General features: G+C 43.6%; 1 protein-coding gene and 1 long non-coding RNA gene across 2 annotated transcripts; one reads left to right on the top strand and one right to left on the bottom strand.

The window, feature by feature from the left end:
- Window positions 1-14,235: 14,235 nt before the first annotated feature.
- Window positions 14,236-94,908, bottom strand: PTPRJ (protein tyrosine phosphatase receptor type J). Its single transcript, XM_081000076.1, has 24 exons — window positions 94,712-94,908; window positions 45,908-45,926; window positions 45,024-45,245; window positions 41,817-42,083; window positions 40,524-40,784; window positions 38,391-38,657; window positions 36,792-37,058; window positions 35,869-36,135; window positions 34,574-34,840; window positions 34,114-34,377; window positions 32,452-32,715; window positions 31,336-31,464; window positions 30,534-30,735; window positions 30,276-30,391; window positions 28,230-28,320; window positions 26,710-26,751; window positions 24,989-25,076; window positions 24,440-24,530; window positions 24,086-24,159; window positions 23,856-23,990; window positions 22,344-22,463; window positions 21,478-21,638; window positions 20,067-20,202; window positions 14,236-19,577 (listed from the first exon to the last, which is right to left on the bottom strand). Exons 1-24 carry the CDS (start codon window positions 94,832-94,834, stop codon window positions 19,419-19,421), a joined length of 4,032 nt encoding a protein of 1,343 aa, XP_080856202.1. The 5' UTR covers window positions 94,835-94,908; the 3' UTR covers window positions 14,236-19,418.
- A 90-nt stretch (window positions 94,909-94,998) lies between these two features.
- LOC308474100 lies at window positions 94,999-108,460 on the top strand. The gene is made up of 3 exons (XR_013984503.1): window positions 94,999-98,031; window positions 104,583-104,683; window positions 107,814-108,460. It is a non-coding gene; the product is annotated as an uncharacterized lncRNA (long non-coding RNA).
- Window positions 108,461-120,565: the final 12,105 nt, after the last annotated feature.

Raw genomic sequence — 120,565 nt, 5'->3', positions numbered from 1 at the left:
TTGGTCACAGAATATTCCGATATAGAGGGCATCCAGAGTACAACCCTCAGAAGTACTGCTATGTATCATTTCCTCATCCTTTTAGAAAAAGAAGAAAACCCCAGAAGATTAGATCGTGAGTTGTTTCAAGACTTGTGTTCCTGCCGGTGGAAAAGATACTATCTAAATCTTGGAGGATGAAGTGTCAAGCATGTTGACATTCAGATACATTCCCTGACATTGACGGCTTGGGTCCCTGAGCAGCATAATTAAATTCACAGCACTATCACAGTGCTGGCTTCTGAAAGGCATCCCTAGCCACTTCTACCCTAGACTGTTTACCTGGAAGGAAAGATGAAATGCTTGCATGAATACCCACCTCCCTGATGCAAACCTGAAGTGTGGCTTCTGCACATACATTATGCATCCAGGAGCAGATTTAGATCCCACACATCCTCCACCCCACAATTTTAATGAAACTGAGTGTTTACTATTGCATATTCCCTCAGGATAAGCATACCCAGACTTTGTCTAGGGACCAAAAGGGCAAGGTTCAGTTCCAATATGCCAGGAAGAGAGATGAACCATCACTACCCCAGTGCAAAATCTGTCATGTTCTAGACTTGCCCAGGTTAGAAATGGAGAGGAAGAACACACAGTTCAAAATAGCAAGGGACAATGACACACACACCCTAGCCTCTGTGACAATACCACCATTACACCCTCCCATCCCAAATACACCACACAACTTGCCATATATAATGAGGCCACAGCAACATCTACTGTGTGAGCCACTGCAGCACAAACCAGAAGACACTAGCAGCAAAGAGCCACGGGCATCCCTGCACACACAAGTTCAGTTCCTGGAATATCACACACTGGTTGCTTTTAGGCTGCTGTTTTCATCCAGCCTAATTTTATTCCTCTGTGGCAGAGGGGGCGGACTTCAAGGTCTCTCTGTTGAATCCTCAGGATTTTTCCAAGGCCATGCCCCACCCTAGCCACACATCTGTTAGAGAGAAAGGTTTGGGAGAGAGATCCTTACTCTCTCGTAGCAGACTTAAGCACAACAGGGATTGCTTCAAGCACATTAAAATGAGGTTAGATTGTCACCTGCCTTCTTCCACCTTTAAACAAACGTTCACCACAAAAATACTTAGGGTAGAATTAATCACAGACACTTAGCTATGCAAATAAATGAATATTTTACTCACAGTTTCCAGAAGTTGCAGCAAGCAAGTCTCCAACCATTGGCAGTAAGGTGAAGAAGTTTAAGTCATTTGGAAAAACGTTCCAAATGACTTAAAAAAGGAAAGAACTTTGTTTCCTTACAAAAAGCATCATGCAATCTTTGGGTTAGCAATGATGCAGACTATAAAATCTCCTTTTGCAGATATTCAGTTCACTTGGTTTTATTTGCAGCTAGGAGCCATTATCTGCATGGAGCCATTATCTGCATGGCTCCTTGTTTGTTCCAGGAAGCACAAAAAAAGAAAAAAGAAAAAAAGTGGTGGGGATAAAAGGCTGCTAAGGAGCAACATGAGCTCAGGACTTAGGTTAAACCTTTCATGCACACAAGTAGGAGTCAGTGACTATATATTACAACAGCATTGTCTTCCCAAGCCACTTCATAGCTGTTCTGCACTAACCTTTAGAGTTTTAGTATGGATGGAATGTGTCCTTGCTCTGTGATAATGCCTCTTGCTTGCCTGGCTGGAGAACAAAGCCACACGTGTGTGAGGTATGTGTGTAGAAACTAGCCTACTGTACAAAAGTAAAATTTACGTCCATTGCTCTGCTCACTTTTTGTCTCTGGCCTTCCTTCCTTCCCACACAGATATTGAAAATAGCAGCTGCCCAGTCTGAACATGTAGAAAAATTCTGTAGGAAAATCAACAGTGGCCATGGAAGGAGGGGTCACTGCAGGAGCAGTCTCAAAGCTTATTGAAATAAGGGTCTCATGATTTATTTTGGCCTGATATAGTGGCACAGAAACACTCTTCAGTTATAGTTGTGCTGCAATGGCGCACCAGACTGCAGCAGAATGAACAGGCGCAGCAGCATTAAGACAGCTACACACAGGTGTCAAACTCCCACCAGGCCTGAGATCTCAATGGGCAGGCCTTTAACAGCTACAGGTTTGCTAATATCAATGGTGATGTCTACCACCTGAGGAACTCTGTCAATGCAGTCAAGCCGCTTGTAAATAGGGAGATTCTCAAGGCCTTTAATCTGTCAGCTCTGAATACATTGATGAACAGATGATGAAAGTTATGTGATTAGCAACATCATGGCTTTAGATAAATTAAATATCAGGGGTGGGGTGGATGTCCTTAGCATGTGGCGAGGGAAGGTTTAAACCATCACTTCTCAGTTATAATACCCTACCTTTCCTGGTAACAGGTGATGTTAGGGAAAAGTTTCAATTTGTGCCAATGGGAGCTCTGCTCCTAATGTAAATTGTCAAGCGAGTTGGTGATTTTCATAATAATAATAATTTATTTATACCCCGCCCATCTGGCTGGGTTTCTCCAGCCACTCTGGGTGGCACCCAAAAGAATATTAAAAACACGATAAAACATCTAACATTAAAAACTTCCCTAACAGGGCTGCCTTCAGATGTCTTCTAAAAGTCAGGTAGTTGTTTATTTCCTTGACATCTGGGAGGGCGTTCCACAGGGTGGGCGCCACTACCAAGAAGGCTCTCTGCCTGGTTCCCTTTAGCCTCACTTCTTGCAGGGAGGGAACCACCAGAAGGCCCTTGGCGCTGGACCTCAGTGTCCGGGCTGAACAATGGGGGTGGAGACGCTCCTTCACCAGTATTGTAGCTGGGGAGGAAGGCATAAAGTTTCCCTCAGGTCTACGTTTCCCCAAAATGATTGCTATATAGCACCATTCATGTTATCTGACTTTTGTGGAATTGACTTAATGGAAACTGTTCTCACTTCATGCCATAATAATAAAGATTGGTGGTGGCAGTCTGAGGCCATATCACCTCAGTGAAAAGCCTTTGGGGGTGGGATGGTGGTGCATGCTGGGAGTGGGTGGAGCCAGTTATTAATATAATCACCTTTCCCGCATAATCACCCTCTCACACAGGCACAAACCACACATTCATCCACACTTACAGATGCACACTTAATACACACACCCTTAACAAACAAAGACAGAGCTTACTTATTGTTTTCTTCCAACCAAGTACAGTGGTACCTTGGGTTACATACGCTTCAGGTTACAGACTCCGCTAACCCTGAAAAATTACCTCGGGTTAAGAACTTTGCTTCAGGATGAGAACAGAAATCGTGCTCCAGCGGTGCAGTGGCAGCAGGAGGCCCCATTAGGCAAAGTGTTACCTCAGGTTAAGAACAGTTTCAGGTTAAGAACGGACCTCCAAAATGAATTAAGTACTTAACCCGAGGTACCACTGTACTTCAAAGCCAGGCTGTTTCCACAGCCTTAGAAAACATTTTATTTAAACCATCTAAGCGAGAGTTAAATTACATGGGAATGGCAGACTGTCATTGTTGAAGTGGAGTCACTGCTGCCTGTTTTGCAAATTTACGGGTTGGAACCTTCGTAAAGAAATAGCTTTGCTTTGTATTATAAACGATGAGAAATCACCCAAACATAATCATATACAGAAATGTATGTAAAATGCAGTGTGTTTAACAGAGAACAATATTGCAATTTTTAAAAGAGTAAAATAACATGGAAAAGTAGTGGGGTGGGCGGGTATTTTACAGAGTCACAATTCTGCTCCAAGCAAAAAGGATATGAAATAAAAAGGAAAGTAGTAGTTCCTCTTATTCTGATTCTATGTGCTCCTAAGGCTAAGAGAGAGTGGCTGGCCCAGATCACCCAGTGAGCTTCATTGGGTTGAGTATGGATTGAATCCCACTCTCCCAGTTCCAAGACCAACAGACTAGCCTCTGCAGGACACTGACTCTCACACAGGATAGCTTAATGTTGTGGTGAGTGCCACCCTCCCCCCTTCATGCCAGTACTATTTTGTAACAACCTTAAAATGCTTTTAATTAGATAAAGAAGATCCCCTTTTAGGTGGGAGTTTCCATCCCTGATAACCAATAGCTGACAATAGCGCGATTGTTAACTCATTTTATCTACTGGATAAAATTTGTCAGAAGCTTAAGCTTTTTCTCAGTAATCATCCAGAGCATTTGATTAACCATTTATGAAAGCACTGCTTAATAATATATTGCTACCTAGGTAAATTATCATTAGTAGAATTTTAATGCACATTATGATTCAAAATCCCCACAAAAGCACCACTTAGTGTCTTTCCTTAATTCCCAGGATTCATCATTTATATTTTCGGCAGAGCAACTTTTTCACCCTGAGTCATCCAGGCAGTATATTTAGCCTAGATTTCAGTTGGACTCAATAGCACATTTGCTGCTTATTATTTTCCCTCCTCTTACCCAATTTGATCATGAGCAGTGTTACACGTAACACAGAATTAGACTTTCTGCAGCTATCATTAACAGACATATGCAGCAGTAAGTTATATATAAGCTCTCTCCTACTTCCAGAAACCTTCAATCACACAGTTCACAATGAGGCGGCAGCAGCCCTACTAATTTTGGCACCCAGTGAGAACAAAACCACACTGGAAATATAAAGAGGTGGAGCATTATTGTGCATCATTGTGACTAATTTATGTTAGCGTTGACAGTAACACAGGAAGTGCCACCCTTTCTGTGTTTATATTTACGATGCAATAGAGGCTAGCATGCCAGCAGTGGCATTGTGAGAACCACACCAAAGACTTGCAGTCTGTTGCCCCATCACTCTCATAGGGCCAATACCCAAGGTATGCCATCTGTTTTACTTATATTAGCAGAGCTGTGGGCACCTTGAATGACAGGTCCAGCTCAGGCTCTCACCTGGGTGACATTCTGAGGCGGGAAAGGGCCACAGTGGCACAGCATTGGATCTGCAATGTAGAAGACCCCTAGCTCCATCTAGGTATCAACAAAACTGTCCACGTTGGATTCTCAATTTACTAATCTTAAATCCAGTCTTCCCCATTTGTACATTGGTTTGTACTTATCCACACAAAAAATTGTACTCATTTGTGTGTGCATTTCTCCTAATATATACTTTTTACCAATATACACGTTTTTGCAAGCAATTTATCTTAATTTTAATGCATTTTTATTCCCCTCCCCAGTAATATATACATAATGTTTCTGCACACTTTCCTCCTAGCATGTGCTTTTGGGGTTCATTTTTAGTGATTGGAGAACTGTACTGCAACATTAAAGGAACTGCAAATTTCGAAGGAACTGCATCTTTCTATTCACAGATTGGTTTGGGAAGTGAAAACTGGCTAAGCTTGCATATTTGAGGGATATATTCTCAGGACCCACTCTAGCTGCAATTGTGATTCATTTTAAACTGTTTTTAGTGCCTAGTTTCAAGTTGCTGTAGCCAGCCCTGGGACCTTCTGGGGAAGGGTAGGTTATTAATCTAATCTAATCTAATCTAAAACAAACAACAACACAATTTTCTCTTTCCCTTATGTTTTTATATGTGTTGGAATCTACTCAGAATAGCTGATATGGGTGGGGTATAAATAATAAAGTTATTCTTCTTCTTCTTTCATAGCTTAGTTCCTGGCATTTCCGGGTAGGACAGGAACAGACACCTGTCTGAAGCCCTGGAGGGTTCCAGTCACAGACAGTGTAAATGATAATGAGGTAGATGGACCAATCCTGTCCAAAGACAAGAAAGCAGTGGTTTTATTGTTATTCCAAATTGATGGAGTAGCCTCTTGTGTGTCTGTCTGTCACTCAGAGTATACACAAACTTCCTTCCCTTGATCTTAACATCACCTAATGTATTCCCATCACACCTCTGGAACAGAGTATTGACAGTCCATGCCTGCATTACAGTCCCACAATGTGCTCATACATATTCACAGCACACTGCCTCACAGTGTTATCCTTGCATGCATATGCATGGGCTGATATTTTTTCTTCAGATCTGATCAATGAAACTAATTGCAGAGTCCAAATTGCTATAAAACAAGGTTAACTCCTAATTGTCAGTTATGCGGTTACATGTCTTCCTTCCTGTTTTATGTCTCTCGCTTCTTTTTGAATGATGAAATAATGTAACGCTCAGTATTCTGAACAGCCGTGTTACAAAAAACTAATTTGGCTAAAGAGACAAAGCTGTGATATATATCGGCCACTCCAACCGCTCTCCATAATCATCACAAGAGTCCGCTGAGTTTTGAAAGCCAGAAACAGGGAAGGATACCAAACCCTGTCTTCCCTAAAAAGGGAAGTCCAGTGACAGAAATGAGCAATACACACAGATGATGCAGGTGAAAATGTAGATTCCTGTCCCACTTCTGCAAGACTTATCAGACCCCATTGGAGAAGCAGCCACTATCCTGGAGATGGGACCTCCCAACAGAAACGCCAGTGCGGCTCATCTGGACGGGGCAGGGAAGTGGCAACTTTTAGGGCTGTGAAGGTGAAGCAGATGGAGTGCCAGATTGGCTTTATCAGTGCATCTGCACAGCGCCAACCTTGCTACTGTCCTACCCCCACACCTTTGCTCCTGGCCTATTGCATGGGCCAGATGTATCTTTTAAGATTAGAGAGACTAGATAAGAAAGGTTAGGTGAGCAGGCACCAGGGACACAGTGGATCCAGTGGCGGACCCATATTTGTGATATTGATTTGAGATTCCTGCCCTGCACAGGGTTGGACTAGAGGACCCTCAGGAACCCTACCAATTCTATCATTCTATGATCAGCTGACTCTCAATTTTGTTGTTGTTGTTTAGTCATTTAGTCATGTCAGACTCTTCGTGACCCCATGGACCAGAGCACGCCAGGCACTCCTGTCTTCAACTGCCTCCCGCAGTTTGGTCAAACTCATGTTGGTAGCTTTGAGAACACTGTCCAACCATCTCGTCCTCTGTCGTCCCCTTCTCCTGGTGCCCTCAATCTTTCCCAACGCCAGGGTCTTTTCCAAATCCACCTGCATTTTGTTTTTTTAGCAACCGCTGCATCTTATTGACATCTTTACTGCTTGTTTTAATAAGGTGGAACTAGATTTTTCAAATAGTTAATTTGTTGCATTTTATATGGCGGTCATGTGAGGATGTTGGTCCTGAAAGGTGGGCTGGAAATATTTTTTATAAACAAATGCATTTTGCTGTGAGTGGGCATCTCTTCTTTGCAGTGCTATTTTTCTAGAAAAAGAGGTGCCAGAACTCATGATGATGCCTCCCTTGTTCTCTTGGAATAGCAATGGCACTTACCTGAGAGAGTTCAGGCAAGTTCAGGGTGAAAAAAGCCCGGCTTCTTAGAACCATTGATTGCACAAAACTGGAGCCAAAAATATCAGGCTCTTATCAGGGGGGGGGGGGGGATGGGCACACAATCTTGCTCCAGTCTTGTGCAATCAATGGTTCTAATCCTGGAGCAAGATCACTGCACTATTGGTCGCCATATTAAACAACATTTGACTAGCAGTGCGTGCTACTGCTTTGCAATGCATTTCAATTTGGGAAAGAATAGCCACTACAAGAATTGGGGGCAGGGGGAACTAAAGCAAAAATTTAACACATTGATTGATGCAAGCAGGAAGTGGTAATCACGGACTGTGTGTCATTCATCACTAATTTGATGCTACAGCTTGTCTCTCTGGCGGAAACTATGCCTCCTGACCCGTTGGACAGCTCCTGAGACTCATTGAGCTTCTAGTGATAAAGGTGACACATACAGTGGGTTATGGAAAAGGTGGATTTAGGGTATCACGGCCAGTTTGGTCATCCTGGGCGCTGAGCCTTCAAGGCACTGCAGCAGGTGCTGCAGCTATGACACCCAATGGAACACGAGAGGCGGGGGGTGCCTGGAGGATTTTGGCATTGCACAGGGCACCACTGAAATTTGAACACGCCAAGGTCCATCACTGGTTATGGCGGCCTGGAAACTCCTGCTTGCTGGGCCTACAGCATCTACCTCCCAGGAGATTGTCTGGGAAGCCTGGGAGCAGGACACTTTCCACAGAGGTGTCATCCCCAACTCAGTTGGGACAGACCTACACATGGCTCAGAAAGGACTGAAGTGGCACCACATGAAGGTGTGAGGGGAAATATGTAGACTGTGTGCTCCATGGAGCAGCCAAGATGAATGTACTGTTTGTAGAGCCACTTTGAGGTATTTTGGGATAGGGAGAGCATGATATAAATGATATAAATGAAATGGCAGTATCAAAGAACATGGCAACGGAGATGGAGGCTTTTATTTTAAAAAATAAAATACCCAAGCTTCACTGGAATGGGGATATCAACAATTTGATGACTCTTGATGGCTCCTGTATCATGGCTGTTTTTGCCACTGCTATTCAAAAATGTACAGTGCTCATTTTTGCAGTACAGTGGTACCTCGGGTTAAGAACTTAATTTGTTCCGGAGGTCCATTGTTAACCTGAAACTGTTCCTAACCTGAAGCACCACTTTAGCTAACGGGGACTCCTGCTGCCGCTGTGCCGCCACTGCACAATTTCTATTCTCATCCTGAAGCAAAGTTCTTAACCCGAGGTACTACTTCTGGGTTAGCGGAGTCTGTAACCTGAAGAGTCTGTAACCTGAAGCATCTGTAACCCGAGGTACCACTGTATCTTTGAAAGAGGCATTCCTCAGGCAACAGTGGTGTAGATAATCAAAGACATAAACTATGGCCCAGAATTCCCAAATGCATATAATGATTAAAACAGAGGCAGGCTAGGAGCAATGGAAAGGCCAGAAGCAGAAGGCTATGGGTAGGGTGGTTGTCTGCCGAAGAGGACAGGGCTTCTGCAGTGTTTGTGGTTGTGTGCTATTAAAGGTGCAGAAGACCTCTCTTCTTTTGGATCTAGCCACCCTTTCTGGAATTGAGATTAGAGCCCAAAGGCCATGAGTCTCTCCTTAGGGACATCTAGACAGAGAGACCTGGAGCCTACTCAGCTCCAGACAATAAGAATCACAGAATGGGAGAAAACCAACTCATTCTATTGGGCAACAGACAACCAAAATGAGCCAACCAGTGTCTTCACAAGTATAATATACAAAGAAACTCCCAGGCGTCTGGAATACACAAAATAGTAATGTGCACCTCAGAAGCCCGGGAGTGCCCTGGTGAGCAAAAAACACCCAGAACAGTCCACAGTGATTTGCCACATAGGTGTCCATTGCTAAACGAAGGATGCTTGTCTCTCAGATACATACTCCCCCATTTCCAAAGACTATAGTCACTTGGAAAAGTCTCCCCCTCCACCACATCAGGAGATAAAATATTAATGTTTCAAAAAAACTACTCCAAAGTCACAGCTTCTCACATGGTTAGTTTTAGCAGTGGAAGGAGCGCTTGCTCCAAACTTAAAATATTCAACAGCACTTCTGAGAAGCAGGCAGGTCTTCAGGTTCAACTGCAGGTTTTGTTAGACAGCTACTGCAGTCTGAAAAAGCTGCATTCCTTGAAGCTTCTCCAGAGTTCCCTTTTGGGGGAGGCATATATAGGGGGGTGACCCATTAATCCCCTAGGTAGCAATACTTTTTGATGTCACTTCCATAAGACTTCATGAGGAGAACTGTTTGCAAGTAATTTAGGTGCAATGCAGTATCCTGTCCCTTTAAGCACAGCACACTCCCCAGGCTGGTAAAAGTAAAAGCTCTGTCTCTCCTCCTCCCTTTCTTATACTGCCCTATTTCTACTCATCTGGAAATCTAATCCTTGCTATACAACTGATAGCAAAAGCACCCCCAGCCAAAAGCCCCCTCCAACTTCAAATGAAGTTATCCCCCAAATGAATTCAAATTAAGCATCAGGGTTCCCTCCCTGCCTCCCTATCATGTAGGAGTTCCAGGGGAGGGACGGAGGAAAAGGCTACAAAATTTTTCAAAACTGGCATCTTGCAGATAAGCCTTCAGATCAGGAAGGATCTTGCAGCAAAGGAATTTGCCAGAGGAAGAGCCAAATGCCACGTTCAAACTCATCCAATTGCAATAGCAATCCAATCTCAGTGACAACCAGGAACATCTTTGCAGTTAAGCAGCGACGGCTGAAGCTGCATGTTTAATTGAGGGTTTCGGCAAATCATCCTCAGATAGCATGGCATGCAGAGAGATATTCTCTTAATATACTCACTGTGCAGCAAGGCATGAGTGCCGCGTTGGTCTCCAAGCAATCCTTTCACAGCCTTAGGCAGAGTAACCTGCTTTTCCTTCCCATCTCAGGCAATCCAGCATTACTGGAAAGCTGCCAGAGAAGAACTGATTCATCAGCCAATAAAATTGTCCAAAGCTGCCATTCCACAGGAGACTGTGCCTCTCTCCTGCTCTGGCTGCGGACGCAGGCATTAGCCAATAAGGAAAATCAGCACCAGAAAGTGCAAGGGGGAGCATTGCATGCTGCCTGGGTACCCTACAAAGGTGAGAATTTGCACCTCCGCTCCATCCACCTGTGGTCTTGCACACAGCAGACCTGGGTGGAGAAATGTGAGCTCTATGTGACTTTCCAGCATAGGCGAAGGTCTTAGCTTCTGGGGATGTGGAAAGTGAAAACAGGAAGTATAGGTTCATCATGAAACAGTGTGAAGATCAGGAACAAAGATTTCACTCCAGGGGATGCTGGCGTTGAGTTGAAAATGGAGGGCCTCCCAAATTGACGTGTGTTGCTAAAAGGGGCCACAGATGTGTGGAAACTGCTTTGAGGGTCTTTCTTACATTCAAGTGGTATACAAATCTGATGAAATAAAGAACTACAATAATAATCATGACAGTCTTCCCTGTTCAGGCAAACAAAATGCACCCCAGAAACCCCAATGAGCAAGGGCAAAGGGCAAGGTTGGCCCAAGTCATTTTGGCACCTGGGGTGACCCACAAAATAGCATCCGCCTCCCACCATAGCTCAGTCAGTAAAGCAGGCATAGGCAAACTCCAGCCCTCCAGATGTTTGGGACTACAATTCCCATCACCCCTAGCCAACAGGACCAGTGCTCAGGGATGATGGGAATTGTAGTCCCAAAACATCTGGAGGGCCGGGGTTTGCCTGTGCCTGCAGTCGCGCATGAGACTTTTGATCTCAGGGTCATGAGTTTGAGCCCTTGTTGAGTTGAGTGAAGATCTCCATCAGAAAATGGTGAGGAATCCAATTAAGTTCAACCCTACTCCTTGAAGTAGGAATCAAAGGCTGTGGTGGTGGGGCAGGGAAGCAGTCCACTCTGAATCATGCTGGGAGTTTGCAGATCCCCAGAAGACTCCAGAAGGCACAGTCCCTGCCATTTCCTTCCTCGAAGTGGCAGGAGATGAGCCGTGCCTCCTGTTTGCTGAGAGGAGGCAGGTCCAGCCTGTGAGTGTGCCACAGCTGTTGCTGACACTGCGGTAGCTGCAGTGGTTGATGCATTCATTGGCGGCTGGATCTGCTGCCCCATAGATCCTGCCACCTAAGGCAGGCACCTCACTTTTTCTTATGGGTGGGCTGGCCCTAGCAAAGGGTTATGGGGGCACATTATCAGATTGCATGACGAAATAGCTATATTGTTTGGAGGTTCTAGCAGGGGAGCGCAGCTATCGTATACCCTTGACCGAAGAACAGTACACTCCTTCTATCTGGGATGGTCGTCCTCTTCCACCGAGCGCGCAGCTTCGGGAGGGACGCACATGGAGCGGTGAGGGAGGAAGGGGACACCCACCTAGCCAGCCAGATCAGCCGAATCAACCCTGGCAATCAATGGGGTGACAGATGTCGCAGCCAGATCGCCCTCACATCCACGAAATAGCTATATTGGACTGGATTCAACTCATTAGTCCTGCCAGCAGAAGCCCACAGAAGAACTTCCAGTAGTGCAATAGGGTTTTCCTCCCTCTTTTCCTCCTGTGCCTCCCATACCCCCTAAGTTGGCTCTGGGGGTCAGAACTCCTAGAAGAGTGCACTGGGGGAAGGAGAGGGGCGATCATTCCACCAGGCAAGCAAAGACGCTTGTGCAATCTGTCTAGCGGTATGTTGAATTCCTCCCAGTGGCAGCTACATGCAAAACGTAATCTCACACTGCTGCTAGACAGGCATTCATATACTTCCTTATATTCCCCATGGCTCTAGTTAACTACCAGCAACCAGGCTCATCCATTTGGAACTAAGGGTAAAGCCTTCCAAGGCAAACAATGTGATTCTCCAAGACAGGCTCAAGTCACAGAGGTGTTGATTACAAAACGGAAATGCTGTTGCAATCTGTGGCATCTCTTCCCCATTTTGAATGAAGCTGTGATACCTTTCTCATCTTTATTCTCAATTACAAGCCCTGCACTCCTACTGGGCAATGAGATTCAGAGCTGTTAGCTCATCGCTTGACTGCTGGAATCTAGGCTTTATCATTTGCACACTGAAATGGCTACTTAGGATGGATGTTACACATGCCACTTGAATGCTTCTGAGCTTCTCTCCTGCTGATGATGTGAAAGGAAGAAAGGAAATTTTAAATGTGCCTGTGTACCATTTTTTAAATGTGTCAATGATATTGCAGAAGCATGTTTTTTAGAACGGCACTTCAACTTTCCTGCGGTTTTCGTGTCACCTGTGAACAGATGCATGCCATCTGAGGTGCATATCTAGCCTTGTACTCATTTCTTCCATATGCAGATTCAGGAATGGATCCATGCACTGCTTATCCTCTCTTCTGTATATGTGCGTGTGCTTGTATGCACAGGTGAGGCAGCAAGGTGGTAAACACAGGAAATATTAGTCGGCTTCCTAAAGATAAGAATTCCTTTCAGCTTGTCTGCATCTGGTGAGGTGGATAAAGGGAGAGGAAACTCTAAACAGTTCCACCCGTGACAGGAATACACCTTTATCAGTTTCTTCTCCTTGCCTCCACAGGGGCTCCGCAAAAGATACCAGACAGCATGGACAGACTATCTTTGAACTTCCAGAGAAAAGGAGGGGGCAGCCCCAAGGTGGAAAAGGAAGCTCCCTCAGTAGCTGACAAGTCTCCACGCTTGCAAAGATGGTTACTTGCTGAAGACCCAATGGTTAGTCTGCCAGTCTCTTGTTTTACTGGGTCATGATGATTATAGTTTACAGAAACCAAGTAAAACAACACATAAATAAGAGGTGGATCAAATCCATCTTTGGCTGTTGGAACAATCCATTAACTGTGGCCAACAGTACCTAATAACATTTCAGTACAGGAGATGGGGGAAGAGGAAGAAGAGGAAGCTGTAGGCAGACAGGTGAGCTGACAGCACAGGTGTCTGTTGGCTGTAGCAATGCTGATGATCCTACATCCACGTATTACAGTGGGAGCTAACCAGATTTCTGCTGGTTGAAGCTGGCCTGGCTTTACTTGTGTTAGCATGGGTTAGGGTTATGAAGATCCGGGCCCAGAAGAGCACCTAACTATTCTAATTATACACAGACCACTTCAGTGCTGTGTAGCTAGACAGCAGATGGGCGGAAGGGATGGCAGCAGGGTAAACTGCTGCAGAAGTGGGACAGGAGTCCCTTGGGATGAAGAAGACCCAACTAGGAATACAACGTTAGCACTGAGCAGGTGACCTGATCACTGCACCATCAGGGAAAACTAGTGCTATAACTACTTCTCTTTGACTATCTACAGCTGGTACTTTTCATTAATATCATGCCTGGTGGCATTCTGACTGATTTAGCTATGCATATTGGACATTTGAACTTGGTTTCAAATGGACCATGCAGTTCTAGTGGGGCTAAAGCAAAGGTGGGGGAACCTGTGGCCCTCCAGATGATGCTGGCCTCCAACTCCCATCAGCAACCAGCCAAGGTGGCCAATGGTCAGGAATGATGAGAGTTGTAGTCTAAAACCATCTGAAGATCCACCACTTCCTATGCCCTGTGACAGGGTGCAAATAAGCAGCAGCAAATGAAACAACTAAAGACATCTATTCAGCAACCAAAATACATACAGATAAACCACATAGCTGCTTGATTTGTAAAAACAGATGGGCCTTCCATCTTCTTCATAAAGCAGTTTGCAAGAACATGCATCACTCCATAGAATAACATGTGGGTGTTTGTATGCTTTCTCTCTCTCTCTCTCTCTCTCTCTCTCTCTCCCTCCCCCCCCAACTGAGGGCACAGATTTTTTTAAAGATTGTTTAAGGATTGAGATTTAAGTACTTGAAGCTGCCCTGGAATGAGATAAATGGAAGGGGAGTTGATTAAATTACCACGGACCACAGAGGAAGAACATACACTGAAACATATTGCGTCAATGTTTTATTTAGTTATTTTTATGTCATTGAAAAGACAATCAGACAATTAAAATTAAGGACAGTATGCAGCAAACATCTGTACAATGAATGAAACACTGAACATTGTACATCATTTGAACACACAATTATAACAGCAACAGCTGATGCACAAAGAATACTCTCTTTTCAAAATCATGCCTTGCCTGGAAATTAAAAATAGAATAAAAAACAAGGAGACTGGCAAGCATCCAAAGAAGGGGGGTGCATGGGGGATTTTGCTTGATGTGGGCATTACAGCAGGTTCCATTGTCCAAGAGACTAGTTGCTTTTTAAACTTAATGACAACTTCTCTCTTTGGCAGTGGTGAAAACAGCAAACAAGCAAGCTTCTTGCCTGCATGAACTGTTCTCTCCTTCCTTTGAATCCTGATCCATAGGTTATTACTCCCAAGTTTTAAGGCTTAAAAAAGGATGATTTGAACACTCCAAGCAACATAATTTTGCACTCTGAGGTGTTTTTATAACTTCAAAGCATAGATCAAAAGGAAATTATATAACAAGCAGACCAGTGAGAAACTATTCCGATTCAAGCCAGTTTCGATATGTACCCTGCTGGACTGTCTCTGCAGTCAGCAAAGGAGACAGACCAAGGCATTTTGGTGTCTGAACCCCCACCTGAAAAAAAATAACAACCCAACAGTGGTAAAAAGAATAAGCCAAATAATTGACAAGTTAGCTGCCCTTTGCTGCTGCCCCAGATGAGCTTCTACACTCTGACTAAGAGGAAGCTCAGACCTGTCGGCAAAACAAATGCTTAGGATGGGCTAGCATAATACATCCACAGACCATTGTGTTATGTTCCCGTTACAGGCAGGTAATCAAGTGCAAATGTTTAGGGCTAAGTTTTTACAGCATGAACTAAAACAGCACCCCCTCCCTCTCTCTCTCACACACAGATGGCTTATGAAAATGATGTGCACTCAGTTAGTTAGGCAATTTTAGGCTCTGGACTGAATAGTCCTCTTTAGATAGTAATATGCTGAAAATGAGGCAATCCAACGCTGCTACTTTTGGGGGCCTCCCTGCTCGTTCTGCTGAGTCCTGAGCTCCAAAGTCCTGCCCTAACAGCCCCATTGATTGCAGCTAGTAATGAAGGCTAGACTGCCTCTGGCCAAACCCTATGAAGCAGGCATAGGCAAACTCGGCCCTCGAGATGTTTTGGGACTACAACTCCCATCATCCCTAGCTAACAGATCCCTAGTGGTCAGGGATGATGGGAGCTGTAGTCCCAAAACATCTGGAGGGCTGCGTTTGCCTATGCCTGCTATAAACTTATCACTGGGCACAGTTGTACCCTGATGAAGATGCCTATCAGGAGTTACATTATTTTAGTAGCATCCATCAACATCTTCATGAGGTAGGGTGAATGAGCTGCAAGGGATTAACTGAAAGGAAGAGAAAGAATCTAAGCCAGGGGTGAGGAAACCTGTTGCCTTCCAGACATTGCTGAACTGCAGCTTATGATCCCTCGCAGGGGCTGATTAGGAGCTGTAATTCAGCCATATCTGGAGGGTAACACCACCTTTGAACAAGGCAAAGAGCATGCAGCTCCTATGCTTCCCCCTATTTTCTTTGCCCAAGTCCTACACCCCCATAATGAGTGGAGCCTAAGTGAAATTTAATTACCTTTGAACCCTGTGCCTATGATCCTGCAACTTTTAATTGATCTAATGTTTTCAACCAGCACAAATTTTAGGCATGTAGGGCTGGATCCTGATTAGCAGAACTCTACCTGTAGGATATTCTGCTGAAGAAAGGGAAAGATGACTTTTGATTGTTCTCATCCTACTATAGCTCCTCTGTGTCCCCATCCCCAACTACACTGCAGGATTGGGAGACATTTCAGGTCGGTGTGGAAGGTGTCACTGAAAAGCACAGGGAAAGATATTTGTAGAAAAACACTCCTCACTTCCTTCAGTGGGAGTCTGCACTGGATCTCAGTCCATTCTGTCCACAGGAAAGGGCAAGTCCAGATTCCCCTCATCATTCTTAAGAATATTTGCATTGCCTTGAAAGGATGCCATTTATTTTAACAGGAAACAAGACATACATTCTGGTAACTTTTCAGACACAGCAGTCATTTATGGTAGACAGGCACTTTGTAAAAAGAAAAAAGAAAAAAACCCAATAGGCCAGTTTTGGTCTGAGACCCCATTTTGTAAGGAGAGTTCACAAGTGCAATTATTTGCATGCTAACTGTATTTATGTCAAGATGCACAAAGACTGCTAGCATCAATTATGGCATGATTAGGATCGTTGCTTATTACGTTAGACAAATCTTGTGCAAAACCTCTTCCTGGATAATGATCTACAGAGACAACAACAAGGGTTTATTGGCTCTCCCCCAAAATCAAGCAGGATTTCACTTCCACTATGTAGAAGACCCCTGCACTGGAATGTGGCACATATGAAACAGATTAATCTATATTTTAGTGGGGCCCCTTTTTCAACCTTTTAAAAATATGCATATATTTGGTCCAACCACCAACATCCAAATGTCATTCTACCTAAGGCATAGATATAAAAAGCCACCAATCATAGACTTTGGTAGGAGAAGAACTGTATTAGCAACCATTTCCCCATTTTTGAGCTATTGGTTTCCAAAAGATTTTGCCCCACCGGCAGAATTTTAAATATTCCAGAGCCATGGAGTGCGGCTTACCGTATACCCTTCAGCACCCTAATCCCCTCAAGCATATTGCCTGCTCTGCACAAGCTCAATGCAATTCAAAGGGTTTTTGCACCAAAGAAAGTTGAGGAGTGGAGCCCAGAACGCTCCAATACTTTACAGATAGCTCTATAACACACTCAAGAGATAATACCAGTTCCTAATGCTGCCAGCGCATTGACTAAAAGAATAATGAACCACAACCCCTCCCACTTCCCACGCCACAAGTCCTTCATTAAGAATACCTTCATAATTTCACCATCAGTGTACCAACACAATTAATTTAATGGAGAACCCTTCAATTTTCATTAATCGTATCCATTACAACTACAGCAGCATAATACAAACAAACAAATAAACCAAAAGGTAGAGCAATTATATATCTTTGATACAACAACATTAAAAATATATACCTCAGTTTTAACTGGCTAAAACATATTCTGCAGCTGAAAGAATCAGTAGATCTTTAGAACATTTACTTTTTAGGGAAACAGAGCAAAGTCAATGGACCTTCCTGGGATCACTCTGCCATAGGAGTTCTTCAGTTTTCCACAAACGACACATTTAAGAACATTAAACCACAGAACAACTAAGAAGAGATACTGAACCTGAGTAAAACTCTATGGAAATAGAGGCAAGCGTTCATTCAGTAAATCAAATATTAAATATTGCACTTTTAAATAAATCCTTATCACATACGAGAACATAAAATTTTCAACCTGGATAGGGTGGGTCCTTCATTCCCCCCCCCCTTCCCACCGACAAAGACACAACACCAACACCAACACACAACGAAAACAAGTTAAAGCTCAGATTGAGACATAGCCCTCCTCTTCCGTGAATGACACCACTAAAGGCCATCCCTCAAGACCAACTGAGGAGATAAGCTATCAAGTGATAACCGCAACATTTGGATTAACTGCTAACTAGACAGTGGGCACTCAATGAGTTCCCAGTGAGATGGGTTGTAACTACACAGAGAAGCAGCTGCCTCCCTCCTATCTACACACGTTGAAGGCAGCACCACTACTCTCCTGAAACTGTTGTGAAACCTGAGGGCCTGTGTGGTAATGCTGGATTTAGTGGAGCCGACACACAACTGCCTCTCCACGCAGCTCAGTCCGCCCTGTCAAGTGTTTATGTAGCCAGTGTGTACTTTAACAATCCTGCTTCCACAATACATTGATGGGCTTGTATTTACATGATTGAAAGCTAGGCAAAACATCTTCTATGTTCAATAATTGCTTTGAAATTAGCATATTCCACAAAACTAATGGGGGGAATACTCATATTGAAGATTTGCTATTTCTTTTTTTACGTGCTTGATGCCCTTTTGTTCCACTGGCAGTTGCCACTTCATTCCTTCCCCATTTTCCTTCACTTTGCCCTCACTGACCTCAGCCACCTTTCTTCTCATTCAAGTTTAGATTGGTTTAGGGAGTCACATGTTTACAGGCATGTCAGAAGTAGAATCGTGACATCAGACAATGACATCTTCAGCTCACCAGATTCATTGGCAGTGAGTGAAAATGGGACTATGGACAGTGAGGTGAAGGAAAAGGAAGTTTCAGGCACAGACAAAGGCACAAATGGGTTCTGAAGAGCACTGAAAGTGCGTGAATATGCTTACAACTGGTATTAACAGATTTTAGAAGTGGGAAGTACTAATCTCGATGCATGAATACAAAGCTAAACAAGTTTCAGCTAAACCATATAAGAAGGCTCCATTCCACAGTTTAATACAGTTTTATACAGCCAAGGTGTCACACGATTGCTCCAGCCCTCACACGATCAAGTGAATTACCTCTAGGGAAAAGTCTCTGCAGACTGCAGTAAAATACAAAGAAAGGGTTGCCACCTCCATGAAGGAAGAATCAACAAAGCTATTCCAAATGAGAATTGATATTGATATTATTTAAATGTTATATTTCAACCAAGAATTTCAATACAAAAATATAGGACTCTGATCATTTTGTCTATAGCAAAACAGCTAGAAAAAGGCACAAGTACATAATAAAATATCCTATTTGCTGATTTTTGTGTTCCCGTTTTAAATAAAACAAAAAGAACTTGAGCAGTCACTGATAACGTAGGTCTCTGTTGGCGAAAAGCCAATGTACATACAAACATCTCTGGAACAGTGACCCTCAAACCTGATTTTAAGTATCTGCGTCATTTATTATTTCTGAAGTTCAAAAAGGGATCCCGTCATTTATTCAGTGATAATACACCAATCATGTGATGCTTCTTCACCTTCTTCAAATTCATCTGTAAAATACAGTGTATTTTCCCTTTAACACTATTGTAGAAACTACAGTTCCCATTGCCATTTTTAAAAATGTGTACATCTTCAGTTATTCTTTTTTAAAAAGTGAAAAAAGTCTCTGTATAGAAAGACATACAAAAACAGTGCATATTTCCTCACTTATGTAAAAGGCAGAAGTGGGAGGCTTGTCGTTCCCTTGCAGTTATGCATGGTAGCCATTTGCCTTCCCAATGTGTGGCAAGGGTGTGAAGTTCTCATAGATTGCCATGGCATTTGTGTTTTGATAGATAAGGTCTGTTTTCTTATCTTTCTGGGATTTGATAATGTCCAAAACACACTGGTTTAGGAAGACATACTGGTCCTAAAGGAGAGAGATAATAACAATAACATTAATAATGAATATGTAGCATAGATTTCATATGATGAATCATTTTTAAGAGAGATTATGCCCATTACTGCAGTCAACAACTGCAATGCATCCATACACCTTGGGCTTCTCCACTGCCATTTCATTATATGAAAGAAAAGGGAAAAAATCTCGCAGTTTTAAAACATCTGCCTCTTCCTGCCCATATAGAAAGTGACTGCAAGAAAGGCATTTCTTTTTTCCCAGCATTTAAAAGAAATCAACAACAGTGGCCCTCAAGGTGAGCAATAGGAACAGAAACTGAAATAACGGTGCAAGGTTAATTGTTCAGAAATTTAGGTCTGGTGTCTGCAGTTGCATCTCCAGGTTATCAAAAGAAATATTAAATCAACTGGAACAATGCTGAAAGCTGGTGACAACATTACTTGCTATGCCATGTGTAGGTCATTGATTTACATGCTTAGAATAGCATCCTGCCCATACCTCTGTTTGCACCATTAAAGACCGATGCATTCGAAGCTCATATACAGCACCGTACACATCAACAGTGTTCTCCATCTCCATTTGATGGATCAAATGGTCAATTGCAATGAATGTCCCCGTCCTTCCGACACCAGCACTGTAAGAAAAAACAATTGCATATGTATTTAATGGCTTTGTGCTTGCCTTCAGTTAAGCCCTAAATCCTTGTTTATATCTCGGTTTAAGGATCACTTAACACAGCATAATTATCTTCCTTCTGTGAAAGAAAGAAAAAAAGACACGCACAATCTATTCTGCTGCTCTTAATACTCTCGGTGGATGCCTTTTCCTCCACAGAAGTGATGCACAGGTAGAGAGAAATAACCTGTCAAGTGGCCCTAGGGCCTATTGGCACCACGGTCCCAGGAGATGGAGCCCATAGCAAAAGTTGTCTGTTTGTCTAAGGCAGGGATGGGGAAACCTATGTCTTTCCAGATGTTGTTGGGCTCCTACTCCCAAGAGACCCAGCCGGCAAGGCCAACAGCCAGGGGAAAGGAGAGCTGTAGTTCTGCAACATCTGGAGGACCACAGGTCTACAGAGTACATCTATTTAAATAGAGACTGAGGAAGCCTTGCCTCTTGCTTTTCTGACAACTGGGCAGAAAGCAAAATAATGGTCTGGTCCCTGCCCTCACTCCATTTAGTTGGACACCCCTACATGAAGTAACTCTAAATATGCAAAGAGTGAGGTAAATTCATATTGCTAGTGCTAAGATTGTGCACAGGAAATGGCCTGGAAGAATCAGGTGCTGTATCATTGTTCACCAATGGGACACGGGTGGTGCTGTGGTCTAAACCACTGAGTCTCTTGGGCTTGTCGATCAGAAGGTCAGTGGTTCGAATCCCCGTGACGCCCCATTGCTCTGTCCCAGCACCTGTCAACCTAGCAATTTGAAAGCCAGTGCAAGTAGATAAATAGGTACCGCTGTGGCAGAAAAGTAAACAGTGTTTCTGTGCAGTCTAGTTTCTGTCACGGTGTTCTGTTGCACCAGAAGCGGTTTAGTCATGCTGGCCACATGACCCGGAAAGCTGTCTGTGGACAAACACTGGCTCCCTCGGCCTGAAAGCGAGATGAGTGCCGCAACCCCATAGTCGCTTTTGGCTGGACTTAACCGTCCAGGGGTCCTTTACCTTTACCTTTACCATTGTTCACCTGAAAATCAGTGACTGTATGGAAAACTAGAATGGCAATAGAAACAAGAATACCCAACTTTGCATGTGTTAAGGCCCTGTGAGTTCACATCCCTTTATAAGCAGTGGCACTGAAAGATTCCCACCCCAGCTCCCGTACTTCCACATAAACATAACTGTATATAGGATACCACTTAGACTTGGGAGTCTCCCCTCCCCTTCCGGAAAGTAATATTTGTACCTGCAGTGCACTAAGGTAGGAGAACTTGGAGGGTTCTGCTTCATGTATTCCTGTACTAAGTGCCTGAAGTTAATGAGGAGGTTGGTTGTTTCCGGGACACCGTGATCTGGCCAGGCTGTGAAGTGGAACTGTCGCACGGGGTGACTTTCAGATGAATCACTCTTAGAAATGAAAATCGAGGAACAGGAGTAGTCATTAGGGTTCGGAAGAATGGTGGCACGAAGTATTTTATAATAATAAAAAAATTAAGCCTGTAAGCCGCTTCCTGGCAATTCTGTAGTGCCTGGCACAGGAAAACGTGAGCCATGAGAATGGCTTGGCGGAATGGAAAAAAGAAAGCAGGCAGGTTAAAGCTAAGTGGAAGGGTTGGGCCCCAAGGACAGCTGTGGAAGAAGGGACAGTGACAAGTTGCTCAGGGCGAACAGTGTCAGGGGAGGAAGAAACAAATGTTTAAAAGTGTATGAGACTCACACCAAGTGCCAAATACATTTCATTGAGCTAACTCATATTTCTATCCTCCGAGTGCTTGACCTAAGACCTGGGTTCAGTACACCTTCTGGAATTGCTGCAAGCTGAGTGTATTTTTGATGGTTTCAAATAGCTTGGATAAATCAGGGAAGTGAAATTTTTATACAGTGCTACCTCGGGTTACAGACGCTTCAGGTTACAGACTCCGCTAACCCAGAAATACTACCTCAGGTTAAGAACTTTGCTTCAGGATGAGAACAGAAATCGTGCAGTGGCGGCGCGGCAGCAGCAGGAGGCCCATTAGCTAAAGTGGTGCTTCAGGTTATCAATCCAGAGTATAAGCAAAACACAGACACACACACAGAGAGAGAGAGAGAGAGAGAGCGCAAACAACTCACCTTTTCCATGGAGAAATCTCTTATTGTCCACTCTGGAAGGGGAATTTCTGAAGTCATGGCTACTGTTATGTCTCCATAGCTTTTGGATTGTTTATTTGGCCAATATTCCTCACATTTTGTCTAGAAATATAAATTATGTCAACTTATATGATAGGTCCACAAAAGTAAAAGGAATGTAAGAAATGTAAGGGATGGGGACACTGGCTTTAGGACCAGATGGGGGGGTGGGGGTGGGATAGAGTACCTGGGACCAGTAAAGATGTCCCCCCCATTGTTCTCCTCTCCTATTGAGTTACGCAATTATTTAGATGTCAATGCATTTGCAGGCCAGTGCCCTTTTCCCATCTAAAAGGTCCTTGTAGGGACTTGCATAAGAGTATCAAACACAGTTCTTAACTCACAAGTCTTTTCTGTTGCAAAGTGGTTTGGGGCGGGTATTATTATTAATACCCCACTCATCTGGCTGGGTTTCCCCGGCCACTCGGGGCAGCTCCCAATAGAATATTAAAAACACCAAACACCAAACAAATCAGGAGCAAAATAAGAGCTGGGCTGGAAGAGGGTGCTGAATCCTTCCACTGATCCCTTATTATCAACTGCAGCACCATATTGCCTAGGTAGCCTGCTTCCCACTACCACCGCCAGCAAGCATCTCGGGCTTCAAAGCAACCCCAGAGGTCTTGCAGCATGCCTGCTGGGTGGAAGCCTAAGCACGGCAGTAGCTGAGGAACATTCTTCTGTCGCGCACGATGTTGCAGTCCCAAATCCAGAATAAGAAGCTGTTATCGTTCCGCTTTACTGTAGTGCTACACAAAAAACTTGGGACACGGGTGGCACTGTGGGTTAAACCACAGAGCCTAGGACTTGCCAATCAGAAGGTTGGCAGTTCAAATACCCGCGACAGGGTGAGCTCCCGTTGCTGGGTCCCTGCTCCTGCCAACCTAGCTGTTCGAAAGCACAAAAAGCACAAGTAGATAAATAGGTACCGCTCCGGCGGGAAGGTAAACAGTGTTTCCGTGCGCTGCTCTGGTTCGCCAGAAGCAGCTTAGTCATGCTGGCCACATGACCCGGAAGCTGTACGCTGGCTCCCTCAGCCAATAAAGCGAGATGAGCGCCGCAACCCCAGAGTCGGCCACGACTGGACCTAATGGTCAGGGGTCCCTTTACCTTTACCTTACACAAAAAACTTAGGGCAATACAGAACCAGGGCAATGTGGGGCATCTTTATCCTCCACATCTGGATTCAACAACTTTATTGTTTCCTGCTTGGCAGGGGGTTGGACTCGATGGCCCTTGTGGTCTCTTCCAACTCTATGATTCTATGATTACTGATCACGGGGTACATCTGTTAAGGCATCAATCTTAGCTTCCAATTTCCCAGGTTGTGGTTTTAAAATGGTAGGGGTTTTTTTTAGCATTGAATTAAATTTTTTAGAATCGTTGAGCTGCAAAATTTATGGCGGTTGTGGTGCACGGCAACATTTTGTAGCATGTTTCGGAACAAAAACTTACCCTGCCTTGTTCAATACATTTAGTCAGCATAACAACGGTATAAATTTTCTTCTCCCAGATCATGCGCCAGAAGTCTTGCACCGTATTGGGCAAAGGGCCTTGTGCAGCGATGAACTCTTTCTTGGAGTTGTAACCCTGCAATCAAAGTATGGTCTGAATACCACTTTTCTTATTTATAAATCTGTCATTAAAACACTATGGATTTTTTTAAATAGGCTGGGAACACTTACCGGCATATAGTTTGCATTAATGTAATCATTGGTTGGATGGTCATGGATCTGAAGTCTGACACGAGAAATATCATCTTCAAAAAAAATATTTATTATTATTATTATTATGACGTGTCAATATATTTTCCTTTTTCCACAGCACACACCACATAAAATGAATTAAGCCACTAAATAAAGAAAAGACTATGAACCAGATGAAAGAATATAGGTGGTGTAGTAATTAGGATTAAAAGTAGCGTTAGAGTCTGATCCTAGCCCACTTATCTTTGCTGATGGGGTAGAGGGGGAGAAGGGATTCTAGCACAGTGATGGTGCCAGGTCAGTTTTTAGTAGCAGTAGGGTTGAGGAACTTACATGGCAAGACATTGTTATATCTATTTTTTGCTTTGTTCTCTTGTAGTTCAGCTGCAAATCTGGGCTGATTTGTACCAACAGGCCTGAGCTCCTGCAGCAAATAGAGAAGGAATTTAGGATTATTTTACCTCATGGCATGCAAATGGTTCTTCAACACTTGGCCATATGACATCCAACAGTGAACTTTGGGGGAAGGTAATTCCTAATTGTTAGGTTTGCTTATTGTTTCCCATTGCATATGGCTTTTTCACAGTTGAATTTTGGCTCTTTAAATAATGAAATCCACCTCAAAACATGAATTTCAGATTTTGCAGGGACTCAAGTCCTATTTGCACCTTCCTTTTTCAACTGTTCAGCGAAGACGGGGCTGTCTTAATCTTTCAGCTGTGCAGGAGGAAGCATGTGTTGTCGTCATTATTTATTACCGCCCCTTCACCCTAAGGGCCCAGGGTGGGTTACAACACAAGAGCTACGTAGTTGAGCTCTTATGTGGAAGAATGTAAACATTACGACGACAGAAAAAAACCTAAGAACATTTCAGATGCATACCTCATACTCTTCTGCAAATCCACAGTTTGAGTCAGCTTTCTGTTTCTTAAAATGAGACTCAAAGTCTTCCACTTTAAATAACTTTGATCTGAAAGAAACAAAAAACAACCACCTTGTAGTAGTCGACATTATCTAGGACACACTTATTTTGCTAAAAGCTCAGTTTCCGGAGCAGCTGCCAGGGAGAGGTGGTGGTGCACACATGGTCTCCTGAAGACGGTGGCAGCAGTGCTGAAATGTCCCCAGAGCCATCCAGGCACATTTAGTTCCCTTTCATAGGGACAGTACCTGAGATATGCCATCTATTGTTTTGGGCCTAGCACAGACTCTTGACATAGAAAAGGGTCATAGCCCAGTAGGGACTAGAGGTTTTATTTCAGGAATAGCTGGTGTGGAGGGGTGGCTGGGTGTACGCCTGGCCTCCTGACATCAGCGTTGCTGCCACCCACTAAGAAATAGAGGGAGGGAGGAAGGTGTGGCGGTGGGGAGGTCAGCATTGTGCAGGTACCTCAGCAGAGTCAGTTCAGCACAACTGTAAACCTTGCAGCTGCCTCTACCCTCTTTTCCCTGGTAAGTGGCAGTGATGCTGCCACCAGGAGGCCAAGGTACAAGCTGCCACCTTTCCCCGCTGGCTGCTCTCGACTTATTTGTGCTATGAATTTTCACAGGCAGCAATCTGGCTCCTACACCAAGAGCATGCTGGAGTCCAACAAGGTGAGAATTAGGGACAACAGAAACTGAGAAATTCCAAATCCATATTTTGACAACTGAAGTGCTGAGTGTGTATAATACACAACATAACACGTTTGCTTAGGAAATAAAGCACTAAGCATTCTCTGAGACGCTGAACAGAAATAAAACATAATCAAATGAGAGGCATGAATTCAAGCACTATTTCTATTATTCATCTAGAGTATAGGAAATTATTTGCTTACTTTCTCGGTCTGCAGAGGAAGACGGAAAGGAAGAGAGAAAAATTGCACACATTAGTTACAGCCTTTATTAACTGAACAGAACAATTTTATACATAATACTTGGAATCTAGTATTACATAAACTACAAATTCCCTGCTGTGATACAAGAATGCCCAATTAAATTTTGGAGCAAAAACATAGCTTTAAAAATTGATCTTCTTTATAGTCTAAGCTATGCTCCTGCCATTTCCAATTATTTAGTTGCATCTATTTCTCCTGACTCCTCACATAAATTGCTTCATCCGGAAGGATAAGAAAAAGCAACCCAGTAGTTACTACACATAGCTTGGGGGTACTCCTGGATCCTTTGCTGTTGCTTGAGGCTCGGATGGCCTTGGAGTGCCTTCCATCAGCTTGGGCTGGTGGCCCACCTGTGCCCCTACCTGGACAGGTATAATCCTACTCCCCTGCGCACACACAATGCACAATCTATCTTAGAGCCATAGAAACTAGGTTGAATTTAATACTGGTGAAATAGGGCACCCCACACCTAACCACCAAGGAAGAAAGGTAGCGTTGTAGCAGAGACCTTTGCATGTTATTTAGTATCTTTACACAGGCATTCTGACACATTATTACACGAATTAATCATAACATAGAGTTTTATAACATAGGTTATTAGGACCTCAATGACCCAAAATACTTTTAAAGCACTCTAAGTATTATCTCCCCCACCACTTTAAAACAAAGCCAATTCTGATTGATCCTCAGTATATTCTAAAGAGAAGATAGTAATAGTCAACTCACTCTAATTGGGTAAATGGCACCTGGTTGTTTTTTCCACCTTTCCTGTAGAATTGTAGATTTTGAAAAAGGGTTAGTTGCATTTTTCACTCTTGGAAAAACTGAAATAAAAAATACAAAGCTTTCCGCAACTACTGGTTTGGCTAAAATGCCAACATCAGGCCACAAACTATGCCTTCCATTAAGCAACAAATATAGGATTGGAAAGTACTGGGGTCCATGTGACCCAACCCATTTGCCACAAGGCACAGCTTTCCCCAAAGATGAACTCACACACTGCAGACAGGGGGGGAGTAAGGGGGTGTGGTGGGTGTGGGCCGCCCCGGGTGTGACCACTGAAGGGGGTGACAAAATGCCAGGCGGCACTCACCGCGGGGCCTGCAGCGTGCCCGAGCCATATGTCTCTCCTGGGAGAGATGCAGTAGCTTGGGTGCCCATAGGCTCCACATTGCCCAAGAGTGCCACCTGCTGCCTCCTCCCCAGCTGTAGGGCGGCTGAGTGGGAGGAGGCAGGCAGACTCCGGAGGCCCCACGGTGTGCTCCACCCCTATGGGTGGCTCACCTCGCCCCTGGGTGCACCGCCCCAGGCACCCGAGCTGCTTCCTCTGCCGCTGATTGCAGATTACACAGCATTCTATGAAGAACAGTCTACAGAGCAACAGATCCAGAGCCTTTGAGGAAGTAAACCATCCAAGCTGCACATGAAGACCAAAAAGAAACCACTACCCAGGGTCACAAGCCCAATTTCATCAGGGAGGAATTTCTTCTAGACCAACTTTATGGCAATCAGGTACTGAGAGTGAACAAAATCCACCCACAGAGCCTTCCCAAGAGAAAAAAAATAGTATCAGCAGGGCATGACTTCTGATAAAATGTCATGTCAACTCCCTTCAAGAGCACTGTATCAAGTGGGTATCCCTGGAATAGTCAGCTGTGGCCATGGGGAACTCAGAGAATAAAGACTAAGAAAAGAAGTAAAGCAACTTTAATTATTTTTAAAGACCAACCTTTGCTGACCTATCAAGTCATAGTTTGGCAGGACTTTCTGTATTTGGACTTAGCTGGTTCATTAAGGAGTACCTATTTCTTACCTGCCGAGTTATTACACCCTGATAAAAAATAATTAAGGCCCCCTGACCTTCCTAAGACAGACAGCCTGAAGATGGTTTGAATGCATGGTAGAAAGAAAACCTTTTGTAACATAGTCCAAAACCAAGTTGAAGGGAAGTCAACTATTGTCGTGTTATTTAGTTATTGTATGTTTAATTTGTTGGTGTTTTTTGTTATGTAATGTTTTTCTTTTCTTTTTTGTTCTTTCGTTTTGTCTTTTTTGTTTTATTAGTGTTTGGTGTTGTATAGTGAATTGAAACTAATAAAAAGAAATTAAAAAAAATATGAATGCATGCATGGTAGAAACAGATCCCAAGCATTCCAAATACGTGAAAGAGAAGCAGCAGAGACCTGCATCATGAAGTGTTATACACAACTACATCCTTGTAAAGAATTATGCAGTAGCTAATATACCTTCTCTTTTTCCAGAAGATGAAAAAACCAATCCCTGCAGCAATAACAGCAGCAGCCAGAATGCACCCAACAACAGCTCCTGTGATGACATCTGGGAAAGAAACAAACGATTTTAACTCCTTTACAAGTCATAACGGCAAGGCGAAAAACCAACAACCACAAGGTTTTAACAAGGGCCCTTCAAGTGTACTCTCAGCAATCACTAGCTTTTGTTGCCCTAGCAAGGCAGAAGCTCACAGTTTCTATTCAGCACTCAGATTTTATTGGGTAAAATTATTGGGCAGGGTAACGATTCAGTGAGCTATTTGAATCTCCCATTATCCAAACAAGCTAAAATGAGCAGACATTGCTAGCTGAACTCTCAGGAAGCAAAGGGTCGTTCAGTGCAATTCAGTGGTGCCTCAACAAATCAGAGTTTAGGTCTGACCCCTTTTACACGCATCAGACCTGGTTCACTTGACATAGTAAGCCAGCTGTGTGGGCTCCCAGAGAGGAGCTTGCAGCTGCTTTGCTCCTTCCTCAGTCCTTTTTAACTGCGGTGCTGCACTGAGCTCAGCCAAGGCAGGATAGCTCAGCCTGTAAAAGCATGAGACTCTTAACCTCAGGGTCGTGGGTTCAAGCCCCATGTTGGGCAAAATATTCCTGCATTGCAGGGGGTTGGACTAGAAGTCCCTCACGGTCCCTTCCAACTCTACATATATATTATTCTAAGGTTCTTCTTACTGTGTCCTCTGAACCAGGACTTATGGTTAAGGCTTTGCCCCTACTGACCATGAGCTGGCAACTGGAAAATTCCCATAAGGTGAACTGGAGCCTGCTCCAGGGCACATCTGACTCAACTACAAGCCACAAAGTGGATGAAAGTCTGAAGAGCAAAGAAAACACAATAGCTAGTACTAGGACCTTATGCCCAATCCCTTGTGTAGTTCACACAAGACATCAGATGGTAAGGGAGGTCAGGCTGTTAGATACGTGCAGGATTCCATGTTTAAGTGGGATTCACAAGAAAAAATGGTGCACTGTGGGATTTTTCTGTTCAGTATTCTGCGACACTCCATTCTCTCCCCCTTTTTCCTCCCAGCGCTCCACTGCAATCCCAATAGTACATTTGCATTCTACAGTTGCCAAGCATACTTGAACTGGAGCCTGCTCCAGGGCACATCTGACTCAACTACAAGCCACAAAGTGGATGAAAGTCTGAAGAGCAAAGAAAACCCAATAGCCACATATACTGTGGCGTTTGCATTTCTAAATTTTATTTTATTTTACAGATCTTGGAGTTCTGCTACTACTAATTTTAATAAACCTACCATATAAGATTGATGTCTGTCTTCTTGGGTACTGAGTCTAGTTCCCAATCTCTTGGTCACTTGCTACTGAGTAAGTGTTTAACCTGAGACTCTGGAAACAGAGGGTCTGGCCTTTAGTTTTTGCTTCCCTAGAATTTTAGGGCTGCCCAGTAATGTCTGGGAATTCCAGGTTGTTTGGACTTAAGGAGTGGTGGCAACGTATTACCTCACAGGGTTGGTTTTATATACCCTGCTCACAAAGGTACTCTGAAACACAAAGGTCTAAGGCTACGCTTTGGCAAGGAGGGGAACAGAACTGGGTTCTCCTTTGGGGAAGGTTCTCAGGCAGGGTGGAAGGAGAAAGAACTTGCCCATGTGAAGACCACCTGGTGGAAACCCTTACACACATGGTTCTTAATTGTAAACTATATGCTGATCTCCGTCAGCAATTTCTAGATCAACTCTGTCTCCCCAAATGGAAACCAGAGTTGGAGATCATACATTTTCTATTACTGTGGAATGATCAGGAGCTCACCAAGTTAGTGGCTAAATATCTCTGTTTGCTTTTTTGTCGTCGAAATACACTGCAGACGTCTGATCTCCCTGGAGACCTAGAGATGTGACGATAGACTGCTCTGCCTCCTTTCTTTTAGCAAATGTTTTTTGCCACTGGGGAAGTGGTAATTCTGTATTGATTTGTTTTGGATGTTTGTATGTGATGCCAATAAAAGGTTTGATGGTGATGAAATAAATGTACCTGGATCTTGAGGTAAGACAACAGCATTTGAAATGTTTGAAAACGAGACATAACTCTCCTTTTCGTCGATGGTGTCATTCAAATAGTCAATTCGAGTAAAACCAGCAACATATACCCTAATGCAAGGCAGAGGAAAGAAAAAAATGGGATTTGAAATCAGAGTTTGATTTTAAAAGAAAAAGTGTGTGTTACTCATTTATTATGTTTTAGTCATCAACACGACTCAGGGAAATGGAGTTAGAAATAGAATTAAAATACCTGTATGAATTAAGTGGGATTAACTTCCCACTGACATAACCATGTGTTACGGATCCGTCTCCTATTTCAATAGTATGCTGCTCACTGTTGGAGGAGGAAGAGGAACGCATTTGCTCATCTTTGACATATGCAACGTAAGCATCTGCTCCCCGATTCATGAAGTCATCATAGGTATATTTCAAGGCCTCTGCAGAGACTACATCTGTATGCGGGGAAAAATGAGAATACATTATCATGTACCGTAATTATCAAGAAAATATAAAATGATAGATTTTTAGATACTCATAGACTTAAATAGCGGTAAAATATTCAACAGCTACTTCAATATTGTCCAAAATCAAAATATTAAGTTAAACAAAGAAGTAAACCCATAAGTTACATGGGGGTTACATTCTGGGGATTGAGCCTAAAGCCAAAATCGTGTATAGTCAAAACACATTGTGTTCAAGTTCCTATCTTGGTTGATATAATAGCTTTGATCAATACCATGCTGACAGGTGCTCTATAGCAATATAAACATGAAACAAAGTGGGATACAAAAGTTGGTTTTGCTGAGGAATCAATACAATCTTGATTGCACCCAAAAAATGTTGACATTTCCTTCACCGTTGCCAGAAACAATCAGATCTGATCATTGCAACAGTGCAGGTATCAACCCTAAATGCAGTCTCAGAATTTTACTTCTACTACTTTATTTTAAACAAAAGAGAAAGTATGGAACAGAGCTTCTTACATAAAGACAGATTTTTTAAAATAAATGATAAAATGGCTGTACTGGGCATGCATTTTGTTTTTGTTTTACCTTTTGATGTGACGATTACTGCATATGCTACTAAAGGTCCATGGCTTGCATTAAAGCTACTGAACTGAACTGTCAAGGAGTTGTGAGTGGTTCCCACAATGGTAGGGGCTATAAGTGGAGATGGAGGGTCTGGAAAGCAAATATTTATTAACTGAAAACATTTATAAACTGTTTAATATTTTAAAAGTCTCAAAGCAGTGTACAACATAAAACCAGTAAACAGAAAACATAAAATCAAAATACAACGTAAACCTGTAAACCACTAGTATAAAGCATATAAAAACAAAACAAACATGGAAGGAATGCGGGGGAAACAATTTTTGTATATCAAATCTCTTTCTGCAGCACTACAAAGGAACACAATGGCCTGTTTGCAATGAATAACCTAGTTTTTGATTATCTGTAGAGCACATTAGCTATGCTGAGATTTGCTGAAATGATTTTTGTATGGTGGCTTCTGTACTCTACAACTCTTAAAAGTGCAAGTTATCACCTGGAGTCACCCACTTCATTCAGAAGCTCCAAATGCCACTACACATTGCAACTGCATCATGCATGAAGCCACCACATGGATGTTCCTTGCAGTGGTTTACATACATGGCAAACAACAAAGGATCAAGCAGCAAACATTGTTTTCACGCAATACCTACAGTCTAATATATTCTATTGAAGTGGTCCAGAGAAGCTTGTGCCATAATAAATTTGTTCATATTGAAAGTACTACAAGGTTCTATGCTGTGTACACTAATGGTATTCTGTTTTATTTTTGTTTTAGCTTTGGTATCCCCCCCCCCAACAGACACAATTGCATAAAAACAAGGGACAAAAGGGTAAAGAATAATAAGATATGAACTCTCCAGCTGTGAGGTTTTCCTTTAGCAAAAAAATGGAAAGACTCTTTTTCTCAAATAAGTGGTCATAAAACTATTTCTAATTTTTTAAGCAACCACACACCCACGTATATCTCTGTTGACAAACACACACCTTTTCACTGGGCCTAAAATTTGCGATGTGATATAATTATTTTATGTAATGCCAATAGCTATCTAGTTCAGAAACCCATTTCCATTATGCATTCCTTGCCAACAACCCTAAACAAAGCAACTATATGCTTACCGCCAATACTTGTGGAACATATTTTTTCCTGAGGATGGCTATCTTTCCCACACGAATGTGTGACAATTCTAATAGTGTAGTTGGTATAGTAGTTCAAATCTGTTACTGTGGTATGGTTTTCCAATATATTTGTGCTGCCCCAAGTACTATTTAAGACGTCAACTCCAAAGCCAGCAAACCTCCCCTTTGGATTAGACCAGTTTAGAATCAATTTTGGCTGCTTGGCGACTTGCATGCAGTTCAACACCTCCACTCTTGCAGCATCTACAACAAAGAAGGCAGGCTAGTCACACAGGGCATTTAATAAACACACATAACACTTGAAAGAAAAAGGCAGTGGGCAGAACAGAACCAAATCTCTTAATTCCTCCTGCGAGGTTTGTTCCCTACTTTGTCTCTTTACAATACAGTGGTCCCATTGTTCTCAAACGGAATCCGTTCCGGAAGTCCTTTCAACTTCCGAAACGTTCGAAACCAAAGCGTGGCTTGCGACTGGCTGCAGGAGCTTCCTGCACCCAAGCGGAAGCTGCATCGGACGTTCAGCTTCCGAAAAACGTTAGAAAACCGGAACACTTACTTTCGGGTTTTCGGCGTTTGGAAGCCGATTTGTTTGTCAACTGAGCTGTTCGAGAACCAAGGTTCCACTGTATGCATTTCAGTTTGTTCATAATAGGAGACAAGACACACCACAACAAGGAGGGCACAAGGAGAAATGGCATATCAAATTTGGATCATGTATAACAGGCATGTCCAACTCCCAAGAGACTGCAATCTACTCCCACTATAAAAATAGTGCCAGTGATCTACGACATGCCTGTTGAGCTTTTGTTTTGGGGAGGAGGGGCAATTGACCAGGGACACCCCACAATCGACTGGTAGATCACAATTGACCTGCTGGACATGCCTAATATATAACATTCATCTGGTCAGGAGAAAATGTGTTAGACAAAAAAAGGGGGCTGGTCTTGCAATTAACTGCTGCATAAGGGCTAACAGAAGGCATTGTGTGGGGCCTCTGTGCAAGACCACACGGCAAGAGACTGCACACACCTCGCGCAAACAGAAGCACAAGGATTGCAGTTCTTGTATCTTATGCAAGAGATAAAACACTCAATTAGAAAAGGCCTTTTTGCACACCAAAGAGGTTTTTCTGTTTGCACCTCTACATCAAATCCTTTATTTATCACCAGGAACTGAAAAGAAGATTAATTGTTTCAAACACTGCATCTAACAGCGCAGTCCTAACTATGTCTTTTCAGACGCAAGTCTTGTTGAATTCAACAGGTCTTGCTGCTAAGTAAGCAGGGTTAGGGTTGGAATCTAAGAATGGTTATTCTTAGTTTGCACATACAGGTGGACGTATTTTCTTCAGGCATTCTTCACTCCATAGTCTGGCTGGATGTCACCAAGTGCTATAGACATGAAGGTGAGGATAATTTTTCCTTTGTTCATTTGCCTTGTACACATACCCAGGGCACAGAGAAGCAAAATAAGTAAGATTTAAAATATGGTAGCCTAATAAAACACTTTTCCTCAAAAAATACATGAAGTCTGCTCTACTTTTGTTTGCTTCAGCCCCTGTCCCTTTTCTGCAGACATCACCTTATCTGCTTAAGCATATAAAGGAGAAGATTCTGCCCTTCTGCCATTTAACAGACTTACCTGTACAGTTATTTATGCTGCCTGGTCTCCCTTCAGTTTGATTATACCCTGCTACTGAATAAATGCTGAATGTATAATCGGTCCCAGGAGTTAGCTCTGAAATTTCAGCACTCGTAGTTGGGAATATCTTGTCCTCAATAGCTTCACCACCAATCTGTATCCTGTAGGTGTACTCTGAAGAAGCTGCATCAAGATTTTCCCATGTTAAGTTGACTGTTGTTATACTGACATCTGTAACTCTGATGTTGGTGACTGAGCTAGGAGCTGTTAAGGGGGGAAAAGGCTTTTAAATATATATATAAGCTGAACTGTGTTCCAAATTGGCATCATAACCTCCAAAATATTTTCCTTTGTTATTATAAGGCACACGCGCGCACACACTAAATTATTCAACTCTCTCATGGAAATGTATTTTTAATACTTATTGTTAGCACTTTAAGGAACACTTTTCATTGCTTACCTGTGTACCTGTGTGTGGTTTGTGGGTCCCCTTTGGTGAGGTTGTCTGCTGCTTGTGGAAATACACTAAAGCGATAGAGGGTGCCTGGTAAAAGTCCTAGAATGGTAATGTTCTTTTTTCGTGATGTCGCATTCATTTCCACTTGGTTTTGTTGATACAATACTATGTAAGTGTACCCTGAAGAAGCAGCATCGTTGTCTTCCCATCTTAAGGTTACGTTCACTGTGCCAATATCAACAACATCGAAGCCAGAGACAGGACTGGGCTCTATTATGGGGGAAACGCAAAAGGAAAGTGAGATCTGAACCATGGGAGGGACAAATAAGGGTAAGTACGCTGCCTGAAATCCAGCTGTGCTGTCCTGCTTGCACAACAGGCCACCCTCCCCTCCCTCCTAAAGCTTCCTATACACTCTCAATCACTTCTGGAGGTTTGGGGGAATCTTTGCAGCAGATCGGAGGTACCAGGGGGCATCAGGGAGAAGGGGAAGGGGAAGATCCATTTTGCCTCCTGTACAACCTCACCCAGAATATATACGTTTTTCCAGAGGGGGTGGGAAATGCCTTAAGTGTCCAAGAACACCTTTGTACAGGTTCTTCTTAAATTGGGCCAACCTCAAGCTTGTTCTGCTCAAAGACAAAATGCGAATGTACGTAAAGTACCTAAATGGTATAGCAATGAATATCATTTTGGAAATCGGCCCATTTTAATTTGCTTACTTATATAAACAGATATATGAGCTTGGTCTTCGGTTGTTGCTTTTTTAAATCAGCTGCTATTGGATATATTTGAATTTGCACCATGTTCCAGGTTCCAAGCTACTAATTGCTGCACTGGGGACATCAGAAGCATCATTCCTGGGAGGACCACTTCCCTTTTATTTGTAATAGGCCTCTAAGGCAAAGGCTAGCCAAAGAGGTGCTCTCCAGAGAATGATGCACTTCAATACCCATTATCCCCCCCCCAATAGCTGGGGGTCATGGGAGTTGGGAGTCCAGCAACCTCAGGAAGACCTGGGCATCTGCAGGAATTTTTTGGGGTGGGGAGGGAGTAAATCATTGAAATGGGAAAGCAGGCTAGCTTCTCACAAAAAAACAAGAAGAACACCGCACCTGTAAACAGTATCTAACTGTGGAAAATAAATGGTATTTAACATGAAAACTGAGTTTAATTGTGTAGACACGTGCATGTCTACCACCATTTTGACAGCTTCTGATCAAGCACATTTTGTGAATATACCTTTATGGTACAGAAATGCAGAGACTGGGAATCTCCACCTGTTGTAATTTACTTACTGGTATAAACACTTGAAGCATTTGGTTCTCCTTCAACTGCACCATTATCAACTCGAGGGAATATTGTGAATGTATACAATGTTCCAGGTTCCAAGTCCCTAATTTCTGCACTGGTGGTGTCAGAAGTTTCACTCCTGGGAGGATCAGTTCCTTCTATTAGTATCCGATAAGTGTAGTTGGAAGCATTTGGATCGCTATTGCTCCACTTCAAAGTTACTGTTGAATTACTGCGGTTTTCAAGGCTGATGTCAAAAACCGGACTTGGTTCTGTTCAAAAAGAAGAAAAGAGATCCAGCTGTGCCAATAACATAAAGTTGCATCACAATATTAAAATAGTGATATCAGAAGTTCCTTGAGAAATGTAAAAGGTTACTACAATATGATTGGTTACCATTTTGTTAGAGTACAGTATAAAACAAAAACTGAAGGATAGGCAGAGGCAGCTAATGTAGAGGTCACACATTCTTTAGTAGATCATCACTTGTCAGAGGAACGTACTTCAGAATCAACTTAAAAATAGTAATTCTGCTTTCCTGGTATAAACTGGAGACTTAAGGCATGCAATTTTTTATTTTTTATTTTAACCACAATGACAACAACCAGTATCTTTAGCGTGTGTAACTATGCAGATGTATTAGCATAACCACCAATAGCCAGGAAACTACAAGGGCAATCATATAATACTTACTCTGCTCGAGTACCTATCATGAATATATAGAATGACCCTTAAGAGAAATCTTAAAACATACTTGTATCTACAGTTATATTATTTGAGTCTCCTTCAGTTTTACCATTATCTACTTGTCTACCTCAATCTTGTCATCTCCTGCTTGAGTACATATTTTGAATGTACAGAATGCATCTTTATGGTAAAGCAACAGGCAGTCTGAAATGTTTACTAAGTTGTATGAACTTGGACGTACTTGTATAAACACTTGTAGAATTTGGTTCTCCTTCAACTGCACCATTATTGACTTGTGGAAATATTGTGAATGTATACAATGTTCCAGGTTTCAAGTTCCCAATTTCTGCACTGGTGGTGTCAGAAGTTTCATTCCTGGGAGGATCAGTTCCTTCTATTAGTATCCGATAAGTGTAGTTGGAAGCATTTGGGTCGCTATTTTTCCACTTCAAAGTTATTGTTGAACTACTGCGGTTTTCAAGACTGATATCAAAAACTGGGTTGGGCTCTGTTTAAAAAAGAGGAAAAGGATTTTAGCTATGCAAGCAAAGGGAAATATTATGACACTGTTAGATGTGAAAGAGATCTCTTGAACAAGTATAGAGTTTAACTATAATGTAGTAAGCTAATGTTTTGTTGGAATATTAACATTTACATTATAAAAAACAAATACAGAAGGACAGTTTTACTTTTAAGGTACAAGATTTTTAGACGTTCATTTATACAGACTTTTGCTATATCACCACCTCTGTTTTACTTGCTAAATAGAGAACTGTACTACAATCAACTCTATGATTCTAAAATTCAGTTTAAAATATTAAAATAACATGATAATCACGTTCTTAATACTTGCAATCGATCTTCTAGCAACTGCTGCAAGCACATATTGAATAACAAAAAAGGGGCCCTTCCTTCTGCGTTGCAGCTTGTCAGGTGTAGGCTACTGTGGTGGTGATTAGAGGCGGGGACCTCTAGGCCCATCGAGTACAGTTGGTAATATTGTGATGGTTCATAATATTGTGAGAGGTTCCACAAAAACTTACGAAAGTCCATTTCCTGAGCATTTCCACCCAGACTGAGCCAGACAGGCAACACTTTTGAGTTAGGTGATGCAGCAGGGAAAAGTGAACTCTTGGGTCTTCACGTTTTGTCACTGGGTGCCTCCTTTGACTTGGGGCAGGCACAGGCAATTGGACACTGAAGCACAGGAAAGAGGGTCCCTCTTCCCATACCATCACAACAACATACACAGGGGCTGCTGGATCGGGCCAGTGACCCATCTAGTCCAGCATCCTGTTCTCATGGTGGCCAATCAGATGCCCGTGGGGAACCCCAAAAGTAGGACCTCAGCGCAAGAGCACTCTCTTCCAGAAACTGGTATTCAGAAGTATTACTGCGTCCAACTATGGAGGCAGAGAGCATAGCCATCTTGGTTAGTAGCCTTATGCTCCATGAATCAGTCCACTTCGTTATGGAGAGTTCTGGTTGATACGCCAGTCCAGTTGTCGGTGTGAGCTAATGGCCTTTGACATCTTCCTGTCCCGTCCCCTTTTCAGTTCTTGCATTGTCTTTGCTTCTGCATTTGGGCAGCAGTTCCTTTTGTGATTGGGTAGACATTGGGCCCTTCCCTCCTGTGGCAAAGGATGAATCCTCAATTATAAACTGGGGCATGTCTCTGGATGGGGCTTTGGCCAGGAAGGGGACTGACCAAGGAAAAATATATTTAGTCTAGCAAAATGATAGGGAAAGGCTATGTTTCGGCTGGCGTTCCTCTTTACCTCTTTATGATACAAAACAGGCAGTCTGAAATGTTTACTTACTTGTATGAACTTGGACTTACTTGTATAAACACTTGTAGCATTTGGTTCTCCTTCAACTGCACCATTATTGACTTGTGGAAATATTGTGAATGTGTACAATGTTCCAGGTTTCAAGTCCCCAATTTCTGCACTGGTGGTGTCAGAAGTTTCATTCCTGGGAGGATCAGTTCCTTCTATTAGTATCCGATAAGTGTAGTTGGAAGCATTTGGATTGCTATTTTTCCACTTCAAAGTTATTGTTGAACTACTGCGGTTTTCAAGACTGATATCAAAAACTGGGCTGGGCTCTGTTAAAAAAGGAAAAGGGTTTTAGCCACACTGATGAAGGGATTTTTTTAAATTACACAGCTAGATGTAACTGCTAGAAATTTTTGACCCTGATATAGGTTTACTATAATTTAACTAGCCGACCTTTTTGTGGGTATTTCAATATTTTCACCACAAAAAAATAAAAACGGGAGGGCAGATGCCTAAGTTTTGCTTTCAAACCCGCAAAAATTAAATAAGTCCACTTGCATGTACAGTCATACCTCGGGTTGAAGTAGCTTCGGGTTAAGCATTTTTGGGTTGCGCTCTGCGGCAACCCAGAAGTAACGGAGTGTGTTGCCTCCGGGTTTCGCCGCTCACGCATGCGCAGATGCTCAAAATGACGTCACACGCATGCACGGAAGTGGCGAATCACAACACGTGCAGACGCGTGTTGCGTTCGCTTCAGGATGCGAACGGGGCTCCGGAATGGATCCCGTTCGCATCCGGAGGTACCACTGTACTAATTTAAAACATTTCTATGTTACCTTCTGCATCAAGTTGCAAGACGGCATACTTAAATATGAAAATTGGGGGAAGTTCTTTGGCAGAGTCAGTGCTACCTATAGGCCCTGCATTATCTTCTCCCAGTTAGCTCTCTCACAATACAGTGGTGCCCCGCAAGACGAATGCCTCGCAAGACGGAAAACTCGCTAGATGAAAGGGTTTTCCGTTTTTTGAGCTGCTTCGCAAGACGAATTTCCCTATGGGCTTGCTTCGTAAGACGAAAACGTCTTGCAAGTTTGTTTCCTTTTTCTTAACACCGTTAATACAGTTGCGACTTGACTTTGAGGAGCAACTCATAGAACACAGTGTACATAGTAGCCTTTTTTGAGGTTTTTAAAGACTTTGGTGATTTTTGAAGCTTTTCCAAAACTTCTTTTGCAGCCATTTGGTAAGTTAAGCTTTTAAAACTTTTTGGGGGGGTTTTGGATTTTGGGTTGGGGTGTTTGGAATTCAAGGACTTGGTGTTGGGGAGGGGTTTGCAAGAATCTGGAAGCTTTTGTGTTTTTTTCTGCATTTTTATGATTTTCTGTGACCATTGGGCCATGTTGTTTTTTTTTCAAAAAAAAATTCTGAGTTTGAATTTCTGTGTGGTGGGTGGCTGGGAGAACAGTTGGGGAGGGGTTTGCAAGAATCTGGAAGCTTGTGGGGTTTTTTTCTGCATTTTTATGATTTTCTGTGACCATTGGGCAACTCTGCTGTTTTTTAAAAAAAATTCTGGGTTTGAATTTTGAAATGCTCTTTACAGTATGTGTGACTTTAAAGAGCACTTAATAAACTTTTGTTGTACCAAATTTGGCTTTGTTTGGACTTTTTTTGACCATAGGAATGTATTAATTGATTTTCAATGCATTCCTATGGGATTTCGTGCTTCGCAAGACGAAAAATTCGCTAGACGAAAAAATTCGCGGAACGAATTAATTTCGTCTTGCGAGGCACCACTGCATCAAATTTTATTTTACTCCTTCCCACCTCCCCCCAAAAACCCCTCACAGACACTTCCATTCTGTGTCACTACTGCATATTGCTTATGAACTTGGCAAAAGGGCTCTCTCTCCCCCACCCAATAAATTGGAATCAGAATTATTCCTCCATTCTCAATCCCTGTCAATTCTACAACTGAGCATAAATTTCAGAATAAGAATAAAAGAACGTCCCACAATTGCAATTTGGCATCCATTAAAATGACAAGCATATCGTATTAAACAGCTGCAACTAAGTGTGCAGAAAACTAGTTCCCCAGCACATTACAGGCCTTCTGGCTATAGCTCTGTTTGACTCCATATTGAAGATGCAGGGAATGGAACCCATGGCAGTTAGAAATCATCATAGATCTTTCTTACTTGTATAAACAGTTGTAGTATCTGGTTCTCCTTCAACTGTACCAGTATCGACTTGTGAGTATATTCTGAATGTATACAATGTTCCAGGTTCCAGGCCCCCAATTACTGCACTGTTGGTGTCAGAAGATTTATTCCTGGGAGGATCAGTTCCTTCTATTAGTATCCTATAAGTGTAATTGGAATCATTTGGGTTGTTCCACTTTAAAGTTAGTCCTGTGTCACTGAGGTTTTCAACCTGGATGCCAAAAACTGGATTGGGCCCTGTTTAAGGAAGTGTTATCAGATTTAGTATTGCATAAATTCCTACAGCTAATATTTCGTCAAGATTAAACATTCACTTAGGAGGCATCAGCTACTTGTCATATCTGTTTCCACCTTTACTTGCAAAGAACAAACTTGCTGTAGAATCAATTAAAAAGAATAAATCAAACTTATTCAGTGCATTAAAAAAAAAGGTAAAGTACCCCTGACAGTTAAGTCCAGTCGCAAATGACTCTGGGGTTGCGGCGCTCATCTCGCTTTACGGGCCGAGGGAGCTGACGTTTATTCGCAGACAGTTCTTCCGGATGATGTGGCCAGCATGACTAAGCCGCTTCTGGTGAACCAGAGCAGCACACAGAAACGCCGTTTACCTTCCCGCCTGAGTGGTACCTATTTATCTACTTGCACTTTGACGTGCTTTCAAACTGTTAGGTTGACAGGAGCAGGGAGCGAGCAACAGGAGCTCACCCTGTCACAGGGATTCGAACTGCCAACCTTCCGATCGGCAAGCCCTAGGCTCTGTGGTTTAGACCACAGAGCCACCTGTGTCCCTTCAGTGCGTACCCTGGTATAAATTCAGAAAACATTTTTAATAACTGCAGTCAATTTCCCACCTACTTTCTAAAGCATCTTTGATACTTGGAAAGGCATAGCCTTAATGCACATTAGCTGCACAAGGAAGCAAGGTGCAGTGGACTAGCCACTTATGCGACGGTTTGTTTCTGGGGGTCCAAGCGCCAAAAAACCAAAAATCAGGCAAAGCCAGGAACCCCCAGAACTGCCCCCACCCCTGTGAGGATGAGGGCTGCTTAGTGGGCTCTGTGAAGGTCACACAAGGGTCCTGAGGTGCTCCCAGAGCCCTCCTGCAACCTTCCCAGAGCCAGGTAAGAGAGGTGGAGGACTTAAAAAACTATTTTCACCATTGGGGGATAGCAAACCTGCTCTCCATTTATTTTTCCCCACTCTCCCACATAAGACTGCAAATGCGTAAGTAAAATGTGAATGTGCATGACATTTCAAATGTTTACTTACTGGTATAAACAGTTGTATGATTTGGTTCTCCTTCAATTTTACCATTATCGGCTTGTGGGAATATCGTGAATGTATACAATGTTCCAGGTTCCAGGCCCCTAATTACTGCACTGGTGGTGTTAGAAGTTTCTTTCCTGGGAGGATCAGTTCCTTCTATTAGTATCCGATAAGTGTAGTTAGATGCATTTGGATCGCGATTGCTCCACTTTAAAGTTACTGTTGAATTACTGCGGTTTTCAAGGCTGATGTCAAAAACTGGGCTGGGTTCTGTTCAAGAAAAAGAAAAAGGGCTTTATCTGCACCACTGAAAGAAAATATCTCCATTTGAGAATGTGCTACCCAAAATCTGTTAAGAGAAACAAGGCATTACAATTTGGTTTGCAAAAACTGCGCTCCTTTTGCTCCAGTTATAGATGTTTTGATAAATAACATAAAAATGGAAAGGTACCTGAATTGCACTAAACTTATACTTTTAATTTTAATATGTTCTGGTGAAGAAACAGAGTGAGCATACGTGCAATTTAAATTTTAACATTTGTTTTCTATGTGCAATTGCATCAATCATTTGAAGGGACACTTGAATAAATGTTTGCAGCACTTGGCTCTCCTTCAGTCTTGTTACCATCTGCTTGAGGATATATGTTACAACACCGGTTGAATAATTGGGAATTTACAAGCAGGCGCTTCCTATTCATTAACAATTTATCTATGAACAGAAGGCAACAAAACTGATGGAGATGCAACACCACAAGCTCATGCACTGGTGCCACTCAAGATTTCACTCCTCGGAGGTATATCAGTTGATATGTCCTGCAAACATACCTGGAAGCCACAGGACATTTTTGTTTAAGGTTAAATATTCCGTTCTATCGATCTGTATGAAAACTGCATTCTATTGCACAAAGGTACAAGAGTCAGATGAACAATGCTCAGGTGGCTTACCATAACCTGTGGGATTATGTCAAACTACTGTTTTATTTGCAAGAAAGGCAACAAATTCTGAAAATTAAAACTCCCAAATCCAAGCTCTTTCCCAGCTAAGTAATCAGACAGGTAATCAGAAGCAGTTCTTAATACTTGGCATATACTATATAGTGGCTAATTCAGGGATAGGAAACTTGGGGCCTTCCAGATGCTGTTGGATTCCAGTTCCAACAAGCTCTAGCCAGCACTGCCAATGGCTAGAGATGATGGAGTTGGGGGGTCCAACAACATCTGGAAGGCAACAGGTTCCCAATCCCTGGCTTAATCAAAAACTCTTTAAAGTTAAAAAGAAACAGGAAGTGCAGAAAAAGTCTAACAAGAGTGTGAAGGAAGAGCTGAGCTGCACAAAATTTGACTTAGCATATCCAACGGCTGCTGGACAGATGCTGTGGTTGTGTGTCTAGTGCAGTCTCTGTGGGGACAAGTGCACAACCTGAAGACTAAAGTAACTGGCCTGATGGAGTACAGCATCAGGTGAGCCATTTCTGCCCACACAGTTCAAAATCGACCCATGCGAGGAAAGGCACAAGCTACAAAATGACCAACGATCAGGTGAATGCCACATCTTGGAGGTACCTCAAGATAGATTCATATAGGTCCTCATAATGGGAAAGTCACTCTTCAGAAACAGGCACAGTTGAGACTACCGTATTTTTTGCTCTATAAGACTCACTTTTTCCCTGCTAAAAAGTAAGGGGAAATGTGTGTGCGTCTTATGGAGCAAATGCAGGCTGCACAGCTATCCCAGGAGCCAGAACAGCAAGAGGGATTGCTGCTTCCACTGAGCAGTGATCCCTCTTGCTGTTCTGGCTTCTGAGATTCAGAATTTTTTTTTTCTTGTTTTCCTCCTCCAAAAACTAGGTGCGTCTTATGATCTGGTGCGTCTTATAGAGCGAAAAATACGGTAATTCCACGATGGCCTTCATTCTAGACAATTGTAGCAAGGACACCAGAGGAGTTCCTTAAAGGTGAGCAAGTGTATTGAGGTATGAGCCCTCATAAGGGGAAGTCTATAATGTTTGGAAGTTCTTGTCTACAAAGGCTTGGACACAACTGATTTCAAAGACAGTGGCATGTGCTTTAATGGTTGCATTGAAGACATGGCAATCAACTTGTCTGTCCAGAAGAAAAACTGCACATAACATGAAGCAGTCTAGCTGTGTATGCTGAGAAGGGGCTGGTGGTCATTATACATTTGGGTACCAACACTACATTGTGAAATGTGGCAGCAAGGTCCAGAAAGACAAATGTTGGCTACTCAACCCAAGGGTGAATCCAGTTTCTAAGCAGTGATTTTAGAAATGCTTCATGTACACAGCAGCTGACCAGGCAAAGCTGTGTAGTCTCAACACACATCTAAGACAATTGTGTCAGGAGGAAAAGGTTCGGATTCATACAGTACTGACAAACATTCTGTGGCAAAGGAAATCCCGATCCCATATGTCAGATTTGAAGGACAGCAAAACTATTCATACATTTTTAATTCTTAACATTGCTCCTGAGTGTCTTTAAACCAAACCTCTTTTCTGTAGAACTCAATTACTATATTCATCAGTTAATTATTTAAGGCTCTTACTTGGCAGCTCTGGACTTTGTATAGTTCCATTACCTCAAAAAGCCTTCAGCGACATTATTTAAAAAAAAATAAAAAATAGCCACATGAAACAGGGAAACAAAATGAGTGCTCTCTTTGAATTTAAAACCAACTATTTTTATTTAAAGAATATTACTGTTTCAAAGCACTACACAGAACACCCCCCCCCCCAAATTTCCAAATGTGGACCAAATGAAGGAGGCTTACATTTGGACTTATTTGCTTGCAGGAACAAACATGACTCGAAAGGAAAACCTGTACAGCTCAGCAGGAAAACTTCCTGAGTGAGGCAAAGTGCACACAATGGAGCCTGAAGTGCTAATAATTGTAGGAGGAGCCATTTGCTTTCCAAAGCTAAGCATGGGAAGAAGAACCCTGGCTGTCATTTGCACTATTGATCAGATGGCTGGCTGCTGCTAGAGGCTATAGACTTCAGTTGTGCTTTGCATTAGAATGAACAGTTCAGTTCCATTAGTCAGTAGCAGCGCCTGGTCTTACTGGAATCAGCTACTAGTAGCAGAATCGCACACGTGTGAGAAATCCAAGCAATCTTCTCTCTATTTTAAATGTAAGAACTGCCTCCGATGCCATCTCAGATCCGTAAACATCTCTTCCAGCCCATTACTTACTTGTTGTAATGATTTTGCAGCATGGTTTTTCAGCAGAAATCTCAAAAGTCACTTCGTACTGCGTGCCAGGTTGAAGTCCAGATACCGTCGTATTCGATGTTTGCACTCCAGCACGTGTTCCATTTGCAAAAGTTACATTACTTATTGTATGGTTGTCAGGTGGCTGGATATGTATTTCTGTTTCTGATACGGTTACATTTACAGATCCACATTCATTACCACCTATGCAGAAGGAAAAAAGAGCCAACAACGAAATGCTTTTGCTTAACTAGAGTTTTTTTCCACTGCTAAATGAAATATTTGTTATGAAGTATGGGGAAACACTCTCTGTCTGTTATATGAGCTCTGGACAGTATGAAACTGGTGAGCAGTGTGGGGTGGGAAGAGGTGCTTCTGCAGATGAAGAGTCAACAAGAGACCAGATCGTATGCAGAACTGATCTAATGCCAGGATACTTGTATGGCAATGGCACAAAAAAGGGGGTAGGGCCTTGGATGAGCCCAATATGCAGCATTCTCAGTGACTTTCTGTTCATAGCAACAGAAAAGAGTTAGGTTTTCTACAAGAGAGAAACTACGAAGTGTAGAAGCTGTTGCATTGGTACAAACCAAGCAGATCTACAGAAGTGGAATAATCAATCTGAAGGGAAGCAAGCCTATCAACATACCATTTAATATTCATAAACCGGATAATGTGAAAAGCTATAAAATTCAAGTAACAAGTTAACAACTCCAGGGGTGCTTTCTGGCCTGGGAACAGGTACAGAGGTGAAAGGTTTCAAACAGCATTTACAGAGCTGCGTTAGGTAACCATAAATCAACACCAGTGACCCCTCTATCAGGGACAGAATTGAAATCTGAACAGATAATAAGGGTGGTACTTACATTCAGCAGCAACTGCTACCTGTTAAAAGGAAAGAAAAGGCATTAGAAGATCCTGAAAACGTCATTACCCCTGTGGCATACATTTGTGCTTTTGATGCAGCAATGGTGTTTGCTAATGCGAGGGAAGTGATTTTCTCCGATTCACCCTTTCCCTGGTGGTTCCTTCCATCACCATCTAATCCTCTGGAACAGGTTTTTGGGGATGGGGGGAATTTGTGAACAAACATCTCCCATTCTTTTGCATTAGCAGACACCTCCACTGGATGAAAAGCCATTCTGCAAGAAGAATGTCAGCTTTGGCTTTCACCCATAGAGATGCATAAGCAAAAAGGAAAAAGAAAAAAGATGTACATGCAGAAGAATGGGGAGAAAGGAAAGCAGTTGACACATATTCTACCACTTCCACTAAATATGGCAGCTAGAAATATTTATAAAACATGAAAAGCTGAAAAGATCAATATATTTAACAAGACCCCTGAGGGTTTGTTATGCTATGTAGTCACTCCATTTGTAGCTTTTTATACTGGATACAGGTAGACATCGTGTCATTATTTGCTGCTCACACCTACAGAAGCTCATCTAGGCCACTGTGAAGCCCCAGATCCCTGGACCCTTCCATTATTCCTATTGCCTACCTCTAAAAAAAATAAATTATACTCTACTAACATTGTATCTTTTTAAAAAAAAAATTTTTTTAAAAAATCTGACTTTTCATACACAAAAGCCAAATGATATTTTTTTATTTTAAATGAGGTTTTTTTTTTTATTTAAAAAAAGATTTACAAAATCTGTTTTTCTACACTTAAGGAAAATTTCTCCTGGCTTGTCTACTGAATATCCCCAGGAGCTATAGTCTCCCCATAGTATTAATGTAATCATTCAAGCAACTTTTGTTTATAGAAGATATAATAATATACATACATTCAAATTTTTTTGTACTGTATTGTTTGCCTTTCACAAACCACACATATGAAATCCATACGCTTCAAAGCAAAATGCTGTTATCTAAACTATTACTTCTTGTAATACTGAGGGCAAACCACTAGAGGCCACAACAAAACCACAAAAGTTATGTGCTCATAATAAGCTTAAATATGAAACATTTACACTAGATTTTGTCAGCCAAATGACCCAACATTCTGTTGGGTCACTCTCAGGGTTTACTAACTATCCCCCTTCCTTTCCAGGCATTCCCAGTGGGCAATTTTATTTGGGATAATTTTACTTCTGCTGTTGAGATTTATGGTGAGTGCCACAGGGATCTGGCTTATTCCCCTACACCTATACAAACTTCCTGGAGCAGATAACCTTGGGTTTGATATGAATAGTTATGTTTATTATGAAATTTCCACTTCAACCTGTCACTCCAAAGTGCTCAGGGCAGCAGATGATTAACAAAAATCCAAAATAAAACAATTTAAGACGTCACAGCAGCAATAAAAACCGGCAGGACAAAACCCTACATCATCCAGAGAGAGAGAAAGAATCAAACGAAGGACAGGCCAAAGTCCTGCCAGATCAAAAACTCTGTCAGCTAATGGTGAAAGAAAGACCAACGAAAAGGTGGCTAGGTGGGTATTCTAGGGGAGGGATTTCTACATCCTGGTCATCACAACTGAAAAGGCCCTTTTCTTTGTTCCTGCAAACTATACAGGCAGTGACCATTTAGTGTGTGGGGTTCTGTTCCCGGCCTCCATGTTTCACTGGAGCGTGCCTCAGCCCGCCCCCATTCCATCCTCTTCCAGGTCCAAAATGACCTGTGTGTGGACGTGTCTAAAATGTTAGCCACCTGTACTGATCCAGCATCTTAGGCAAGTACCAGTGACCGGTTGAGGAGCTAACCGGTTGTTGTCTGCCCACTATTTCCCTTAAACCACCACTGCCAGGCTCATCTGATTCAGTTGCTGTGGATAATTGGAATTTGCCTTTCCTGGGAAGCCTTTGGAACAACCTCCAAATCACTATTTAAAACTTCTTAATTAGCTGGCATCACTCCCTACTTTGTAAATGTGCTTTAATGAGAACTGTTAATTTTGCTTTTCATTTGTTTTATAAAGTACGGAAATATACTATGTTTTACAGCACGAAGTTTTGCTTTAATTAATTGTGCATCAGAACAACTTTTGATTTAAAGTAAGTATTGTAAACAAAGAGAGACGTGATTTTTTTTTAAAAATGCTATCACGGAAAACATGGGACAAAGTGTTTATCTGAAATACTACTCCACCCTGAAAAGGGTTCACGGTGCCCTAGGACAAAACAGAATAATGAAGCAAAGCCAGAAAGACCTGAAATAAAAGCAGTAATTATATGTGAGCGAAATCCCATCCTTGCACAATTATCTTAGATTTCCAGCAACTTACCGTATTTTTCGCTCTATAGGACGCACCTTTTTCCCTTCAAAAATGAAGGGAAAATGTGTGTGCGTCCTATGGAGCGAAGACGCCATAGCCCCGCGACCCTCTCCCGGCTGGAGAGGTGACGGGCGGCTATGGCAAGAGCCTCAATAGCCGCCCGTCACCTCTCCAGCCAGGAGAGGGTCGCGGGGGGCTGCTTTAGCCCTGCGCGCGCTCTCCCAGCTGGAGAGGTGACGGGCGGCTATGGCAGGAGCTTCTATAGCCGCCCGTCACCTCTCCAGCCGGGAGAGCGCGCGCGGGCACCCCGCGACCCTCTCCCGGCTGGAGAGGTGACGGGCGGCTATTGAGGCTCTTGCCATAGCCGCCCGTCACCTCTCCAGCCGGGAGAGGGTCGCAGGGCTGCTGGAGAGGTGATGGGCGGCTATAGAAGCTCCTGCCATAGCCGCCCGTCACCTCTCCAGCCGGGAGAGGGTCGTGGGGGGCTGCTTTAGCCCCGCGCACGCTCTCCCGGCTGGAGAGGTGACGGGCGGCTATGGCAAGAGCCTCAATAGCTGCCCGTCACCTCTCCAGCCAGGAGAGGGTCGCGGGGGGCTGCTTTAGCCCTGCGCGCGCTCTCCCGGCTGGAGAGGTGACGGGCGGCTATGGCAGGAGCTTCTATAGCCGCCCGTCACCTCTCCAGCCAGGAGAGGGTCGCGGGGGGCTGCTTTAGCCCCGCGCGCGCTCTCCCGGCTGGAGAGGTGACGGGCGGCTATGGCAGGAGCTTCTATAGCCGCCCGTCACCTCTCCAGCCAGGAGAGGGTCGCGGGGGGCTGCTTTAGCCCCGCGCGCGCTCTCCCGGCTGGAGAGGTGACGGGCGGCTATGGCAGGAGCTTCTATAGCCGCCCGTCACCTCTCCAGCCAGGAGAGGGTCGCGGGGGGCTGCTTTAGCCCCGCGCGTGCTCTCCCGGCTGGAGAGGTGACGGGCGGCTATGGCAGGAGCTTCTATAGCCGCCCGTCACCTCTCCAGCCAGGAGAGGGTCGCGGGGGGCTGCTTTAGCCCCGCGCGCGCTCTCCCGGCTGGAGAGGTGACGGGCGGCTATGGCAAGAGCCTCAATAGCCGCCCGTCACCTCTCCAGCCGGGAGAGCGCGCGCGGGGCTGCTGGAGAGGTGACCGGCGGCTATAGAAGCTCCTGCCATAGCCGCCCGTCACCTCTCCAGCCGGGAGAGGGTCGCGGGGGGCTGCTTTAGCCCCGCGCGCGCTCTCCCGGCTGGAGAGGTGACGGGCGGCTATGGCAAGAGCCTCAATAGCCGCCCGTCACCTCTCCAGCCAGGAGAGGGTCGCAGGGGGCTGCTTTAGCCCCGCGCGCGCTCTCCCGGCTGGAGAGGTGACGGGCGGCTATGGCAGGAGCCTCTCTGCTGCGCCTTTCCACTGCTCCCTGACCTGCTCTTTGGGGCTGGTGGTGGGCTTCCCCCCGCCAGCCCCAAAGAGCAGGTCGAAATGAACCTGAAGCCTGGAGAGCGAGAGGGGTCAGTGCACACCGCCCCCTCTCGCTCTCCAGGCTTCCAAGGTAGCCGCCTGAACGCACCTTAAACGGCACCTTGTTTTAGAGCGGGAAAACAAGAGGGGGAAAGTTCTCCCCCTCTCTGCGCAGCGCCTCCTGCCACTTCGCTGAAGGGGCGCTGGGCAGAGAGGGGGAGAAATTTTTTTTCTTGTTCTCCCCCCTCTAAAACAAAGTGCGTCCTATTGTCCGGTGCGTCCTATGGTGCGAAAAATACGGTATTTCTACAATGGTTAGGAATTTTTCTATTGTGTTCTACAACTCAAAAGCTGAAGAGTCATATGCCAATTATTTAGGTTGTATCCAAAGTAGCGCTAAGTCACTCATTCTTCTAGCCTAAGGATCTATGCTTGTGCAACAGAACTTCCCCGCCCCTTGCATGCACCCCCTAAATCTGTTCTGGGAATTTCTCCCAACCTTTCAGAGGAAATTATGGGAGAGTATAGGGTGCACAAGGGTGTGGGGACAGGGAGAGTAAAAGGGGGGAGTTCTATTGCACAAGTGTAAGAGCACTGGATACCCCCCCCTTGATTCTTATGTACTTATTTCATTTATATCCCCACTTTCCTCCAGGCTCCAGACAGCGTACCATGGCTTTCCTCATGTCCTATTTATCTTCCTAACAACCCTTTGATGTTGGGTAGGTTGAGAGACAGTGACTGGCCCAAGGTCACCCAGTGGACTTTGTGGCTAAGTGGAGACACCCACTGCTCCAGAGTGTGATCTGAAGGCACAGAATGTGGCCACCTTGCTGAAGTTAAGCAGGTATGAATTTGGTCATACCTGGTTGGGTGGCTATCTGAGAGCCACATGTATGCAAACCTTGGATTCTATGATGAAAAGGTGGCCCATAAGTACAAATAAAACCTGCTGCATTGTAATGGTTTGCTACTAGATTTCCTAAAAGAGTACGTTACTGGCAATATTTAATATATGCTTCCTGGAAACTTGCTAAGGTCCCCAAAGTACTGAATTCAACATGACTTCCTTCTGTCACCAGCCAAGTCCCAGGAGTTATCAAGGTCTTAAAGAAAGAGGAAAACAGCCTCCTTTATAAATATTTATGAACCTATCTTTATAAATGTGAAGAAAAACATGATAAATTAATGTCTTGGCCCAGAAAGGAAGCAGAGCCTTCATGGTGCTGATAAGATGGCTGTGTTCACAGAAAATCTGGCAAGCTTTTAGAAAACACTGGCATACTTAAAGAAACACATGTTCAATGGCAAAGGCAGGCCCTAGAGGGGCTTTTCCCTTCTGCAGGTGCTGATCAGTACGAACCCTCTGTGGATAACTGGCAGCCTAATTTATATATATTTAAAATATGAGCAGCCCAGGGGGTGGGATTGGCTGGGCAGTAAATAAATGCCAAAAATAAAAAATCAATAAATAACTTTTATGTCAGATATATTTATGTATGCACGCTCTCTCTCTCTTTTTCCACATTGTTGATTGTTGTGGATATGAGACCTTGTAGTCAAATGAAAAATGAGAGGTTTAGAGGGACAAGTGAGAAGAAAATGCACTATGATAGAAGGGTAAAGAAAGTTGTTACAAGCACTGCTCAGGGGTCTGAGTGCAACAGACTTCTGCCTGCACAACATGACTTCACCTTCCTCTTCCCCAACCCTCCAGAGCTGATTCTGAGGGTTCACAGTGGGCTGCAGGCGGGCAGAGAAGGGGTGGCGGTTCTGTTCCATTAGCAGACATCCTTTGCACTAGAAGAACAGGTGTGTTGGTTACTAACCAGTTTAACTTTTAGAAGAGAAATTTACTGAGTTTACTGAGGCAGTCTAAACAAAACCCTGCAGTGCATTAAATCTGCTTCCTGTAGAGAGCTTTGCATAAAAGGACTCATTTCATGAGATCGGCTTCCATCACAAAGCTTCAGATAATTGTGCTGGAGTAAGCAGACATAAGAAGCGGTCAATTTCCTTCATTGGTGTGAGTCACCCTATGGATGAGCTAATCACAGGTGCAAGGTCAGCCAAGCCAGTTGCTACAGTAACTGCCCAGTGCCACGACTATATCTATGATACCTGCTCATATACTAACTGACAGACTACTGGGCTGGCATGCATTAGCTCAGTAGTCTGTCAGTTAGTATGTAAGTTGTCAGTCTGTTGGTGTTACTTGTTCAGGGTTACATCTTGAATTGCTGGAGATTATTTGGAGCAACAGAGATACTTTGTACTTCTATTTTCTGTATACAGTCATACCTCGGGTTGAATATGCTTCAGGCTGAGCATTTTCGGGTTGCGCTCCGCAGTGACCTGGAAGTAACGGAGCGTGTTATTTCCGGGTTTCGCTGCTCGCACATGCGCAGACGCTCAAAATGACGTCACATGCATGCGCAGAAGCGGCAAATCGGGACCCGTGCATGCACAGGTGCGGGTTGCATTCGCTTCAGGATGTGAACGCGGCTCCGGAATGGATCCCATTCGCATCCAGAGGTACCACTGTATATCTGTATCTGCAAAAGCCTACAAGCTGTGCATACAATAACTGTTTTAGTTATCTTCTGCAACAGTAAACTATTTGGGCCTTAAGCTGATTCCATGTGGTGACTACTACCAGGAGAGACTTCCACTGCGTGTGTATCTCAAATGAGATTCCCAATTGGCTTCCTCAGTTATGTATATATAGATTTGGCTTGTTCTTTTAAGGTAACACTTGTTCAAACCTAACCCTCTCTATACAGATTTCTACTTTAAATACAAACATGCGATGAAACTGAAAACTTAGAATTACTCTGCAAAGATAATTTCATAACACTTTATCCTGACTTTACCTTGATCAGAAACAAACTGAACACGACCTTTCCACTTACTTTGATAAGTTTCAGATAATTGCCTGATTATTAAATGATATTTGGGCTCAACATGATAAGCCAATTTAGACAGGTCACAAACAAGTTCTACAGAATGAAAATCTTATGCTAAGGATGCATGGTGATATTAAAATAGCACTGCACTTGAATTGTGGTAGTGGGAAATAAAAGCCAACATGAAATTTACAGTTCCTTAGTTTCACTGTGGGTTGTTCTTAACACCAAGCACATCCTACATAATGAATAGAGACTCACCCGGCTCCCTCATGATGAGACGCATGAAATAAGAAGGAAACACTTCAATTCTGCTTCCTTGACCACTGCTTGTTCTGTGGCGTCCAATGCCACCTTCCAGAATAACTTTTTGTATGTACACAGAAAAAAGAAGTGAAATCTAACAAGCCAGTTTCACTAGGCTGTTTTTGGAAAATGAAACTAATTGCATAGGCATAGGCTTTTTTTCTATATTTTGCTACAAACAGCAAATCATCTAGCTGAAATATCTGTGGAATAAAGGTTGTAATCCTATGTCTCCTTACTTGGGAATAAATGTCATTCATCAGAGTGGAACCTACTGCTCATCAAACATCCATACCTTGGACCAGACTATAAATTGGGGCTGGGAAACTGGAGCCTTCCAAATGTTGCTGGACAAAACGTCCAGCAACCCTTATTTACTAAAGACTGGAAACTCCTTATAGACTTTTTGTGTGAAAAAGAAAATGGACATGATATCTGGGTTTGAGGATTGAAGAAAATATTTCTTTTTAGAAAGTGGGATTTTGGGTGTTATCTCAAAGTGGATGTTTCAAACATTTTTCGATATATAGATGACAATCAAAGCACCAGAAGTTCTTCCCCCCTTTTTTCCTCTCCCTCCTTTTCTTCTTTCCTCCCCCCCTTTTTTTATTCCCTTTCTTTTGGTTTGTGCTTTTATTTAGATTAGGTTTTTTCACCTTTGATAAAAGTAGATTGGATATTTGATACTTCATCAGTCCCAGCCCAGCCCAGCCAATTGTCAGGAATGATGAGAGTTACAGCCCAACATCTGAAAGGCTACAGGTTCCCTATTCCTGCTGTAAATGAATTATCAGAAATGGATGGAAACTTTTAAAGACGGCATTTCTCACAGTCTTGCCTCTTAACGCCTTAAAAGGGGCTTCCGTTGGAGCAAACTGAATGAATGGGTGCAATTCATAACTGTCAATAAGTACAGGTATTTCTTGCTACAGGTGCACCTTTAATAATATGCTGTCAAAGCAAGTGATTACAGGCTTTGAATCAGACCCGTTTGTTCCCTTTTCCCTGAGGGAAACACTTCAGAGTTTTGATGAAATGGGATTGTAGTTGAAGAAAGCTTACGGCAAAATGAATGGCAGACTTTAGGCTGCCACAAGATTCTTTGTCACTTTTAATTAAGGTGTTGGAACGTAACAGAAACAAAACAGTGCACTTAAAAGTATCCACCCATTCCAATGCCTGCAATCTCTTCCTTGGCAGAGTATTGTTCTAAGAAATACTTATCGACAGTTATGATCAGTGGCAATTGTGCATATTAATGGGTTGTATTCAGCATAGGACAAAGGCAAATAGGAATGATATCTCCCCACCCCCTGTAGATCTGTTCTAGGGTTCCCCCAACACTCTGGAGCAGATTTGGAGATGGCATGGGACACGTGCAGCAGGAGGAGATGGGGGAAAGTCCCATTGCGTTACTGGTAATCCTTGCAGCAGCACAATTATGTAGTTGAATGCCACCTTATACATTTGTTGCTATTTTAGTTGTTTCCAGAATGTGTCATTCTGTCCACATTCTCTATCTATTGCAAGCGAAGACCAAACACAAGCATAAGATAAAACAAGAATGGCAAAATGTTGCCATGTATTTAGTTTACAGCAAAGTAGCAGGTTTCCCCACCTACAAGCCTTTTATTGCCCATTTAGACAACTCAGAAGGAGGTAGCTGATCCAATTGGTACCCTTCTAGGAGCACAAGGAACTTTGATTCAGTATAGAAATCCACTTTCAGAAGAAGAAAGGAAGCAATAGTTTGCTGATTCCCCGCTGCACTCCCCAGCAACCCCCCCCCCCGAAATCTGTTCCAGGAGACAATCCCTTCCTTTTGTTTCCATTAAAGGTAAAGGGACCGCTGACCATTAGGTCCAGTCGTAGTCGACTCTGGGGTTGCGGCGCTCATCTCGCTTTATTGGCCGAGGGAGCCGGCGTACAGCTTCCGGGTCGTGTGGCCGGCATGACTAAGCCGCTTCTGGCGAACCAGAGCAGCGCACGGAAACGCCGTTCACCTTCCCACCGGAGTGGTACCTATTTATCTATTTGCACTTTGTGCTTTCGAACTGCTAGGTTGGCAGGAGCAGGGACCGAGCAACGGGAGCTCACCCGTCGCGGGGATTCGAACCGCCAACCATCTGATGGGCAAGTCCTGGGCTCTGTGGTTTAACCCACAGCGCCACCCGCGTCCCCTTTGTTTCCATTAGCTAACTCTTAATTCAGGGGCCTAATGCAGGCTCCAAAGTACGTTTTTCTGCTCCCTCCCCCCAATACCCGACTGATTTTCATGGTGGTAAAAACAAAAAAAGCTACACAGTGGGCACAGCAGAGAACCCTGAGAGGCACGCAAATCAGGTAGGGATGTCGGAGAATTTCAATGCAAAGAAGACCAGAAATTGCTGATATTTGCTTATTTGTCCCATGGCTGAAACAGCGGTTCTTGGTGTTTTCAGTCCACAGATGAAGTATAATGATATACAATTATCAACAGTAATCCCTCCAGGATTTGCAATGCGTTTCCTTTGCACTGAAATGAATGTTGTGGAACAATACAACAATAACGCAAAGGATTATGTAATGGATTCTGCAATATTTTGCCATAGCAGGCAGCATGGGTGTAGCCAAGGGGGGGGCAGGGAGGGGCAGCTCCCCCCCATCAAGTAAATCAATAGAAATACTTAGCTGACCAATCACACCAGTTCTGACAAAAGTCCTGCCCCCCCCCCAAAAAACCTGGCTATGCCCATGGTAGGCAGTAACTTAATTTTTGTCAGAAACCAAACTCAGGCCATTAGATCAATTACATGAGCAGAGAGGGAGCAGCAAGTTCAACTGATCTACACCAATCAGATGAGGAGGTCCTCTGTGTGTGTGTGTGTGTGTGTGTGTACACGTACAAGAGTGTGGAGCTTCACCCACCACTGAAAGAAGGCCCATGGGGCGTTGGTCAAGAGTGAATACAGCCCCTGAGAAAGAAAGAAAAGTTAATCACCGCTACATTTGCAGATGCCCCCACTGGAGCCACAGTGCAAGAAGCACCAACAACATTTGATGCAAAATTTTTAAATCTGTAGTTATAATAATTCTTGCCTGGATGAAGCAATTCTAAAATATGTTTGATGCACATTACAACAGCCTGAAATTTTCATATGAGTGGCCTTTCCGCTTTCTACACATATACCTCAGGCACAACAAAAGCATCAATTGAGCTAAATTTCCTCACTGATATGAGTAGCTGGCATCTGGAACATGACCTGTACACCTATGTACTGAATGTGACTGAAGGAAATGCATTTTTTTAAAAATACAACCTATGAAGGTGCTGTAATACTCGATGTAGAACTGTGGAGGAGGCACTCCTAATTACTTGCGAGCAGTGAAGCCATCTAATAAAAAAAAAAAGTGATGTAAATCTCTTCATTGCCACGCTGCCATCACTGCACATAGAATTCCTGGAATGTATTAGGGAGTTGTTTAATCTCATTTTATGCTACATTCCTGAAAACAAAAGTCAGCAATACATATACCCACACTTTACAATTAGAGGCCTACTTTAAAGCGAAAATGTCTCGCCTGCTTCTACAGCATAAGGCTGAAATGCTATCAATTTACATGGAGAAATGTAAGAAAAATAGTAACCTCCTACTCCCCCCCCCCCCTCCATTAGTACTTCAAACTCTGCAACCTGTTTGATTTTACAGAAATTAAAAAGGAAAGACTAACAACATCAGCAAAACAAATGACATCATGCAATGCTGTCTAAGTCGGCTTCTACCATAAATCATTGCCTGGCTGTCCCAAACAGTTAACCACATTAGTTTATGGCTGGGATTTCCCCTCCCACACATCCAACTGTTTTAAAGCTCATCTATACTTGTAAGTGTGTCACATCTGGCAAACAAAGACAATCCATTACATCAGCAATTTGGGTTACAGGACTAAGGCAATTTGAAAAAGAAACCTCAAAACAAGTTGGAGAGGAATGTAGAAATTTTACTTTGCGGTAGGGACTAACAGAAATGCGATTTCTATTTAGGTTTGTTTTCCTACAAGAGCCTGTCACTTCATTCTGGTTACTGCCATACAGAAGTGTTGTAATCACAATCACTACATGCAGCAAGCAGCAAATAAATTGGATGAATGAATAGAAGCGTAAAACGGGGTGGATGGGTGGGGGAGAACAATCCATTACAACCATAAAAATCATACAGAAATCCATAGAAGACAAAGGTAAAACAGCAGCAAAATAACAGCACCAGCAAAATCATCATAAACCATCAAATGCCTGGAAGAGTTAAGTTTTATGAGATAAGCCTTATGAGGCTAAAGTGATCTCTAAGATAGCCATGGGAAGCAGGCAATGGTCTGGATCCAGATTCCTAAAGGGTAGACTTTTAGTCTTTCATAATACTCACCTAAGTCTTAAAATAAAAATCGACCGGAGCTCCTTGTTTCTTCTGTCCCTCTCCCTGCAACCTGGCAAAGCAGTCGGGTGTCACATGGCGCTACCCAACTCTGTCCCACCAACACCACCTGACCAACAAATGGAACGCCCTCAAGCGAACTGTGCACATCTCAGGCAAACTACCCAAATCTGGTTCATCCACAATATCTGCTTGCTGGTCCCCATCACCTCCACTATACTATTAAAGCCTTTATGAAATGTTATTACCCTCCGTTGTTCTAAAGCAAGGGATGTAGAACCTATGGCCCCCTCAGATGTTGCTAGAGTCATAACCACTGCTTCAACCCTTCCAATAGCAGAAGCCCTGCTATTACAGGAAAGCAGCTACTCTCTTGTGTTACAGTGGATCATTTGGCTTCACATGACACGAGGTTACATGTCAAGGGTGAAACTTTGCTAGGTCTGTGGCCAAATTCTCACTGCTTTCAGCCAACCAGGCCTTGAGCCAACACATTCAATGAACCTAAGTCTACAACCAGTGCTCAATGTGGCCAACACTCAGGAGCTACCCTGAGTGTAACAGCAGTAGGGGATTTATTGCTTCTATATTCAACTTTGTCCTCTTCAATGTGGGGTGGGAGGGTTCACTTCAGGGAGGACCACCAATCCTGAACTGGAAACATTACTAAGCGGAAAAAGGGACAAACATAAGAGGGACCACATGTTTTAAATTTATTTCAGGGGGCGAAAATTGATGCAGCTGGCAGACACTATTGTGGGGAAAAGGTTTTATTACAGGCAGAATATGAGTCGTGGTATGCGCTGGATCTTTGGAATAAGTGTTCGAGAAACTTGACTCTTGTTTCCTTTCTTAACTCCTGTTGGGGGGGGTGTTGCTTAACAGAGGTTGGAGCACAGTGAGAAGACCATAACTCAATGCTTCCTGTGCAAAAGGTCTTAGGCTCAGCCTCTAGCATATCCAGGAACAGCTGGGAAAGACCAAATTCTGAAACCCTGAAGAGTCGCTACCAGTCAGTGTAGACAATGCCAAGCTAGGTGAATCAATAGCCTGACTCAGTACAAGGCAGTGTCTTATGTTCCTGCAATACAATTTTAGCTGATCCTTCATAGTACAGTGGAACCTCGGAAGCCGAATGCCTATAAACTTGAATGTTTTGGCTCCCAAACAATCGAAAACCAGAAGTGATTGTTCCGGTTTTCAAATTATTTTCAGAAGTTGAACGTCTGGCGCAGCTTCTGATTGGCTACAGGACACTCCTGCAGCCAATCGGAAGCCGCGCCTTAAAAGTCGAACATTTTGGAAGTCGGACTTCCAGAATGGATTCCGTTCGACTTCCAAGGTACGTCTGTACAACAGTTTTCAAGAGGAAAGTGGGATAGCTGGATAGCGGGAAGAAATGCAAGCTTTATAGCTAAGAACCTAAAAGTAGAGCTACACGAATCAGCAGACACACAAGGCAAAGCTTCTGAAAGATTGCTGAGCCACTTCAGACTGACTGGGAGGTGGGGATGTTAGAATAAAACAAACCTGGAACTTGCAAGTCAGGGAGGCGGGTCCTCTAGTCCAGATTTCTCCCTCCCATGGTAGTGCCCTATGTGCAGGGAGGTGTTTGCTTTTTAAAAACATGGGTAAGTTCTGGATTTGTGAAGAGCAGGGGTGCTATTGATGGATGCCAAAGAGGAGTTGGGTCTTTCCTGGGCCCTGGACCTCCTGCTTCTCCCCACTTTTATAACACTTATTTTTTAAAAACCAAAACAACCAACCACCTTGTTTACAAAGTGGCTGGGAATGCTGCAAAGCGTAGTGCTGGTGAGACCCAGTCGGCCAACATCTTAACGTGCCTAGAGGCACACACAAAAGCAGGGATGGCGTGGAGATGTGTGAGAAAGAGGCACAAGCCATGTTTGATCTTGGAGAAGACTTGTTTTAGTTTTAATATGTACATAAGCAGCAGTTTCCCCACAACAGACTGCAGGTGCCTCACCCATCACCTTTCTAAAGCTAAGCACATCTACCCTGGATGGGTGGCTACTGCTTTGGGTTACATGAAAGAAGGAAGGTGAGCTATGGCTATACAGTGGTACCTCGGGTTACAGACGCTTCAGGTTACAGACTCCGCTAACCCAGAAATAGTACCTCGAGTTAAGAACTTTGCTTGAGGATGAGAACAGAAATGGCGCAGTAGCGGCGCAGCGGCAGCAGGAAGCCCCATTAGCTAAAGTGGTGCTTCAGGTTAAGAACAGTTTCAGGTTAAGAACGGACCTCCAAAACGAACTAAGTTCTTAACCTGAGGTACCACTGTAAAAGCTCCTCCCTTCTACCCTCCCCACACTGCATCTCCCAGATCACTAGGTGTGCCTCTAGATTTACCTGGCAAAACAGCCACGGAAGTGTTTTGATCACCCTGCAGAATGGCAAGATGGAAAGTAACTGCCAAGTTCCTCTAGGCAGGCTATTCTGTTCTGCTGATTAGTCAGTCAAAAGCACTCCTGGCACAATGGTAAACAGCACTACTCATTATTTCCCTTCAGTCAAGACTGGGGAGCCACTCCCAAACAAGTCAGAATGGCAGGAGTATCTTTCGATTCTTAGAATGGTTCAATTGAATTGAAATATTGCTGTGTTTAACTTCTCACAGCACTTGTGAATGCGGAATATTTAACAACAACAAGGAAACACAATGCCAGCCAACCAGAAAGGGAGTCAAGGCTGTGAAATTCAACTGCAACAGAAAAATTAATCTCTTGAGTGGTGCTCTATGCTTTCAGTTAACTGCAACAAAGCAGAAAGCATTAGGACAAAACAGAAGTTATTTCAGGATCTGTGAGATGCATGTGCAAAAGGACACACATATGCACACAATCTCTCTCATGCAGACACTAAAAAAATTACTGGCTTGCCTTTAGGAAAGTTTTCACCTACAAGATGGAGAAGAATGTGAGCATAGGAACATAGGACACTGCCATTGGTCCATCAAGCTCAGTACTGCCTACACTGATTGGCAGTGGCTCTCTAGGGTTTCCATCAGGGATCTTTTCCAGCCCTACCTGGAAATGCCAGAGATTGAACTTGGGCCTCTTTACATGCAAAACAGATGTCCCTCCACTGAGCTATGGTCCTTCATGATGAACATGTGCTTCAATTTCCCTCTCATAGCATTTAAAGGTTCTCAAAGGGGAAATACATATATACAGCCAACCTGCATAGACACTGCCTTTGCTTCCATGACGGAAGAAAGTCAGGATATGAATGTAAGGCAAATAAATAAATGGGCAAAGGTCTCAGTGATTCAATACAGGCCATTTGTGTGGCCTAAATTGAAGGGGGTACTTCTGGAGGTACGATCAGCTTTGAGAAACTTGTGCCACAGAAAACAGACTAAGTAACTCCACAGGTCAAATTCACATATTCAGCTTTTAAAGTCAGGGAAATGAAGTGTCTGTGTGATCAACAATACTGTACATCATTTCAATTTATCACTACAACTTCCTCAAGTCAACTTTTTTTAAAGAAGGAAGAAGTGTTCCTCAGAACCTATTTGTGCATTCAGAAGTTGTGGGTCATTAAAAAGTGCAAATAATCCACAGTTCTGCATCTTCACTCTACAGATTTTTCTAAAGCTGGATGCATGAGCTTCAGAGAGCATATGGATCTCTGTCTGGGCAAATTCAATGAGTATTGAAATTGCTTTCCCGGCACGTAAAAAAAAGCTCACACATGTTTACATGGAATTAATTAGTTGAGAATAATTCCTCACCCCTGTACTAATGCATATAAAAACCACACAGATAAAGAGTATTTCACATGCATGCATCCAAGTGGTATATGTGAGTGAGAAATCCTTTTACCATTACAGTGGTACCTCGGGTTAAGTACTTAATTCGTTCCGGAGGTCTGTTCTTAACCTGAAGCACCACTTTAGCTAATGGGGCCTCCTGCTGCGGCCATGCCACCGGAGCACAATTTCTGTTTTCATCCAGAACCCATTTCTGGGTTAGCGGAGTGTGTAACCTGAAGCGTATGTAACCTGAAGCGTATGTAACCCGAGGTACCACTGTATTTAACTCACTGGATTGCCCATATCAAAGAGCTGTCATCAAATATCTTAACTGTCCTACTAAAGCAGTTAGCCCTTTTCACACAGAGGAGTGGGTGCTGGAGACTGAACCTAGTACCTTCTGGATGTGAAGTAGATGCTCTACTACCAAGCTGGAAAATGAATGATATAAAGTGCAATGAGGAACAATGTTTCAGTCAAGTATCCTATATTGGGAGTTTTCAAACCCAGCACATGGCATTTCTCATTTAACAGTTTTTAAGAAGGCCCAACTTCACACAGTCTTCTTACTGGCCTGGTGCTCCCAGATTTGAGATTCTAACTCATATATTACTACCTTCCTTTCCTTCCACACTTTGTTAGTAAGCGAGTTCATTGTGTTTCTGCAGAAAGTTTATTTAAGGGGCAGATTTATATCAGAGACGGCACAAAAGTGCGGCTCCGTCAGCTAAGAAGTGCTTTCCAAGTCAGGACTTAGAATTTGACAACAAATAACTTAAGCTACCATTTACTCCAATAAACCACCAACTGACTCTCTAAGATTCAGATCAAGGACGAAGGCAAGCAGGTATTCTCAAATACAGTAGAAGTGTTTTGACAAACATTTGTTTTGATAGACATTCTGTGGCATTTGTGTTCAAAACCACTTGCACCAAACTTAAGAATGTATAAAAGAGAAAATCCAGATAAGTCTGAAAACCTCTGGCAAAGTTTCCTCAACTTCTTTGGGAACTGAGAAGATGTGATTATCTGGGTCAGCTGCTGGGAGAAGCTCAGAAAATATTGCCCCTTTTTCTACCTTCTTTTATTTCAGACATTTATACCCCACTCTTTAGCCAAAAAGGTTCTCAGAGCAGCTTACAGTAAGACAACTCTGCCCTCAGGGTCACAATCTAAAAAAGACATGACACGCAAAGAAAAAAGAAATGGGACAGAGGAGGGAAATGCAAGCTCAAGTTCTTAAAGTCACACAATTCTTGTATCACACAACTACATTCCTAGTAGCATTTAGTCTTATAGTAACCCCCACTGAACATCTCTTAGAATCAAGGCCAAGTTTGCTAATTGATGGGCCTTTGACAGTTTTAAATCAAACAGAACTAGGTCCCACACAATACCTGTGCAGCGTCTTCCCACTAGCTCTGATCCCATTCCACTCAAACTTGCACCTCCAGAAACCTGTGTTCTTGGCTGCCCATGCCAAAGGGCCAACACACCAAGGGATTTTATAGTTCTGGTGTGTGTGTGTGTGTGCGTGCGTGTGTGTGTCTGCGTTTTAACAGGGGTCTGTTGAAATTGCCCGCTTTCATTATGACTGGCATTCAGAAAAGTCAGCAAACACACATAGAGAGGGGAATCCTGATTCCACTTCCCTGTGCAGTCCCTAAACACCTGGAAAGGGCCACTTAGCAATCAACTTGATCAGTTCCCCCACAAGCAGCCAAAATGCAATGGTTAAAAAGCATCCCCAATGATTCCCATGTCATAAATATGATGCTTTGACTCTCTCTTTAAGAAAAGTTCGGCATTATAAGAGCGTTTGGAAAGCGTAAGCAACATGGGGAAATAAAAAGAAAATCCCAAATGTAAACCAGGGGTGGGGTGGGGTGGAGATCTCTCTTCCGGCAGAATTCTATGTTCTGACCTTTCCACGAACTCTAAATAACCAGCTCATAATTTCACAAACCATTTGGAATGGAAAGCATGTTGCAGGATGCTGAGGAATCCAAGCCTCTTCAGCTTATTTTGTTCAGCAGCCAAATATCCGTTAAAGCAGACGAGTGTTTTTTTAAAAGGGCTTTTTGTTGGTAGTGCAGTGTGTGTTCAAGCTCAATGAATTCCGTCCCATTTGTAGGGGGAGGGGAATGCATATACAAACTGACCCCCCCCCCCCAGTTAATTTGGTGCATGAAGAGATCTCAAATGAAATTATGTAAGCATTTAAATATTAAAAGGTAACTCCTGAATATTCATCGCTAATCTTATCACTGGAGCTTAGAGAGCAGATACTGAGCTGTCAGTGCCAGAATACATTCAACATAGCAGACCTTTCGCCTGCCCACCCACTTCACTGCAGAACCATTGCGGCTAGATAGCTATTCCAGCCATCTCCAGCCCCCCCCCCTCCAATGTGAGGAGTAGTCCATGAGGATGAATGGCATCAAAGCCCTAGCAAAAAGCTGAAACAAGGCAAAGCAGGAGGTCCCATCCACAAGGCAACACTCTGGAGAGATTTTCAATGGAAAAACTCTTGAGGGGATCCAGAATCACAGCCTAGCGCTAGTTCCAATCCTGAGGATGGCAAACACTGTCTGTTGCTTCGTTATAAATAGGAGATTCATGTCAGCAACCACCCCAACAGAGCACACAAACTGGTTGGAAACCTGGAGAAGTTTAGTACTATCTAGAAGCCTGCCATCATGATCGTTGGTCACTCGCAGATTTCTGTTGTGAAACAGGCTGAGCAACGCCAGCATGTGCCCAAGTACAGGTCAGGTATGGTCAACCTGTGGCCCAACTGCTGCGCTCCAAGAGATTTTTAGCAGGCCTCTTAAGACGCCCGACAATGTGGCGGCTGCATTTGCTTTTTAACCAAACTTCTCTTTTCTGGTGGCCTGCAATGTGCCAGTTCCCCACTAGTTTTTTTTTTGGGGGGGGGGCAGGAATTCAAGTGTCCTTGTAGCTGATTTCTAATGTATCCTCCAGCATTTCCTCATAATCTCCATGTTAGCACTTCTGGAAGGGCTCGATTATTCCCATGAGTGACTGGCAGAGATTGGAGCTCAGAGGTGCTCACAAGTCAAGGCCAAGTGGCTGCTGAGATGTCTCACCCGAAGCTTGTAAAGCTTCTCAGCATCCAGTGCTAAGTAATCCATAAAATCTCATGTGGAAGACTTATTTAATAAAGTCCATCAATTAACTAATAATTTATCATTTACTTTACATCACCACTTACTTTTCCAGTAGACACTTGTAAATTATGAATGAGCATCCTCTGTGTGCATCCCTCAAACTGAAAAAAGTTGCCACACATTCCTATAAGTAATCATATTTAAAATGTGTTCTCTGATTTCCCAAAAGTTCCTGGAGTTTGATAATTTTCACTTGTCATAATTTTCACTTGTCGTTTCCGTACCCAGGTCTGTTTTATTTGTGAGCTTTAGTTTTGTTTTCACTTATCCAGTTTCTAGGAACCGTTATTTAATGTTGCTATATTTTTAACTGCTTTTATGTAAACGGATTAGAGGTTTTTATTTATATTAAACAGTACAAACATTTCATTAACAACAAACAATTCATATTTGTGAGACAGCATTCTTTTTTTAAAGCATGCAACATGTGCATGTTGCTATTGTTGAACAATACTACACTAATAGCCCCGTTTCATGGGACTGGATCTAGATTTACCCTTGCACAAAGGGTCCCACCTGATTTCTCATGATACACACTCCCACTGCAGCCTCTGGTACTGTATCCGAACCATTCCAAGGGGGTTTCCAACTCTCTGGGGCTGCTTTGTGTAAAGTATTTTTTTTAATTAAAAAAACTGAATAGGAACATAACAGTGAGGTAAGAGAAAGCAAGATTTCTAAGAGCATTTAAAAATGAGTAACAAATTTAATATTGCAGACAACCTTATGGATATAGATACTGGGAACTGTTAACATAAATGAATATCCCAGAATATAATTTAGGTTTGAAGTGCAGCTTGGCTTAGCTACTCTCTTTGCCCCATCACAATCTCTGCTTAGCTGTCCCAAACAGAGGTCCTTCTCAATACAAAATAATAAACTGTACAGTGCTCTCTCTCTCTCTCTCGGCGGCTTAAAGTGAAGAAAGCCATTGTGAACATTTTGGAGAAGAAAACCTGACTATTTATAGTAACTCAGAATATTTAATCCAAAGCAGTAGATGCGAATATATTTTGCAGGCACAGATGAGACTCCACTGCCCTCAGCCTTGTTTTTACACTAGGGCTCAGCTCCTAATTTGAGTTAGGAAAAGTGTGATGCCAAAACAGAGGTTGTGACACTGTAAGATGCTAAAAATGCAATTTCCTCATTGATGGGAATTCATGGTCGATGGGTGGGAGCACCCACAAATGGCAGATGTGAAAAGCTGCAGGAGCAGCAGAAAACCGAAGGGAAGGGGGAAGTTTGGGTACAGAGTGCAGCTGCTTCAGATTGTCATTTCTTTCACCCTGCCAGAAAGAAGCCCTTTCTACACCAGAGACAGAAGTCCCAGGAGCCTAGAAAAAAGATAAACCCCACCTATTTAAGCTATATGTGGACTGAGATGTAGCCACGGTTAATCTAGGTTTCTTCCACTAGGTTTGATATCTATCTCATAGTCATTATTCCCCATACTGAATGTATTAGCAGGAGAAAGCAATTACTTCTTAGTGATAAGGTTTATGGGACATTTTATTGCCCTCCGTTTATGCCAGGAGCTTTTTCTCTCTGCCCATGTGACAGGGTTCCATTCAAAGTTAATAATTACTTCTGTTACCACCAGACTTCAGCTATCTCTAAAGCAGGGGATAAAGAAATCTTTCCAGCTAGTTTTTTGTTTGCATATTACAATGGTCAAGTTTAAAGACCTAGAACCAGTCATCGTTGGTGCGCTATCTTTGTCTTTTTAAAAATGGATTTCAAAACAACAAAAGTGAAAGCAAGTAAAACAGCAACCAAGATCAGGACTTAGTTATTTATTAACATTTCCATTTTTGTGAATATTTAGTAAACAGAGAAGAGAGAGGGCACAGACTAGCCATCTCCCAGTAAGAACCTCTTCAGAGGAGTCAGAAACTCACCAGATATTCAAGGAATCTTCCCTCATTAAAATTAAAGTACTCGCCATACCTACAGTATAACCTTCAAAAAACATTGTGTGTCTCGAGAGACGGCTTTGCACACTCTGCTAAGCTGTCCTTGTTGCGTGATTTTCATTCATGTTGCATTTCACAGAATTTACTGTGAGTAGCCCTTGCATCCTTCCTTTGACATGAATGGGAATCTACTTGCTTGCCTGCAGCCACTAAGATAAATCCTTATTAGTGGATTTTAACTGTCATTCATAGTTGCACTGTTGTGCCTGCACACGATACTAGAAAGCTCAAAAAGAGCGAGGAGAGGGGAACTGGGCAAGGAATAATTCAAGGACACAAATCAGTCTCCCTGCTTGCACAGGACTACGTCACTCACACATTGCCATGCAACCTTAAGTGTGGAAATCCCCTTTTCTGACTGGCAAAAACACTACAGGTTTTTCTGATGCAAAAAAAATGGTGATCCTTTCCAAGGAAGAGGTGTCATTCTGATACATGGCAGAACACGCTAACCCCTCTCTCTCTCTCTCTCTCTCTCTCTCTCTCTCTCTCTCTGTGTGTGTGTGTGTGTGTGTGATGCTTTGCTCAGGGTTGTTCTCCCATTAATTTTTGCTTAAAGAGAGACTGGGAATTATTATTATTTTATACCCTCTCTCTGGTTTCCACTTGTTCATCTAAACCCTAAATAAAAAAAGAGATGCTTCCTCTGCTCTTTTTAAGAGGCCAAATGAATAACGATCAGCAACTAACCAAGAAATCCTGGCTTGTAATTTGGGAATGAGCAATACAGAAAAACAGAGCAGAATTTATGTTAGCCCATTTTGGCACATGCATCGAACATGTCAGATGCCATTCAAAGTTTATACTGTCAACTTACATAAATCAGAAGTGCACTAAGAATGTCCAGCAACATCTTGGAGGACCACAGATCATGTGCAAAGCTTTGTATGGAAGGCATCTATGGTCTGTTCACAGATTAAGCTGAATGAGAATAGACTGAGAGCAATGAATGCAATCCTGGCCCCCTCCCTTCAATTCACTCTACAAGTCAAACTGCCTAAAACGAAAAAGAAATCTGTGGAGCCCAGCAGTCACTGCTGACTAGAAGAGTCAAAACAAGAAGAGAGGCCTTAATCAGCCATCTTGACTTCTGTTTTGTTCAAATGCTGTTAGCAGCATTTTCTGGTGACCCAGTAAATTTAACCCACAATGGTACTTTATTGAAACCAGCAATAAAAGATTAACTGAACTAGACAACAGGGTCACTGTTACAAACCCTAAAGTGATCCACTGTCTCCGAGACAGACACAATGGGTAGAACAGCAGATCTTTAACTCCCCTTAACTAAATTCCATATCTGAATTCAAAGCAGTGTCATTATCCCAGCAAAGAGAGAGAGAAAGAGAGAGTGTGTCCCAACACAGACGTTTTTCAGCCTGGTGGTTAAAATCATTTAGTATCCAGCCATCTCCAATAATAGCCATATAAAAAACAATGGGCTCTATTGAGGATTTTCATCAGGGCAGATAGTCATTTATACGGTTTCCCCCCCTGCAACTCACTAGATGAAGCCTCACAAAGACTCAATTCAGACGCCATTCTTGTTTCTAACAGGCAAATAAAATAAAATCAAAAAATCTCAACAGCTGAAGTAATGATCATCCCTCATCAAGGAAGACTGTGAACTGGAATACTTGCAAACTTTTTACACGGGGACTTTCTTGATGACTAAGAATATTGTAAGTGTCCTGTTATTCTTGTACGTGTCCTGTGAATCAGGAAGCAATGATAAAAATAGGAATAAAAATCAAGATTTTGCTCCCACCCCCCAAAAAAGATAGAGGTGATTCCAATTCCCTAATTGCCACAGACTGAATCCCCGCTCCTCTCAATGAGCCTGACAAGACACAGGTCAGGGTTTCGGTTACAGCAAAATGACCAGCACTACTATGACATTACGGCCACGGGTGAATGGATTCTGCATGAACAGAAAGGCAGACAGACAGACCTGGCCTTTGCTGCTGAAAGCCAATCCACATTCCCCACTTTGAAAAAAGGCCAGAATATATATTGTCATGGCTCCCACTTGCTGACTTGGGACTCCTGGCTCTGGAGCTGCAACGAAGGGGGAAACCTCTCTTTAGTGTTCCACTGACGCAAACGGCAATTCAGGTTTTCTCCAGATGGACACTTATCGTTAAAGAGTGGGTTTTCCCTCAGAAAGGAGTGGGGTAAGGGGAAAACCGCTCAGACCTGTGCTTTCTAGGCACAAGCAGAAGTGTGGATGAGCTGTAAAAGCTTTAGTTGAAAATTCAGTACAGCATCTCAACATAGCTCAGGTGACAGGTTCATAAAGCACAGCAGAGCTCTACAACGCATGGCTAGGGGCAAGCTGAGGCGTTGTTCCATCACTTGGCTCACCCCCTAGGCTTCCCTTTTGAAAAGTGGGACAGGCACGTCATTTGTGCAATCGTTTCCCCAGGTCTCAGGGCTGGCCAAGCAAGTGCTATGAGTGAGCAGAGGATGGTCCTGCCAGCGCTGTCACCTCTGCATTCTTGGGAGATGGAAACAGAGATAATGGGGCCAGCTTGCTCTCACATCTATCCTTTGGTGCCTCCTCTGAGAGTGATGCCTCCTCGCTGCTAAGGAGAGGAACTGGGGCCCCCTTGGATGGTGATGATGTTGCAGCTGGATTACATTATGACGCTGAAGTGTGCCGCTCTTCTGACAACCCACTTGGTCCTTCCCCCGGATCCAGGTCTTTACTTCCCAAGTCACTCAGGCCCTCCTTGGAAGGACCTTCCTCACTCTCCTTCCACTCCTCCTCATCTGATCACTCTTTCCACCATGTCTCCATGGGGCTCATGCATGTGAAAAAATAAAAACCCATTTGTGTTATCATGTGTAGACTTGTGTAGATAAAGTGGAAGTTCAGGAGGGGTTTACACAAAGCAAGCTTCCAATCTTTAATCAGCTAAATGTTCCGAAATGAACAGAACTTGGTCTTTATTAGTTCTTGCTTCATTTTGTTTGAAGACTTAAAATCACAACTGTTGTCATACGATTGTCTTGGGTAGTACTCATCTAATTAGCAAGAGTAGCTACGTCACACTGTCGTTCTCTCCCCAATCATGTGATTTCCACATCTATCACAACAGCAATACTGTCTTTGGCACAATGTAGCAGATGTAGATTAGAAGGTTCAAGTACTGTGTTTAAAAGAAAAAGCTAGAAAACGCTCCTGGTCCTTAACCTTTTGAAAATGGGCTTATACCGCAGCATCAACCAATACTGATCATTGCTGGGGTCCATTCTGAACCTTCCAGAGTTCTATTATTCAGACATGTTGACTTCTTCTGTCTCTATCCCAATGGATGTGGTATCACTTATAGAAGCAGGATCTCGCCCTGATAAAACCAAAGACTTCTGCCCAAAGGTAGGCAACATCTTCGAAACAGAGGGTAAGCAGGCAACTCCTCATCAAATATTCAACCAGGGAAGTTTAAATCAACATTTAACATTACATTAACCACCATTTGCAAATGCTGCAGAGAAGCTCCAGCTTTTCCCAGATATTTCCCCCCAGTCACATAATTAACCTTGTTTACTCCTGCAATTTTATGCTAAAGTGGCGTCAAGCTCATCTGCACTCCTCTTTTCCCCTTTGTTTATAAATAGAGTAGTATTCTGTTTGTGCACCAAGGCTTGCAGGAATCAAACAACCGTGCATTAAACTGATGAAGTTTGGGGGGTTTTTTTAAGAAAAGGAAACAAAAAGGAAAATGGAAAAACTTTTTTTTTTAAGAGGAAGAGGGGATTCTTCTTTTTAATAAGGTCTTCAAGTTGCAAACCCTCTTGTGCATTCCAATCCGGCAGCAATTTTGTCAACCAAAAATTGCATGTCCTCCAGGTAACAATTGGGGTTCTCAAACAGCTATGGTTTCAATATGCATTCTTGCATGCTTGGGGTGGGGGAGAAGAGAGATTTTAATGATAACCCAAACATTCCCACTCACCCCCCACATTGTTTTCTGGCATCTGTTCTTCATCAAGTTATACAGAAACTTTAATTCCATCTGCAATTTTTAACCCTAGATGACTCTAGGACTTCCACAGGCGTATGCCAACCAGTTGTAAATTAAAAGTTATTCTTCCATTTCCTCCTTTGAGGAAACCTAACAGAATGTACTAATACAGAGTTTCTCAGGTTTTGTCAAAGTGATGCTTCTTAAGCATGTAAAAACTGCCCAAGTTATCTCAGAACAAACCTATCAGCCCTTGTGCTCTTACGTCTTCACTTCCAAAAGTCTTACTTTTATGTACAGTGCCTAATAAATATTTTATTCTGTTGTAAATCAAATTTAGAATGCCTCATGTAAAAAGAGTCACAAATAAATTACCTAATTAATTAATTAATTAAGGCAAGAAAGTCCCTTACTGAAACCAAAATATACACAATATAGTCTTTGGCACTCTGGCACAAGTTACAGTGTACACCCCAGAATCCTTTGAAATGCCACTGGAGTTATGGCTCACTCAGTTTGTATCTCAGCTGCCATCTTCCTTACTCCTGACTTGCAAAAAAATTGTCTTCCAACAAATACTGGGTGCTTTCACTCAGCATCCTAAAAACATTACAGATCCATTCCTCTAAAAATACGAATTCTGCATTCACACAAAATTTCAATTTGGTTCAGCCTGTATTCATACCTGCATTTTTTTCATATGGCAAGGAACAGTAACAGTTTGTAGATGCTCTAATGTATGGAGCCTTTGGCCCTCCAGATGTTAGTGATTTACAACCCCTGGCCATTGGCCATGCTTCCTGGGTTTGATGAGAGCTGTTGTTCAGTAACATTTGAAGGGCTAAAGGTTCCCCACGCCTGCTCTGCAGCTATTTGGCCTGCCATTGTGTGGCATGACACAACCAAGTACAATGTGTACACACACTCTTATCCATCATGAAAAGAGGAAAAAATGGAAACTTTCTACCCTATAAACTGGGCGCCATTTTAGAAATGTTTATAGTTTTGGTATTTCAGCATAGGCAAAATATTTGCACAGCTTGCTCCTCTCAAAACAAGCCACAAGCTGGTAACTTTTAAGTATTCAAAGATGGGAGAGCTCAACTGGGCCTTTGGAACTGCAGGCTGCGGAGAAAAAGAGAAGCAGTAAAGAGTATAGGCGGTCACTTTTGCTGTTACAGAACCCACCCTTCCCTTAAGAAGAGAAAGTTCATTTCTGAGGCCTGGGAGACTTACATCAGTTTGCCAGTTGCCCACTAACAACTGCTTCCGAGTGAGAAGGTTGCCGTACCATCACTGCCCCAGAAACCATCCTATGTAACATAGGCACAAGCAAACAGCCTGTGCTGTGCCGTCATTTTCTTTTATCATCATGAATCAACCTGACATAAGTGTACAAGTACATAGGGAGAGATGTCAGTGAAGGCGGTGAAGGTCCTGTGTGAGTGTCTGGAGGCGGTTGGAGGATGGATGGCGGCAAACAGATTGAGGTTGAATCCTGACAAGACAGAAGTACTGTTTCTGGGGGACAGGAGGCGGGCAGGTGTGGGGGATTCCCTGGTCCTGAATGGGGTAACCGTGCCCCTGAAGGACCAGGTGTGCAGCCTGGGAGTCATTTTGGACTCACAGCTGTCCATGGAGGCACAGGTTAAATCCGTGTCCAGGGCAGCTGTGTACCAGCTCCATCTGGTACGTAGGTTGAGACCCTATCTGCCCGCGGACTGCCTTGCCAGAGTGGTGCATGCTCTGGTTATCTCCCGCTTGGACTACTGCAATGCGCTCTACGTGGGGCTACCTTTGAAGGTGACCCGGAAACTACAACTAATCCAGAATGCAGCAGCCAGACTGGTGACTGGGAACAGCCGCCGAGACCATATAACACCGGTCTTGAAAGACCTACATTGGCTCCCAGTACGTTTCCGAGCACAATTCAAAGTGTTGGTGCTGACCTTTAAAGCCCTAAACGGCCTCGGTCCAGTATACCTGAAGGAGCGTCTCCACCTCCATCGTTCTACCCGGACACTGAGGTCCAGCACCGAGGGCCTTCTGGCGGTTCCCTCACTGCGAGAAGCCAAGTTACAGGGAACCAGGCAGAGGGCCTTCTCGGTAGTGGCGCCCTCCCTGTGGAACGCCCTCCCACCAGATGTCAAAGAGAACAACAACTACCAGACTTTTAGAAGACATCTGAAGGCAGCCCTGTTTAGGGAAGCTTTTAATGTTTGATGTATCATAGTATTTTAATATTCTTTTGGAAGCCGCCCAGAGTGGCTGGGGAAACCCAGCCAGATGGGCGGGGTATAAATAATAAATTATTATTATTATTATTATTATTATTATTATTATTATTATATAACCTTATCAGCCTATATACTGCTCAGTGGAAAAAACCACTTGTTTACAAAAGTAATTTTATTGATGCAATCCAATTCAACTGTGAACTTTTTTGCCACCAATATATTTTGCTTTTGCAAACCGTGCTTTCCACCGATGGCACATGCAGTTATGCCTATTAAAATACTGACAGCAATTTAATTGGAACAATTATTGCATTTAATCCAGGCCTCAGGGGCAATTGCAAGCTGTGGAGGGGTGAGAATATGCACTGTCTCCTCTAGCAAAACCTCAGGCAGCTGTTCCTTGCCATGCTAGACTAGTACATTCAAATAATTTCCCGTTCCACCTTTCCATGTGTCAGAGTATTCATGATTATCAAAATGATGAAGTATGCAAATGCCAGCACACGCTACACACACACACACACACACACACACACACACACACAAAATGAAGGTGCATCGAAGATTTTACAGTACCTTTGCTCTTTAATTAAGGTGTTATAAAATAGCGGTGCTATTTAATTAAAGTGTTATAAAATAAGGACGGGGGTGGCGCTGTGGGTTAAACCACAGGGCCTAGGACTTGCCGATCAGAAGGTCAGCAGTTCAAATCCCTGCGACGGGGTGAGCTCCCGTCATTCGGTCCCAGCTCCTGCCCACCTAGCAGTTCGAAAGCACATCAAAGTGCAAGTAGATAAATAGATAAATAGATACCGCTTTGTCGGGAAGGTAAACGGCGTTTCCGTGCGCTGCTCTGGTTCGCCAGAAGCGGCTTAGTCATGCTGGCCACATGACCCGGAAGCTGTACGCCAGCTCCCTCGTCCAATAAAGCGAGATGAGCGCCGCAACCCCAGAGTCGGTCACGACTGGACCTAATCGTCAGGGGTCCCTTTACCTTTACCTTTTTAAAACAGCGGTAGGTTACGTGAGAGACATGAATTGGGATTCAAATACAGTAGAACGGGGTGAACCTGTAGCTCATTGGACACTCAAAACACTACCCTGCGCCCTTAACGTCTTGCAGATATCCCAAATATCTTAGCTTTCTTTTCAAATGTTTCCATAAAGGGAGGTGGTAACAAGTCTGAAACATGATGGCTCTGAGCAAGTTCTCTTTCCTACAGGACTCAAACACAAATGAAAGACACAGACACAGACACAGACACACTGCTATAACAGATGCAATGATGATTAAGAGGCAATTTTTATGCATTTTATCACTTCAACCCATTCAGTGTTTCTGGCCTCAGCTACAGGGGTGGGGGGAGGGCTTTATTGTGTTTCCAAATGTGCCCATAAATGATTTCCTCCACGTTAACTTATACATAGGGCACACAACATAAAAAAGGGAGGAGAATAATGCCATCCCATGTGACAGAATTCCAGTTCCAACCTGGCATCGAGGGGAGGCTGGTCCATGTGGGAAAATGTGGCACTGCCACACTAACTTCAGCCTGCCCTTCACCAGCCCCTGCCTGTCCAGCCTTCTTCCTATATGTCCAACTCAAGGGATAGCACTGCCTGTCAGTTTCCTCCTCCTTAGTCTCCATGTTGCCTTTGCAGGATTCAACAGGGAGGAGGACAGGAGCAAAACTAAAATCAGATCACACCCACAGCATGCATTTAAAGCCCTCTTATACCACTTTAACAGTCATGGCTCTCCCCAAAGTATCCTGAGAAATATAGTTTGCTAGGAAATTTAGCTATATTGCACACAAGCTACAGTTCCCAAGATTCTTTGGGGGAGGAGTCATGACTGTTAAAGTGGCCTAAGATGTATTTAAATGTATAGTGTGGATGTGACCTTAGTTGGCTCGTGCTCTGCCTACTGTTGGTCTCCCAGCCTTTTCCCCTACCAGTCCCAATGGGCACCAGCGACCACTGCTAGTGAAAAATGAAGCAGGAGGCTCTTTATTCCAAAACATTTTTATCTCTGGCCCCACTCAATGTCAACATGCATCCCAACAGATTACCCCAAAGGAATTTAAACCCTGACAAAAGGTTGTCCCCACCTGGTTTACATCACAACCCTCCTTCTACTTCAAAAAAGCAAGCTTTCAAAGGTTGCTACAACGCTTTTGTAGCAACCTCTCCATTCTTAAGGAAATCAGCCCTGAGTGCTCACTGGAAGGACAGATCCTGAAGCTGAGGCTCCAGTACTTTGGCCACCTCATGAGAAGAGAAGACTCCCTGGAAAAGAGCCTGATGCTGGGAAAGATGGCGGGCACATGAAGAAGGGGACGACAGAGGACGAGATGGTTGGATAGTGTTCGTGAAGCTACCAGCATGAGTTTGACCAAACTGCGGGAGGCAGTGGAAGACAGAAATGCTTGGCGTGCTCTGGTCCATGGGGTCACGAAGAGTCGGACATGACTAAACGACTAAACAACAACAACAACGCTTTTGAGTTGTTCCTTCCTCACCGTCCTATCATGTTCACTTAGAAGTAAGACTCATTGTGTTCAATACTTCTTACTTGCTAGTGAGTGTGTTTAGGGACTGCAGCCTTAGACTACCCTTCTTCTGGGAAGATGCCTTAGATCCTTCCACCATCTCCGCAATATCGTAGTGAGTCAAGTGAGGAAATTTTCCGCCTCTGACCAATCTGTCAGCAGCTTGAAGCTTCACCACAATGTCACCGCAAGCTTGTTCTGCTTTTCGGGGGCTTCCGTTCTTGGGAGAGCAGTGCCAGTAGCCTGTTGTCAAAACAGAGTTAACCCCCTCTTGTGCCAAGCCTTAACAAACAGAGGCACCCTGGGCCTGTAGAGGAACAGGATACATTGTCTGAAAATAGGTCATTAGCCATGACAGCTAGTTTCCCCCATACTCTCAAGTTGTTTGGTCAATTTAACAGTTATCCAGTGATGAAAAAACTTGTTGGCTTAAGATCAGAGTTAAGGCCCAAATCCATATGGGGACCAGTAAAGAAGACTTGCCTTGTGCTGGTCCTGTCTTACCTTACAAAACATCTGAGCCTTACTACATTGTTAAAGATTTCCTCCTGTGAGTTCACCCACGCCTATCATGAGAAGACCACACTGAGATGAAGGGGTTGCAGTGGTTGGGGGGCATAGTCTCCCATAACAGTTTCTCAGGTTTCCAAATGTTGGGCTGCAAAAGGTTGACAAGCCCTTCTCCAAGTCGGCTACTTTCTCAGTTGCAAATAACTATAAGGGAATCTCTGTAAAGATGTTACCTCAGTGGCACTGGGCTCCCTGGAAGTCAGTTAAAGTTGAGAAGAAAGGGGAATGGTTAAGTGCTGGCCCTGCGACACAGATAAGGGAGACTTTTTGTGGTTATGATAAGGATGTAGCAAAGCTAAGAGGTTTTGGGATACGGTAATTGCTGTACAAAGTTCCACTGGATCCTCTTTTATGTCTGCTGAACTATGTAAAAAACTCATGTACTGTAGCACCATAACATCAAAACCAGCACTATATATAATCACGGCAGCCAGGATTTTGTATGTGAAGTCACGGAAAAGCAACTGGAAACTCAACAAATCAGATCTTGGAAGAAAGCTATGGGAACAACTGTATATTATAAAATTAATAGTCACCTAAAGGAAAAGGAAAGATTTTGAGACATTAAATGGAGCCTGTTAAAGAGGGAACCAAGCATTTTAGGCCAAGGAGTACGTTTCAATGAAAAATTCACTGCATTTATAAATTGAATGTTTAATTATTTATTACCGGTAAACCATTTGAGGAATGAGGACTGTTGGCCTTACTCACTTCACGACATGTGATTGATTGATTTATACTTTTTAATTATTGCGTATTATGAATAAATAGACTTAATTATTAATTTTTAGATGTAACAAATACTAACACTCTTAGAGCAGATTATATATTGTACATCTAAAAATTAATTATTAATTATGTCTATTTATTCATAATATGCAATAAATAAAAAGTATAAATAAATAAATGGGTCAGTACTAATAAATGGGCATTTCAAATGGTGTATTTCAACCTCCTTCAAGATACGTGAGAAATGGTATGAAAATGTGACCTGGTATGATGGCATATGTTTTAATGATTTATTTTGCATTTTGTTGTATATTTTGTTATTAGCTACTTTGGGGATTCCACAAGGATATATACTTAAATAATAAATAGATCTGTCACAGGAAGAAGGATGTGGGGATAAAATGCAATGAGAAGCCCCAAGCAATCATCTTGCATTCAAAGAAGCACCAAGTCTCTCATTTCATTAGTGCAAGAATTTACCCTCGCGCAACAGAGCTTTCTTCCCTCTCCTTCCCCTGTGCATCCCCTAAATCTGTTCTGGTGTTTCCCTCAATTCTCTGGAGTTTAGGGAAGGGTACAGGGAGAGGAGAGGGGAGGAGTTCCATTGTGCAAGCGTAATTCTTTATTTTAACAGAACAAAGCCCCTGGATACTGCCCATAAATAAATAAAATATTCATGTTGATATTGTTTGCTAAATTTGCAAGGGGCAACTACCAGTAGTTGGGAAGGCAAGCATCTGCCACTTATTACTACAGTGGTACCTCGGGTTATGAACTTAATTCTTTCCGGAGGTCCGTTCTTAACCCCAAACCGTTCTTAACCTGAGGTACCACTTTAGCTAATGTGGCCTCCCACTGCTGCTGCGCCGACGGCGCACAATTTCCATTCTCATCCTGGGGGAAAGTTCTCAACCTGAGGTACTACTTCCAGGTTAGCGGAGTTTGCAACCCGAAGTGTTTGTAACCCGAGGTACCACTGCAGTTGGCTTGGTAAAACATGTGACTTTTTAGCTGGGGACAAACTGTAGCTCAAATTAATGGGCCATGTAACCCTTTCTGCTTGGATAACTTTCTGGAAAAATGTTTCCCATCTATTATGTATGCAGAATGAACGAAATCAATGCACAGAAAGCAGGGGCATCAGTGTTCTAGATTTATTCTGTAAAGCTGCAGTAGGGAACTGAGAGGGAGGAAACACAGAAACTGTTCTGAAATTGTAATATTTTGCTGATCTTGGATTTTCTGATACTGCTTGTAAGCTCAAATGTACAAGCGACATGGGTTATTGCCATTTTTTCCCCATTTCTTTTCTTTCTTAAAAAATAAAGAACCCAAAAAGGGAGTTGGGGGAGACATGAGATTTTGACTAATGTCCTTAGATGCACAAGCCACAGATGTCATTAATTATATTATTTACTGCTATTACTCATTGTAATAGGCCCTGGTGGGAGAGAAAGCAAGGAACCCAACTGTAGATGGAGGCTGAGCCAATGACTAACAGAGCCAACTAATGCTAGTTTTGTCCCCATTTTCCTGCTGAGTTGTAAAGGAGGAAAAGCCAAGGAGGAAGCAGAGAGCCAGGCCTACCCTCTGAACTGGTTGTAAGAAGCAAGTGAACTTGGAGGAATCAAGATGGAGGTTGGTGGCGCAGGTCCACACTACTGCTAAGACAGTCGTACCTTGGAAGTTGAACAGAATCCGTTCTGGTTGTTGATTAGGAGCCGAAACGTTTGGCAACTAAGTTGTTCGAGATCCAAGGTACAACCATACTACTATGCCACCACTTACAACTAACAATTCGGGGCAGAGGAGGCTACCCAAAGGCTCACAGTTGCAAAACTGCCTCATGCCCATTTTTAAACCCACCAACTAATATCTGAACTTGTGATCTTCTGCAGGGGTGATCTCCACCTTCTCATTGTGAACTGGGCTACATTCCTGCTAATTTACACTGGATTCTAAATCCAGCGGCAACCTAGGAAATCCAGTATTCTCACAACTTAATTATGCCGAATGACCCACTTTTCTTTTTCAGGAACACAAAATCAATAGCATTTTTTACTTCATACGTGTATAAAACGTTACTCTTGCAACAGATGAGGCTTAGCTCTCCCCTCCAGAAACTTCCGTGTGATGCAATGTTTACTAAGCCTGGAGGCATCTTGTTCCTTCCAGTATTTGCATGCTCTGTTAGTTTCCAGTATACTTCGTTCTCAGTTGTAGGAAGTTCTAGTCACAGCATGGTTCCTTAAGCATTAATCACTCAAACTTAGCAACACTATACCCCAAGGACTGAAAATTCAACTTCTAATCCTGGTTACCCTTTCAAGTGATTCATGTACATGATCTCAGCAATCTACACAGTTACCCTGTAATGTAGGCCAGTTTTGTTACCCCCTTGTAACAAATGGCAGACTGAGGCTAAGTGGTGGTAGCCTGCCTTAGGTGAGTTGAATAACCTATGGCTGAGGTGAAATTTGAACTCGGGACCTCACAGCTCATTCTCTCATCTTTTTCTCTCTTTCTTTACACCCGAGATACAAAAGCAGAAATTTGCGTATGCTTGTGGGTTCTGGTTTGAGCATCTGTTGTCCATCCATACATCTACACAAACACATTTCTGAAGAACTCACCACAATTTCTAAGCAAACTTGCACTCGAAATCCTAAACTCAAAGGTCATTTGTGGCATCCAGTTCAGGAGCTCTTTCGATTCATCACAGGAAGCTATTTAGCATGTTTTAATAACAAAAAAATACAAAATTGGCTGTGGCACTATGAGTCACCTGCTTAGATACAAAGCCTGCCAGATTAAACCCATGTGCATTTTTCATAATAACCTCATAGCAAGTCATGGGTGTGGAAGGCACACTTGATCATCTGTGGATTATCAGTGAATGGAACAATGCAAACATATTATGCACTGTAGTTGGATAGGAAGTCTCCAAAAGCGTATTCTGTACCCATCTGGATTTCATCATTACAGAGTTGGGCAAAGACTATTATCTGGCAAGCCCCCCCCCCCATTCATAATTTGAGGTCAGTGTTGCAGTAGTCATTTTGGCCTAGTATTAGTATTTTGCAAACTAAATTTATAGCACAAAGCTTTTAAGCTAACATCACATCACATCTCTCTCTCTCTCTCTCTCTCTCTCTCTCTCTCTCTGTGTGTGTGTGTGTGTGTGTTGCCCAAAAGTGTGATACCTCCTCTACTTTCTCAGTGGTGCTGGTGAGTTTCTTACAACCCCTAAGGAAACTTACGGAGTTCAATCCTTATAGGATAGCAGTAAGGCATCACAGTAAAACGGAATAACCAAGACATAGATAATCCATGCAAATGGTTGTACAAGGGTTTTGCCTTTTTAAAAGGTAATTTTGGGGGGTGTACCAAAAAAACCCCTAGTGACGCAAGCTATGAGAATGCCCTCTTTCCCTATCTCTGCTGCACATCCTAGTAGCACTGGCCCTCACTGCGTAAGAAACTAGCAGAGAGAACACATTCTTCCAGGTGTACTTCTCTGCTCTGTAAGTTCAATCATTGAGAACCTTTTGGCTAGGGGTAGGCAACCTAGGGATGCAGGTGGCACTGTGGTCTAAACCACTGAGCCTAGGGCTTGCCGGTCAGAAGGTTGGTGGTTCGAATCCCCGCGACGGGGTGAGCTCCCGTTGCTCGGTCCCTGCTCCTGTCAACCTAACAGTTCGAAAGCACATCAAAGTGCAAGTAGATAAGTAGGTACTGCTCCGGTGGGAAGGTAAACGGTGTTTCCGTGTGCTGCTCTGGTTTCACCAGAAGCGGCTTAGTCATGCTGGCCACGTGACCCGGAAAAACTGTCTGCGGACAAACGTCGGCTCCCTCGGCCAGTAAAGCGAGATGAGAGCCGCAACCCCAAAGTCATTCGCGACTGGGCTTAACTGTCAGGGGTCCTTTACCTTTACCTTTTTTTAGGCAACCTAAGGCCTGTGGGCCGGATGTGGCCCAATCGCCTCTATTTGTGAGGCATAGGAATTCATTCATTTTTTTCCCCTTCAAAATATAGTCCGGCCCACCACATCGTCTGAGGGACGGTGGACCGGCCCACGGCTGAAAAAGGTTGCTGACCCCTGCTTTTGGCAGTCCAACCATTACGCTGGTAGCCACTACTGAACAAGTAGCAACTCCTAAGCTTTAGAAGCAGCTTTCTGTTTGATTGCAACAGGAGTGGGCTGCTTTATTCATTCAAGGGTTTCGGGGGTTTTCTTTGGTGTTTGGCCCCTGCTCCTTCATCTATTTTGTTTCTATTTTATTGATCTGATAGTCTTATTTTTTTAATATCCCTCACATTGAGATCCTTGCATTATTACAGCTATAAATTATCTATTTTTATATTAAAATATATCTAATTCTATATATGAAGTTATATATGATAAATATAAAACATATAGGAACAAAACAGGGTCTCTAGCTCAGTGGTAGAATGCCTGCTTTGCATGCCAAACATCCTAGGTTTGATTCCTGGCAACTCCATAGCTTCCTTGGCAGAGCATCTGCTTTGCATGCAGAAGGTCACAAGTTCAACCCCATGGCACCCACAGGTGGGCCTGAAACCCACTGCCAGTCAGTGTAGACAGTACTGAGTTAGATGGACCGTACAAGGCAGTTCCTATACTGCTGTGGGATTGTTTTAATGAGCCTTTTGTTCCAGAATTGACATAGAAGATGGTCTGTGGATAGCGGGGGGGGGGGGGGCACTCACACACAAAGAGCTGCATTTGCATGTGTAACACTAAACCACGGCTTAAGGCTACATGGGTGGAATGCAACAAGCTCCAGCAAACAGTTGTGTGAGAACTCCCCGCTCCTTTCCCTCCTATGTGGCCTGGAGATAGTTTCGTTTTTTAAGAATGCTGTTGTTTCATAAGATTAAGTAACCTGGGTTACAACAAACTGTGGTTTCAAAGCAAGCCGGCGTCAGACAACAGGTTATGAAGCTGACCAGTTTAATTTCCCAGAATTTGTTGTAATCCAGGCTTCCTGATTTGTATTGCACAAAGTGACATCGTTATTTGAAGACTGAAGTCATCTCCCACCCATGTGAGAGGAAGAAAGGGAAGTGAAGAAAACCAGTACTTGATGGGCTCACTTTAGTTTGCCCACATAGTGCTAACCCATGGTTGAGTTTCTCTTTCTCTGCCCCCCTTTCTCCTGCCCCCCCCCATATGGTGTCAAGGAGCCCCATCAAACATGGCGTATGGTTCTTGCCTTCACCACTTACAGAGAAACCCAGAAATGGGAGTTAGAAACACGCTCTGCAAAGATAAATCCATCATCTTATCTTACTGGTGGCACTCAAAGAGAATTGCCTGCATATGCAATTCACCAAAAGGAGAAGTACCTGAGGAGAAACATCATGTTTCCGTCATTCTTTAGTGTCATTTCAAGGCTCATAAGCAACATTTATGGAGATAGGGCCAATCAATGCTATTTCCTCAACCAACAAGTGAAATAATTGTTATACTGCTGCATGATCTCCATAAAGTCTCGTTGTGTTTCCAAAGAACTTTCCATCGAAGGATCTTTGTAGGTGATGGAACACCTGGATTTCCCCCTCTGATCTGTAGCCATGCAGTACCAGTACTGCAATAGCCTTTATGTCTAACCCTTGCCACTCCAGACAGTAAGATTTAAAGCGAATACTGTAACTCTATCCAATGCCTCTTAAAGAGCCAGTAGGCTAGGACCCAAGATAGAAACTGCTAGTGTGACCCAAGAGGATGATAGGCATCTAAAGATGGGGAGGAGAATTGTGGCCCTACTGGTTCTTCAGGACCTCCCAGCATCTTTTACTATCAGCCATCAGTTTTTACTTTGCTGCTGGGGATTTGAGAGTCCAAGATGCTGGTACTGAAGTGGTTCACCTTGTACCACATAGGGCAGTTCCAGTAGGTGGTTGAGCATCCAAACCAGCACAGTGACTTTCTGAGACAGGCAGGTGTGCTTGCCTTCCATGTAGAAAGAGAGTGGGGGTTGTGTTTTATATTTTTAACATACGAGAGCATTCAAATCTGTAAACCTCACGTCTTCATTCTGAAGTCGCACAGAACCAGTAGTGGTACACTGCATCTGTTTTCTGGATTTTTTAATCGGGTCATATTGGCGTGATGCCAATGACAGAGATCAATACTTGCTTGCAATGGAAAAAGCTGTGGCCCTTGCTTTGAGCTACACTGTACTGAGGTGAGATTTTAGGACTGGGATCCTAAATATACTTTCCTAGAAGGAAGTTTCATTGAGATCAATAGGACTTATTTCTATGTAGCTTTGGTTTCACTGGGGCTACATTCCCCCAGCAGTAACTGCATAGCTTATGAGTGTCATAGTTGCCTTGGAAGAAAAGGGACTTTGACTATTTAAAACAATGTTTATTAGTTAAGGAATTTTTTCTTGCCACCAGTTAGCCAAGGGTCACAAAGAACTGAAAAAAATCCAGAACATGCTTCACACTGCTGATATATCCAAGATGATTAATGTTTATCAGCAAAGACTCAAAGGCTTCACTCTTTACGCTGTGCCAGCAAACCAATCCTCAAATGGGTGTAAAGAATGTGAATTAATTTGAGTGTTGAAAGTAAGCACCAACCAGTTAAACCACATACTGCAACGCATTAGAAATGATGGGGAAATAGTACTGCTTAGGGTTCTCCCAGAAAGTATATTAATCTGTTAATATCTGGGGTGGTAGATCGTGTCAGTATTTACACTCATATTATGTACTATCATCTATATAATATTAATAGTCATTTTGCAGAGATGGATATTCAGTTTTTTTGTGGGGGTAGCTCTTATATAATATCCTCTCATACGAACAATTTATGGCTAACATTTTTGAGCGCCTCTTCGTGATGGTTTTCAATTGTTGTAAACAACTTTGTGAGTCAATTCTGGATGGAAAGCAGGGCCTAAGTACGCAATTCAATATATAAAGTGCTTTCTGAGCATTCAAAGCACCTCATATGCATTCTATCCACCACCTCTAATATTAGTAGGTTAATTTGCAGATTAACTTTTAGGCCTGGGGGCAAGAGGGGATACGTGCCCCAGGCAGCAGAACAGCATCCTGCATGGGACAGAGGCACACTGCAGCCACATCACAGTCCTTATGTTCTGGCCAGATTCCACATATTCAAAAAGGTGGGTGGACACTAGGAGCGTAACCAGCAGGAATGCAAAGGTGAAGTCAGGCCCTGACAATGGATGAGGTGTGGTTGGCTATAGCCCATCTACAGTGGCCAAGAAAAGCCCTTCTCCTTATCCACCCCAAGGAGAGGAAAGTGTGAAGCTGCAGTGGCCAGCCCAGTGGCAGGACAATGACAACAGTCAATGGTGAAAAAGTTTCTCCCCTTTGTCCTCCATTGACACTCCTCCTCACATTCCTTTTCCTGGAGCGGGCAAAAAGGTGGGACATTCTATGGAAGCCTGAATGGGGCACAAAGGGGATAAAGACTTGCTCCTCTTTGTTCCCTTAACCCAGCACTGCTGCTCTCAGAGAGACAGGGGGCAGGGAGAGGCTGCAGGGCAGAACCTTTGCCCTCCAGAGCAAAATTTGTAGATCTGGCAATGACAGCTTTGCAAGGTAGTTCAGTATTATTGCTCCTGTACTGCAAATGTTGACTGAGGATTGAAGGAATAGGAGTGGCTTGAGTTCATGGCTAAAGTGAAATTTTGGATCACAGCCTTATGAGTTCAGACCTTACCTCGGATTAAGAACTTAATTTGTTCCGGAGGTCCGTTCTTAACCTGAAACTGTTCTTAACCTGAGGTACCACTTTAGCTAATGGGGGCTGCCGCGCCACCACTGTGTGATTTCTGTTCTCATCCTGAAGCAAAGTTCTTAACCCGAGGTACTGTTTCTGGGTTAGCGGAGTCTGTAACCTGAAGCATCTGTAACCAGAGGTCAGTTCATTAGTACTTCACAATTTCCTTGTGTCAATTTCCTTGTTTAAAGCTAGACTGCAGGAGAGTAAATATAAGCAAAGAATTTTCTGGGTGGTACGGTTTTCTACTTGGTTGACTGATTTACAACAAGTATGGCATACATACTTAGCATACGTACATTTTTATCTGCCAGGCATTCTTATATGTGGTAGAATACACGCAAGCTTATGACCTGGAACATATGAGTAAGGTAGCCTGTTTCTTAAATACGCAATAAACTGTGGTGATGCAGACACTTCTCCCTCACTCATAATACTAGAAGAGAGGGACTTCTAATGAAGCTGAACGGAGGGAGATTCGGGACAAATATATATTTATTCACAAGGTGCATAGTTAAGGTATGAAATTCACATCCACAAGATATGGAGATGACCAGAAACTTGGACAGCTTCAATAGAGGGTTAGGCAAATTAATGGAGGAAAACGCTATCAGTGGCTACTGGTTATTGATAGCTATGTGCTACCTTCATGAGCAGAGCCATAAGGCCCCTGAATATCAGTGGCTGGGGACCACAAGTGGAGAGAAAGCTGTAGCATTCATGTCTTGCTTGCAGGCTTTTCACCTGGTTGGCCACTGTGGGAAAAGAAAGCTGGACTAGAAAGGCTGATCTAGCTGGACTCATCTTAAGTCAGCAATGGGGAACAGGATCAAGCTTTCTACTCCACGTAGACGGATTACCTGACATCACTGTATCATCAGGTAACCCAACCTCAAAAGGAAAGAATTGGGAGCACATATTAACTATGTTCACCATTCTTTCCTTTCCTTCTTTGCAGCCCAGCTTGACCTCCCTGTGGGGCTTCCTGACAGTGTCAATCAGCTGACTACATCAAGCCCAATGGCAGCTACATCAAGCCCAACTTTAGGCAGGAATCACCTGTACTAGAGGAACTCCACAGTCAAGCTGATCCCTGAGGCTTGATGTGAGCACCAGCCAGGACTGACAGCAAGCTTAACAGTTTAAGATTAGAACTGTACTTTTGTATTCACATCGTTATCTGCTATACACCTGACATCACATATGACATCAGGTGTGGGGCAGGTGGGCGTGGTTTGCAGAAAAAGGCAATTTTCTCTTCCTGGCACGACATGTACATGCATATCTCTGGGTCTCCCTGCCTTGTACACATGCATATCTGTGGTTTTTTTAATTGGAACTTTTAGGAAACACTAAAAGCAAGATTAGTAAGGAGGCTTAATTTTAACAATGAATTATTTCATTTAAGTTACAACAATAGCTGTTGGTAAATAAATTAAGTTTGTGTTTAAGAAGATAAACTTTCTGGAACAATTATTTGCAAAGTCATGGTTTTGGTACCTCAATCTGCTGCGAAACTCCATCCCTATGACTTCACCACATTGCAGACAGCCTCTTCAGTCTAACCCTCCCTAGTCTTTTCTTTCCATGCATCTAAAGGTTGCAGGCATCCATTCTCAAATTTATGCCTACTTGATGCCCATAGGTCTCAATCCAAACATCCCACCTGTCCCATAATGACTGTGCAATCCTTGTGCATGATCTAGCCATGATCATGATCTAGTGCATGATCTAGCCTAAGTACCATGCCCCAATCCCCTATCTGATATGGCCTATCACACAGAGAATGAGCATATGCAAATCTCAACCCCATAAAAGGACAAAACCAAGCAACCTAGCTGAAGCCAGCTACATGAACAGTTAAGCAATGGCACATACTCTTGGCATCATCCTTCAACATATGCCAAGTAACTGCTGCCAGCTGAGCAATTGCTGCTTTTCATGTTTATGGAGAGACAGTTTGCGTTTGTGTGTGGAATTGTTCAGGTGAAAAATATGCCCTTCCTGGCTACATATAGGAGGGGTCAGCAAACTTTTTCTGCAGGGGGCCGGTCCACTGTCCCTCAGACCTTGTGGGGGGCCAGACTATATTTGGGGGGGGGGGATGAACAAATTCCTATGCCCCACAAATAACCCAGAGATGCATTTTAAATAAAAGCACACATTCTACTCATGTAAAAACACCAGGCAGGCCCCACAAATAACCCAGAGATGCATTTTAAATAAAAGGACACATTCTACTCAGGTAAAAACACGCTGATTCCTGGACTGTCTGTGGGCCAGATTGAGAAGACGATTGGGCCAGATTCCCCTGACATATAGGGTCAAAAATGAGGTTCTGATTAATTTCCATCAATTCATTCCCATAATGAATTCCTAAAAGATGTAAATGAAATCTGTTGCTATTTTAACAAAGTGTTTGCATACATTCACCATCACTGTGGCGAAACAAAGAGACTGTTTGGAAGATTGACTATACACAGCAGTTGTCTGGCAAAGAGCTTTGGTTATGGCAATTTGGAACCAGGTTCAAATTCCCACCACTTTGTTTACGCCAAGGGAGGACAGGAGCGCTTGAGCAAATTGCTATCTTTCAACCTTGACCGACTGACCAAGTCCCTGTGAAGCTAAAAGTGGTGATCTGAGCAAATGTGAGAAAAAGCAAGACAGGACGAAAAACTGTCTTGAGGTTTAATTTTCTATAAAGGGGCTAATTCACATCGCTAGCTAGAGCTAGGCGCAAGAAACAGGACTTGCCATATGCAGAAGCCACATGCAGAAATGGAACAGAACAGAAAAAAGATCTCTGCTGGATCCGGCCAAAGCCTGTCAGGACTATTCATATTGTCACCTGAACCGAGGCATATTCTCGCTGCTTTCTTTTTACAGTACTGCATCTCTCTTTGTAGTCTTATTTTATATTATAGGTGCAGATTGCCACTTGAGCTGGTTTTAAAGCTAGCCAAACGAATCTTCTGACACTTAGCAACCTCTGGTTTTTGTCTTTTGTTTTAAAGTTTTGCAGGAGCAGGCAGCTAATAGTGGTCTCTTACTTTTAAGTGAATAGAAGCCAATTAGCAGATCTCAACTGAGTAGCGGAAAAAGAATGTAGAGCAGAGATGAGTCTTAAGCTTGCCATATGCAAGAGGCTCTATTTTTGGAAAAAGGAAGCGCTTGGTTGCTATATCGCGAAGCTAGCCAACTTTCATATTCTCCAGCAGCGAGCCTGTAATTAGTAGCAGTAATTAATAATATCCATCCTCATTGTGTAATCAGAAAATTATATTATGTACCAACACACCTACATGCTTTCAAATCTCACGTTTCTCTAACAAAAGATAATTTACATGGCATGAAAATTCTCAACAGTAAGCTCCAGGTATGAAGGTTCACTGAGGGATGAGCTCTTAACTGTACACAGAATTTCCATCTCTCTCTCTCATTTAAAAAGTTGTGGCTAATCCTGAGAGATTAAATTTCAGCGTGACATTGTTGATATGCCTTCTCTCACTGCAGGTAATGCAGCTATTTGTCATTTTCCCCATTGCCTTGGAAGAACCGGGAGCAGCTGTCCCAAACGAATACTTTCAGGCCAAGAGAATAGCCCTATTCAGTTGTTCTCTCCACACGCAAACACAAGTTTCCATTGCATGAGAGGGAGAGTGACCCTGCCCCTCCCATGCATAACCCATCACCATTCCTTCAGTCTCTCATGGTGCTGGGAGCCAGGGAACCTTCCCAGCTGAAGGAAGTGCCTTGTTTTATTTAAGACCCAGGAAGATTAGACTGTTAAATCATGCAGGGAACTTGTTTGAGTTGAACCGCCTTTCTGCTGCAAAAGTTCAGCCCCCAATACATTGGGTAGGGAGGTAGGTTGCAGCAACAGGGTCATATGGGATGGGCAGGACCATTTGCATCGTAGAATCATCTCACTATTCACACAACATTAATTGCAGAAGGGAAGGGAATGACTGATATGGGATAGCAACTTCATTTATTCATTTGAAGTGCACAAGAGAGAGATGGAGATAGAGAATGAATTATTGTGGTGGTGTCTGTTGATTACATATCTGCCGTCCACTAAAAATAAAGACTGTATTGACTTTATTTTGTATTTGATTTAGAGTTTGTCTGCTTCATAGATATCACCTTGATTTATTCTCAGATTGCTAGCCCTTAAATCCACCCCCTTTGTAAAACTACATGTGATATAGCTGAGCACTGGCTATACAGTGGTGCCCCGCAAGACGAATGCCTCGCAAGACGGAAAACCCGCTAGACGAAAGGGTTTTCCGTTTTTGAGTTGCTTCGCAGGACGAATTTCCCTATGGGCTTGCTTCGCAAGACGAAAATGTCTTGCGAGTCTTGAGATTTTTTTTCCGCTCCCCCCCCCTTTATCTAAGCCGCTAAGCCTTTAATAGCCTTTTAGCAGCTAATCCGCTAAGCCTATAAGCCTTTAATAGCCGCTAAACCGCTAATAGCGCTAATCCGTTAAGCCGCTAATAGGGTTGCTTCGCAAGACGAAAAAACCGCTAGACGAAGACACTCGCGGAACGGATTAATTTCGTCTTGCGAGGCACCACTGTACATTATATTTCGCTGATACTTCCATACTCCAAGCTTGATTTATGTATTCATTCTCTGATCATTACTTGCAATTCTACACTTTTACGACTCATGCACCTTTGTCTACCAGAGATTTGGAAACAGATATTTAGAGGGTACTTTCCTAGGCTGAATACTTACGCATGTTGGGAAATGTCTACATTCTGAATTGGTCTGGCTTCAGAGAACAAATTTGGCTGCAACTGACTCTATGATTTATTAACTCTGCAATGAACAAAAGAGAGGATGCTCTTCACAGATTCAGTGTAGCAGCAACCAGAGGAGCAGAAGCATTTGCAAGCAAACGAAACCTCTGCCAGAGCTTTATAGGATGATCACAGACACTATGCTGCATTGAAAGGATAGGACTATTCTCTGGACATGTGTGAGATTTTACATCCACACGACAGGTCACTCGGATGGATTCCTCTACAGGTGGAAGCACTGCTCCAATGAAGATTATTGCATCCCTTTCTGTCTTTGCTTTTGTGGGGGTGGGGGCTCAGCAAGATACCCTCCAGTAGACCCCACTACTGCACTCCAGTTCTTCCTCCCAGAGAGGACAAGTGATGGTGGCTACTCACTTGCACTGATGTTAGCAGTTGTGCCACTGGTGTTTCACCAGCCCCTCGGCCTGCATAACTCTGGTGTAATATTGCATCCTTGACCACTATGCTACAGCAGCACTTATACTCACGTGATGACTTAACAAAGGTAAGCCAATAAATGCCATAGGTAAACAGAAATCACAAGGGCTGATCAAATTGGTTGCTTGGATACTAACAAGCCCATGGTGGCATTTAGGAATTTGAAGTATTTCTCAGCCCTACACTGAACTGATGCCTAAAAAATTGATGTTGATGCCTCGGAATCTTGAGTATTTTCCCTGCCCTGCTGACCTCCTTTAAAACAAAAGTTTCCAAGCCCATATTCTAAAGCACCCTTTTCATGCGAAATGGAAAAGGGGGGGCCTGGGGGCAGAGAGGGAGAGAGATAGAAATTAACTAGATGTATAAAGTGTAAAAAATGTAAACGCATAAACTAAAGACAGATGCTCAGTCAGGGGGCTGGGGGCAAAGAGAGAAGAAGCAGCAAACTGGACTCACAATAACAAAATATTTGCTTTGAACAGAGATGCTTTGTAATGAAATAATTCACACTGAAGCTTTTTAGCAAACTGCCTTGGGGCAAATAAAGGGAGAAGCGAATGGAAAGATGCTACAGGAATAGAGAGAATTGCCCTCTAAGAGTCCTCCCTCTTTTGCACTTGCCACTCCCCTTCCCTCTCCATTCTTCAGTGTAAAGTAGACACAAGAACTCCAGATATGCTTCTCCCAGCATTAGGGAAGTAAGAGAGATTAAATGCTGACTGTGATAAGAGCATTTGTAACTAATTAACTAGCAGCAACACAACTTAAGCTTATTATAGCGGAACTGCGACCGTCTTCCTCAAACTTTGGTCACAGAAACAGCTTCTGGGAAAGGAACGCAAGTTCACCAAGGAACGAAGAGCTTATGTGCATTATCATTAAGCAGACGTCCGAAAGAATAAGTGGTGGGAAGGAGCTTTGGGACATATCAGTAGTTTGAAGAGGTGGGAACCAGTCCATAAAAGTATATGCCAGAACAAATCTGCGACTCTTTAAACATGCTGTAAGGGTGAATAATCTGCAAGTAAAGCCACTGTAGTCAATGGAGGCACAGGGCTTCAACTAAAATGTCAGGGCGATCAATCCCATGCTCTGAGTCACTGCCACAGGGCCACTCCCACATTCGTCTTGCTGTTGACAACAAAAATGCCCTAATCTGAAAAGTAAACCTTGGTAAGTGGAACTAAACCGCCAGGGACAGCCCCAAAGGCTGTAGAAGCAGAGAGAACGTAGGAAACTCAATCTGACCATTGGCTCATCTAGCGCAGTATTGTATCCATTCACTAGGGGCAGCTGTCCAGGGTTTTCACTCTCCCAGACCTACCTGGAGATGTCAGGGATTGAACAGGGACCTCTGATGCTCAGCCGCTGAGGCTCGGCAGGCTGGCAGGTTACATGTCGAGAAACATTTATCCATTATTTTAAAGCTGTGTTAATTCAGATTCTCAAATTTAGCCATCTTATTCCTAAAAATTACATTTTGTCCCCCGTCCCCGTCCCCCATACGGGTCTTAAAGCATTTTACAGAGAATAAAAATAAACAACATAAAAAAGTAAAACATCAGAACAGCATTCATGGTGCAAAGGCCTCCTGAAATAAAAAGAGTTTTAACCAGACAGCTGAAACTTAGCAGCGATGTTGTGTGCCTGTTTTCTAACGGGACGGAGGTCATAGTGTAGGGCCCACTACACTGAAGGCACAACTGCTTGTTGACTGGAGCCATCCTTTTGGTCTGTACGGAACCGCTAATAGTGCTCACCCATTTGATCTCAGTATTCAGGTGGGGGAAGGCAGTCCTTAAGATATCCTGGTCCTTAGTTGTTCAGGTCTTTGTACACTAGTACAAAAACTGTGACTCTGGCCCTGCAGCAGATGGGAAACCAGTGCAGGTCTTTTAACACCAGTGTTATTGTTGGCCATACTGTTCCCATCACCACTCTAGCTACAGCATTCTGCAGTAGCTGGAAATGTTGGACATCACCACAGCCTAGCATTGCAATAAACCAGTTCTGAAATTACAAATGTACAGACTGCCATAGTAAAGTTACCCTTATCCAGGAACGGCTGTAGCCGATGCTGATACAAGGCACTCCTAGCCATCAAGGCCACCTGGACCCCAAGTGGCAAAGATGCTCATTATGGTGTTCTGGTTCTGGGAGGGCAATTCAGATGGGGGCCCCACTCCTCTCTTCTCCTGTAACTCTCTAAGAGTTGGTCAGTGAAAGTGTGAAGCAGGCAGCCTCCTGTACTTGTGAAGGCTCCCCAAGAATTTTGTCCTCATCTCCATTATTCGTCCTCATGTGTTCACTTTACTTAGAATCACACCATCGAAAGAGGACTACTAAAGTTTTCACTTTTGTGGCTTGACATATTTGAAAGATTATTATATATAGGCGACATACCTGAGCTGGGGAACTGGAGGCCCTGGGGTGTTTTTCTGGTAGGGAGGCAAATATGGCCCTCCAGACCTCTCTTACGTGGCCCTTGGAATTCTTCCCACCCCGCCTCTCCAGTCCACATCCCTTACTAGTCCTGCCAGCGTTTTTGCTGGCTGGAATGTATACTTGAACTCTGATAATGCCTCTTGCTTGTTTAGGTGGAGGATAGAAAGGGGCACAAGTGTGTGGAAACTAGTTGCATGAAGTCAAAATTTACATGTGCTGGTCTGTAGATTTTTAGCTTTGGACCCACCCATTACTGGCATGTGGTCCTTTGAAGGTTACTCAAGAGGAAATGTCAACTGGTTTCTGAAGACGCCCAAAACCACATAAATAAATTACTGGGGAAATGTTAATATGCAAGAAGTGAGCCCTTTCAACATTATACCTATATGCATTAAAGTGCATTCACCCATGATCTTAGAAAGCGACATTAGAGGAGGCCCCAAGACACTATTGACATCAGCCTGCAGTTCAATGGTCTAACTGCAGTTATTTCTTTCAAATACCTCCTACAACTTTAATTACCTTATCCCAAATTAGGCAATAAAGTTGTTCAGGTCTCATAACTCTAGGGAACATCTGAGAACTTCATTAAGGGACTGCCACAACTATACCATTATGCAGCAGATCAGAAGCCTTTTTGTTTCAGACATGGGGTGACCCTGTCCAATCTTTGCAGTAGTTTTCTCCTACAAAACCATTCCTAATGTATTTTGGATTCTTCCATCTTTGGGGTGTCTGTTCTCCCATATCTTAACCAGGACCACCACATGTGTGCATACACTACACATCTGTTCTCTGAAAGTTGATTCTTTTCTCATATTAAGACTCCCAGAAATACCAACATTCAGACCAAGTTAGATTAGATGATATTGCTTTTCACCCCAACTTTTAATGCAATCAGTAAACTCTGACCCAACCATCTCTTTTGCTTCAAAAGGTATATCATCTACCAATAGCAATGATGACGGGAAAGTTGTGTACAAGGGAAAGAGAGAGAGAGAGACAGAGAGACAGAGAGAGCAAGAAATAAAATGGACTTCTCTTTCCACTGCTGTAAGGAAAGTGATTGTTTTTTTTTGCTTGCAGCATGTTCAGAGTTCTTTGGGGGAAATGGACGATGACAACAGCAGTGGCAATAGACTAGGCTAGCCAATACAATTAAGCTACATAACCAATATACTGTATGTTACAGCAAAGAATGCAATCGCCTATTAAAATCATCGCTACGCACTGCACTTTGATCTTCTTTACGATAGCGCTCCTTATCTGCATTCCATCACATCCACGGTAGGGCAGAACTACATGTCACAATGGCTGTAGGAAACCCTGGGGTCATACCTGCGTCTTCGTCAGCAAATGCCTCAAGTACAGTAGCAACACAGGTGTTCATACACATCTTGCAACCTGTCAGTACTCTCATCTAGCGGCCCTTGGCCCAATTGGGTTTTCCGCCGCTTAGATGGATTTAGTATAGAACGTGTACCGTAGTTTTGAAACCATTAATAGGTGCATTTGCAAGATTAGTTAATGGGCAATAGTCAATAATCTCTTTCCAGATCAATTATCCTGACCAAACACGACTTTCCATTTCTGTAGCCATAGCAACTAGCATGAATTAAGATCACCATTCCATGCTATCACCCAATATTACACAATTATACTCTGTGTTGGCATCCAGAATAGCTACCACCCCCTCATTTCCTAATTATAGATTAACATCATGGTTTCTTCCAAAAACTTAGATTTAAAGGATATGTAGGGGGTGGGGAAAGTTTTTTTACTTTTATCATTCTTTAACCATGCTAATTCGAGAGCACAGCAAGACGATTTAAAGGGAAATGAGTGCAAGTTATGTGATTTTGAGCAAGTGCTCCAACATGCATTATTAAGGTTGGCTACTGTTTTAAATGCTGGGTCTAAATACAAGCAGTTGAGGTGTATCAAATGTTAGATTATCTGGATTAGTGATTTTACAGGCATGATCAGAGATCACTTCAAAACACACAACATGTGTGTTCAAAGTCCTACTAAGTTCAATGCTGCTTCCTCCTTAGTAGGCATACATATGATTGCTATGGTATGTAATCACTAGTCAACAGTTCCCTATATCTGTAGTGCAAACAGAAAAACTGCATCGGCTAGACAGAATGTACATCAAAAGCTTTCTTTCATGATTCTCTCGCAAATATATCCACACGTACACAGGCACATTCAGAGTCATGTGTGGACACTTCCTCAGCAGCCAGTTTGCAACAGCGCATAGTTGGCTAAACCCAGTGACTTCTAATGAGTCTAGTGATGCACAGTGGCTTGCAGGAATTCAGGGTTCAAAACAAACACACACCAGAAGTGACTAGGAACCAGAGAGGGTCATGCCCTGTTGCCGTTTGTTTTAAAAGGACCAGAGCAGTTTCTTCTAGACTTCGGCCCCAATCCTATATGTCTCTCCTCAGACGTCCCGTTATCCTGAACGGGGGTGGGGGACGGGTCCCCTAAAACAAAACCAAGCATTTATAGCAGCGATGGGGAAGCTGGTGGCCCCTCCGGCTGTTGCTGGACTCCAAGTCCCATCAGCCCCGAGCAGCATAACCCACGATCGGGGATGCTGGGAGTTGGAGTCCAGCAGCGTCTGGAGCGCTACAGGCTCCCCTACCCACGATGTATAAGGCTGCCCTAGCTTAAACCAAGGAGGGACTTGTAAGGGAAGGGGGGGGGGGAGAGAGACAGGTAGGAAGACGAAAGATGGATGGGTTTACTCAGGGGAAGCAGGTTCGCCGACCGAGACCTGTAGATCCCCGGGCATGTAGGTGGACGCGAGGGAAAGCCTGGGTTGGGTGGGGTGGGGGTGGCAGTCCTCCCAACCGTCCGCGCCTTACCTCGCCCAGGCACAGCAAGAGAGGCAACGCGAGCAGCGCCAGCCTCCTCATGGTCGCGGCGGCGGCGGAGGCGGGGGGAGAAAGGCGGCAGTTCAGGAATTCGCCCTCGCCGCGGCGGCTCATGTTCGCTCAGGCTCCCTCGGCGCAGTCATGGCAGGGAGACTCCCGCCCGCCCGCCCGCCAAAACAGAAAGGAGAAGGAGAAAGGCGGGGGATGGAGAGGGAGGAGGAGGAGGAGCGCCGTCCAGGTTCCTCGCGCAGCCGTCTCGGCCCCGCGCCTTGCCCCGGGCGGCGGCGTCCCGGTGCCTCTTTCCTCCGCGAGGGCTGTGGCGGCGGCGGCGGCGGCAGCGCGGGCTCCGGGGAGGAAAGTGCGCGGCCGTAGCGGCGGCGGCGGCGGCGACGGGGTGGAGCGAGATGCACAGGCAGGACAGGCGGCGGCGGCGGCGGCCCGGGGAGTGCAGCGCGTCAGCCACCTCCCCTTTCTGGCCATTCATCGCTTCCTCCACGCTGCCAGGGGGCAGGAATCGGCCGGCGACGTTGGCAGCAGTTGAAAAGGTCGCTTTTGCTTTTTTTTTTACTGCCTGCCGCCGGGAGCCCAGTAGGAAGTTGTTCGAGCTGACATTCTCCGCCCGCCCCCGTCCGGACTGGGTGAGGCGGGCAAGCGGAGCGTCTCTCCCACCCCCACCCCCTTTTCTGGAGCGCGCGGCCAATTTGGGAGGGAAGGGACGCTCTTCCGGGGTGGGGGATCCGCTCCTGGTTGCACCGCCGTTGCATTGGGGGAGGCTGCGAGCCTGAACGAGGAAGCGGATCCTGTGCGGGGCTGCACCGAGGAAAGGCGCGCTGCGTCGAAGGTTCCTGTTGAACTCGATGGGGCTGGCGCTTGGTTCGCGGGGCCAGAGTTGTGCAAGCCTCTCTGGTCTACTCAGAAGCAAGTCTCAGCGATGCTGAGGGAATCTCACGCCCAAGATAAGTGTGCCGGCTGTTGCAGCCTCAGGCGCAGCAATCCAACTGTAGCACATAGCTGCACTTGATGGCACGCTTAGCTTACGTGGGAACGAGACCCAAATCAGGGACGGGGAAGCTGTGACCTTCCGGGTGTTGCTGGGCTACAAATCCCATCACCGCTGGCTGATGGGAGCTGGAGCCCAGCAATATATGGAGGGCTACATCCTCCCCACAACCTATATGTGGAATAGAGCTACGAAACAGGGGGAAAGAGAGAGACTAGGCTATCAGAGATCGCAAAGCTCTTGCAAACTATTTTTAGCTGAGCTGATAACTGAAGGTATCAGGAAATCCTTAAACGTGCTCATAAACCATGCAAGCAGCTTTAAATTTCACTTCTGCTTTTTCGTGAAATAAAGGGAAGCAGGACAAATTAAAAGGGAACTCTGCAGTGGTGGGACATTTAAATGTCTTGCTTTAGCCCTGTTGCAAAGAGGAATTTAAAACACAGCATAGGTTTTTCCTGGCCTTTTCTTTTCTTACCACCCTGGCATCTTTCATGTTTAATAAAAGTGTTCTTGGTGAAATATGAGCAGCTTTGCAGCCTAATTAATTTGTTTAAGATGAATGGACTATTTGCATTCAGCCCATATGCTGAGCACTGAATACAGATGAAGCAAGCAGGCTATTTTTAATTTATTTCTGCTTCGTTTCCAGTTTCCACTGCCAGGCCCAAATCACCCATGCATTCTCAAGCACTTTAATAACAAGGAAAGTATTCCCTTTTGTTAGCACACATGTCCATTGTTCACCAGCTTTGAAAGTCATCGCACATACTTCTAGCAGTATAGAAGACACTCCCCATCCTGTCTATCCAGGATGCTGGCCCTCATTGTTCAGCACCTAGACTCAGATGCATTTCTAGATATCCTTCTGCCCTGCCCATTATCATTCTGCACTTACACCACCTGCTGCTCCTGTCTCCAGTGAAACTGAGGGCTATGGGGCAGTCTTGACAGTTTCATCAATGCCATATTAGTTTTTACATTCAAGTATTGCTATGTACAGAAGTGATGCTATGCAAAAATGCACTTCTGAAGGAAAAAGCAAACAATCCCCCCCCCCCCCATAGCAGCAGGGAAAGTGGCCAATCTCAAATGTGTATTGGGGGAGGAATGAAGGGCAAGGACTTCTATAGAAAAGGAGCTGCCCATATTCTGCTAGGACAAAGTAGTACTCTGACCATACCCAAGGTCAACACAACTGACTCTAAAGCTGCGAAGGTGATTCTACTTTTGTTCTGTCCATGATGGTCAATGCCCCTACAGATGGAGTAGCATTCCCTCAGTGTATGCAGAGCCATATTCTATATTGATCAGACTAACCCCATAGACAACATATGGTAGCTTAATTTCCTTTAAGCATTCCTTCTGTGACCTGTTGGTTATAATAGTGTATTGCCCTGGCATGCACTTTCCCAGCATAAGGGAATAGTAGCTCACTTAGTCTGGCCCACTCAACCCTGTATGCTCTGATTTTCATCATCTCCAATCCGGATGAGCTTCATGCCAGCTCTCCATGGGGGTGCAAAATATGCTCAGTGACATGTGTGTGTTGTTTATTTTGTTGACATTTTCTTCCATCTACCCATAGCATTCACCCTAGCAGGTAGGTTTTCAGCAAATAAGGGGACAGTAGGCTGCTTTGGTTGGTTGCTGGGCTCTGTATCTTAGAAGGAAGTGTGTGGGAGGTTAAAAGGGGGCTCCTGGCTCCTCTCAAGGTATCTAAGACATAGCCTCCCTTACTCAGAGGATGGAACCTCCCCCCATGTAGCTGCTGACCTTCGCTTGAGAAGGATATGCCCATACCTGTTCCCACTTCCCCCAAAATATGCCCTGCAACTTCAAACAGCATGAAAGAGCTGCCTTATTTGATTCTACAAGTGCTTTTAATTTGTGGTTCAGGTGGCCAGCCATTTAAAACAAGATTTACATGCTAACAGCTTCTGTAACAATTCTAGTGCCTCCTTATCTGCATTGTAAATGGACTTTACCCACACAGGTCTAAGTACACATAATCGTAAATGAGTATACTGTAAACTATGTAATTTACATGGATTCATAAAAGTGTTTCCTGTGGCTGCCTGGTTTTCAGGAGGAGGCTTTAACCATGTTTTATCAATGTTGCATTTGTAATAAAACTATGCCAACTTGATTGAAAGGTAGTGTTTTTCTTGTTTGTTTGACTCTCTCGGACATAGGTTGTCAGTTTGTCCATTGAAATTAAGTTCCAGAGTTGTAAGATCCAGCTCTCAAACAAGTCTCCATTTAGAGTCTTCCAATATCTTGCAGTAGTCAGCCATGCAGCAGTCATTGGGTGAGTAATGATATCCCTGTGGGAAAGATTTTGCCAAAGAGGGTAGCTTGTTTTGTAGTAACTCCTGCTTCATGAAAAACCATTTTCCCCAAACCAAAAAGCTTTGGGTCATTACCACCACATGTGGATAGATGAGCCAGTGACATTACAATTTCTTCAACACATAGCTGATTGGCAAAGTGTATTTGCTTCTTAACACCTGCATGGCAAGCAGAAAATTAACAGGTGTATTCCTGTGTACACAAACTCATGTTTCCAACATGTGTCTTTTTGCAGTATTGAGCTCAGATTTGCAGCAAACTATACTTAAACCAAAGGGGATTATTAACTAGACAAGAGACCAAGGCCTAGTATCAAATAATTTGCAAGTTATTATTAAAAAATAGAGATGGAGTGATTAAGGTTCAGGTTGCTACAATAAACTCAGGAGGTTTGACTGTTCAGGTAGCATTTGAGAGGACTTGCAAGTTTGGGGTTAAAACCATGAGGCAGTAAAAGAGGGATCCTAATATCAATTATGAGGCATTAGGGTGGTGCACATCAAATGGATGTTTGTGGAGCTAAGTTATGTTAGAGAAGGTGGAATGGAAATATTGCTGGGGCAGAGTGGCTGATCTGTTTGGGGAATGATAGAGATGGGAAGACAGAAGCAGAGAAGAGAGAGAGAAATTAGGAGGGCAGATATTACCTCACTTGGAGAGACGGAGGAATGAAGTGGCTTCTTCATGGCAGAGATGTTTCTGAATTGTCTTAGGCTGCTTCCCTGCTGCTGGTGGAGAGCAGAAGCTAAAAAAGTTCCAGTCAGTTGCAAGTATGGCTGGGAGAGAACCCTGAAATCCTTTCCAAACTCTGTGTCGCAACACGTTAGTGTGTCGGCTGCAGTGTGTAGGTGTGTCACACAAACACTCCCCACACTCCTCTTGGGGCTGGAAAGGGGTTCGTTTAATCTCCAGTTTGCTAGTAAAACTGAATTAGGTAAAAGGTAAAGGTACCCCTGCCCGTACGGGCCAGTCTTGCCAGACTCTAGGGTTGTGCGCTCATCTCACCCTATAGGCCGGGAGCCAGCGCTGTCCACAGACACTTCCAGGTCACGTGGCCAGCGTGACAAGCTGCATCTGGCAAGCCAGCGCAGCACACAGAACGCCGTTTACCTTCCCGCTGGTAAGCGGTCCCTATTTATCTACTTGCACCCGGGGGTGCTTTCGAACTGCTAGGTTGGCAGGCACTGGGACCGAGCAACGGGAGCGCACCCCACCGTGGGGATTCGAACCGCCGACCTTTCGATCGGCAAGTCCTAGGTGCTGAGGTTTTACCCACAGCACCACCCGCGTCCCCATAAAACTGAATTACTGTGTCGCAAAATCATGCATGTCCAAAAAGTGTGTCACCAACATGAAAAGTTTGGAAAGCTCTGCTGTAGACAGTACAGTGGTACCTCTGGTTAAGTACTTAATTCGTTCCAGAGGTCCGTTCTTAACCTGAAACCGTTCTTAACCTGAAGCTAATGGGGACTCCTGCTGCTGTTACGTCGCTGCCGGGCAGTTGCAGTTCTCATCTTGAAGCAAAGTTCTTAACGCGAAGTACTATTTCTGGGTTAGCGGAGTCTGTAACCTGAAGCGTATGAAACCCGAGGTACCACTGTACTGAGCTAAACAGACAGATGGCTTGACCCGCCATGAGGCTGCTTGTTTCTATGGGGATTGGGGCCCTGCAATCTATTGACTGCTTATGGGCATGTATTAATTTAGCACAATCTACCTCAAAGGGTTGTTTCAAAGATGGAAATGGGGGAGGGGTGCCTGAGTCTTGGACTCCTAGGAGAAAAAGCAAGATACAAATGCAATTTAATATTTTTGCACCATATAGAGGAAAACATGCAGACAGCCAGGAAAACACCCCCCACCCACCTACCCAGTGGCTTTAACAGTGACATTATATAGCCCTGATATTTTACAGCCCCCCCCCCAAAAAGAAAGTTTGCTAAGCCTGACAAAAGAAATCCCCTGAGCATACACTGTTTCATAACTCATAAAACAGCAAAGAGAAGAAGCAAAAGGAAAATTTGGTAAAGTAGCACCCACCTGTCCTTAGAACTCTCTGTTCGTCTAGTGATTCAATAATGCTGCAAAGGAAACAAAATGCAAATGGCGGCAGCGAGGGAGACATCATCAATTACCTATCGTTTGCAAGCTGAAAAGTAGCTTTTTACTGAGCTATAATTCTTTTCAGGGTTGTTCGCCGACTAACGAGAACAAGCCTCTTCTGCTCTTGTGCCTTTAGCTGACATTTAATATGCACAAATCAGTAGACGAAGTTTTATGTGACTTGGAGATAAACTGTTAATACCCCTTACTCTGTGCAGATCAAGCTCCTGTTTAATGCGTAGCTACAAGACCCAGCTGAACAGTTGGCAAACCTAGGGAATGAGTCCGAATTAACTGAAATAATGTAAAATGCAGAATCATTAGATTAGCAGAAATACTTTTTTTACACGTGGGAAGGGGAGATGGCCATCATATCAAGGTAAAATCTGGGGAGTAGCATGTAATGGGGTGGGGTGGATGAAGGATTATTGAAAAGTATTCTCTAAGACTGGAATAAGGAACTTGTGGCACTCCAAATGTCCCATCATCCCTGACCATTGGTCATGCTGGCCAGGGTTGATGAGAATTAGATTCCAAGAGTGTCCAGTATGAAATTATGTTACCCCAAAATCTGAGGAGAGGTACACAAAAATGAAAAGCACCAAACTATTTACACACCCTTTGCTCAGAGTGAAATCCACTCGTTCTAAACCACAAGACTTTTTAGAGAAGCTCAATATTGGGGGGAAATAGAAATTTTCCTACCCTGCGCAAGTGCTGCTGCTTTGTTCTGATCTTTGCATATTTTGTATGAGGGGAAAGAAATTCAGGAAGTTAAAGAAATGCATTATTGGAGGCGTCAGCACTATTTGTAAACATCCATGATGGGCTGCAAGGGGGGCTGTTGAGGGAGGGGGCAAGTCATCTAAACTCTAGACGGAGGCAGCTTCTGGTTTGGAGAGAATTCTCTACTCCCAGAAGCCCCTCCTCTGCCATGCACCATCTCACAAAGTTCAGGAAGCGACTCCCCCCCGCTGCAACTCTCCAGCAAGGCTCTGTAAGAGTGCAAAGAGTTGCAGAAGAGGGAAGAGAAATTTCTCCCTTCCATTGAAAGTAAAAGCAGCTGTGCTGGCCACAAAAAACCCAAATCAATACTAGATATCTTTGTTAGGTCACCCAAAACGTCACAAAATCATGTTCAATTGTTTGAGTTCCCCAGAACTCTTTATCAGACTTGGTGGTAAATGAAATGAGGATTTGCCTTTTGCCAGACTGAAGCCAAAGCATTGAGTTTATTGAGCACTGTGCATTATTTTGTTAGTGTGTTGCTTGAAGAGTAGTATCCTAGCCTCAAAGGTTATAAATAAATGGAAAACAGATGTTTATATCGGTATCCAGAGCACCAAAAACTGTAAAGAAGAGTGCATCAAACACAATTGCCTTTGAAACATCATATTTCCTCTCTTGGAGAATGTTATCCTGTGCATTCATCCTCCAACAATATAATTGAAAGAACAAGTCAGGGCTCCTATAAATTTTGGTTTTATGATGGTCCATCAGTTCTTATTTGTAAAAAAAGTTCTTAGTCCTCCAGAAATGCTCTCTTCGTTAGACTGATTGATTGATTGATTGATTGATTGATTTAAGAGCATTGATACTCTTGCTCTTCAGCCCCAAAGGCTCCCAGAGTGGACAGACATGACACACAAGAGAAAAGGGACAAGGAGGAAAGAGGAAAAATGCAAACTCGGGCACCAATTCTTACATAGTAGTTTTTATAATGGCCAGTTGGCAATAAAACAGTTCAGAGGTAGGAAGTACACGTTGGAGCTTGTCTTTTGGCGAAGTTGATGGATTTCTATTTGTATAACGGGTTGGATGGGGATGGGGGGAATTGATTGATAATATATAAGAGTCTTCAGATTATGACTGGTTTCACTACTATAGAAGTTATGAGAAGCAGAGCCAATGAATTCTTATTTTGTCTCTATCCGCCTCCATTTTTAGTGGTACAAGGACAACAAGCAGCCAAAAGAGGAGGAAGCTGAGAGCAGTGCCAGCCCCCGAACTGGTTGTCAGTAAGAAAGCAGGCAGGTGGAGGGTGGCTGAGGGAGGACTGAGGTCGGTGGGGCAGTGCCCCATGTACCCCAACACTCCAGCCTCTGCTGATCCACCCTCATGGTGAATCCATGGCTGAACACCAGTCCATTTTGTAAAAGCAGCAGAGGATCCCCATGAAGACCAAGATTCTTATTGTTGGACTGGAGTCCAGTTCATGAGCTGCATGAAGGATTGTCCTGCTGCATCTGATGGAATGGACTCTAGTCCATGGATGCTGATGTTTTAGCCTTCCAAGGTACCAAAGGCTTCTCCTTTTGCAGCAACAAGCTAACCCAGGCAGCTACTCCTCCGAAATTAGATCCATTTTGTAGCTAACGACACGGTCCACTTGACTCACAGTAGTTCCGAGAGGGGAGCCACTCATCAGTTCCACCTCCGAAGCCACAAACAACAACCTTGTTTCGTTTGCTCCGCACGTTCACCAACATTTTGCATTGGCTGCTTGCTATCATAACCACAAAACTCTTCTGGAAGGTTAAATTGACCACCACTTCCTTTTCTTCTGGTAAACACAAGGCATGCGTGTGGCAACCTATGTCCTATTGATTTCCATGGGCTAGGCATTCTTAACAGAAACTGTATTGTGACCACTGCTGATTGCAATATATAGGACAGTGGAAGATTTTGAAATCTACATGTAGTTTAGCCTGGTCTACAGTTAGAAGTTGAGAAACTCAAAAGCCACAGAAAGTGGTAGGTGTCAGTTAACACAGTGTGTTCTTGGAACGTTCAACTAAGTTTTATTCAGAATAGACTCATTGAAATTAATGAACTTAATTAGTTTCACTAGATCTACTCTGAGTAAAACTTAGCTGAATACTAGTCACTAATTTTAGAACTAAAAAAAATGTGCTGGAATTGTACATCTGTAAATGCATGTAAATTCTGACACCAATACCCCCAGGGTGCCTAGGGCTATTTAAGAGGTCGTCCATCACCATTTTGGTAACAGTAGCAGAGATGACAAGTAACACTGCTCATTTTCTTCTCTTCTCCTATAACATTTGAATTTTTCAAAAGTAAAAAAATGTAAAAGAAAAGCAGAGCAATTGATACAAGTGATTTCAGCAGATGAAATTAATTTAATACTTTAATTTAATACTTTTCTGTTCCAGCTGGAAAAATGAGAAACCGAGAGAAGCAAAGTTGACAAATCCTACCATCCCATTCCCTACCCATCATGCACTTGATGTGCATGTAGAATGAAAGCACTTCCAATGTTCTCCACACAGACACAGCTATTTTCTCTTTTCCTCCGCCACCCTAGACACTTTTATGTCTCTCTCACTCCTTCCTGAAAGTTGTTGAGGACTTCTACTGCACGGAAGACTCTGAAAGAACTTTTTTTATTATTAACAAGAGAGGAGGCTAGTAGGTCAAAGCAGCACATAAACAAGAGGTTTTTTCTTTTAAAATCAGCATACCCAAACAAAGAGGCCCATTGAGTGTCTAAATTATAATATGGGAGACTCAGTGTTCTATATTTTGTCTACAAAAGCAGCTGTAACTTTCCAGTCTAAAAAAATAAGTGGGGGGAAAGTGGAGGGGAGGAAGCCTGGCTCCCTTTATACACAGTTCTGCAGAATTCAGATGCATTTTGCGATAAAAATAGAAAATAATGCTATTCATGCAATGCTATGAATGTTGTTGATCATTTAATGGCTTGTCGGTACAGAATATTTAGGGAAAGAGCTCTGGTGAATATGTAATGGATTACAGGGGCGTGGAAGTGTCCTTCTTGTACGGGAATCCCCAAACTCGGCCCTCTAGCTGTTTTGGGACTACAGCTCCCATCATTCCTAGCTAACATGACCAGTGGTCAGGGATAATGGGAACTGTAGTCCAACAACAGCTGGAGGGCCAAGTTTGGGGATGCCTGTGTCTTGTAAGACTAGTGGCAAAAACAACGTCCCAATGTTGTAAGCATTCGGCAGCATATTAAAACAGTGCATGCTGAGCTAATAACTTGAAATGCCTTCACTGTAGGAGTTTCCCATGGTTTGGATGCTCAGTCTTGTTTTCTTATCCAGTGATTTAAAAACCTGCCTGCTTCAGATCAAAGTCAATTGCATGTTGACGCAAGCGCCACAAAGCCTAGAAACTGCAGAACCTGCAACCAGCAACAAACTGGCATGCGTCAACTTGCAAGAGGATCTTTCTAGTAATACAGGAAGACTTAAGGTAATACAGGTCCAGAACAGCATGGGGCATCTTTGATGATCCTCGGTGCTCCATCCTCTCCATGTGGATTTTGGAAGACTAAGGAAAAATGTGGGTAAATTGCAAGTAAGTACAATTTGTGGCACTGCATAACGTCCTTACCGATCATGGGGCATGTCTTTCAAGGCATTTGCCTTGGCTTTCAGCTTCCTGGCATTGTTATGGATTGCCGTGAAGTCTGAGGAACCACATCTACTGTCCTTGATTCTCCAGAAGCACTTTTTAAGGTGAGGATGCTTTAGGTGGGTGACTATTCAATGAAAAATTATTTTCAAAAGGGAGCTCATCTGTATTGGGCAGGGACAATGCATGAGTATTACAGAATGGCAGAAGAAGTAGGAGATCATTGCCCAGGGCTCGGCCTTTTCACTGTCAACCACAGCTCTGTCTCCCTCTCCTACCTCCTTCCTCTGTGGTTAAGCTCTGCTCACAAAGAACAGCAAACAAGACACTGCAGTCAGTTGCTGGGCTGTAGAGTTGCACCTCTCCCTCCCTTTTGTCAATTAGCCTTGAGTACATCAAATTTCTTGGTTTCTTGCCGGATTCTCCCTGGTGCGGAAGGCACTTGGTACTCAGTCCATTCTGGCCAGTCCAAGTGGGAATCTAAATCGCCCTTCCCATTCACCCCTTCCAGTGTTGCTGTCATGGCAGGAGCCACCAGAAGGACTGCAGCAGCCGGGCTAATGTTAAACCGCTGAAGAAAATGCACAGTGTCGCTTATTATTTAATAACATTGTTGTGTCACTGTAAAGGGCTAATTGTGTGATCTGGGAAGCAATCCATGCCAGCTTGAATGTGGGTTGCTGGTTAACATTTTGTTGTTATTTTTACCTCGTTCCACAGCACCCTTCATTCCTTTACCATTTTTTCTTCACGAAGCCCAAAGCATTTAATGCTTTAAAAAAATAATATTCACAGACACAACAAAGGGAAAATCAAACGTCAAGAGGTATTGCAGAATGTATACAACATTTCAAATTCCTTTTTTAATCACTTTTCCCCAATATACATTTTTGTACACTATTGGGGATTGTTCGAATAGCACTACAAAATTTAGAGAAGTGTGAGTTCTGAAGGCTAGCTGTGTCTTGCTTCACCTCGTTTCAGAAACTGCAAAACAGGTAGATTTCCACTGAAATGGGAGCAGAATGGAATTTATCTCCCATCCATATCTGCAAATTGAGCATCAACCTGTTTTAATAATCTCCATTTATGCCATTAACTGAGGGCTTCTCTCAATGAACCAATGAATGCTTCCAGCCTCACGCAAGCTATTTTTAATCGTATGTCTATGCAAGCCAAAAGTAAGTCGCAGTGTATCTGTTTTTTGGTTCACTGAGCATTCCTCGCGTGCAACACTCATAAAAGGATATCAAACACACAGAGGGATGGATCCAAAATGCAAAATGACCTGTGGAGATTAGAGCAGGGAAGGCTGCAGGAAACGGAGAGATTTGGCTTTAATGAATGTTAAGCCCTACGCCCACTGAAAGGAAATGAGCAGGACTGACTTGTATAAAAGCAGAGCAAATGTAGCTAGGCAGCCTCCTCAATCCCATTAAAACAGGCCTTTACATTTCAGCCATCTCGGGGGTCAGACCCTCATCACTTCGCATACTTTGTGCAGAGAGCAATGGAAAGTCAGTCCCTTCGTAGAAGAAGTGCATTCCTTTTTAAATAATGCAGCATATCAGTGGGCTCATGCAGTTAGCAAGATGTGAATAGCATCAGAGGGTATGTTTGGACTGGAGAAATACTTCATACTATTTTCTGTCTGGCACATTAAAGGGATTGTGATCAGGGCTAACAAACCCAAACATTTCATGGGCTTTTTCAACCCATGTGTCTGTGCATCTTTTCTGCATGAATGGAATGTGGGCAGGGCAATTCAGTGCAGTAATCACTTTACGATTTCATGTGGTTATTATTATTACAGATATAATAATAATAATGAATAGGAGGTATTCAATAAATACCTTGTATTTAGATCTTGTGATTTATACAGTGGTACCTCGGGTTACAAACGCTTCGGGTTACAATCACTTTGGGTTACAGACTCCTCTAACTTGGAAGTGGTACCTCGGGTTAAGAACTTTACCTCAGAATGAGAACAGAAATCGCGTGCCAGCAGCACAGCGGCAGCGAGAGGCCCCATTAGCTAAAGTGGTACCTCAGGTTAAGAATGGTTTCAGGTTAAGAACAGGCCTCCGGAACAAACTAAGTTCGTAACCAGAGGTACCACTGTATGGAAATGGTTCAGTTTGGTTTCATATTTTTAAAAATGTTTTATTTATTGTTTATGACTACTTTTGTAATGCTGTAGTTATGTATTTTTTATGTTGTAAGCCGCCTTGAGCATGGTTTGAACTGTGGAAGGGCGACACAAAAATAAAATTATGTCTATATATAAATGATCACATGACTGGAACAACTTCCACTTGCACAATGGGACTTTCCCTCCTTTTCCTTCCCCACATGTGCTTTGTGCTGTCCCCAGATCTGCTCTAGAGGGTCGAGGGGAACCCCTAGAACCCCCTGGAGGAGGAGAGAGGGAGAATGTTCTGTTGTGCAAGGAGAAATTATTGTGCTGATTGAAAGTTTGCCATAGTGCTTAGTTAGATTTTAGCCAATGTTCTTTTTCTTGTTTTGCTGTGTTGTTGTTGTTTTAATGTAAACTGCTGTGTGTTGCCGGGAAAGCAATGTGTAAGTGTCACAATATTTTTTTTAAATCAGTAGATTTCTGTGCCTGCTTAAGTGCACCACGCACTGTATATAGCTCATGGTGATTTGTGCTTGAGGCAACCAGTGTGTATGGCAAGTATACCACTCACCCTTAAAGGGGAAAAAGTCACAGGATTTAGGTCACTGGTGCTCTCTTGATTCATATTAAACTGACAAATCTTTGGCACTAAGTGATGGCTTTCTGGTCTTCTGGAGAGTCCGTCATGGACAGTATAAAGTAAGGGTGGAAAAGAAGGAGCATAAAGATATCCTACCCAAGCCCATCAATGGGACCACAGAGCAGCATTTTTCATTGAACATGTCCTTCAGTACTTTGAAACACATTGGCATGGCTTAGCATACTTACCGCAGTGGCCTTGAGTGGTCCTCAACGGTAGAGCTCATTGCTTTGTATGGAAAAGGTCCCAGGTTCAGTCCCTGCCATCTCAAAGTACCGTAGGTTTCAGACTCCTGCCAGAAACCCCTGGAGAGCTGTTGCTAATCTGTGCAGAAGATGTACTAGATGGACTAATGATCTGACTTGGTATAAGCCCATGTTTGTTGGCATTCCCATGTTTGTTGATTTTGTTTCGGCACAGGTAAGCTAGTAAAAGCCTGTGTGTTTCTCCATCCCAGCATCCCCAGGTATAACCTGAAACCTGTATAACACCTAGGAGAACCTAGTCTTTGAATTCTGCTGCCTCTTCCCACTCTGTGTCTCAAGACTGAAGGTGCTTGCAGAGGACCTGCTCATTCTGATTTGTTTGTGTCAGGGGTCAGCTTCACCTGCTGAACAGCAGCCTGAAGGGGGAGAAGGCAGAGTGACTCCACCTGCAGCTGATCAGCCTTCAAGGACACAGAGGAGAAGGCGATGATGAGAGCCAGCTGGCTTCAGCCTTCTTAAGCAGAACTTCCAGCAACAGGCAGGTGCTGGAATCAATGCTTGTAGTTCCTGGTCCTACCTTGCTGCTTCCTGCTCATCTTGACCTTTGACCCATGGATCGTCTGACCACACAGACTGCTGTTCTTCTGACCCTAGGACTGGACCTGACTTTGGACACTGACTCTGCCTCCAGGCAAGTACACCTCAGAGACTCTTCCAGTTGGCCGGCCTCCAATTCCACTGTGCTCTGCACATTGTTGCCCAGCAACAAGACCATGACAGTTTGAAGGGAGTTTAGATGACAGCAGCTCTTTAATGAGTATTCACTCTGATTTGTTCACAGAGAGGCTAGATGATGTTGTGTCAAAGCAAGTGTTATGTCTTTGCCACTTCCCACTGTTATGCACTTCCCACTGCATTTTCTCATTACTTTCCTAATCACAAAATGTCCAGTCCTTTGGAGAAGCATGTTTGTCGCGCAAGACGTCCCAATCAGCTACAATTGTGTGGTCTGAATTTTCCAGTTTGAAATTATTAAATGCTTAAATGCTAAAGTGAAGCCAAAAATCACAATGCAATATATTCAGATTGATTGGGGGAAGGTCTATACCTCTTCAGTGGGTATTACTGTACCTTCCTCCTTCCAAGTCTTTTTCCTAATCTTAGAATTGTAGCGATGGAAGGAGCCCTGGGGATAATCCAGTGCAACCCCCTGCAATGCTGGAACATGCAGCTATCCCATATGGGGGAGGGGGTGTCAAACCTACAACCATGGCATTAGCAGCACCACACTCTAACCAACTGAGCTATCCAGGCTGATACCATCTGCAGGTTGCCAAAACAAGAGTGTTCTACTTTAGGGGAAAGTGCCCTTCATTCCATTTGTTCCTCCTGGCTTCTTCCATGATCACCCACATACCTCGGGAAAACATACAGCCAGATTAGCAGAAGGATGCAACTTGCTGTTTTGAGAGCTTGGACCAAAAATGTGGTGGATATATATATCCAGTCAAACATTAAGATGATAGCTTACTCATACCACCATTTAGATAGGCAGCAGCCACTGAAAAAGCCTACGCATCCTGAGATGGCTGTATGCATCTGCAGCCACAAGCAGGATGTGGCACAGCACCAGAGTCATTGTATTATTGGAACCTGAATGCAGCACACTGCAAAGGAAACATAATTGGCCTGCTACAGGTCAGAAGCCAAGGCATTTCTGTAGCTACTATGGCCCATCTGCTTTGGGATCATGACTTTTGCACTGGGCTTTTATACTGATATGCTCAACAAATCTTATGTGGAGGTTGTGTCTGGTCTTTATTGAGTCGTCCCCCCCCCCCCCCGATTTGCTTGCAGGGAAGTTACATGTCAATGAGCGTTCTGCTTCCATTTATCCTGATTAGCTTGCACAGTGGTTATATTAATTCACCTGCACTTTCCGCAGGTTTCCCTGTCATTTTCCTATCTGCAACATACCCGTTTTTAAAAACAAACAAACAAAAGGGATTTGTTGCACCAGGGCAACAGGTTACTTTAATCCACCTTAATTGTGCAAATCCGAATTTTTGCTATATGCTCAAACCATTCTTGCAAAATACTGACAGTCTGTAGGCAACCCTGGATGACTTGCTTGAATAGAGACACAAGTTGAAATCCCATCCAGGTATTTTGCAGGGCATGTGAGAATGAGGGACCGGCACTGTGTGAGCAAGTTGCACTGCCGTGTCAATCTTGGGGTGAGGGGGTGGATGAACAAGTAGCAGGCAGTTAATGTCAGGAAATAATAACGCCAATACTGCACTAATTATTCTTTTCCTCTGGGCTCCTTGTAAACTTCAGGAGCGTGGGGTGGGGGTGGGGTAGGGGAAGCAAGTAATTTATGTTAGAAATAAGAGGATGCATCTGTTTCCGGAATGAGGTTGATCAACTCAAGTCACAGGTTTTCTGTTCTGAAACATTACTTTCTTCAATTAGGAGTTCCCCTCTGTGTGTAACAACTGAGCTGTATATGCAAGTAAGGACATTATTACATCATTTGATGACAAGGAAGGGAGATTCTCTGCTCCAGAGAAGCGGACACGGAGCAATGGATCCAAACTACAAGAAAGAAGATTCCACCTAAACATTAGGAAGAACTTCCTGACAGTAAGAGCTGTTCGACAGTGGAATTTGCTGCCAAGGAGTGTGGTGGAGTCTCCTTCTTTGGAGGTCTTTAAGCAGAAGCTTGACAACCATATGTCAGGAGTGCTCTGATGGTGTTTCCTGCTTGGCAGGGGGTTGGACTCGATGGCCCTTGTGGTCTCTTCCAACTCTATGATTCTATGATTCTATGATTTCTGAATATGCAAACTCTTCTTGGTGCAATTTTTAGAGTGAAAGTAGCTGATATGGTATGGAGATTGGGGACTGAGTGCCCCTAATTTAAACACATTTCAAAACGTTAAAAAGCTTTTGTGGCTTGTGCTTGATTCTGTAAAGTCTATCTAATATTACCAAGAGGTAGGAAAAAACACAACTCCACCCACCCTCTTTTAATGCCTCTTGACACTAGCTATGGATGTTTTCATATAAAAGCCCCTTGGAGCCATATGTGAGTGTTCTTAATGCAGAAGAGGGAACATCTAGTCTTCTCTGCTGTGGCACCTATTGGTGCAGTGCTCTCCCTGTTGAGATCGCCAACTGTGGGGCGTTTTTGCCATCAACTGAAGACCCATTGTTTAATCCATACTGTCCTTGACCACTACTACCATCCCTAGATGGCTTGGTTACTGGGCAGATATTTTACTGATGAATTGAAATGTTATTGTTTCATTTTTATGGTAATCTACATTGGTATTTTCTCTATAAATGGGAAATGGAAATTACCACCATCTTTATCATCACCATTAATTTAAAATGGATGTGAACCAGAGCCTACCTGCCTATGAGGCAGGGTGAGGTGGCTGCCTCCGGTGTTGCCCCCTGCCTCAGCTGCCACCCAGCTTTGCTCCTGGTGTCCCTAGCCTCTAGGGGCAGAGTGGGACCAACGGCAAAGTTCTGAGGAACACCTCCCCTCCTGCCGATTTGTCGAGAGGGGAGGAGTTCTGCCACTCAGCTTTGCCCCTGGGCAGGGACACCTTCCCACCTAGTTGTGTGGCACGGCTTGGCACCAGCTTCTCCTGAAGGGTCCTTGAGCTCCAATTATCCCAGTTCTTTCCATTCGTCCTCAGGATCTGACCACCCCCTACATGATACTTCCATGGGACTCATGGGACCATTAACTCTATATGTTTACAGAAATCCAGCACATGCCAGAAGTAAGCCCCACTCTGTCCAATGGGGCTTACTCCCATGCAAATGTGCAGAGGATTGCAGCCTTATATGTCCCTATTTACTCATGGGTTCAGTACAGTTGTAAAAGGAGGTCTGCTGGCAGAAGATTTTGCAGAGCTTTGGGTTTATCCTTCAAATACATACTGTCTGTAGCAGAACTATCTAGGCTTCCCTAATCTTGGCAAGGCTTTGGTGCAACTTGTTGGCAGCTCTCCATCGGTGCATTCTTAGAAAGCCCTGGACATGTCTGCTCAGCCACCTTTCCGTCCTTCTCCTCCCAGATCAGTCTGGTTAATTTATAGCAAGAGGTAGCGGAAGTCCCAGACCTGCAGTGCAAGTTCCTGCTGGTTTCGCTTGCTGCCTCCTCTGGCCTCTGAGGTCCTTCTTTTTTTGCCCAATTATTCTGAAGAGGCTTGTTTTGCAGTGCTCATTTAGTTCACTTACTTTGAAACACTCAAGATGGCTAATAATATACTGAATGATTAAAGTCAGTGCACAAAAGGTTCCACTGGTAGAATTCTAGCTTCTGTGATGATGATCTCTGTTGAGAGGAACAAGACAAATCTTAAATATTTATCTTGTACGTCAGGTCTAGGCTTTCATTACTATGTTGGTTTAATTTTTGCTAATCATTGATATCATTCTGATAAGGTGATTGTTAGCTGCCAGAACAGTGGGATCTACATATTAAGTTAAATATTAGATTTTGCAACACTATTGTAAAACTCTTTTCTTCTACGCTGGTGTTCAGTGTGTCTTGATGAAACTGCAGCTGTTGAACATCCCACTGGTTCCTCTTAAGATCTTGTCCTGGAAGGGATAGCGTCAGTGCAATTAAACATGACAACATGAAAAAACTATTTATCTTATAAGAATGATTACTCAGCTGAGTCAGCCATGATGCCCGATGGGCCCTATATTCCTTCATACTGTAATGACAGGTGTGGCTGTCTCATGATTTTGAAATATTACTACAGTGGTACCTCTAGTTACGAACTTAATTCGTTCCAAAGGTCTGTTCTTAACCTGAAACTGTTCTTAACTAGAGGCATGCTTTCGCTAATGGGGCCTCTTGCTGCCCCTGTGCCACTGGCACACGATTACCATTCTCATTCTGGGGCAAAGTTCTCAACACTCTTCCAGGTTAGTGGAGTTTGTAACCAGAAGCGTTTGTAAGCTGAGGCGTTTGTAACTTGAGGTACCACTGTTCTTCTGTTGCTGTAAACCAGGGGTCAGCAACCTTTTTCAGCTGTGGGCCGGTCCACCGTTCCTCAGACCGTGTGGTAGGCCATACTATATTTTGCAAAAAATATATGAATGAATTCCTGTGCCCCACAAAAACCCAGAGATGCATTTTAAATAAGAGCACACATTCTACTCATGCAAAAACACGCTGATTCCCAGACTGTCTGCGGGCCGGATTGAGAAGGTGATTGGGCTGCATCTAGCCCCCAGGCCTTAGGTCTACCCCTGCTGTAAACTTTACTTTTGAGGACTTTTACGCAGCCAAGGGTATGGTGAATGTGGGTTTTCCTGCCCACTTACGGGTGCCATGTACAGGCCTATAGGAAGCTTTTACCAAGTCAGATCACTGGACCATCTAGCTCAGTATTGTCTACACTGGCTACACTGGCAGCAGCTCTCCAGGGTGTCAGGCAAGGATCCCTCCCAGTCCTAGCCAAAGATGCCTAGGATTGCAAGCAGAAGGTCCCAGGTTCAAAACAGATCCTCTGCCACTGAGCTGCAGCCCTTCTCCTTGTTCACCTGAGCTTAACACGACTGGAAATGTACTTTCCAGGTGGAAAAGCTGCAGATTTTATATAGGATAACTGAGTGGTTTGTTTTGCTTGTCGAAAACTTTGCGATTGGGCAGGACTCCATTCATTTACCTAAGTCAGGCTAAACAGGGAGAGGCTGAGCTGCCGGAACTTAAACTTGGGGGGCAAAGATTTTCACCATGAAACTACTCTGATCAGCGCTTTCAGGGTTTTGTGGTTTCCAGCTTTTAAAAATTGAAACATTTTTGGCTTGTTTATGAGATTCCAGAATTCTAGCGATTACATTAGGTGTTAATAGTACCGTTGATAGTGCTACTGTTTGGCCTCCAATGAACTCTAGATTATGGCATTGTTAAAATTAAAGGAATTCCTGTTCCAGGCTGTTATTCTTGGCTGTCTGAGTACTGTGGTTTTTCACGGCAAGCCATGTATTTTCTTTAGTACAAATTTCCTTCAATTCATCAGCAGAGATTTGGGCTGTTCCACTTAGACTTTGTGACTGTTTTTTTGGATGGGCTTGTGAACATGCCAGTGATGAATTAGAGGGCTGTTCGGGACATTATCTTAGACATCTTGTTCTATTTTCACTGTGTACCTTTCCTTCCCAAGGCTTTCCTCCTCTTCAGAATTGTTTTCTTCACTTCAGCATTACTTTTCTAGAATGAAGACACATTGTTGTAGGAAAGGGTAGAGCTGGGCTATTCAATTATATAAAAGAAAGCAAAGGTGTATCATCCAGGGAAGGCAGGGGGAGGCACTTGTAATTCTGTGTTTAATCCCACCGTGCAGTGCAGTGATTAATGAAAAAAGTCCTTTCCTGCTTTCTGTAGCCCTGGGAGAGTCACGTATCTTTTGCCTATCAGGATTCACATCTGTAAAAATGTTTGTAGCAGGCTTAGTGTGAACCCAAGATCTCCTGACATGTTTTTGCGAAGCTTTTTGCAGATATAGTCGCTCAGATTTGGAAAGAGGTAGACTCCACCGTGGGAGCAGGGCCGGGGCGGGAGAGTGCTAGAGTCCTGTCTAGTCAAGTTGCAGGGGATCAATTCCAATCTGTTACCTCCGAGGATGTGGACAGGCTGCTTGGACGAGTGAAACCAACCACCTGTCTCCTTGATCTTGCCCATCCTGGCTCATAAAAGCGAGCTGGGAAGGGTTTGGCGATAGGCTCTGCAGGGTGGTGAATGCTTCCCTCTGTGAGGGAGCCTTCCCAGACCCCCTGAAAGAAGCGGTTGTTAAACCGCTTCTTAAAAAAAAATATTTGGACCCGGCCAATATGGCCAACTATTGCCCACTCTCAAATCTTCCATTCTTGGGCAAAGTGATTTAGCTGGTTGTTTTTATTTTACACTTCTGCTTGTACCCAGTCATGGTGCATGAGGTTGGGGGTGGGGAGCACTCCTGACTGCACTGGGACCAGGATGGGGCAGGCCAGGTCTGTGGCGAGGACAAGAGAAACATCAGGTTAGCAGCAGCTGACAGAGCTCTAACCATAGCTGTCAACTTACAGATTTGAAAATAAGGGAACAGCAGCCTTGAAAATAAGGGACCAGCATCCAAAATAAGGGACCTGCAGCCTCACCTGTTCCAGGCACTCCAGTCTTCCTGTCCTCCTGCAGTCTGGTCAAACTCATGCTGGTAGCTTCGAGAACACTGTCCAACCAACTTTGTAACCAGAGGTTCAACTGAATAGAATCTGAATCACATGCACCACAAGGCCTATGCAGCCTCAAGATGGCTACCCAGCCTGGCTTTGCACTGCAAAGTTTGCAGCAGCACGTGCAACAAAATGGCATCCAGCATTCAAAACCCCCCTCAGCTTGCATTAACTAGCCACACACAAGGCATGCAAACTCCACCCCCAGTCGTTCTTAGACTTCTTATTGGGTGAGCAACACAGCCAAGCAACACAGTTGGAGCCTCCCTCCTCCCTGGTCGGCAGGGAGAGAGGGAGAGGAGCTGCTTCCTTTGAAATTTAAGGGACATCATTTAAGGGACATTTAAGGGACATCCATCAATAAGGGACAGCAGCGGGACATGGCACTGGAATAAGGGACTGTCCCTTCAAATAAGGGACACTTGACAGCTATGGCTCTAACCCTGCTCTGTTGCAGGGAGCGGCAGCACCCCAAGTGTTATCCTTTTCATAGGAGGATAGACAAGAGCATTTATTGGCTTACAAAAAGAAACTTGAGCATTTATTGGCTTATAACAGGAACTTGAAATTCATGACTTCACCAAGATACAGCTAAGTTCTGTGCCAATTGGTGACTAGACACTGTCCACGCATATCACTTGGTCAGGAGTGGGAAACTTTTGACCTTCCAGATGTTGTTGAACTACAGCTCCCATCAACCCCAGCAAGCATGGCCCAAGGGTCAGGAATGATGGGAGCTATAATTCAGCAAGATATAGAGGGCCACAGATTCCCCACGCTTGCACTGGGTGCATCAACACATCTTTTTCTTATGTATACCTACATTACTGAATATCCTGCCAATTTGAATTGCATTTCTGCCTTTTTCTAGGAGCTATACTGTCACCCTTACTATGTTGTTCTGTCTATAACTCTTCCCAAGTACTGTATATTCCATTACATGGGGAAAGGGGCATAGCACTATGAAAGATATTTTTTTATTTTTTTTTAAATAATATTTATTAAAATTTTCAAAAAAAAAAGAAAATACAGAAAGCAAAAATTTACATATTTTCATATATCCTTATTTTCATATATCCGCTTTCTGGGACTCCCCCCTTCCCCCACCCCTACCATATTCCTTTTTCATATTGTTGGCTCCACAAGCTCTCAGTTCTAATTAAAAACTTAATTTGTTAAACCATTATTCGAATTTAAAATTTCTGCACTCCACATCAATACCCTTAATAAAACACAAAAAATTTTCTTTCCCAAGGCCCACCCCATTTTCATTCCACAATTTCCCTTTTTTTAATAATAAAAACTCCCCACATAATAAAAGTATCAGAAATAAGAAATAAAGAGTATAATAGATAAGACAAAGCTAGTTCAAAAAAAGAAGTTAACAAGCCTTTGGATTATAGTTCTCCCCCCCTGTCCCCGGTTTAATTTCCCCCTGACCACCAAACCATGTTATCCGCCTGGGATTCTTACAATCCATAAATCACCTATTTCCCCCAACTCCTTGCTGGTTTTTTCTTTTCTTTTTTTTTTTTTTTTTTCCCTTTCATAAACATTTTTAGAACATTTAACTTCAGATCTGTAATAAAACTCCCCCCATTGTTCTTTCCAAATTGTAGTCCAATTTCCTCTTGTTCCGCTGCTGAAACGTTCTAATTCAGAAGCTTAGTAAGTCTGCAGGGATTATTATTATTCAGGAACAAAAACTTGCGTTCAGTCCCTTCCTTTCTTCAATAGAAAATTCTATTGTCTCCTTTAGCTGAACACCCTGTAGACAAAATATTGTTTCCGTTTCGCAGCTTTCCCAGAAGATAACCAGTCCTGTAAAATTCCAATGGTGTTTGTTTCACTTACGACCATCTTTGTAATGTCCCGAAACTCCTCTAGGGGGATTGTTATAACTTTGTCTTCTCTAGTCCAAAAGTCCGATTGTTATCCATATTTTCGCCATTTTGTATCCAAGTTTTAACAGATTGTAGCAAATTGTAACAAGTTTAGCCAGCAAAGTTCTCATAATAAAATCCTCTCTGCTTTCCGACTTTGACAGCTACTTTGACAGCTGTCAAAATCTCCGACTCTTTTCACCAGGCTCTCTCTTCAATCACCCCGGTTCCCAGGGGGGGGGGTTACGTTTCTTCTCCCTCAGTTCATCCTCCAGCACAGTTCTTATAATTCCCCATCGTGAAATTCTTAGTTTTTATCAGCAATACAAATCTTTTTGGACCTTGGTTGCCCCGTCCTTGTCTTGAAAGGTTTACAATAGGGGGGGGGACTGACTTCCTTTTTGGATCCCCCCCCGCTCGTATCCAATTCAAAAAGAAATTCTTTTTTTCCTCCTTTTAAACCCAGTTTCCAAATTACTCACGGGTTGTTGTCTAAAAGTCCGAATTTTCAATAGAAGAAGTCAGCGCTCTCCGCCGGATGGCATGCGGCTGCGCTCGGCAGGGATAGCAGAGGACTCAAAGCACCACGCTTCTCCCCGGCACCCGATCCTTAGCCTTTAAAAAGGCTCCTTCACGAGTCGGGAGGGCGCTAGCGGTGCCAGCCGAGTCTCCATGTCCACGACCCTCGTGGCCGTGGTTTTTAAGGGTCCCCGCATCGCCGGTGCGGTAGGACCCAGCCCCTGCCGAGCAGACTCCCTCCGGAGCTCGGAGGGAGTCCGCCATTCGGCGATGGCGCCAACCCGGAAGTCCAGCACTATGAAAGATAGAAGAAGTACTATTTTCCACAAAGGCTCTTTTATCAAGACAGATTCTTCCCTTTGAGCCCCTTCCTCTCATTTTCACACCCAATGGTAACAGTCTATAGCCAATGCAGCAACAAAGAATAGCCCAGCAGTCCGGTATTTTTATATATCACAGCACTGCCTCAATTTAAGGGCCAATCTGGGGGAAGGGGAGTGATGCCTCCTGAGGTCAATCATGTGCTGTGCGGCTGTGGTAAACATGTGGAATGATAGTCGCTGGGTGAAGAATGGATGACTGAGCCCATTCATGCCACAGTTTCATTCAGAGTAGATTACAGTCTGTGTGATTTGCCTTGAGGACAGTTTGGAAACATCCATTCATTCAAAATGCATCTGGCAGAGTTTCCACTGAGGTCTGTAGACCAGATCACATTACTCCAAGGCTGTGTTACTTGCATTGGCTACCATTTTGTTTCAGGGATCGATTCACCCATAAAGCCATAAATTAGTTTGAGAACGGTCTGCTTGCATGTGAACCTGGCCAAGCCTTAAGAGTAGCATCAGAGGTTCTGTTCAGTGTCTCATCTCTGACAGATATATGGCCAGTTGATAAGATAGGGAGGGTCTTTTCCTGTACCAACCTAGATTATGGAACATCCTTCCAGGGCAGCTCTGCCTGGCTGCATCATTGCTAGCCTATCAAATGACAGCTGAAACTCATTTATATCAACAGGCCTTGTTGACTATGATTGTTATGTTTCAGTTCTGCGATCTTGTTGTTTTTTATGCTGGAGATCTGTTTCCAATGCTTTTATTCATCTCCCTGCATTTTAGTAAAATGCATATTTTGTATCTTTGTTGTTTAATGTTGCTTGGTGGCTCACATACCTGTAAGTTATTGTGAGGGAAGAGAAAGGTTAGATAACATTAAAACTTATAAAATTGAAATTTATTTATTGACATCTCGAATGCACACTGTAATAATATTCAGCTTTTAGATTTGAAACCGTAAATTGAGGTAATTTATCAGTGTCATTGTGGATTTAATTTAAAAGAGCATTAAACCAAAGTTCTCTGGGCTTTTAAAAAAATGATTTGACTCTTTATGGCTTATACCCAATGCTGCATAAGTGATAACCCTTTCACTTCCTCTCCTTGACCTGTGTAGTTCCTAAGTCTGCTCCATTTATTTCCTGGACTATTTGGAGCAAATTTTGAGGCTGTGCAGGGTCTACGGAGGAGAACAGGGGGAAATTGCATTGCATAAGCAGAATTCTGTTGCGCAAGCAGAATGGCAACATTTGATACATTCCCATATGGTTGTCTGTATAGCTTTCTTAAAAAGCAAACCAATTTATTTATTTATTTACACCTTTCTTTAAACTGACAGTTGCTTTGATTATTGTACAGATGAAAGAAAGATGCCATTATTATTATTATTATTATTATTATTATTATTACTACTACTACTACTAGTAGTAGTAGTAGTAGTACTAACGGATTGAGGTTGAATCCTGACAAGACAGAAGTACTGTTCTTGGGGGATAGGGGACGGGCGGGTATGGGGGACTCCCTGGTCCTGAATGGGGTAACTGTGCCCCTGAAGGACCAGGTGCACAGCCTGGGAGTCATTCTGAACTCTCATCTGTCCATGGAGGCGCAGGTTAATTCTGTGTCCAGGGCAGCTGTTTACCAGCTCCATCTAGTACGCAGGCTGAGACCATACCTGCCCGCAGACTGTCTCGCCAGAGTGGTGCATGCTCTGGTTATCTCCCACTTGAACTACTGCAATGCACGCTACATGGGGCTACCTTTGAAGGTGACCCAGAAACTACAACTAATCCAGAATGCGGGAGCTAGACTGGTGACTGGGAGTGACTGCCAAGACCACATAACACCGATCTTGAAGGACCTACATTGGCTCCCAGTACATTTCTGAGCACAATTCAAAGTGTTGGTGCTGACCTTTAAAGCCCTAACAGCCTTGGTCCTGTATACCTGAAGGAGCGTCTCCACCTCCATCGGTCTGCCCAGACACTGAGGTCCAGTGCCGAGGGCCTTCTGGTGGTTCCTTCGCCGCGAGAAGCCAAGTTACAGGGAACCAGGCAGAGGGCCTTCTCAGTAGTGGCACCTGCCATGTGGAATGCCCTCCCACCAGATGTCACAGAGAAAAACAACTACCAGACTTTTAGAAGACATCTGAAGGCAGCCCTGTTTAGGGAAGCTTTTAATGTTTGACGGACTATTGAATTTTAATATTTTGCTGGAAGCCACCCAGAGTGGCTGGGGAAACCCAGCCAGATGAGTGGGGTATAAATAATAAATTATTATTATTATTTTTATATAGTAGTAGTAGTACTGAAATAACTAAACAAGGCTGCAATGCTATATACCAGTCATTTCCAACTGATTGATCGCTGGGCATCCCTGGTTGTGTGATCACAAGCTCAACAACTTTGGTGAATCCAATGGGTATATCACTGCCAGTTTTTTTATAGTGGGAGTAGATCGCAGTCTCTTGGGAGTTGGACATGCCTGCTATATATATATATATTACCTGGGAATAAGTCCCCATTGGGGTTTGCTTCCCAGTGGACATGTATAGGATTGCAGCATAAGTTTGCTCCAAACTTTAGTGAACCACCCACCAAACAAACAATTTGGGGAAGATCTGGAACCAGTATTGGCACTACGTGAATTTGGACATGACACAATAACAAAGAAGTCCAATTCTAGTTTTCCCCTAAAGCAGCCTTTGTCTGAGGCTGATGTGAATTGTGCTGCCAAGCATCAGAAGGGCACCAGGTTCACAAAAACTGCCCTAAAAGGAAATTATGCTCACTGAAAAAATAATGAAAAGTAATAGCACCACACACGCAAGGTCACTTCCTTGTCCTTTGTGTGAAGTAAATTCAGAATAACTCCCTTTTCCTGGTTTCATACAGTCACTAGTACAGATTAAAAGCCACACTTTGGCTGATAACATTGATCTGGGGGGCGGGAGGAGAGAGAGAGAGAGAGAGAGAGATAAAATCCCACCCATAGCTCACCCTTGATTGTGATGATGGC

This window comes from Podarcis pityusensis (genome assembly GCF_964106645.2).
Source record: "Podarcis pityusensis genome assembly, chromosome: 1".
Taxonomy (NCBI): domain Eukaryota; kingdom Metazoa; phylum Chordata; class Lepidosauria; order Squamata; family Lacertidae; genus Podarcis; species Podarcis pityusensis.
The sequence above is the reverse complement of the archived record's forward strand: the minus strand, read 5'-3'. Positions and strand labels throughout refer to the sequence as shown.

Coding starts and splice junctions, on each gene's coding strand:
- PTPRJ (XM_081000076.1), bottom strand. CDS start 94,834: ATGAGCCGCCGCGGCGAGGGCGAATTCCTGAACTGCCGCCTTTCTCCC. Junction 25,077..26,709: donor GTGCCATTTACCCAATTAGA/GTGAGTTGACTA, acceptor TGTTTCTTTCAG/ATCAAAGTTATTTAAAGTGG. Junction 22,464..23,855: donor AATGTATTGAACAAGGCAGG/GTAAGTTTTTGT, acceptor TTATATTTCTAG/ACAAAATGTGAGGAATATTG.